The sequence below is a fragment of the Oncorhynchus gorbuscha genome, linkage group LG10 (genome assembly GCF_021184085.1).
Source record: "Oncorhynchus gorbuscha isolate QuinsamMale2020 ecotype Even-year linkage group LG10, OgorEven_v1.0, whole genome shotgun sequence".
In the NCBI taxonomy this organism is placed as follows: Eukaryota; Metazoa; Chordata; class Actinopteri; order Salmoniformes; family Salmonidae; genus Oncorhynchus; species Oncorhynchus gorbuscha.
In genome coordinates, this window is record NC_060182.1 from 76561731 (window position 1) to 76705909 (window position 144179).

The 144179-nt window shown below is 43.8% G+C and overlaps 1 protein-coding gene and 1 pseudogene across 4 annotated transcripts in view; one reads left to right on the forward strand and one right to left on the reverse strand.

Annotated features, from left to right (window-relative positions):
- Window positions 1-55380: 55380 nt before the first annotated feature.
- Window positions 55381-103804, forward strand: LOC124046944 (annotated as a pseudogene).
- An 18691-nt stretch (window positions 103805-122495) lies between these two features.
- The window catches only part of LOC124046590 (homeobox protein Meis2), a 133877-nt gene continuing 112193 nt past the window's right edge, over window positions 122496-144179 (reverse strand). For 3 of the 4 annotated variants that reach the window (XM_046367127.1, XM_046367126.1, XM_046367128.1), the window contains exons 10-13: window positions 131535-131593; window positions 129361-129471; window positions 128717-128815; window positions 122496-124294 (exon numbers count right to left, since the gene is read on the reverse strand). In XM_046367127.1, coding sequence (XP_046223083.1) covers window positions 128757-128815; window positions 129361-129471; window positions 131535-131593 — 229 coding nt within the window. In that variant the 3' untranslated portion in view covers window positions 122496-124294; window positions 128717-128756. The remainder of the gene's footprint in view (window positions 124295-128716; window positions 128816-129360; window positions 129472-131534; window positions 131594-144179) is intronic. The other variant, XM_046367129.1, reaches the window with a different exon arrangement.

Here is a 144179-nt window from a genome sequence, read left to right on the forward strand (position 1 = left end):
GTGCATGGGCAAAGAACCCACGCCAACTACCTACCGGTAAGCTCGAGCCTTTACCTACACCACACACCATGGTCTCACATCACCATGGATTTCCTCACGGATCTGCCGGACTCTTCAGGCTTCATGACTATTTTAGTTGTAGTGGACCGGTTCTCCAAGAGCTCATCCCTCTTCCGCATCTACCTAATGCCATGGAAATGGCCGAGTGCATGTTCCAACGGGTGTTTTTTGTCTGTATGGGATCCCAGAAGACATCGTTTCGGATTGGGGACCCCAGTTAATCTCCAGGGTATGGGGAGCCTTCTACGACCAACTGGGGGTCTCCATCAGCTTATCCTCCGGATACCATTCCCAAACCAACGGGCAGATGGAACGTCTGAATCAGGAAATAGGGAAGTACCTTCGCCAACACTGCACCCACCAGCCATACGAGTGCAGTTGCTATCTAGACTGGGCTGAATACGCACAGAACTTCTTGGTGCATTACTCACTCCATCTCACTCCTTTTCAGTGTGTCCTCAGGTATCAACCCCGCTTGTTCCCATGGGAGACCGAGCCTGGAACTGTGCCTGCCATCGATGAGTGGTTTCGATGGAGCGAGCAGGTTTGGGAGACAACACATCGGCACCTCCATCAAGAGTCCCTCTCCCAGAAACGGTTTGCTGACCGGCGTCGCCGACCTACTCCACTCTTTCACCATGGGCAACGTGTGTGGCTCTCCACCCAGGACATCCGGCTCCGTGACCACTGCAATAAGTCCAGTCCCCAGTTCATTGGTCTCTTCAAAATAACACACCACATCAATCCTGTCACCTGCCGTCTCCAGTTGCACCGCCATTATCGGATCTCCTCATCCTTCCATGTGTCCCTCCTCAAGCCTATGAGGTACAGCCATCTCCATCCTCCTGTGGCACACCTCGGTGAACCCCCCCCCTGGCTTTTTGATCCTGGCTTTTAACCATAACCGTCCTGACAGCCCAGCTCCGTGCCCCCTGCTCAGTTTCTTAGGCCGTCAAGAGACACCCGTGGAAGAGGTAATGTCTGCGTCCATTCACACTCCCAAACATGTAGATCCCCAGAACGCTGCCCACTTTGCAGTTCACTCTCCAGATCAATCACCAGAATTCTAATCAGCTGTTCACACACCTGAATGACATCATCCCACACTATTTAGTTCAGTTCCTTGCACCCCATCATGTTGAGGTACTGTTTGTTTTGAGAAAAACTTTTTCAGAGCTCTGTTTTTTCCCGTCCTTCTCTCCTCCCATGTATGATAGTTTTTGCCTGCCTCACTCATGACGCCCTTTGCCTATTCCCTGCCTGTACTGTTGCCATTTTTGGACCTACCGTATATGACCTTCTGCCTGCCCCTGGATCCAGCTTCCTGCCGCCTCCAATGGTCCCTTTCATTAAACACCTGTTGCGCTCGGCACTTGAAACCAGCTCTCTCCCCCAAGCAGCACCTGGTGCTGTGCCTGTGCAATGGATTTACAACCCTTAGTTTACTTTTATATCAGTGGAGGTCATACAATATGATATTTTCTCTTTCCTAAAATGGCTTCAGCTCAGGACCCAGACGTATAAAACATTCCAGTGACAGCTATACATTTCATGTGATGACACTACTCTGAAACAATCTTGATATTGCCTTTCCCCATCATTAACAAAACCCGACCAGAGTTCTGTATTCCAGTGCATTGTACGCTCATCTATCCAGCCTGCAGAAAAACCATGGCACTCAGTGGTAGATAGAAGAAGTAGATACACTCGGGGGAAAGGGAGTTGGAATGGTTGTTAAATGCTGAGCTCCACAGTGACTGGAGATATGACACTGGTGAGAAGAGCGAGGGGAGGGAGGGAGGGATAGGAGAGAGGGAGAATGAAGGGAGGAGAGCAGACAGACAGAACAGAATGGAACAGACAGGGGGAAACGTTGGCAGGTGCTTCATCATCTGCTCAGGCATTCTCAGGCCGACCGTAAACAGTCATTTGGCCTCCCAAAGGACCCGACTTCTCCATAACTAGCACAGATATAAATCTCCTCCTTACTCTAATAAATTAGGCACATTCTTGGGAGAGTTTGCTCTGCAAATGCATCATACACCCCAGGAAAAAAAGAGGGATTGTTTGCAGAATTGTGAAATGAAGCGTAAATGTATTTCCATGAGTTACTATTAGATGATTTTACTTTGATCCAAAACAAATATGTGAGGATTTTTCAATGCAAACATGTTACTGAATGAATAGACCCTTCACATGGTGAAATTATACATTTCCCCTCAGCATCTCTGAGAGCAGTCATTGCATCACGTGTGCCTGTTTGCGTTGGCTCAAAGGTGAAGTGCTACGCTAAGGCCTGGTTTCTGTCAACCCGTCATAATATTTATCCTTCAATATGACTTGTTGTGTGCATCAATATTTTCAATGAAACTATAATTTGTGAACGGATGACAACACTTGACGACACTTGCATATTGCTTTTACACCTGCAGGTGTTCGTTTACGTAAATAGGCATATGGTAAGTTTTGGGCCAATCAGATCTCTTTTTGAGACTTGCAAAAGTGTGCCAGAGTGCTTTATTCAGATCACTGTCTTATGTGCATATATACTTTAGTGATGTGTGATACTTCCTTGTCAAGGGCAGAGTTATAAACACAGAGGAGCTACGGTAAATACATCTCGCAGAGGCTTGTATAATGGAAATAAAGATTCATGTAAATTAAAAATGTGGTCACACACACACACACACACACACACACACACACACACACACACACACACACACACACACACACACACACACACACACACACACACACACACACACACACACACACACACACACACACACACACACACACACACACACACACAGCTTTGTAATACTATACTTGTGAGAGCTTTTTACCTAAACCTTAAATTCTAATTCTAACCATAACCCTAAGCCCAACCCCTAATAGCCTTTTTATAAGTGAGGACTGGACAAAAGTCCTCACTTTTCCAAATTTTCCTCGGTTTATCATTGTTGTGAGGACCACTTCATTTCCAACTCAGTTCTAATTCCAAGTAAATATAAAACAATGAATTATTACATCAAACGTTCCTAGAAATGGGTGGGTCAAAATGTCTACAGGATGTATTCATGCAGCCTATCAACATGGCTGAATGATAGGTTTGGCTTTGAACAGCACTTAGATGTTGGAGGTAAGCTCTGTCATCTAATGGTCCTAAAAATACAGCCAAGAAGTGGTCTCTCGTGCGTGTGTGCGTGCACATGTCTGTGGAAATATGCTAATCTCCCTAAAGGTTCAATGCAGCCGTTTTTATCTCAATATCACATTATTTCTGGGTAACATTTAAGTAACTTACTGTGGTTTGTTTTAAATTAAAATGGTAAATGCAATTTCTCAAGCAAGAATTTAGCTAGGACTGTCTGGGGGTGTTCCAAGAGAGTGGCCTAATTGGAGGAGCCTAATGGGAGCGATATGTAACCTGAAAACTAGCAGTTATTGGCAGAGAGAAGGGCAAACTGTCTTTGTTATTGGTCTATTCAATTATAACGCCTAGTGACGTCAGCAGCCAGTCCAAACACCCCACCCAGTCAAACAAGCTGTAATTTCAGGCACTCTTTTCAAACAGCTCTTACACTAAAAGTGCATTATCATAATTTTCACAATTTCAATATATTATTCTAACCTAAAACACAGGAACATCACATTTTAGATTGCACTGCCCCTTTAACAACAATCTGTGTTTGCTCATGCATAGCCTTAGTCCTCTCAGAATCCCCCAACCCTTCAGTCGGTAACAGATGACTGACATAGGGGTAACATCCAAGGTATTATGTAGTAATCATTATTTCTATAATTGCCGGATATCACCTTTCTATCAAGAGCATATCAATGAGCTGTCACAATGACAATCTGGAGCTTTTTTATATTAAAGACAATTAAATAGGTCAGGACCATCTCCTCCAGCTATTTAGAACGAGAGCACTGATGAGCTTTCTAGAAATGCAATTATATAATTGATCATTAATGACAAGAGTTAGGTAACACCAATCTTACCCTGAAGGCTCCACAAATTCAGAAAATAGGAAATAAATGAATCATTACATCAAGTTTATCAATCAAGGGTATCACAAATGTGAATCAGGTTTTAATTGCCTATAATTAAGTGTGCATGATGGGCTCTAATAGGGGAGAGAAATAACAGGTTGGTATGGGTTTGTTACGGGATTGTGTAGCTACCAACAGCTTGGTATGGGTTTGGTAGCTACCAACAGGTTGGTATGGATTTGTTATGGGATTGTGTAGCTACCAACAGCTTGGTATGGGTTTGTGTAGCTACCAACAGGTTGGTATGGGTTTGGTAGCTACCAACAGGTTGGTATGGGTTTGGTAGCTACCAACAGGTTGGTATGGGTTTGGTAGCTACCAACAGCTTGGTATGGGTTTGTATAGCTACCAACAGGTTGGTATAGGTTTGTATAGCTACCAACAGGTTGTTATGGGTTTGGTAGCTACCAACAGGTTGGTATGGGTTTGGTAGCTACCAACAGCTTGGTATGGGTTTGTATAGCTACCAACAGGTTGGTATAGGTTTGTATAGCTACCAACAGGTTGGTATGGGTTTGGTAGCTACCAACAGGTTGGTATGGGTTTGGTAGCTACCAACAGCTTGGTATGGGTTTGTATAGCTACCAACAGGTTGGTATAGGTTTGTATAGCTACCAACAGGTTGTTATGGGTTTGTGTAGCTACCAACAGGTTGGTATGGGTTTGGTAGCTACCAACAGGTTGGTATGGGTTTGGTAGCTACCAACAGGTTGGTATGGGTTTGGTAGCTACCAACAGCTTGGTATGGGTTTGTATAGCTACCAACAGGTTGGTATAGGTTTGTATAGCTACCAACAGGTTGTTATGGGTTTGGTAGCTACCAACAGGTTGGTATGGGTTTGGTAGCTACCAACAGCTTGGTATGGGTTTGTATAGCTACCAACAGGTTGGTATAGGTTTGTATAGCTACCAACAGGTTGTTATGGGTTTGGTAGCTACCAACAGCTTGGTATGGGTTTGTATAGCTACCAACAGGTTGGTATAGGTTTGTATAGCTACCAACAGGTTGTTATGGGTTTGGTAGCTACCAACAGGTTGGTATGGGTTTGGTAGCTACCAACAGCTTGGTATGGGTTTGTATAGCTACCAACAGGTTGGTATAGGTTTGTATAGCTACCAACAGGTTGGTATGGGTTTGGTAGCTACCAACAGGTCGGTATGGGTTTGGTAGCTACCAACAGCTTGGTATGGGTTTGTATAGCTACCAACAGGTTGGTATAGGTTTGTATAGCTACCAACAGGTTGTTATGGGTTTGGTAGCTACCAACAGGTTGGTATGGGTTTGGTAGCTACCAAACCCATAACAACCTGTTGGTAGCTACAAACAGGTTGGTATGGGTTTGTTACGGGATTGTGTAGCTACCAACAGGTTGGTATGGGTTTGTTACAGGATTGTGTAGCTACCAACAGGTTGGTATGGGTTTGGTAGCTACCAACAGGTTGTTTTGGATTTGTTATGGGATTGTGTAGCTACCAACAGGTTGGTATGGGTTTGTTATGGGATTGTATAGCTACCAACAGGTTGGTATGGGTTTGTTACGGGATTGTGTAGCTACCAACAGGTTGGTATGGGTTTGTGTAGCTACCAACAGGTTGGTATGGGTTTGTTATGGGTTTGTGTAGCTACCAACAGGTTGGTATGGGTTTGTTATGGGATTGTGTAGCTACCAACAGGATGGTATGGGTTTGGTATGGGATTGTGTAGCTACCAACAGGTTGGTATGGGTTTGTTATGGGATTGTGTAGCTACCAACAGGATGGTATGGGTTTGTTATGGGATTGTGTAGCTACCAACAGGATGGTATGGGTTTGTTATGGGATTGTGTAGCTACCAACAGGATGGTATGGGTTTGTTATGGGATTGTATAGCTACCAACAAGTTGGTATGGGTTTGTGTAGCTACCAACAGGTTGGTATGGGTTTGTGTAGCTACCAACAGGTTGGTATGGGTTTGTGTAGCTACCAACAGGTTGGTATGGGTTTGTGTACACTAACTCGGCCAAGGCCAGCCATTCACTCAGTTTAACATTCCAATAAAATTATTTTACAGAGTGGCGTGTGTGGATTTCACAGGTGTTGCTGAGCAAAGACAATTCTTTTCACAAGTATCCTCGTGAAATTGTTGATATTTAATGAAATAATACTAATAATATGTTCCCTTGTCATTTATTTTAACTAATCTAAAAAAAGATCATTACAAATTCAAACATGTATGAAAAGTACTGTAAATACGAATAATTATAATAATATTTTCAGGGCAAAATGATATTTTTTCAACTGTGCTACGATTTACACTTCATCAATAGAACACACCGTCATCCCAGAGAACCTAATCACACTTTGAGACGTAACTCCAAAATAAGAGAAATAATCCAGTGGCCACCTTCTTAATGAATAATTGAATGGTGTCTTAGCGGGCTAATGAATGAATGTGGTTAGGGTTTGAGTGATAGACCTCTGGTTGGAGGGCCGTCCCTGGAGGCGCGGGGCACTGGAGACAAGGATGCCATCCTCTATAACCTGTATAATTGGTCATTTGACATGAGTGACTTGACTCTGTGTGTCCGTGGCCGTCCTGCCAGTGGAGACTGACCCTTTAACCACACCATTTATTACAGGAATCCCAGGTAATCACTCCAACTAAGGGTAGAATAGCAGTGATCAGGGAAACAAAAACAAAGAGCATAAAAATGCACACTATTAGTGGAGGCAGTGGGAGTATCTTAGCCTGCATATCTGATAGGGAGAATAGAAAACATTCACACATATACAGATGTAATTTCTTAATTTGAGCCAGTTTGCTACATCAGGAAATGTGAATTATTATGTGTTTTATAATTAATGGATATTTTTGTATGGGTTCAGAAGGAAAAATCTAGTCGGAAATTTCCAAATTGAAATTACAAACTTTAGAAGCCTTTTTAAAGTACACTAAAATACACTAAAGTTTTACATTTCCTGCATTGCAGGAAACATATCTTGCAACAGGGGGATGAAATTAAGATCCTGTACTCTCTAATAAAGAAATGTCTGTCTTGAATTTTCCAAATAATAACATTAATCAGAGAAGCAAACACAAAACAACTGCAGTAACCCCGCACAATTCATGCATTATTTGATTTACTCTTGTATGTTTCCATCTAAGGAGGTGAGCGAGGTGGTTTCTTGGGTCGTTCCCCTTGTATACATTTGCACTGGGCTTGTCCAAACAATCATACTTACATTTTAGCACAACTATCAGCACACCCTATTCTACAGGTCTGATAACATTCTCACCACAGTTTCTGTGTGGCACTCAGGGGAAACAATGCCTTGTTGACATGAGTTCCAGCCTCACAATGGCCGCCACACAACATCAGGGTTGCTGTTTTTGTTGACACTGTTTAAGCCCGCCATTGAAAGCCATGCCACTGTGGACACAGCCATGCATAATTGGAGCCCTCTGTCATACAATACAACAAATAAGCGCTTTAAATGTTTGAGCATGATACGCCAGGGAGAATGCACACAGAGGGAGGGAGAAGCAGGTGAATACAACTGATTTGATTTGGATTTGATTTGAATAGAGTATAGGCTGATAGAACTGAAGGAGGGAGAGAGCGTAAGATAGGGATGGAAGGAGAGAGGGAGTCCACAACCACTAGGGGACACTAGTAAGTCACAAACGGGTGGAGTGGTGTGTGCAGCAGGCAACACAGTGAACAAAAGACTTTCTTTGTTGCACTCAGATAATAAAATAATTCAGAAATAGCTACTTGACTGCTTTACAAAAGATCTTGACAATGCGTTGGCCCGTAATGCACAGGAACAGCTCCACATTTACATAAACACATGAAATGTAAACCACAGACCACTATGGCCAACAAACAAACAGACAAGGGAGAGGGAAAAAGGATTGACTTTCACCGATGGAATTAATATACCCACTAAAAGTACATTTTTACATTATGTACCTGCTCACAACAATGGGAAACATTTGCAAATGTGGAGTTTTGCTCTGTCTGAAAAGTCTGTCAGAAAGGCTCTGTCAGAACAGCTTCACAGCTTTCTGTAATGAATACTCTATACAAGCCTTATGTTACACTGTAGTGTAGATGAGAGAGTACTTACTTACTACAGGAATGATTTACAACTTTTATTAATACAATTTCCTCTAGAAACAGACCTGCCTTGATGTAATATACATATCCCACAAACACTCCCATGTTATTCTATAATATAAAACAGAAACAAAATCATCATTGGGATAGGTAGAAACTAGGGCCGGGATGATACCAGTATCGTAATACACGTTAATATCATGGCAAAGAAACAGAACACGAAGAGAAATTAAACTTCTTTAGGAAAACAGCTGTTGGAAACAAACATTATGTTTTCATCCAGGGTCACATTAATTTATTGTCAAAGCTATAGAACACCATATTTTATATACAGCAGCTTTTTAAAGGACCAAAACGTTGGATCTCTTTCGTGTTTTAATTTTTGCCATAGAAAACATATTGCAATACTGGTATTGTCACAGTCCAGGTAGAAACTTGACACTGAAATACATTCTCTTGCACTATAAACATGAACTAAGATAAGTTCACCCACACTTATACAATCACCCACAACTATACCGTACACACAGTCTCACTGGTAGACTATTAGCATAAAACACACAGCTGAGTTCTCCATTTTCTGTGTGTCTTAAAAAGGGAACGTTGTCCTGTCTGTAACTGGGTTAACTATGAGCATTAACACCTCCATTTACCTCCATCACCAGATAAAACTGTCAAGAAAGGGCCAGTGTATCGCATTTGCTATAGCAACCAAGCACATAACATGCTTCCTCCTCTAGCAATTAAAGGCAGAGCAATATTCGCCAGTGACATGCATAGTTATAGCCTTCGTTAGTTTCACAATGCTCCTCGTGAATTAGTAACATCTGTTAATTGCACATTTATTGCACTCAAGACCGCAGAGAGATACACTAAATGGCTGAGGAAAAAAACATTGCACTTCAACAACAGAGTTATGAATTAATTGAGAAATTTGAACTTAAGCTTTGGCAAGGCAAAAATGAAACAAATAAATATGTGGACTCTTCATTCTTAGTACGAAGGAATTATAATCTTACCCCACCTGAACATTAAATGTAGTTGTTATTACACTCATAAATAGGAATCTTAGGCTTCAGTAAATATACACTGCTGAGGAGGTATAAAACGTTGGAGGAGACAGTCCATGGAAAAGTCTAGAGATTTAGTCCACAATTTATACCTAAATTAGAGTAAAAAAACACAACATTTGCATTTTCTCTCAAAAACTCCATGAAGCAATATATTAACAACTCGATTTTTTCAACGATGGAAATACAAATATGACAATCATCCAGCAGCATAATACTTCTGCTGTTTGCACTTCATTGTCGCCTTTTCAAATATCCTCCTAGTGTTTAATTTCCACGTGACAAGTTTGACTGACAATGTGGCTGGTGTGTTTGAACCATGTGCTCGGTTTCTCTCTCATTCCCTCACATATTGAGCAGAAATAATGACTATTCTTGTGCTAGGCTGAGTATTTGTGTTATTGTTGTGGAGTGTCAGCAGCGGCCCCAGACGTTTGCCTAACGTGCTATCAGCGGGAGTGTACAAATACAAACACATTTGTCAGAGTTATTGACCTTTATCTCTCCACTTTCTTGACAGCCTTCTCCAGTTATTGACAATACAAACACACGGGGCAAAGCATAACCTTTCATTTACAGAGTCCTCTCTTCCTCTCTCTCTCTCTTCCCCTCTCTCTCCCTCCTCTCTTGCTATATATCCTCTCTCTCTCCCCATCTCTCTCTCTCTCTCTCTCTCTCTCTCTCTCTCTCTCTCTCTCTCTCTCTCTCTCTCTCTCTCTCTCTCTCTCTTCTCTCTCTCTCTCTCCGTCTCTCTTCTCTCTCCCTGCTCTTTCAATTTGTTGAAATAAGATGGCAGACAATAGTACTGTTGATTTCTGCCATTTCTCTTTCATTCCAAATTTCAGAGGCTAATGTCATTAGACAGACACAATAGCTGCTATTCAGCCCCAGATACAAAGATACGTCAACTATTCAATCTAGTTTTGACATTCTGACATTAGAGCAGACTGTTGTTTTCACATTTGTTTGCTTACAATGCCAATAATATCATAAATCATATATTCCTTTAAACAAGCTATCTGTCCCCCTCGCATTTCCAAATGACCACTATATGTATATGTATGTAGATATACATACAATTTAGTCTGTGGACATATTCTGACACACAACAGGGGACATAACTCACCATAATCAAACTAAGTCCCTCTGTAGTAAGAGTAACATTTTCATGGCATTACAGGACACCTTTTATGAGAAATAATAATGATCCTGAGAATAGGCTTGAACGATCTTCCTGCATCCATCTTTAATGGGAAACAACACAGTGATGATTCATTTACTTCACCTCTGCTTGTAGCACCACTCTTCCAGGAGAAATTATAGTGTTTTTGAATATATCATTTTGCATTTGAACAATGAAAAATAACATCCATAATATATGGGTGTCCCCACCAGCCAGCCACTCTGCGGGCACTGCAGAGCTGAACATTACATTCTTAACAATCCAGACCAGTGTTTGGTGACCACGGTTAATCATCAAGAAACAAAGACATCAAACAATATTTGATAATGAGAGAAATGCCTCCAGGATATTAGGAATGGGGGAGAGAGAACACAGCATGAGCCTCGCTGCAGAGGTAGAGAAGCACACCAGACACAAGCCGCATTCGCACGCCACACTGTGAGTGTGTGTAACTTCCCCCAGCCACACTTTCACTGAGCGGGGGACAAAAAGCACACATTCATCCACACGCAAACACACATACATGCCAACGGTTCTTATAGAGTTAAAAAGCCATTAAACATTGTCTCTTTTATTAAAGTTCATGACGAGATAATTAGAATTCAGTGAGTGGAGCCAGTGGTGAGATTAGAGCTTTGTGGAAATGTGCTTCATTTTGAACCCCACTGCATCACAATTGAACCCAATTATCTGCAGTTAAAATGGCTTTGTGAGGGCCAGAACAGTAAAGCTCACACTGACAAAGATCCAAAGGAGATGAAAAATAATTAAGACAAAGATTAAAAAATAAGGTTGGATGGGATTTATTTTCCCCGGGTAAAAAAAATAAGATTTCCAATTTTTCTACAGTATATGCATGGCTACAGCCTTGAGTTGTGTTCATATTTTACTGTACTGACTATACATATGGTATTCATTGAACCAAATATACCCACAAATTCCTGTAGATATTTGTACAAATACACCACATTGCATATCTATATACTTAAAAACTCACTGTGATGTTATATAGTGCAGACAGCATTATTCCTAATATAGAAAGACTCAGTAGGCATGATATATTTTTGTTTCTCTGCTGATAATAAATCCATACTCTATTGGTTTCATTTTAACACTTCCCGTTGTCAGTTTAATTAGACTTTAGCTGAAATCAGTAATTGGGGGCGATGTGTGTGTGTGTGTGTGTGTGTGTGTGTGTGTGTGTGTGTGTGTGTGTGTGTGTGTGTGTGTGTGTGTGTGTGTGTGTGTGTGTGTGTGTGTGTGTGTGTGTGTGTGTGTGTGTGTGTGTGTGTGTGTGTGTGTGTGTGTGTGTGTGTGTGTGAGGGCCCCTCTTCCCTTTCCCTTTCCTCACACAGGGTATTACTTGGTTATCCTTGATTGACGTGACGTTAACGGTTTGGCCAAATCGAAGCAGATCCAGCAACCTGGGCCCAACTGCAGCATGTGTCGCCACCTCCGTCATGCAAATTGCATCCGGGCAGCCCGTTGACTATGATTAATGAGCCTGGGCTACAGCCTTTGTTTCCGCGTGCAGCCATTTAGTGTGAAACACAATCCCAAAATATTATCTATCCCCTATTAATGCAGTAAATTTGTTCACACCACACATGTTGTTTAGAGCAACTTACAAGGAGAAAGAGAGGGGAAGAGTTTTGTGAGCACTATTGCAATTAATTAGTTGCCCCCTAATTAAATGAAAGAAACAGCTTTGAAAGCTCCAGCAAAACACACTTCTTGTCTTCCTTGATGTAAAATATGGATGTGGGATTTTCAGGGGCAGTCATGCTGTTAGGGGGGACGTTTTGTACAAACGCACGAATCCGATACCTTGCTAATACTACAGGCATTTCCTGGTTATGGCTTTTCTCAAGTTTAAACTGTTATTTTTTAGAGCTGAGATCCTAGACTCCCTGATGATTGGAGAGCAATTCTGTGGTGGAGAGAAGTGATGTCACTGAATGTGTAAACACTGGGGGAAAAATGAAACATTATGACAACACGGCTGCTTGTATTCTATTACAAAAGTGTACCTTGTTATATGGTGAGTGATATGATATCATTGAAGATGTAAGGTCCAATGTGGCGAGAGTGCAATTTCCTTAAACATAGCGTGATGTGTAAGGGAAATGAATCAAGGTCACAAATCCTCAGGATTAAACAGTTATGAACTGAAAGAATCAATGAAAAACAATGATTACTTTCTCTCGATGTCTCTCTCTGTCTCACACACACACACACACACACACACACACACACACACACACACACACACACACACACACACACACACACACACACACACACACACACACACACACACACACACACACACACACACACACACACACACACACACACACACACACACACACACACACACAGAGCCATGCTCTCCCTCCGCTGATAGCAGAATGCAAATGTTTACCAGGCATTAAAGTATATAAGTGCCATTAGTACCACGGCGCTTAGCACTACAATTGTGTGCCCAGAGCTGTGGAGCAGAGATCAGTGCAGTGTCTTCTAGATATCAGAGGGAAACATCCTTTGTAAATTTATCTCCCACTGTGAGCAGGCTTCACAGCTGGTTAACGGCACTGTGTGTACCGCTGTCCTGTTTACATGCCGCCTCCCAAGCACTCCTCTCCTCTCCTTTCTTCCCCTCTCTCTTCTCTCTATCCTCACTCCTCTATCTCTTTCCTCTTCCAGCTACAGTGCCTTTGCAGCCTGCTGTGGCTCTCACTGTGTGTGAGACACACACGCACACATGAACACACAGACTCAGACACTACTTGCATCCAAGCACACAGAACTGCTCAGTGCTCCCCCACCTCCCCTGTAACCTCTGATACCAGTCTTTGGAGCCATTACAGTACGCTGCCTTACTTATTTTTATATTTTTATACCATCACATTGATCCTTTATACTGCCTATTATACTGCCTATTACAAAGTCTGCTCCCCACCAAAACCCCTGATCCTTTGATACCTAGACGGGTAAACTGCTCCAGCCGCCCCTGACCTCAGCCTTTTATACCAATTAGATGAGACTGCCTCAGAGGCCCTGATTTTATCTCCTCATACTGATCCCAGTACACTGCTCCCTTTTGTAGCACATCACGGTACACTGAGCCCTTTTAGTCCCCGAGACCAGGCTGGTTCATACAACCCCCAGACCTGGGCTCATCACAGCCATCATACTACACTGCCCCACAACAATACAGCTTTATTTTGATACACCGCAGGTCAGGTCACAGTGAGTCTGGCAGGCCCGCGACACCTTTGTGTTCACCGTAAAGGGAAAACCATGTTCAGTCATACAATGTACTACTGCCAGGTGGTGTTGTGATGTTATGATACAAAATGACACATTGTGACAAAAGTATAGATATAATCAAAGAGTTGGAGACAATATCAATTAAAAATAGGCAGGTCCATTTGTTTTCTTTGATCATTTATTGTGATTGAGAGATTTAATTTAAGTTAATATTTTATTATATTTTAAGCTCCAGACTATTCTAGAGTAACTAAAAATCTAACATTGTCCTATTGTACAAAAATAAATAAATAGTCAAAATCACCGCAGAAATGACTTGATTATACTGCTTTCCTTCCAACAGGTACCTGTAAATGAAGTGTGTGTGAGAGAGACATTCTATTGGTCCAGACTGTGGTTTAACACTGCTCAGAGAGTAATTGAGCCTATAAAATAAGACCATTGTAAAAATATATATTATATATTGATCTGACAGGAAATATATGACATAGTACATAAAAAAAATGGAAAAGTTTGCGTTCAATACCTGCATCATACAACATAGGCAAATACAATTTCCCACAATTTTACTAGATTCAGGTTTTAAAAAAATAATGTCTGTACCAGTGGAGGCTGGTGAGGGGAGGACGGCTCATAATAACGGCTGGAATGGAGTCAATGGAATGGAATCAAACACGTGGGTTCCATGTGGTTGATACCATTACATTGACTCCATTCCAGCCATTATTATGAGCCATCCTCCCCCTCAGCAGCCTCCACTGGTCTGTACTCATATTACACTGAGTATATTGACAGTAAAATACAACTCTATATACTTTACTCTTTATGTAGGCCTATGCCACCAAATAATGAAGGGTATTTCACTTGAGGAACACACTTATGCACTAAGCTCAATAACCCAGCTTTAACAAATCTTCTGAGCTTTGTCTACTATTATCCACAATGTTGTATATGTGTTCCTGCCACGGGTACTCGGAGTATAAACTATCAAGAGCTCCAATGAAATGAAATATAACGCATCAAAAAATGATGCCTTCCTGCCTCATAGTAGGCTATCTACTTTAACACTTTCCTTTCATACTTCATAAGAGTCAAAGTGGGCCCTTGACCAACGACTACTTTTAAAGAGCAACATTTTCTAAATGACTCCCATATGGACACTGATCTGGAGTCAGTGGAGAGGGGATATCACTGGGGTTTTGCAGTTTAAAAAAGCTACTTTGTATTACTGCCTAAAAGAACATCCAGGTCTTGTCTCTTTAATACAAAATCCCTTTAAAATGTCCTTTGGCAGCAAAAAGAGGACTTCAGGGTTTCTGAAAGTGTTGATATGATATGATTGAGCGGAAAAACAACTGACACCAGTTTATAATAACCATATCAGTTTTGTCATTTATAATTTTATATTTCCAGTTCATTATAAAAATGTCAAATGATCCAGGTTGGCATTTTGGTGAAACACATTCAAAGTGAATGTATTGTTCAGTAATTTATTTAAATGTTTTAAGTATGCTCTACCATTCAATGCAGCTGTTGTAGGCTACCATTTTAGGTAAATACTGAGGTTTTTTTTTAAATCAGAAATGCATTTTGTATTTTGCTGTAGGGCTCAATTTATTTTTAGGCCACTATAATGAAAAAGAGTACCATGCACGGGTCTTGAATGCAACATAATTTGTCCAACTTCATGCTGTTATTAGATTACCAGACTTTTTTACTATCATTTATGCCGCCGAATTCAAAGAGTCTGATACAGTGAACAAGATGGTTAGCTAAAAACACACTAGCAAACATTTTTACAGCTGATCTTGCCAGATGATATCACAACAACGTTATTGATAGTTTTGTTTGTTTAGACACACATATTTTTTTTTTAAGTCTGTCTCGGGCTAAAAACAAGGAGATAGTTAAATGAACCGAACATCTGAGACTCACATGTCACTGTATGAAGATATAGAGGGAAATATTTCCAACGTGAGTGATGATGCTTCATAATGGATGTTTCAGTCTTCGAATAGTTCACCTTGTTGATTTTGTTATCATCTTTTGCTAAGTCATTTATGCTTGTTATCTACTGTAGAGGCTATCCCAGCCCTAGCTCTCGAAACCCCTATTCCATAGGGTCTTCAGCAGTTAGCTTCACCACGGTTGGCTCTGTGTAAACTACAATTCCAACACTGTTTTAAGATTTTTCTTAAATCATCACTTGTGAAATGGTTTTCGAAGTATATGATGATATGCCCCTTATCATTCATATCAGCAATAAATAATCTTTCGAATAAAAAAGCTACAGTTACTGGAGCAGTTTTTCACAGATCCATGGCTGTCTGCTTCCAGGTAACTACACTTCATTCCCAGTTATGCTTACACACAGGTGTTCGGAGAAAGCTAGAGAGCTGATTAACACAGGTGGCCGCCTCTGTCTTCTGCAAACAAGTGTTGTAACATATATAGGTGTGTAGTAATTTAAACTTCTGTTTTTTGAAAATGATTTCTCACTGATATGAAAGATGCATTCTTTATGTTTCCAAAACCGCACCGCAAGTGATGCATTTTAATGCATCAGGGCTCTGAACAAAACTCCCCCCATCAGAAGAAACTATTGTCAATAAGCGCTAAAAGGTAGTTAGCATCTATGAATGGGTTATCCTAGCCCTTATCATGAGCCCAATTATATTGGGTCATTGCACGTCACTTTTTGCCTTGTGAGGGAAATCACCGGACATTGGCCAAATGCTCTGTCTAAACGCAAATAGCCTACACCTCGCATGTGTTACGGTTTTGGAAACATTTGGAACTTAACTTTCATATGAGCGAGACATACATGTCAAATACAAAAGAAATACAAATACAAACGTAGGCCTGCTGCAGACAGTTTAGCAAAGTCGCACCCGGCTGTGTTTTGAGTAACACCTGCTTCCGGACGAAAGGTGGAATGGAGTGATCCAATGGAGAAAATGTGAGCGCAAGATGAGAGGATGTCTTACCTCGGCTTGAGGCTGTTTAACAACCGGGTGCAACTTTGCTAAACTGTGTACCATAAGTGTATCTTTTAAAAAAAAGATTCTTAAACACTGGTATGAAAGTTAAGTTCCAAAGGTTTCCAAAACCGTATCACAAGCAACAACTACGTATTAACATCTCTAAACGTTAAAACAGTGTGTCGGATTGCAGTTCACATGAAGCCAACTGTGGTCCAGACCTTCAGCTGAGAACCCAAGAGGGGGAGGCTGTAAGTCCCTTTGGGTTCTCGAGAGCTAGAGGCTATTCTTGCATCATTTTGTAGCTGGAGGCTGTTGGGTGCTTTTGCTCAGGTGTTGTTACCTGGGTAGGCTACTAGTCTTGCATGTCAATCCTTCCAAATCCCGTCACATTGACTCCACTATTAGCCATGGCCACTGTTGAGAAAGATATTAGCAGAGATTCTATAGGTTTGAAAACTGATATTAGCCTATTTAAAGCAATGAATCCCTTTGAAAATGGCCTATGTGGCATCGATATGAGTCAGAAACAGTTATTCTAGTGTCAAAATGTACTACGAAGTGTAAATGGGATCGTGTTGGTCATAAAGTCAGTCTCGTCTAAAAGGGAGTTTGGAACATCCGTGCGTCACTATGGGTAAATGAAGGTTGGGTTTTGATTGAACAATTGACATTTATTTGCCCACTAACATTGGGTTAACAGCTGCGGTGATTGTCTATGCTATTGGATAGAGCGCTATGAGACGGACAGAAATACTGCACCAAGTTAGATGTAAAATGATGCAACTTAAACATCCTATGCTTAAACGTCAACATTTATTACAGATTTCTTGAGTTATCTTAGATTCATTCTGGGGATTTTGAGCAAGTGAAATATGCTTCCGGGTCTACAGTGTCTCGTGGGGGGGACAAACATCATTAACCAAATGTGGAATTGGTCAGGAAACACAGTTTCAAGACTTTCTAATGAGCAACAGAAAAACACACGTGCCAATCTGCTTTTTCAGTGGCTCTTTAAATTACAGTAGAGGTTCTGCCTCTGCAACATATCATGTTGTTGACTGCCACACCAGTAGGCAGTGTACTGTATGTCCAGACAAGGACAATAGCTAATATTTTGTACAAGAACATGTTTATTGAGAAAATATAAATACAATGAAAATCTGCTGTTTTCATGCATAGTAGTGTTTAAACTAATATTTTTTTTTACATTGAGTGACTGAATTAATTAAGCAATATATGTATCTTCCATTATGTAGGCTATAAAATGAAGTGCAAAAAAGTGTGTATTTATTTCAAAATATGTTGTCCACAATGCCCTACTAAATTCAGCCTCAGTAAGAAATCATCTATAGACAGTACTGTTCAATGTTTCTGCATTGAATTTCATTAAATCAGCCAGCGTCTCCTCTGGTCCACTTATGTAGCTGGCTGCATGTTCAGAAATATAAGCGGGGGTTAATGGCTGTGTTTGCGTTTCTCCTTGACACTGAGGGGCAGCTCTTTATTGAATGTAACACATGTAATCCCCCAAGGCCACCAGGACACCGCTAGATTCTGCCGAGGTCACTTACAAAGTCGAATGAATTTGGAGCTTCCTACAAGCATTGTGCCCTAATCACCGCCAGAAGAAGGTACCGGGGTCCCCAAGGGGGGAGCACAGCCTACCTGCCTTTGTTCTCCGTGTCAGCATTTTACAGAATATGTTATGTGCAAAGTGCGTTTCAGCTACATATGTACTACCTTTTTGTCCATATTGGAATGCATCTTTGTAATGTTTATTTAGGTTCTGAATGTGATCTTTAACATTAGTGTTTCTGTTTCTCAACCAAACCTCTAACTACCAGTATCCCTCCAGTAAGAACCGTTTTTTGGGGGTGATAATTAAAAGAAAACAAACATTTTCATTCCAATATTTCTGTATGGCTGGTCCTCCCAGCACTGCTGGCTCTTTTGTTTAGTCTTAGTAGTTATTGTTATTATTTCCTTCGGCGTAACCGATCACGGGGAGGCCGCTGCTCTTTAAAAACCCTGAGTCTTGTCACCGGGCCTGACAGACAGGCACGGCAGTAGTGTTTTCACAGCCTGCAAAATTATTCTGCTTGTCCAATCAGCTGAGCCTGACTCTGGAGGGTTAGTGATTGGACTGGCAGGAAATCAGGCTCTCAAGACATAACATATCGACTAGGCCATCCATCATCTCTTAGCATGCGTTCAGGCACGGCAGGCAGACAGGCAGGCAACCCCCCCTCCCTCCCTCTCCTCTGACTGTGTGGGAGCCCTGCCACTGCGTAAATACTGGCCAGACCGGATGTAGGCAGGTGGGTGGTTGGGAGGGTGGGAGATGGTGTACTGGCCCATATAGGGTGTAGCAGGGACAGGGAACAGGTAGGCAGAGGGATACGTATCACAATACTGAAAGGCTAAGGATGGATATATAAGTAGCTTGTATAATGACTAGGCTACCTTACATCAGTGATTTCATGACAGTATTGTTATTAACATGACTGTCTCAATGCAGATGAATGATAAGCTAGATGCAGGAACTATTGACTGTGAATAAAGTTACCCTAATCTTAATATGGAACTGGTGATGTAGGCCTATGTCATAAACATGGATATCCTATATCCTTCTGTAGCTCAGTTGGTAGAGCATGGCGCTTGTAACGCCAGGGTAGTGGGTTCGATCCCCGGGACCACCCATATGTAGAATGTATGCACACATGACTGTAAGTCGCTTTGGATAAAAGCGTCTGCTAAATGGCATATATTATTATATTATTATTATATTATTATATTATTATTATTATTATTATATTATTTTAAAAAATGATGTGAGTTCTGGCTGGGAACGCAGTTCATGCTATGTCATATGGTAAAAATAAATGCATGAAATGAACATTTGACCTAACTTTGAGTTGCACTTACAGCACAATTAATTGGAAAATATATTTCACGGTTCTAAGTGTTCAAGCACAATAGCATTAAGCAGTCATTGCTTTTGATAGGAGACTCAATGGGAAGAGGATCAAAATCCCGAACGATAATGAATGTGATAGGCCATTTCAAGGTAATTTCCAAAGGGCGTCTGCCATTCTTTCTGCTGGGATATGAGTAGGGAGGGAGGAAAAGAGAAAGCTAGAGAAAGGGAGGGATGTGCCGGCCGCTGTCCCTCGGCTGTATCGCCTGCATAACACAGATGTTGGGAGTCATCTGTGAGCATGGCCTTTCCTGCAGAGCCCGGGCTGTTCTGAGGGGAAAAGAATTGGACACAGTGCTGTCACTTTTACCCCCCCCCCTCACAATGAAGGGACATGCAAATGAATCCCCCCGTCACCCCCCTCCTTCCAGGCTGTCCCTGTTCCTGCCTAGTGTCTGGCTGCCTGAGCCCAGGTCACAATGAGAACCAGGGAGGCAGCAGCACGGGGGTGGGAGAGGGCTCAACACAGCCAATGTGACATCAGGCCTTTCTCTCAACAACATATTAGAATTGGAAATGATGGGCTGCTGCTCTGAGGCCTCGCCTGGCTTCCCCCAGTCCAGAGGGGACCACTGTCCCTCCACTCTCTTTGTCCCCAGGGAGAGGGAGGGGGAGAGAGAGAGAGAGTGTTGGGGGGACTCCCCTGGCCCTATGTGCTACCTTATGAATGAATTTGGATGTAATGATTACTCCCCTCTTTAACAGCCCGTTCAGCTCATTCTGCATGGCTCCTCTGAGTTAGAGAAGGGTGTGGATGGGTGTGTCATGTGGGGGAAAAGAATGTGGCAGATGCTTTTGTGTTGGATACGTTTCAAGTAAAAAAGTGTGAAGTCCACCCACCAACACACACACAGTAGTCCCCCGGCCCGTAGTCCCCCGGCCCGTAGTCCCTGAACGTTTTCGAATCAGGCCCTAATGTGCCGTTTTCATCAGCAGTGAGGCAGGCTGCAATATGGTGCTGGGGGAATATGAATGTTGATTAAGCATGCGTTCAGCCTTTTGAAATTCTGAAGAAGTGTCAGAATAATGGATGTTGAGCAAATGTCAAGCATTTGTTAATTTCTCTGTTATTTGGGGTTTATCTAGCGTGATCTGGGGAGGAAAGCGGAGGCCAGCGTTGTTGTGGCATGTGCCATTGATATGGTGATTTCTTGGCTAGAGACACTTTGTTTTTGATGGTAGTATTCAGGCTGGGGAGGAAGCTGTGGGACTTGCTCATTGATTATTTATTGCGGCTATGGTGTTTCTCTCTATTACATGCCAGTTAATCCCAAGGATGTCACATTATTCTTTAACTAACTTCTGTGCTCACGCTGATTTAAAATTTTCAGCTTTGCAGAAAGAGGATGGAAAATCATGTTGTTTTTGGTCGAATTGTTGACAAAACTTGTCCTGGTTATTTCCTTTTCCATGTTTTACCCTATTTTCAGTTGAACGTTTATTTAGCAAAATATGTGCCATGTCTTTATACTGTTTATTGAATGTATTGAAGTCATTGTTGAGAGCTCTGCGGGCCATTTTCACTTCAAACATTTGGAGACTTGAGCCTAGGTTAGCTAATTAAACTACTGCATATCTTGGAACAGAAGAGTTCACACATAGCAACAGAAAAAATGAAAACATTCGTTGCTAAATAACTCAAACACTTGGAAGAACTTAGAATCACATCTTTCGTTTCACTTTTACTGTAAAAATGTGCTTATTTAGGCCAGATTTCATTGTACCATTTATTTTGTTCATCATTTCACTGTACCCCAAGAATGTGTCCTACTGTACCATTGGATTTTAACTGGGGGTGTCTGAGCCTGCATGTGGGGATGACAATAGCCAGGGCTGGGTCTTGCCCAGAGGCTGCAAGACAGGTCGGTAGTGAGGGCTAGCCTAACAGCCCCCCTGGCCTGGATGACCACTCCACATGCCTCTGGCTCTCAACTCAGACCTAAACACAAGCTGGCAGCTAGGGCTTATGGGTAAAAACCACCCATTCAGTAGGAGTGCTGTCTGGAGTAGGCTGGGATGCTGTCGCTGGCTGGGAGGACTAATCACAGAACTGGACAGGTTTATGTCATCAGAAAGAATGGAGGGAGGGAAGGAGGGAAGGAGCAGTGAGACTATGCTGAGTTTACAACTTGATGTCAGGCTGAGGAACTCATGAATAATAGATGTGATCAATTAGTTGATTAGGAAGCGGTGGAATAATATGCTTCCTCACAGGGATGTCCTACTCTGGCATCAGCAAGCTCCCCAAATTGTAATGTATCGCCTCATTGGGCTAAAAAGTACTCCAATAAGCTGCTGCCAATTGCCGGAATGTGTTGTCAATGAAAACAGGACACTACTTAATTTTCAGTAATTTTCTGCATTGTGGATGTCTCTTATTAAGTAAAGATTAGGAGTTTAAAAATACATGAAAGTGAACAACATTCACTGATTTCCATAGCAACCTCTGACACATTTCTCCAATAAAATGGGCATGACATTCAAAGATGATAAACAACACACAGGACACACACGGGGCAAGACATATGTAGTGCAGTGTACAGTACAGCTGGGCAGCTGTAGCCCCAGGATCTGTTTGCATACTGGGATCAATTGCAAAAAGGAGAATGGAACAAATTGCCCAGAATGGTGGCGTAACCGTGCTTGAGGGAGTAGGCAGGCAGTTGGTCAGCGTAATTTGTTTTCTTGCCAGACCAGATGACCCTTGCTGTATATGATGGACAACCAAGGACTCATTTTAAAAAATGTCCTGGAGTTTTCAGAGACAGCTATGATAATAATTACACTGTAACAATAGTAACGCGTCATAATAGCTGGAACGTAGTTTGTCACGAAACACATACGGAGAGGCCGCTACCTTTCATGACGATTCATAATTATGTCTGTGATGGTCTTATGGGACACTATTTTTACCACAGTTACATGAAAGCCCTGACATATTGGACACCTCTGAAGACACTTAAAAGATGATAATAATGAAGTGAGTGGGGTAATATATTCCTATTTCAGGACAGCTCTAGAGAGATACCCTGTTGTGTGCTGCTGTTAAAGCCGTCTCTGTCGACAGTCACACTACTCCGAAGAGAGCTGCAGTGGGCTATGGCTTCCTCGGAGAGAAGGAGGGAGGGAGATCCTGTCTGTAGTTTGATCCTCCCTGGTGCTGATGGGCGTTGTGGGTCATTCCTGGGGGTTCTAATCTCAATCACTCTGAAGCCACAGATTAGAATTGTATTGTTCTCCTGTCAATGAAATATTTGACTTGGTTTTCAATATAGGTCTTTGTTTACTGCTCTTCATTGCTTTTAAGGAGCATTTGCCACAATGGTGCCACAGTGGTGATTTATGTGTGGACGTGGTAACCTTGAAGATATCTTCACAAGAAAAGGAGCACATTTCTGTTAACAAGAATACATTTTGGTTAAGTTTGTTGTCGTGACTCTCTACATGCACATCCCCCGTTCTAGATAGGGCAATTGTAATGAAGAAAAAAATGTTCAATAGTAAATATTTTTGTTCATTTGTTTGGAATGCCATTACTCGGAGATATCTATTTGTTTTTTGTGTTTTGTGTAAATGTATCACAGTTATACATTAACAACTACCCCCCCCCCTCCCCCCCGATTCTGTCTTGCTGATGATGGTAGACTTTGGTAAGCAACATATGTTAGGCCTCTTATCAGCATGCGTCATTAGAGGGATTTGCATGTGCAGAGTATTTAACCAAAGCACATATTCCTTTTAGTGCAAAATAGATAATTTTAAGGGAAAGATAATGTGTTTGAAATAACATTTCAGAATTATGCTTTTACTCATATATTAAATCTATTTTCACAGGGATAACTAAATGTTTAAAATATATGGATCAGATAATGGGTTGTTCATTGTTTTTAGCCATTCCACTCTCGGCCATATCACTGAGAGAAGGTCGTAACAACACTTAGCTGGACCAACTGTACAGCAGACGAAGTACAGTAGCTTAATCAGACCTGGATAAAGTGTCAACCATTAAAATGCTGACACCGACACTCATACTGACTTTCCTTTTCGCCCCCCCCCCCCCCCCCCCCCAAACGTTGGAGTCATTAGTAGGAAATCTGCTATGCCTCAGTGAGCTTCGTGCCCTGAAGAGTCACGACACACACTGCTCTCTACATATAGATCCTCCAAATGCTAAGTACTGTCGCAGCATATGATACCCACGCCATTAGCCAGGTGGCTTTCATTAGGGAAATTACTGCTATTGTTTATAATTAATTATTTGTAAATAGGAAGATTCTGAGAATAATTGATAGCTTGTAGTATAGCCCCTCAATTAATTAGCTAGTGAGACAATCTGGTGGTAATCTGTTCACCGTTGGTCGTTTTTATTGTTTGTGATTAAAAAGCACTTCTGCCTTTTCAATGGTAGTATTATGATGGTGCATTTTTGGACAACTAAAGAAGGAAAAAGGGAACTCTATTCACACTAAAATGATTTGATAAGAGAAACTGAGTCATCCTCCAGGGGGTTGGGGGACCCTACAGCATTGACAACATATGCCAACCAGAACCAGTATACATGTACACGGACTCAATTTGTTATTTACAATCCGATATACTCTTCAGTGTCTTACAATGAACAGGCTTCAAGTGTTAAACACATGGCGATGTGTAATATATTCCATGGTGAATTCTAGAAGCGAACAGACAGTCCTAGCAGCGTAGTAACAAAGTGAACATCCTAATTGTTTTATTCAAATCTGAGGCCCTACTATTTTGGGCTCCATGCATATTAATGTGGCTGTCTAGGGTTGTGGGGCTGGGTAAGGGTAATTACACAGAGAGAGAATGATTCCCTAACCACTCTTCTGTTTCCTAACCTTCTGTCTTTCCACGTTCACAATTCAAGGCCGCCGGGAAGGATTGGATTCTGTTTTCCTTTTTTTGCAGAAAGGTCATTGTGTGTGTGGAAATTTTGACCCTTTGCAACTTCAAAATGACCTGTTTTTCCTAAAAACACTCAAGTTGCAAAGGATTTTAAGATAGCTATGAATAGGCCAAACTAGATTATATAGATCATATATGCATTATTTGGTAACACTTTACTTGACACTCGGCTTCACAACACATTATGACACAGTCATAACCATGGCATAATGTCGTAATAGCTGACATAACCTGTCATATGGTCATAACACTGTCATGACATATATTTAGACCTGTTGTGACATATTGCATTATTTTGTGGCTGGTTATGACACGGACATAAGTGTCAAACCTACCACACAAGGCAAATCATTCCATTACACCTTAGCCTGTCAACAGTATGTTTGTTATATAAAAATGTCTGACATTAACCATATTAAATGATCATTGTAATTGCGCGCACATGGATGTCAGACATGCACCTACCCAGATGCTCTGTTACTAATGACGGGAATGAATACAGGAGCAGATTTCAGGAGCAGGACAAGACACCCTGTTTTTTACTGATGACTGACATAAGGGCATTAACGTGATAGGCCAATCTGGCTTATATGATTTTGATGGTCATAATGCTTCTTGACAGTGTCATAAAGTGCATTTTCATAGTCTAAGTAAAGTGACACAGGTTGGTCATAATGCTTCTTGAAAAATCATATCAAATTGTATTTGTCACATGCTCCGATTACAACAGTGAAATGCTTACCTACAAGCCCTTAACCAACAATGCAGTTCAAGAAATAGAGTTCAGAAAATATTTACTCAATAAACTGAAGTTTAAAAAATCGAATCAAAAAGTAACACAAGAAAATGACATAACAATAACTAGCCTATATACAGGGGGTACCGGTGCTGAGTCAATGTGCAGGGCTACAGGTTAGTCGAGGTAATTTGTAAAGTGTTTGTAAAGTGTATGCTTGGATAACAAACTGTGTAGCAGCAGTGTAAAAACAGAGGGGGGGGGGGGGTCAATGTAAATAGTTCTTGTGGCAATTTGATTAATTGTCCAGCAGTCTTACGGCTTGGGGGTAGAAGCTGTTAAGGAGCCTTTTGTTCCTAGACTTGGCACTCTGGGTACCACTTGCCGTGCGGTATTAGGGAGCAATCTATAGTGACTTGAGTGACTGGAGTCTGGACAATTTTGGGCCTTCCTCTGATAGGAAGCTTGGCCCAAGTGATGTGCTGGGCCGTACGCACTACCCTCTGCACCGAGCAGTTGCCATACCAGGTGGTGATGCAATCGGTCAGGATGCTCTCGATATTGCAGCTGTATAACTTTTTGAGGATCTGGGGACCAATGCCAAATCTTTTCAGTCTCCTGAGGGGAAAAGGTGTTGTCGTGCCCTCTTCACAACTGTACTAGTGTGTTTGGACCATGATAGATCGTTGGTGATGTGGACACCAAGGAACTTGAAACTCTCGACACGGTCCATTTCAGCCCCGTTGACGTTACTGGCGGCCTGTTTGTCCATCCTTTTCCTATAGTCCACAATCAGCTCCTTTGTTTTGCTCACGTTGAAGGAGAGATTGTTGTCCTGGCACCACACTGCTAGGTCTCTGACCTCCCTATAGGCTGTCTAAGAAACTTAATGATGGTGTTGGAGTCGTGCTGGGCACGCAGTCGTGGGTGAACAGGGAGTACAGGAGGGGACTAAGCACACACCCCATGAGGGCCCCCAATATGGAGGATCAGCGTGGCAGATGTGTTGTTGCCTACCCTTACCACCTGGGGGTGGCCCGTCAGGAAGTCCAAGATCCAGTTGCAGAGGGAGGTATTTAGTCCAAGGGTCCTTAGTGATGAGCTTTGTAGGCACTATGGTGTTGAACGCTGAGCTATAGTCAATAAACAGCATTCTCACATATATGTTCATTTTATCCAGGTGGGAAAGGGCAGTGTGGAGTGCGATTGAGATCTGCGTCATCTGCGAATCTGTTGGGCGGTATGCGAATTCGAGTGGGTCTAAAGTTTCTGGCATGATGGTGTTGATGTGAGCCATGACCAGCCTATCAAAGCACTTCATGGCTACCAGCGTGAGTGCTACATGGCAGTAATCATTTAGGCATTTTTACATTTGCTTTCTTGGTCACACGGACTATGGTGGTTTGTTTGAAGCATGTATTACAGACTCGTTCAGGGAGAGAATTGCTTTGAGGACATGTCCTGGTAATCCATCTTGCTCACATTGGTTACGGATAGAGCAGTCGTCTGGAACAGCTGGTGCACTCATGCATGATTCAGTGTTGCTTGACCCGAAGCGAGCATAAAAGGCATTTAGCTCGTCTGGTAGGCTCACGTCACTGGGAAGCTCGCGACTTGGTTTCCCTTTTGTAGTGCGTAAAATGTTTCAAGCTCTGCCACATCCGACGAGTGTCAGAGATGGTGTAGTAGGATTCAATCTTAGTCCTGTATTTACACATTGCCATTTCGATGGTACTGCTCCTTGAGAGCGGCAGCTCTAGCCTTTAGCTCGGTGTGGATGTTGCCTGTAATCCATGGCATCTAGTTGGGAAATGTACATACGGTCACTGTGGGGATGACGTCGTCGATGCACTTATTGATGAAGCTGGTGTCTGAGGTGGTATACTCTTCAATGCCATTGGATGAATCCCGGAACATATTCCAACTGTGCAAGCAAAAACAGTCCTGTAGCGTAGCATCCTCGTCATCTGACCACTTCTGTGATGAGCGAGTCACTGGTACTTCCTGCTTTAGTTTTTTCTTGTAAGCAGAAATCTGGATGATATACTTATGGCCAGATTTGTCAAATGTAGGGTGAGGGAGAGCTTTGCATGCGTCTCTGTGTGTGGAGTTAGAATGGTCGAGAGTATTTTTTCCTCTGGTTGCTTATGTGACATGCCGGTAGAAATTAGGTAAAACGGATTTAAGTTTGCCTGCATTAAAGTCCCTGGCCACTAGGAGAACCACTTCTGGATGAGCATTTTCTTGTTTGCTTATGGCCTTATACAGCGCATTGAGTGCGATCTTAGTGACAGCATCAGTTTGTGGTGGTAAATAGACAGCTCTGAAAAATATAGATGAAAACACTCTTGGTAAATAGTGTGGTCTCCAGCTTATCATGAGATACTTTACCTCTGGCAAACAAATCTCAAGACTTCCTTAATATTAGACATCGCCCACCAGCAGTATTAACAAATAGACACACACCCCATTCCCTCCTCTTAGCAGACTTAGCTGCTCTGTCCTGCCAATGCACAGAGAAGCCAGCTAGCTCTATTTTACCTGTGTCGTCGTTCAGCCACGTCTCGTTGAAACATAAGATATTCAAGTTTTGAATGTCCCCTTGGTAGGATAGTGTTAATCATAGATCATCCCGTTTGTTTTCCAATGATTGCACGTTAGCCATTAATAAGTGTCGAAGTTAATTAAAATACGATGAAAGAAACATGACTACAAAGAATTAATTACAACAACAAAGGACTTAAGAAACAAACTTCCGAACAAAATGAAACTTCTTGACAGGGAAAAAATACATTTGAATGTTGGTTTTGAAATTCTTATTTTGGTGTCATAACCATCCATAAAATAAAGCAAAACATGTCATGACAGTGTTGTGGCCATATTATGATAGGTTATGACAAGTTATGTTAGCTGTTATGACACATTATGACATGGTTATGACCGTGCCATAATGTGTTATGATGCTGGGTGTCAAGTAAAATGTACCATTATTTTATATCTATTTAATTACTGTTATCATATTGGTTAGATAATACAACAGTCATTATACAACCCAAATGTTGACTCAGTTGGTCAGTACCTGGGTCACTGGCTCTCTCACCTCACACAATGCAAGGGTTAACTCTTCAGATTGACATAGTATCAGGATGATGTCCCAGTCCATAGTATCTGTTAGTCAGACTGTGTATTGCTGGGGTAAAAAACATCACTGTATTCACTCCTGAGATTCATCATGACATGATGAACTGAGAAGAGGCCATGGTGAGTTCAGTTGAATCTCTATGTACTCAGCAAGGTGTGAAGTAACATGTTTATCTGCCTGGGTATTTCCAGATGGTGGGTAATCAGTGGTGGACAGGTCATCCCATGGCACTGGACATTGGGAATTACCCCAGGTCTTTCCATGGCACTGGACATTGGGAATTACCCCAGGTCTTTCCATGGCACTGGACATTGGGAATTACCCCAGGTCTTTCCATGGGAAAGAATTCATGTGATCTGCAGATAAACTCCTCCTTGTCTTATTTACCTTATCCTGTTTGTTACCTTTTGTTGATTTGTTTACTAGCTACACACTGATGCATGAAATATGAGGTAATATAGTACACTAATGTGCATAGTTACTGTTATCTCCTGTCGCCATGCAGCTCTTATCTAGAATAGGATTATTCATTTTAGCCTGCATTAGGATGCAATGAATGGGTGCACACACGCATATTGGAGTCTTAATAACTTTCCACTCAAAAAGGAAATCAAATCTGGTTCAGTTGGGCTCTTTTGTTGTGAAATTACTGTGTTTACATAGATTTCTTTGTTATCATAGCCACTAAAAAGAGTCAGAAATCCTCTTATTATGAAGCAGAGAGTGGTGAATAAATGTGGATATGGGAATGTAATGCTACTGTTGAGCAGGCTGGGAGATCAGACCTCTATTGTAAGGCTATACTCTTGGCTCTATGTTTTTTTTTAGCATGAATTGAGCGTAGTGCACCCAGGAGGGCACAGGTTGAATATACATTAATGTAAAGCCTGCAATAACTTACTGTTAATGTCTATTCAATGGATAGAGGGATTGCTTCAGTGTAAAACCTTGACAGACTCTGTAAACCCAGGACAAGCCTTGGTTTGTGTCCAGTTATGGAGCGCTCAAGCTCCCTGCTCTCCATCTTGTAATTTGTCTCTCCATGTCCAGCTTTTGTAACTTGGAAGAATGGAACAAAATGTTTTTTCCCCTTCTATTCAGTGTTTTCACTGGATTTCTAGGTGGGATTAAAGCATCGCAGACAGAAGGGAAAACAAACAAAAAAACATTCTTAACCGTGCTGTTTGAAACATATGCTTTCACAGATATTAAGAGCAGTTTGTGTCCCTTTAAACTTAACAGGGTAAAATGTAGCAATTAGGCAGTAATCACGCTCATTATAAAGAGTAATCCATTTAAAACCTAACAGATGTCTGTTTCAGCAGAGGGAAGGAGGTTGTCCCACTCAGAGAATAGTGCTATAATGTTGTTGAAATGCTCATGTGCAAGGTGGGGAAGAGTTATATTTTCTTTCCCCTAAGTGTCCACATGTTGACAGTTGACCGTTTAATGGCCCACTTAATTGCAGTGGCCCCTTGGTCCCTACGTATCATTGCAAATTAACGTCGAGGCCGCCGCCGTGTTTTCTCTCTGAGACCCTTTTATTATTTTTTCATGTTACTTTCTTTCTTTCTTGACTTGAAACATTTTGAAAAATCGTAGTTGATGGTTGTCCACATGACAGTGACATTAAACACTAGACACTAGCATTATTGAAAATTAGGCTAGTCTTAGTCTTCCACAGTCACAGTGGTAAAACTGTTTACAACTGACATCTGGAGAAGGTAACACTGAGGCTTTTGCAGGGTTTAGGCCTATAGTCATCATAAACTACTAAACTATTCCAGTGCTGTAAGTCCTTTTATCAATGCCTCAGATTCCTCCGGCTTTGTTTACATGTCACATGTGGTCATTTCATGGTCTGCAGTGATTGATGGCAGAGAGCTATATGGACTCAATATTTCAGTGCAGCTAGGAAACTAGGGCTTCTAGTCAGTATTTACATACCATTCTCAGGTGACTTGTAAAGAAAAGTCCATAAAATTTAACAATGAAATGTACTGAGAGCAGTATATGGAGACACAACATCTCAGGAGACCATTGCTCTCTGCAGTTGGTGTGTGTGTGTACTGTACGTGCATGATGTGTGGGGGGATGTTTGTACCGTCCAATGAGGGAAAAAAATCTGTCACTGCTTTAAATATTTTTGATTGAAAGACAGGAGGCTTAGGTGGGTGGGAGAGAAGAGTAGCATCGGAGGGGCTGTGAATCCCCGTCGGAGTGCCAGGTTTTCCCCCACTGCCAGGTGTTTGACATTGACTGGAGTTGGAGATGAATGTAGCTTATGGCAATCCATGGAACTGACCGACTCCTGGGAGTCCCAGCTTCCTGCCGTGAAAGTTTCCATTTTCAAAGCACATCAGTTGCACTGGGAATGTTCCAGAACATCCCATATGCCAGCACTGACAGTCAGGCAAACTTTCTCCCACCCCAAACACCCCCTGCCTACACCCCCAACCCCCCCACCCCACACCCCTTTTGGAATTAGAAAGAATGAGGGCTCCCTAATCGCTAACAAAATGTATTTCAATATGTTGCCACTGGGCACTGTGTTCCCTGTACTGCTAATGGAATTGAACCCCATTAATTATTTACATGGATTTGCTTTGTTTCTCCCTCATGTTTGTGCCTTTGAGCTTGGTTACAAGCTAATAATACTGTCTCAGCGGTTTTCTACAGCACCAGGATGCACTCAAAATAACAACGACGATACAACGATGGACTGGTCTATTGTGTCTGTGTTCGAGGGGCAGGAAAAGATGGTGTGAGCAATAAAAAAAACAAAAAAACCCCAGCTAGACTATATTTTCTCTCATCTCAAGCCACACACACCAACCTGCCCCTCCTCACCTCTCTCCCTGCTGCTGGTCCCTCTCTGCAGGAATCCTTTGTCCGAGGTGTTCATCTGGAACAACTTTGCCACACTTGTTTTCATGTTCTTCTAGATTACAGGGCAGCCGAGCCGGCCCTGGCTTTGAAGCTACTCTCTCGCTCCCTTTGTCTCTGTGCAATGCACTCTGGTAATTAACTTTGTCCCTTCTTTTATTTGTTCCAGTCACTCGCAGTCCACTCTTCTGAGCATCTTCTCCCTGGAGTACCAGGTTAGACGTCTTCTACCTTTGTGAGCCCTGACAGGTGCCTAATTGAATGATGAATGTCCCTTTATATCTTTGTAATTGAACTGCCAGCACTCTGATTGGTTTGGAGGATGCCCCCTCCCTCGTTGTCCTCTCTTTCACGTGGAGGGCCCTGCTTGCCTGAGTCTCGGTGGATGTCTGCCAAGCCTTCCCATCCATCTGTCTAATAACATCTAGCCGCTGCTTATTTGGTGGACCTGTAATAAATTATGCTAAACCATTATTATTCTGACAATAATAATTTCCCCGTGTAGTGCGGCTGCGTGTGCTAAATGTTTGCTGACTCGCACTGTCACTGCCGCTTTCCACAGCTGACAGCGGATGATGATAAATGACCGCTGCCGCGAGTGGCAGAAGGCAGCACAGGCAAAAATGGAGTCATTTATCATCCCCCTGACAGATGTCAGTCACGCCGCCCATCTCCAGGGAATTACATTTTTTGGTGTAGTAGTTTTTAAATAAGTCATTTTTCTAAGCAATGCTCTTTCTCTCCTATCCCCCTGGTTAAGATGGGTTCAAATTGTAGGATGGAAATGCGTTATGTTGGGGTGGCAGGCTGAGGAATAGGTTGCTGTTTGATCGAGGCCTTGCCTTGACTCGCTGTGAGACCCTGGGCAAACTTATTGAGATTCAATTACTATGACCCCTCTCTCACAGACTGTTCATACACAATACCATAGAGCCCCCAAGGCTGAGTGATTCTGTTCTTTGATTCGGGGAAAGAAAAGCTATATGTTTTTTGCCTTTGTATTGCATTGCATGGATAACAAGTTTACCATATGGATATCAGCTGAAGCATGTGTATAATGTCTTTCTTACAAGCATGTTTATTCAAATTGTACTATTAATAATTGTTCCTTTACAAAAATAAAATGTAATGCATTTAATATTAATAACATTGTGTACTCTTTGTTCTAGAAAATAACCAAAATAACCATATCAAGGCATCATGCCCTGGACATCATTGAAAGCTACTACCAATTGTATGGCCCTGCTTTCTCCCACTCGCCCCTCTTTCTTTTCTCTCCTCAGGAAGGGAATTGTTCAAGTCGCGCGATAGGAAGTGGACAGGGCCTCCATGACAGATATAACCTCCTCCAAAAAAATCACCACCTTCAGGATTCATTCTAGACATCCAGATGCACCTGCTTAGCCTTTCCTATCACACAGCCCCTCGTTCCTCCCCTGAAGAAAAGGCAAAACAGCAGTTGGACATTTACCTCACACAGGCTTTTGATTGACTGATTATCCCTAATTCTATTAAATGTTAAACAAATAAGAAAACAATTATAAAAGACAGGCTGAAGGGGGGTCAGAAAAAGCTTCTTCGCATATCACAGTTGGCCTTTATCTAGTTTATTGGGCTGTTGGAAATGAGGCCAGGATAATGCACTTCTAATCCACTTATACAACAACAAACCTCAAATGATCTGGGTTAGATCTGAGGGAGCTTTGGTGATTTCAGTTGCAAGGGGGAAAAAATGCATTTTGAGGCAGGCTGGGGTGTTAACTAACTAACTATAATGCTTGTCTGGCTTTAAAGAAATCTGAGTCTTCCAAGCACTGCCGTTTTAACCACAGCAAGCCTGTCATATGCCACTGAGGCCAAAGTCATCAGGGACATTAACATGTCTTGGCTGGCCTGGTCTCGTCCTCTCTCCCCTTCAGTCTGTCTTTGTGGGCTGTTCTTTTTTTCAGTGCTGTTTGTTGTTTCTTTGTTATAATGAAGGTACACGAGTGAAGCCCTGTTGGAGCTGGTCAATGAGGTAATAGCATATAACCTCTATTTCTCTCTTCCTCTACCCCCCCCCCAACACACTTTATTTGTACTTTTATTTTCCATTTGAAGTGCACACAAGCAAGTCTGCACCAAATCTAGGTACAAACATAATTCTCCCTTGAATAACCCTGAATGCGTTTCAAATAATTGTTTTTCCCTGTCTGTTGGGGATTGTGGAAATTTGAAAATGGTCCGGTCTATGGACCAATTATAATTTGTATTTATTCCTTAACCTATTTAAGACAGATGTGAAAATAGTTTGTTATATTACATCTTTATTATGTCCATTTTATAATTGACATTCAAAACTGCCACAGTTACTTCAAACTTCAGACAGGTGAGGTGCAGGCAGGGCACTGGTTCACTCTTCGATTCATCACAATATTGTTTTAATCAGGCACCACACTTCCCAATTACACCACAGAAAGAAATACGCTACTCTAAGCCTTCATTTTTGGGGTTTGGAATAATATACATTTTCACACTACTCAAAATATGTAATGCTAATTGAACATGTACCTGTCAGGTCAAACGTCAGTGTTTAGAAACTATTCTAGGTTACTGTGAGGATTTATTTTTGTTTCAGTGTGTGAGTGCTGGGTGTTTGTATTAAACACTTGCTTGGTACTGTAAGTATTACATTGTTGCACACGGCCAAGCTCTGACATATCACATTAATAAGAATGCATGTGCTTTGCGCTAGCTGGTGTTTTCTGTGCAATGCAGCCAGTCAGCAAATTAACAATTAACATCATCTTAGTCTCAAGGTTTAATGGGTAGTGAAAAGGTGTGTGGTACAGTAGCCGTAAGATGCTATGCTATTAGGGTAGCTCCTTTCACACCCTCCACATCCTTAGTACTGTTCCATGGGGGAAATGGAGCTAATGGACTCATTGAAACAGAAAGCCTGGAAATAGATGTTTACACAGATAGTAGCAGAGATTAGTTTTTAATATCCCCTTCCAATAATGGTAATCTCTGTTCACATCGTTGGTGCAGCCATAGGTATCTAGGTAATGTAATTTTTAAATCAAATGTAGCCTATCAATAAACCTTACATGTCTACATTTTTTTCCTCAGTTCGTGATCTATTCAATTTCAAAGCATAGGCTTTTTTAAGCTGGAAGGCTAAAAAAGTATGACTAAACACATTTATTTATTTGGTTCACTCACACCTCTTTCTGTTGTCCTGGGGTCGTGTGTGTCCTCTTTAATCTTTTTAAATGACATTCTAAATGTTTACTGCAGCCCCTTAAAACCAAGCAGTGAGAATCCATGCTTATTTTTCTAAATAAAAACATATGAATAGTTCACATGCATCAGGGGCACCTCAAAGCTAACTGTCATTATTCATTCTCCATTTAAGTGACATGATTTTTTTTCAAATGATTAAACTCGAAGATAACTGTCTATGAACCATTTAACTGTCATTTTAATACACTACTTAACATTTAAACCAAGCACATGCTCTTTCAGACAGCTAATTGATGTAGTCTCAGCCATTTATGTGACATTATATCTCCTACAGGGGGAAATTATTAACCTTGATGAACTGTTATTTTTCCACGTGAAATATTTTTACATTTAAAAGTTGTTTTTGGTACATTTTTATGGTGCTTCGTGAAGGTCAGTTAAGCACATATGCTTTAGGCTACAGGCATTAGACTGCATTAGGCTGTCTGTGAGTGTAACACCCTTTAGCATCAGGCTAATAAAACTAAGAATGGAGAGTCTCTTTATAACTGTAATTCTTTTCAGCAGGCATTCGAGGGCCTGTGAATCTTGGTCACATGTTAAACTCATGAAGTGCTGTGATTTGAGAAGCTGGGAGATGGACTGATGATTAATATGAAAATTAGGGAGATGCAAGTACCTGAACTAATCAGCTGGTCCTTATGCAGGCTGGGCCAGCGTGGGTAATGTTGCCATTTCTCATGTGTCAGAGCTGATGTGGGTTACTGGGGATGCAACCCTCTCTTGTTATCCTGGGGTTTATGTGAATGGAAGAGAGGGATGAATCTTGGAAGAGGGGAAGAGATGGCGAAAGAGAAAGAGGGGGAGGGGGAAGAGAGAGCGATTTGGAGAGAGACCTGTAGGCTACACAGACTGAGATGCTCCCACACTAATAAAGATTTAGATTGTCTTCTGACCTCTGTTATACTTATAGACATGTTTGGTCTTAAAGCTCGCTGCCTTTTCTATGCAGAATTATGGAGATGTTAACAAATACTACCGGCGATTGTTCAAGTCTTCGTGCAGAGTGGAGTACTCTCTCTCGCTCACTCTGCTTCCAACACCACCAGGATGGATCACACAGATGAAACACTACAATCTCACTACAAGCTGAAGGCAAATTCACTTTTGGTCCCCAATTATGCTAACAAGAGAAAAATGTTCCCTGGCTGTAAGAACATTCGGTTTCCTAAAGAAGTCACTGAAAATGGCACACGCCTTCATCAGGGTGTCTTATTATTAGGTAGTTGGTCATTTCAAGTGTTTTCCATTTTGATATTGTGCTGTATTAACTTTTGTCCATATATTATTATTATTATATATTATTATTATTATTATTATTATTATTGTCCATACTGCTTGTTTTTGTATTATTTTCCTAACATTTTGTTACACTGTGTGAATAAGAAAAGAAAACACCTTTCTTTCCTCAAATCATTGCATTTCAAGGTGCATGTTTGTAAAAGTGTAGCCTCCACGAGAGATAATCAGTTGGTGCACCTGTCCTTATTCCTAACCTGTTTTGACCCTCCCAGAGTAATACAGAATATGGGGCTACTGAACAATAAGTAGCGAGATGGAATGAGGGAGTGGGCTGGTTGTCAGGGCCAGATTTGCACTGGTAATCAGGCCTCCAAATTAGTCATTAGAGTTCCTGTACCTGTCAGGCTTACCCTTGATCTCCATCCTACTGCGGCCTTCTCACTTCTCAAGGTGTTTTCCCTACCTGCCCTTCAGACTGCCTCTGCCATAGGTCCGCCACTCTTCCTCTTCCAGTGCCTGTGATATTAGGCATTGTACTGTAGTTACTAGCTCCAGTCCCTCTGGTGGGTCCTGTCCTGTTTTGTCACCTTGGTAATCGTCATATGATTAAAGCTCTGTCTCTAGTTTGGTTGGGCTTATTGTTGCTTATTAAGGAAATGTTAGGTCGACGGAAGGTTTGCAAAAAAAAAAAAAATTATTTGAAGTCGAAATTTGGGTCAAGGATGTAAAACAGGACAATATAGGCCTACTGCAATTTAGCTCCATTAGAAAATGTAATTATATCTGTGACATCAACCCAACATGGAAAGCCAATGTTATTACAATGGAGTCATTCTTAGTTCTTAAAAAAAAAACTTTGACACGTCCAAACTATCCAAAATTGTGGGAATGTCTTTGAATGTCTCACAAGTGTGCCGTTCTCTATGGAGGGAGGATAGCAGAGTCCCCCCACCCTGCTCTGTTTTTATGTGAACACTCTAGTACCTCTTACCACACACAATACTCATCCATTCTCCCCCTTGTTCTTTTAACCCCTTCACCAGTGAACCTCTCCCCCGCAGTCATGGCTTGTGTCATCGTGGACAGGTTCCTTCTGGATCACGAGGGCGAAGTGTGTGAGTAGGGCCTTTCTTTCTCTCAGTCTTAATTCCCTTCCTGAGAGAAGCTTGCACCACAGTGCTGCTGCTGCTGATGTTGTACAGCCCACACAGTCTTAATGAGAGATGGGCCCCTGCCACTTCTACTACCTGGGGTAGATGACTGACAATTAAGCACTCGGAAGACCACCCACCACTTAACTGCTGTTTAGATCAATGCTATTTCATTTCATCAGTGTTATTTATAACCCCCCTGATCACCCCCTCTCCCCCTTCTACTCTACCTTACACCCACCCTCTCTTCCTCCCTCCCTCCCTCCCTCCCTCTCCCTCCCATTTCCACTAAGGAAATGGAATTGAAGGGAAAGTGTGGCAGAAAAAGCAAATGGTTGCTGCATAGCGCAGCTGATGGACACAAAGGGAGAGTGAAAATATAGATACAAATATTTTCTTGAATGTACAGAAAGTGTCCCAAAAGACTGCTTGAAAAAGTCCTGATGCATCATTGGTTAATCTGTTTTCTCTCATGGCTTGACATCACTGGAGTCAAGGAATGTGTATAGTTATTATAGATTTTAAAATCCAATCATGTATTCTTTTCATATAATGGCATAATTAGTTCCTATTTAAAACAATTATATGCTAATGGTGTCACGAAATATTCAACCCTTTTAAACATTTGATCATCTAGAATCCTTCAAAATTATACTAATATTACTTAAGTATATATACTAAATAGAATAATATTGTATGAAGAGTTACACAGATCATCACACCAATATAGGTAATAGCAAACTGTGTGATTATTTATTTTAGCACAGGCTATAATGCTCCTCCTTTGCCCATCCATACAGTAGCAGTTGTCCACGTACCTTGTGTACCCACAATAACGTTACAAAGAGCAACAGGATTTAGGGAACCAGGGGTTAAATTGCCACTGGATAACGAAAAATCCTTTAGTTATTTTCCAAGTGTCAACTGAATGATTAAATGGGCTTTTAAGTGAACTCGGGGGACGTGCCTGTAATGGGTTGATGAGTCGGGGAGACTGGGGTAAGTTGAGCCAACGGGGTAAGTTGAGCGACCCTTGTTTCTAGGGAACCACAGACAAAATGTTTCAGTTTACCAAATATTTAGCGAGAGATCATCATTTCATGGAGTCTGTGAAGAAAGAAACCACATGGAAAAAGTGGTAACCAAGTCAGATCCAAAAAACGGATTTTCACCAAGTCAAATTAAATTCTTGTGTTAGAGGTTTCATGAGGTTTGTATCTAAACCAAAGTAGATACATTTTTAGCTTGTTCTACACAGTTGGCATCTCTAGAAACTTCATTATGAGGTCCTAAACCTAGCATGAATGTGCATCTTTGTAGCTGTGTGGGTTAATGCAGTCAGAGTGTGCCGTGGGGTAAATTGAGCCAACGGACATTGGGTAAGTTAAGCCAATAGCTGGGCCAATGGCAAGTGTTTTCTTCTTTGTAACAACAGGGTCTGGCCTATGTTAAGTGTTAACACTTTGCATTTTTTTAAAGGGAGATTTCACAAATTCTAAACTTTACATTCATCATCTCCAGCACCCCAACATCAACATATGTGAAAATGGTGTTTCTATGTTTTGTAGTTTTGTAGTAAAAAGTGTTTCCAATTACATCAACCATTTAGTAGGCATTGCCTGCTAATAATTGGTTAAAATCACAATGCACAAGCGATGATGTTATTGGAAACACTTGTATCCCTCTGTCTTTTTTTCCACAAAATGCGCCATTTTCACTGTCATTGGGATGGTGCCGGAGATGCTACATTTGCCCTTTAAGCCTGTGTTAAAGGTCCTTAAAATGACTAAAAGACAAAAGCGTGTTTGGGAAATAAAGACATGCATGGTTTTAAAAAGGTATTGATAATATTTCATTCAGTACAGACATTTGTAATTGGCTTAACTTACCCTGTCCTACTGTTCAACCTACCCCATTCCCAGGGTAAGTTGTGCCGAGAGACCACTATTTCTGGACAAACATGAATTCAGATTATTTCCAGTGATACACAACATCCTGAAATAAACTCAGCAAAAAAAGAAACGTCCTGTCACTGTCAATTGCGTTTATTTTCAACAAACTTAAAATGTGTAAATATTTGTATGAACATAGCAAGATTCAACAACTGAGACATAAACTGAACATGTTCCACAGACATGTGACTAACAGAAATTGAATAATTTGTCCCTGAACAAAAGGGGGGGGGGTAAAAATGACAAGTCAGTATCTGGTGTGGCCACAAGCTACATTAAGTACTGCAGTGCATCTCCTCCTCATGAACTGCACCTGATTTGCCAGTTCTTGCTGTGAGACGTTACCCCAATCTTCCACCAAGGCACCTGCAAGTTCTCTGACATTTCTGGGGGTAATGGTCCAAGCCCTCACCCTCCCATCCAACAGGTCCCAGACGTGCTCAATTGGATTGAGATCCGGGCTCTTCGCTGGCCATGGCAGAACACTGACATTCCTGTCTTGCAGGAAATCCCGCACAGAACGAGCAGTATGGCTGGTGGCATTGTCATGCTGGAGGGTTATGTCAGGATGAGCCTGCAGGAAGAGTACCACAGTGTTGAGATTGCCTGCAATGACAACAAGCTCAGTCCGATGATGCTGTGACATACCACCATTTGGATTTTTACGAATTATCTTTGAAAGACAGGGTCCTGATTAAGGGACGTTTAGATGTAGATATCTTTGTTAGAAAAAATACTATATTTCCCTTGACGGAGTGATGCTTAATGTAAAAAAGGGCTCAACTTACCCCAACTCCCCTAATGGTCACTGTAATGACGTTCGACCGAAATGCAGCGTGTAGGTTACTCATGACTTTAATGAAAATAATCGCGGTACATGAAATAACTGTATAAGAAAACAACAACCGAAACGTGAAACCTATTACAGCCTATCTGGTGACTACAACACTAAGACAGGAACAAACACCCACAAAATACAACGCGAAAGTCAGGCTGTCTAAATACTGTTCTCAATCAGAGACAACGACAAGCACCTGACTCTGATTGAGAATCGCTCCAGGCAGCCAAGCCTAACTAGACACACCCCTAATCAGCCGCAATCCCAAATAATACAAACCCCAATACGAATACAACATATAAATCCATGTCACACCCTGGCTTACCCAAACATATACCAAAAACACAAAATATAATGACCAAGGCGTGACAGTCACCGAAATGAGTGAGCCATGAACACCACAGTAATTGCTCTCCGTCCATGTCTGCTCCACCAAGCGCAACCGGCCAAACCTCTGTATATTTGCGTTGTTATTTTGAGGATAGGGTAGAATATGTCTGTCTGTATTTCATAGTTTTCACTACTTCACACCCTGTGTAATGCTTACCTTTGCTGGCTGACAGTCTGCAAAAAATATCTCCCTTTCATTGATGCAGAGGAAAACACGACCTGCAATGCACAACATTCAGGAGGACATACGTGTTTACGTGTTTAGCAGGGTTATTATTCTGGAGTATATCTACTTTCTTGTGTGATTTGATGGTATTTTTCCCACTGTTTGATTCTGCGATCCTTTCCCTCTCCTAATTCATTCAGATGAGTGTTCGGTGTTCATTTCCTTCTCATTTCTGTCATTGACTCTCTCTCTCTCTCTCTCTCTCTCTCTCTCTCTCTCTCTCTCTCTCTCTCTCTCTCTCTCTCTCTCTCTCTCTCTCTCTATGTCACACACACACTCTTACACAGACACTCATACAACTCACATACACAGAGAGAGAGAGGGAGATCCCATATCATTTGAATTGGTGCATCCTGGGAAGCGTGTGCTAGTGGGGTTGCTTTATGAGTGAATCACATGGTGTCAAAACGTAGTGCCTGAAATTTAATCAAGAACGAGATTAAAGTGGATGTGTGTTATTTTCAACTTCTCCACAGCACAGCCATTTGTCAAAGTCAAGTCTGTTATTGCTTTGGACCCTCCGTTATCCGCTCCCTTTCGAAATAGTAGTCAGAGCGTTGTGTAGAACAAGGCAGTCTTCCAGCAGACAGAGGCATTCTCTCTCTGAGATGCTGCCTGGGAGACTGTCTGCAAAACCCACACACTGGAACGATCTGAGATTAACTTCTTGAAGGCTTTACAGTACTAGGGATGGTCATTTGAAATCATTTCACTTTTCAAATAATATCATATAATTTTTTCAGATATCCAACAGAGTTGAAAATGCATACTCACACAAGTGATCAAATACTAACGTCCGTTCGGATATTCAAATAACAGTGCCCATCCTTAGTGTACAGTATACACTGGGAGCACAAATCATTAGGAACACATTCCTAATATTGTGTTGCACCCCCTTTTGCACTCAGAACAGCTTCAATTCGTCATGGCAGGGACTCTACAAGGTGTCGAAAGCGTTCCACAGGGATGCTGGCCCATTCGTCCCACAGTTGTGTCAAGTTGGCTGGATGTCCTTTGGATGGTGGACCATCCTTGATACACACAGGAAACTGTTGAGGGTGAAAAACCCTGCAGCGTTGCAGTCGTTGACACCCTCGAACCGGTACTCCTGGCACCTACAACCATACCTCGTTCAAAGGCACGTCAATCTTTTGTCTTGCCCATTCACCCTCTGAATTGTCTCAAGGCTTAAAAGTACTTCTCTAACCTGTCTTCTTCTCTTTCATCTACACTGAATTGGATTAAACAGGTGACATCAACAAGGGATCATAGCATGGTCAATCTGTCATGGAAAGAAAAACTATTTAATACATTTTAGAATAACGCTGTAACATAACAAAATGTGTAAAAGGGAAGGGGTCTGACTACTTTCTGAATGCTTGGTACATACTTACCCTACATAACCAAAAGTATGTGGACAGGTGGTCGTAGAAAAGCTGATTCTATAATAATGGACATTGGTCCCCGCTTTGCAGCCACCAGTCTTCTTTCCACTAAATGTTGGAACGCTGCGGGGACTATGGCTTCCATTCAGCCGTAAGAGCATGGGCTCCCAAGTGTTGTAGCGGTCTAAGGCACCGCATCTCAGTATAAGAGGTGTCACTACAGTCCCTGGTTCAAATTCAGGCTGTATCACATCTGGCCGTGACCTAGACTCCCATAGGGTGGTGCACAATAGGCTGGGGTAGGCAGTCATTGTAAATAAGAATTTGTTCTTAAATTACTTGCCTAGTTATATAAAAATACATTTTTAGTGAGGGCAGGCACTGATGTTGGATAATTAGGCCTGGCTCGCAGTCAGCATTCCAATTGATCCCAAAGGTGTTCGATGGGTTTGAGGTCAGGGCTCTGCGCAGGCCAGTTAAGTTCTTCCACACCAGTCTGGACAAACAATTTCAATATTAATTTGCACATGAAATATGTAGCTTTGTGATTGAGACCACAACAACAACAAAATCCAAATAGTAATGACAAAGACAAATTATTTGAAAATGAAAATGTGGATTTTTTTCAATCTATAGATCATAAAATTCTAAATGATGTATAGGCTACACAAAATGCATACATGCACGCAGTTATAGCCTGTCTTCAAGCACAATATAGTTAGGCTGTAGCATCTATGCAACTTTCCCATTCAGATAGATGGTTGTCTACTGCTAGCCAGCTAGCCAACCTGTGTGAGGGTGACTTATTTGACACAGCATCTCTCTCTCCTTCGCCTCCTCTCTCAGCAGTGACCTGCCTGGCCTTTGGCAATGAAGCGCTACACACACAGGCTCCATGGTCAAATCCTGGAATCTCCCTGTGTGTATATTAGACATCTGTAATGTGTTTCCATTATGAAACAATGCTAGGATAATTGTCTTTGCTGGCATTTAGCTAACAGGTTTGTTCAGGGCTATTGGCAGGCATATCCATCACTGCCCCCCACCCCCCACCGGACACACTGTGAGCGTGTGGCAGGAGAGCGAGCGGTCTGCAAAGATCAATATACTTCTATATAAGGGGCATTACCCCCAACTGGGTGAGAGACTTGCCTTTGCCTATCACCATCCTTTTTTAAAATTCCCATTCTCTTTCCTTTGCATTTCAAAGAGGGACAGAAATGGGGCCTTTGGGACTGTGGAATATATGTACATATTACTTCAGCCAGATCGATACAGACTTAAATAGTTCTCTATACTTTTCATTGTTTTACTAGTGGTTTGTCCTCTTCCTCCCTTTCCTCCCCTGCTCCTCATCTTCTCCTTCCTCTTCCTGTTAAAGGATTGGAAGGAGTATCACTCAGGCAGGACCATAGCAAGGCTATTTGGGGGCGCATGTAAATAAATCAATAGATTCAAAGCAGTTTAATCACGTATCGAATATGACATCAACATTCAAAATGCGCCTCGTCTCATGAAGACAGATTGGCTGGTGGGGATGGGCAGGTAATACTGTTGTAGCCACTCCTTGATTCCTAGAGAGACACCAGCACTTCGAGACAATAGTATTCCCCTGTAATTATCTTTTTCCCCCCAATACATTTCTTCGTCATGTTTTGAAGATGTCTGTATTTATGTAGTTTTACAGGCCTACATCTTCTATGCACACTAATATAAAAATATAGATTTTTATTTTTATTGGTCACCTTCAGAACTTCCTAGATATTACTTTTTCGACCCCTTGACCTGTATGTATGAGAGGGTCCCAGAGCCAATTGATGATGATAATGATGGTGATCCTCTTAGCAGCCGCTTACTTGGAGATTAAAAAGGGACACTGAGGAAGATCTTCCTCTTTCTATCTCTCTCTTCATCCCCTTTTTCTATTCAGCCTTTTTGTTTTGAATAGTTAGAGTCACGGCACTTCATTAGTAAGGAAGAAGTAAGGAGAGGAGGAGGCAGAGGAGGAGGGGGGTGGTTGTGGGTGAGGTAAGCAGGCACGTGGCACTTCACTTGACAAGTATACTAATTACTCCTGTTCAGCAGAGGAACTGGAGTCAGACCCTACTGCAGGCTAATGGGCTGACCCATGGAGATCTCTGTATGGTACAGCCAGCCTAGCCTCAACACACTCACACACACACACACACACACACACACACACACACACACACACACACACACACACACACACACACACACACACACACACACACACACACACACACACACACACACACACACACACACACACACACACACACACACACACACACACACACACACACACACACACACACACACTCATTTCACTGCTATCAGGTGGAAGCGGATCAGTTCTGCCCCAGTAACCCCTTTTGGAGCTCTGCTCCTCACCACACAGCACCAGCAAACGAACGGCAGGAGGAAAGAAACAATTTAAGAAAAAAACAGATTTCTCTCTCTCTCTCTCTCTCTCTCTCTCTCTCTCTCTCTCTCTCTCTGTCTCTCGTCTTATTTTTAAAGCGGGAGGATAAATTTAAAAGGAGTAAATTGGAAAATCAAATGAGGGCTTTAGGCAACCGTGGAGATTTGCAGAGCTGTCCGCTGGTGTCTAGGAGGCTCATCCATCATGTCCCACAAGTAGTCAATTCCTCTAGTATCTGTAAATGTTTTCAGATATTAGCCAATTTATATGCTCCGAGATTCATCATGGAAAATCAGCTTTAGCAGTGCACATTATCAGGACCCGTCTCTCCCCTGCTCCATGAAGTTTGATGAATGAGAGCCCCTCCACAGCTCAATGGCTTGTGTATGGGAACGATGAAGGGGGGCTTGGATGAAGGTGGGGGGATATGCAGGGCTGGGTTGTCATGCGTCTCCCATCTCCCATGGAAAAAAATCTTCTTTTTTTTTCCATTAATAAACAAACTTGCGGAGGAACTCATCAGTGTCGGGGGCAATAACGACCGTCATTGGTTATTGTGTATTTACGGTCCTCCCTCAACAAATGTTGCCGTCTAATGAGCTTTCCTGCAATTAATGACTTTTTCACCCTACTGGAAACAAGGGGACCGACGATACAATGACATGAGAGTAAGGAATGAGAAATCAAGCAAGGTTACGTTGTTGTGTTTACAGCACCGAGCTACATACCTGGTAGCGTTGAGCTTTTTGTTGTGTGTTTGAAGCTCGATTAAAAGGGATGTTGTGCTGTTTGTTAACACTAGCTGTTTTCTTTAGCAAATCCCAAATGGGAGGTGAAGCGTTTGCTTCTAGATTCTCTTCTTCTCTCCTGCTCCTCAGATGTTGACGATATGATACCGCAGTCAGAATGTATGCCAACATGGGACAATTACAATACATTTGGTGTATATTTACATGGTGCAAAGGCATGCTGCAGGGCTTTGTTCTCTGCATGTGAGGCTGGAACATTGTGTTTGAGAGTGTGTAGTATATGAATTTGTGTGTGTCTCTCTCGCTCGCTCGTCCAGTGCAGCGCACGGTGGAGTCTTTAATAGCATGCTGATGTTAGAGGAAGGCTGCAGCGACGCGAGGGAGAGAGCCAGGGATGCTGTGCCATGTTGTTATTTACTGCCGTGTGGCAGGCGATTCCCGGCCTACAAATGGCATTAGGGCCTGTGATGAATGAGCATTAGGGTAAAGTCATTTTAAAGGCAGCCTGATTTATTAGCGGCCTGGTCTTCAATTTTCATCAGGTCAATGATTGGCTGAAACTCCACAATGTCAGCTCCAAGGTCACGTGAAAAAATGTCCAAGAAAAAAACCTTATCATGCTTATCATGGCTACACTAAATAATATAGAATAAATAACAAGATGGAGGGAGAGCGTGTACTAGTCCGTTCGGGGCTCAAGCTAAACTGTGCACGTGTTAGTGTCGTGTTATATGAGAGACCAGAATGTAGTGGTGGTCAACCTCCGATTATGAGCACTAGTACGACAAGCTTTAATGATGCTGCTTAATGTCAGGTTTATTACACACTACTGTTTGCAGAAGCAGCATCAAATCTATAAAACTACCATCAAGTCTATAAAACTACCATAAAATCCATAAAACTACAATTAAAGCTATATAACTACCATCAAATCTATAAAACTACCATCAAATCTATGAAACTTCCATTACATCTATAAAATTACCATCAAATCGATAAAACGTCCATTATATCTATAAAACTACCATTAAATCTTTAAAAGTACCATTAAATCTATAAAACTACCATTACATCCATAAATCTACCATTAGAAACAGCATCAAATCTATAAAACTACCATTAAAAGTAGCATCAAATCTATCAAACTACCATCAAATCTATCAAACTACCATTAAATCTATAAAACTACCATCAAATCTATAAAACTACCATCACATCTATAAAACGACCATTAGAAGTAGCATAAAATGTATAAAACTACCCTTAGAAACAGCATCAAATCTATAAAACTACCATTAAATCTATAAAACGACCATTACATCTATAAAACTACCATTAGAAACAGCATAAATCTATAAAACTACCATTAGAAGCAGCATCAAATCTATAAAACTACCATCAAATCTCTAAAACGACCATTACATCTACAAAACTACCATCAAATATATAAAACTACCATTAAATCTATAATACTACCATTAAAAGCATCATACATCTATAAAACCACCATTATAAGCAGTCTATAAAACTATCATTAAATATTTTAAACTACCATACAATCAATTAAACTACCACCAGGAGCAGCATCAAATCTATAAAACTACCATCAATTCTATATCACTACCATAAAATGCATAAAACTACCATCAAATCTATAAAACTACCATTAAATCTATAAAACTACCATTACATCCATAAATCTACCATTAGAAGCAGCATCAAATCTATAAAACTACCATTAGAAGCAGCATCAAATCTATAAAACTACCATTACATCTTTTAAACTACCTTTAGATGCAGCATCAACTCTATAAAACAACAATCAAATCTATAAAGCTACCATTACATCTATAAAACTACCATTAAATCTTTAAAACCACATTCAAATCTGTTAAACTACCATCAAATCTATAAAACTACAATTAGTAGCAGCATCAAATCTATAAAACTACCATCAAATCTGTAAAACTACCATTAAAAGCATCATAAATCTACAAAACGACCATTAGAAGCAGCATCAAATTTATAAAACTTCCATCAAATCTTTAAAACTACCATTAGAAGCAGCATCAAGTCTATAAAACTATCATTAAATCTTTTAAACTTCCATAAAATCAATTAAATTACCATCAGGAGCAGCATCAAATCTATAAAACTACCATCAATTCTATATAACTAACATCAAATGCATAAAACTACCATCAAATCTATAAAACTACCATTAAATCTTTAAAACTACCATTAAATCTATAAAACTACCATTGCATCCATAAATCTACCATTAGAAGCAGCATCAAATCTATAAAACAACCATTAGAAGCAGCATCAAACCTATAAAACGACCATTAGAAGCAGCATAAAATATATAAAACTACCATTAAATCTATAAAACGACCATTACATCTATAAAACTCCAAATAGAAACAGCATAAAATCTAGAAAACTACGATTAGAAGCAGCATCAAATCTATAAAACTACCATCAAATCTCTAAAACGACCATTACATCTACAAAAATACCATGAAATCTATAAAAGTACCATCACATCTGTAAAACTACCATCAAATCCCTTACACTACCATTAGAAGCAGCATCAAATCTATAAACTACCATTTGAAGCAACATCAGATCTATAAAACTACCACTGAATCTTTAAAACTACCATTAGAAGCAACATGAAATATTTGAAACTACCATTAATTCTATGCAACTACCATTAGAAGCAGCATCAAATCTGTAAAACTACCATTAGAAGCAGCATCAAATCTGTAAAACTACCATTAGAAGCAGCATCAAATCTGTAAAACTACCATTAGAAGCAGCATCAAATCTGTAAAACTACCATTAGAAGCAGCATCAAATCTGTAAAACTACCATTAGAAGCAGCATCAAATCTGTAAAACTACCATTAGAAGCAGCATCAAATCTGTAAAACTACCATTAGAAGCAGCATCAAATCTGTAAAACTACCATTAGAAGCAGCATCAAATCTGTAAAACTACCATTAGAAGCAGCATCAAATCTGTAAAACTACCATTAGAAGCAGCATCAAATCTGTAAAACTACCATTAGAAGCAGCATCAAATCTGTAAAACTACCATTAGAAGCAGCATCAAATCTATAAAACTACCATTAGAAGCAGCATCAAATCTATAAAACTACCATTAGAAGCGGGAAAAATCTATCAAAATGCCATTACAGTGTGATAAGTTCCCAATAATGCAAATGTGGTGTTGTTCCTTTGATTTCCCTTCCGATTATTAGGAACAGTCGAGTAGTAACTTTGTTAAGTGAACCAAGTGTTGTTGAGGGACAATATACCACCTGGCATCATAAAGTTTGCTGCCTCATATTTCCCTCTTTTTGGATTATCCATTATCATTTGTCATGAGGTGTCCTAACTCGAGGAGAGAGAGAGCCCTCTTTCAGCACTGGGAAGAGCAAGCGAGTGCTCGGAGCACCATATTTGTTCTTCCTCTGCCAGGTGTTTGCGGGGAGGGAGGTTCTGGGCTTTTTATGTGTTCTAGTGAAGACCTCTTCATAATGAGTGTTTAGGTTTAATAGAGGCATATAGTAAGTCAAGTCTTACAAAATAACAGTACTTTTAAGTCGACTTTATTCTATTGGACACTGTTCACTCTTCTTTTTATAAATCCCTCAGATTAGCCATCCTGTCTTCAGCACTAATTATCTATCTACACATCGCAGGTAGAGATTCCCCAGCTAGCCATGTTTTTGGAGGGGATCCATAATGCCTGAAATATGAATAGAAACATTCCTAATATTGTCAGTAATGCAATGAGTCTGTCACGACTGTATATATCATTAGAATGGTGCACCTCAACCATTTCGTCCCACAATGATACAATCCATTTAATCTGAATTTAAAAAATATACATAGAAATATTTAAAGAATTTTTGCTGTTGCAGTAATAGGGAATCAATCTAGCGGCTTACAGCTCACTGATTTATAATGTTAGTGGAGCTTGAATGGAGATGAGAGATGCAAAATAGTCATCATTCATAACATAAATTACATGGGGCTCCTGTTCTCCAGAGAGAGAAATCTATGGAAAAACTCAATAGGCCAGGCAGGCTATGGACTAGGCTACTGCACTAACACTGACAGCAGCATGGTCATTTATGGCAAACCTGTTCTTGGTGTCTATATACTCTGTTGATCCTCCTTCTTTGTATCTCCCCAGTCAATGTTACATTTCTGAAAGGTTTGTGATGGATATTTGGATTGGAGCATTGCTGGGACCGGGATGACTTACCATAGCTTGTGTGTTGTGTTCTGTCCTCTCTTTCTCTCTGCCCTACTCACAGCCTCCAAGCATGTCCTCAACAGCATGCTACAGGAGTCATCTTTGATTCCAGACCAGTCTTTAGCCACTCGCGGTCTACCAGGTATTGGGTGAGGTACACATTTGTATAGCAGATTACAATATAATCACTCACTGTAATATAAAAATATAAATGCAACAATTTGAAAGAGGAAAAGGAAATCATCCAATTGAAATAAATTAATTAGGCCCTAATCTATGGATTTAACATGACTGGGAATACAGATATGCGTCTGTTGGGCAAAGATTTTTTTTTTTAGTATGGCTGTGGATCAGTTAGTATCTGGTGTGACCACCATTTGCCTCATGCAGCGCAACACATCCCCTTTGCATAGAGTTGATCAGGCTGTTGATTGTGGCTTGTGGAATGTTGTCCCAGTCCTCTTCAATGGCTGTGCAAAGTTGCTGGATAATGGCGTGAACTGGCACACATTGTTGTACAAATAGACCCAGAGCATCCCACACATGCTCAATTGGTGAAATTTCTGGTGAGTATGCAGGCCACAGATGAACTAGGACATTTTCAGCTTCCAGGAATTGTGTACAGCAGTGGTTCCCAACTCCTGTCCTCAAGTATCCCAACATCACCTATTTTTTATGTAGTGCAGAACAAACGTATCTGATTCAACTCATTGAGGACTTGTTGTTTAGTTAACAGGTCGAATCAGGTGTCCTTGTCCGGGGCTACGAGCACGCAGATGAGCTTCCCCAAGACGATTTGTGCAGAAATGTTTTGGTTGTGCATACCCACAGTTTCATCGGTTGTCCTGGTGGCTGGTCACAGACGATCCTGCAGGTGAAGATGCCGGATGTGGAGGTCCTGGGCTGGCGTGCTTACACATGGTCTGCAGTGGTGATGCTGGTTGGACGTACTGTCAAATCGTCTAAAACATCAGAGGTGTCTTATGGTAATTAACATGAGCCACCTCTGTCGTTTTAGACAGAGGTTATATTCTCTGGCAACAGCTCTGGTGGACATTCTTGCAGTCAGAATGCCAATTGCATGCTCCCTCAACTTGAGACATCTGTTGTGTGACAAAACTGCACATTTTAGTGTGGCCTTTTATTGTCCCCGGCACAAGGTGCACCTGTGTAATGATCATGCTGTTTAATCACCTTCTTGATATGCCACACCTGTCTTGGCAAAGGAAAAATGGTCACTAAAAGGGATGCAAACAAATTTGTGCATGTGATCTTTTCTTTCAGCTCATGTAACATGGGACCAACACTTCACATTTTACGTTTATTTTTGTTCAGTGTAAAAATATGTGTTATTGGAAATGAATCCATACAGTTTCTTTCTCATGACTACTGAGCTATTGCAGCCAAGTTTTGCATGTGTGGGTAAAACTTTGAAATATTAAACATGACTTGTTATTTGTATTATTTAGTTTGACCTTGCCTTGTACTCCCAGGTTGTAAGCTGTTCATTCATTATTGGCTCCTGAACGTTTGCAGTTTTACAACTGGCCTGCAGACTAAGCATCAAGCTCACGTTTACTAATAAAGTCACGTCAGAGCCGCCGGTCACGCCTGCCAATCCGCCACTATGTGTCTCCCGTGTTTTCTCCCCATCCCAGATTCCCCGACACTGTTTAACGGGTGTGTGGGCTTTTTTCCTCCCACTGCCTGCGCGCTGTAATATTTATTCCCCCTCTTTTCAGTGCACAATAAATGACTGCTGTTATGGACCACTGGTAGACTGCATCAAACAGTATCCTTTCCCATAAAATGTTAAGCCTGAAATTGACGAGCAGCTATTGAAGGGGATGAGATGTCTGGCTTCACCTGACAGAAAAGTTCTGCTTCTGAGGGGAGGTGTTTCATCCTGCCTGCACCCTGCACCCTGCCATCCTCGTTGCAGGGGGTGGAAGAGAGGATGAGGCTGATGCAAATGCATCTCTCTTGTTCACAGAGTGAATCAGGCCCAATGTTCTATGCCACAGGAAGAGGACAGGCATGTTATTCACAGCCATTTTGATTTTCTTCCAGTGGGTTATGTGGCTCTTAAAATTTGTCAACTCCAATCACAATAGAACAAAGGGATAGACAGGGGGCTACTGTTTTTTTAAGTCTTAGTTTAAGATGCATTATAAAGGTTTTGTGTAATTTCAGCCAGCAGTTTTGAAAGTACCGCTCACGAGCCTAAACGGGTCCCCAAAAATTATGCACAATTGTGTACAACGTCATCCATTTTGAATGATATGTTGCATTCTCCAAACAACAAAGAATTGTATATTATGTTACGAATTCCAATTTGTACAATATGTTATGAATTTGTAAGCGCTTAAGATCCCTTTAAATGTCTTTAAGCAAAGTTGGAATTGTTTTGGTCCCCTGAAAATGTGAGTGTATGAGTGAGCAGCAATGGACTACATTTAATATGGTTTAGGAAAATATTACTGTCTGGCATTAGAAAGATGTACTCTACTGCCATTATGCTCAGTTGACCATTTCCCTGTTAGCCTGCCTGCCCAGTGAAGAGACCAGTCTGAGAGTTATCAGCACCATGGAGAGTTCTTGGCATGTCACTGCCACATGAAATACAGCCCTCATAGCTACTACTCTCTCTACTCTTACTCTTTCTCTCTTGGTCACTCTCTTTTCTCGCAGGTCTCTCTCTCTCTCTCTCTCTCTCTCTCTCTCTCTCTCTCTCTCTCTCTCTCTCTCTCTCTCTCTCTCTCTCTCTCTCTCTCTCTCTCTCTCTGTCGGTCAGTCTAGCAGTGCAGATCTAGTGATCAGAGGGCTGGAGATGGGAAGTCATAGGCTGTCAATGCCAGGTCATCACCACCAGCACTTCTTCTCCCTTTCCCTCTCTCCCAGATCGGAGAGCTTGGGTTGGGGCAGCAAGCGGCCAGAGTGGGGGTCTATTTGGCTATTTAGGGGCAAGCAGCTGGGGACTGCTATGTTTTCTGGGGGGCAAGAATGGGGTTGGGTGAGAAGGGAGGGGTAGTTCTCTGTTCACAGGCAGTCAAGCCTGTCCTACCTTGGCCTCCATCCTCATCCCTCTCTTTACCTTCCTTTCACAATCCTCCCACCAGTGTCAACTCACATTCACTCAGTCTGCCACGGCCAGTTCATGAAAACCGCCCCAATCCTATGTCCTTTTGGAACGGCTCCATGTGGACATCAGAAGATTGGCTCTGATGTGTGTGCCGCTCAGAGTATGCATGTATTAATCGCAAGTGTTTTTTGAGTGATTTGTGTGTGTGTGTGTGTGTGTGTGTGGGTGTGTGTGTGTGTGGGGTTTAACGCCTGAAGGAGTTTTATCAGTTTTCCAAAAAGCAAATGATGCATGTTATCTGCCCCTTAATGAATGCAGAATGCTTTCCACGGTGTCTACCACAGTTTCCCTTGATTCACAATGGCATTTATTCTCAAGGCACATTATTGTTTTTAGTTTTTTTTCCTTTAGGGAAATTAGCAACACAGTTCAGGGGCTGTATGCATTTTGACAAATTGGCAAAATTAGCATTTGTTCTAGATTTTTGTTTTCTCTGAAAGTTCTGTCTCTTGTTGCTGTATTTGAATATGAAGATTTGTTGTTAAAGTTGAAATTGATGAATTACCTTAAAACCCCTGCTCAGATTATGTACTGGCTAATATTGTGATGGCAGGAGCACATGATATGCATATCAAGCACAGAGCTTAGCAGGAGAGACCTGATATTAGATGTCTGATCCGTTATGTGATGGGTAACGTCCGTTCCTGTACCCCACACAGGCACATACACACGCATTTTCTTAACTCCCGCTCACACTCACATTGTTGCCACAGCAACCCTTTAAGCAAGGCTTGCCATTTCTATAGCAACCCAAATAGACAGGTAAAAAAGTCATTTTTTTGCAGTGGAATTTGATAGATTTGGAGGGAAGCTTAATTCACCCTCGAATGCGGTTTCATGTATCATTCATGAGTGGTGAATGCTGTATAAATACAATGTTTCATGTTGTGAGTCATACTTCAAAATGAGCTTAAGACTACAACACTATGTGCTTGATTTTATCTAGACTAGAGGGACATCAGTGTTTGTCCTTTGAAAAGTGAATGAAAGTTGCAATGAACGTTGAATGAAAGTTGAAAAGTGAATGAAGTGTTGGTGGGTTTCCGTAACCTTTCACCCATAGTGCTATTGGCCAGGAGGCTGACGTGCTCCAACGTGACAAGCTGAAGGAGAGAAACCTGTCCTTAGGTAAAACCACACCTCTCTCACACACAGTCTCTCACACACCACAACAGTTAGCTAAGGTAATCTGTCCCTGCATTGATTCTGTTCTCAGGGGGAGAGTTAAAAAGGGAACGTGGACATGATTGATGTAGTGGGTGGTATCTCCCATTGATTTACTTACAACCATGAGCTGTGTTATCTAATACCCTGTATGTTTAATTCATGCACTCACCCAGTATGAATATTTGATCAAATAAGAGCTTCAAATATACAGGCCTAATGTTTGATCCTCTCAGGTTTCCCCACTCAACCTGTTTCATTTACAACGTTTTACAAAATGGTCACTTTCTGACCAGATAGATTTTACGATTGATTACCTTCACCTCCTGCCTCCTGGATGAGAGAGGAGGAACATGGAGATGTATCTGTTATTATAATATTGATGCTGTTTAAATGGTCAACTGCAGTAGGAACAGACTATTAATACAATAAAAAAAATAAAAACATGTAAATGCTTATTTAACACCAACACATTGCTGAATTCATCTTATGTAACATGTGGTTTCAATGTTCTAATAGCTAATAAGCTTTGTCAGCTAATAAGTTAGCTTAGTTAGCTAATAAGCTTAGTCAGTTTTTAGCCATAATCACACGGTTGACTATGTGAATTGGTAATTTCCCCTCCAGCAACAATAGAGGCTTTTCAAACGTGTCTTCTAGGTTAGTGTTGCCCTCCCCCCTAACACTATTGTCTTGTCCAGAGGCTCTATGTCAAGGTAGTGAGTGTCCAGGTGTGAAATTTCACCCCATCCCCTCGATCAGATGAGTGATGAAGAAAACAAGTCATTCCCCCGTCATTAAGACGATATTATTTATTTGGGCCGGCGGTGCTGACCTTTCTCCAGGCCTGCGTGGAGTACTGTTCGAAAACTGTCAGAGTTTGGGGGCCACGGAGGCAGCCCTGCCTCACGACACCCGGCCTGATAAATGGATTGGAAATAAGCTCCCCGACAGTGGGGACGGACCATTAATTTTAATCAAAGGTGGTGTAAAAAGGCGATCAGCCTCGCATGACAATGTCAACAGCCCGGTAGGTGTTAGGAGAGAGACCCACACCACACAGCCCCTCCACCACCACTATGGACCTCTGGGTGGAGGCTGCCTGCCACAGACCTTCGCTTCTCCTCTTTCAACCCCCCCACCCCACACCTTCCCTCTCCCCCTCTCTGGCCCATTAGTCGAGCTTGGCTGGCTACGAAGAGGCAGGCCTCCGGAATTGAATGACCTGGTCAGCCTGAGATTTAATGGAGAAATCAGGTGTTGGGCGGATAATGGCCGAAGCGCGCCAGGAGTCAAGGACAATGGCTGCGGCCCGTGCAGGCAGGGGTCAGGCTCACAGCGGCGATAATGCCAACCCTTGTCTGTCCCCTTTATGCTTTATGAAGCTACACCAACCCATCTACTGCTGAAGCTAGTGGAGAGTGGAGTAACTACCAGGCTTTATAGACATTCTGCAGTGTTTCCGCAGTAAGTGTCAGATATAGTTAATGGTTTCACTGTTTCCTGCTGTCCTAGGCTGTGTCTTGGTGCTTTTGCAACTGAGCTTTTGTTATCACTGCTGTGGTGGTAAAGAAAGGCATATTGGGTAAAATATGCTGGTAAGTGTGAAATGGCAACTGGGGCTATGAAGGGTCAATCTGGAGAAATTAGAATCTAAGGTAAAACATGTGAGTGCATAAAACATACAGGTTGTCACCAAATAAGTGCCCATGTTTCTTTATCTCTATGATATGGTCAAATGCCAAAATGACTGTGATTGCTGTAGATGAAACCAACTGTGAACCAAATGTTATGACAAAGACGCCTGACATTATCCTGGAGGTGCCAATTGGTACGTATCTATTTACATTATTAATGTCAATGATTTTATTTCATTTTGATGTGTAAATACTATGGTCAGTTGGCTATGATAGCTAGTCTTTTACAGTTCTCTTGAATATTTACAAGGGTGTGAAGCCTTTCTCGTAACAATACACATTTCCTTCCATGCTAGTTGCCATTCTAGTTGATATCACTGAAAACCTTAAAAGTTAATAGCACAAAAATGTCACGTCTCCTCCAAATGCTAGTTGTGTGACTTGCCAGATTACACTGGCTGATTGTTGCAGTCTACAATATAATACGGTAATACAGTGTGCTTGTGTTTTTTATTATAATGGGCCGATAGACACTCAAAAGCACTGTTCTCAATTGGAATCATCTTATCTTGAGGTTAGACAAGGGTAAATCCACAGATCTGACTATCCTACGACCTTTGTGTTTTCTTGTTTCAGCTGTGGAAGGCCATATCGTCCACTGGATTGAGAGAGGGCCTTGTTTGGGCATGACCACAGCCATTGCACCTACCTGAACAAGCAGTTCTGGAGCTACTGGAAAAGGTATGTCTTCTCATTGGAATACATGTTGCATCACCAAACCTACTACTATGCTTGCAATACACTTCCTAACATCTCCCAAACATTCCCTTTTCATACCCTAACCCCTTTTAAAGTCTTCTGAAGGCAGGTCATATGGTTGTGTTTAAGACAACTTCCTTCCAATGCAGGCTATGTCCAGTACAAACCTCCACACAGTGTAACATGACGCACTTCCTCCCAAAGAGGCTCAACGTATGAACATTCTTTACAACACTAGTCACATCCATCCTGGTCCTGGGGTCTGAATGAACATACATGTAGTAGGACTACATTACAACACTAGTCACATCCATCCTGGTCCTGGGGTCTGAATGAACATACATGTAGTAGGACTATATTACAACACTAGTCACATCCATCCTGGTCTTGGTGTCTGAATGAACATACATGTAGTAGGACTAGGTCATGTGGGTTGGAGCGAGTGGTCGCATCGGCACTTCGCTCCCGCAGGTAGTATAACTTTTTCATTACATGTCATTACATTTCATTATAGCACAACGGTTTGATTTGTCTAATCTTAGCAATTTCTTCTCAGCTAGCTACATAGCCGTCTTTGTATCAAAGATAATTGCGTAATTATCGTATTTCGCCGTCCTAACGTAGTCTTCACTAGCCAGCTAGCTAACGTCCACTGATTAGCTGCACTGGAGAAACTATTACACTCAACTGAACGACTTGATTAGTGTAGTGTTAGCTAGCTACATAGCTGTCTTTGCTGTCTTCGTATCTTCGTATCCAAGATAATTGTGTTGTTTAGGTTTAGAGTGTGTAGTCTTAGAGTGATTATCTTAATTTACCGAGGTTAGCTAGCCAGCTATTTGTCGTCCTTAACGTAGGAGACTCTGCTAGCTAGCCAACAGCTAGCCAACGCTAGCCAACGTCTTCTGAATAGAACTCAACAACCCGGTCGCATTCACAGGTAGTATCACATTTTCACTTCATTTCATTACAGTACAACGGTTTGATTTGTTTGATCGTAGCTAGCTACATAGCTAGTTACATAGCCGTCTTTGTATCAAAGATAATTGTGTAGACTAGAGCGATTTTCTAGGTAAGCTAGCCAGCTATTGTCGTTCTTTTAACGCAACGTAACGTAAACAACACTACTAGCTAGCCAGCTAGCCCCCGAATAGCAGCACTGCAGAAACTATTACACTCAACGGAACGACTTGATTAGTGTAGTGTCAACAACGCACCCACTGCCAGCTAGCCTACTTCAGCAGTACTGTATCATTTTAATCATTTTAGTCAATAAGATTCTTGCTACGTAAGCTTAATGCCTCCCTCCAGTCCCTCGACTTCTTGGCACTGACGGAAACATGGATCACCACAGACAACACTGCTACTCCTACTGCTCACTCTTCGTCCGCCCACGTGTTCTCGCACACCCCGAGAGCTTCTGGTCAGCGGGGTGGTGGCACCGGGATCCTCATCTCTCCCAAGTGGTCATTCTCTCTTTCTCCCCTCACCCATCTGTCTATCGCCTCCTTTGAATTCAATGCTGTCACAGTTACCAGCCCTTTCAAGCTTAACATCCTTATCATTTATCGCCCTCCAGGTTCCCTCGGAGAGTTCATCAATGAGCTTGATGCCTTGATAAGCTCCTTTCCTGAGGACGGCTCACCTCTCACAGTTCTGGGCGACTTTAACCTCCCCACGTCTACCTTTGACTCTTTCCTCTCTGCCTCCTTCTTTCCACTCCTCTCCTCTTTTGACCTCACCCTCTCACCTTCCCCCTACTCACAAGGCAGGCAATACGCTCGACCTCATCTTTACTAGATGCTGTTCTTCCACTAACCTCATTGCAACTCCCCTCCAAGTCTCCGACCACTACCTTGTATCCTTTTCCCTCTCGCTCTCATCCAACACCTCCCACACTGCCCCTACTCGGATGGTATCGCGCCGTCCCAACCTTCGCTCTCTCTCCCCCGCTACTCTCTCCTCTTCCATCCTATCATCTCTTCCCTCCGCTCAAACCTTCTCCAACCTATCTCCTGATTCTGCCTCCTCAACCCTCCTCTCCTCCCTCTCTGCATCCTTTGACTCTCTATGTCCCCTATCCTCCAGGCCGGCTTGGTCCTCTCCTCCCGCTCCGTGGCTCGATGACTCATTGCGAGCTCACAGAACAGGGCTCCGGGCAGCCGAGCGGAAATGGAGGAAAACTCGCCTCCCTGCGGACCTGGCATCCTTTCACTCCCTCCTCTCTACATTTTCCTCCTCTGTCTCTGCTGCTAAAGCCACTTTCTACCACGCTAAATTCCAAGCATCTGCCTCTAACCCTAGGAAGCTCTTTGCCACCTTCTCCTCCCTCCTGAATCCTCCTCCCCCTCCCCCCCTCCCTCTCTGCAGATGACTTCGTCAACCATTTTGAAAAAAAGGTTGACGACATCCGATCCTCGTTTGCTAAGTCAAACGACACCGCTGGTTCTGCTCACACTGCCCTACCCTGTACTCTGACCTCTTTCTCCCCTCTCTCTCCAGATGAAATCTCGTGTCTTGTGACGGCCGGCCGCCCAACAACCTGCCCGCTTGACCCTATCCCCTCCTCTCTTCTCCAGACCATTTCCGGAGACCTTCTCCCTTACCTCACCTCGCTCATCAACTCATCCCTGACCGCTGGCTACGTCCCTTCCGTCTTCAAGAGAGCGAGAGTTGCACCCCTTCTGAAAAAACCTACACTCGATCCCTCCGATGTCAACAATTACAGACCAGTATCCCTTCTTTCTTTTCTCTCCAAAACTCTTGAACGTGCCGTCCTTGGCCAGCTCTCCCGCTATCTCTCTCTGAATGACCTTCTTGATCCAAATCAGTCAGGTTTCAAGACTAGTCATTCAACTGAGACTGCTCTCCTCTGTATCACGGAGGCGCTCCGCACTGCTAAAGCTAACTCTCTCATCCTTCTAGATCTATCGGCTGCCTTCGATACTGTGAACCATCAGATCCTCCTCTCCACCCTCTCCGAGTTGGGCATCTCCGGCGCGGCCCACGCTTGGATTACGTCCTACCTGACAGGTCGCTCCTACCAGGTGGCGTGGCGAGAATCTGTCTCCTCACCACGTGCTCTCACCACTGGTGTCCCCCAGGGCTCTGTTCTAGGCCCTCTCCTATTCTCGCTATACACCAAGTCACTTGGCTCTGTCATAACCTCACATGGTCTCTCCTATCATTGCTATGCAGACGACACACAACTAATCTTCTCCTTTCCCCCTTCTGATGACCAGGTGGCGAATCGCATCTCTGCATGTCTGGCAGACATATCAGTGTGGATGACGGATCACCACCTCAAGCTGAACCTCGGCAAGACGGAGCTGCTCTTCCTCCCGGGGAAGGATTGCCCGTTCCATGATCTCGCCATCACGGTTGACAACTCCATTGTGTCCTCCTCCCAGAGCGCTAAGAACCTTGGCGTGATCCTGGACAACACCCTGTCGTTCTCAACCAACATCAAGGCGGTGGCCCGTTCCTGTAGGTTCATGCTCTACAACATCCGCAGAGTACGACCCTGCCTCACACAGGAAGCGGCGCAGGTCCTAATCCAGGCACTTGTCATCTCCCGTCTGGATTACTGCAACTCGCTGTTGGCTGGGCTCCCTGCCTGTGCCATTAAACCCCTTCAACTCATCCAGAATGCCGCAGCCCGTCTGGTGTTCAACCTTCCCAAGTTCTCTCACGTCACCCCGCTCCTCCGTTCTCTCCACTGGCTTCCAATTGAAGCTCGCATCCGCTACAAGACCATGGTGCTTGCCTACGGAGCTGTGAGGGGAACGGCACCTCAGTACCTCCAGGCTCTGATCAGGCCCTACACCCAAACAAGGGCACTGTGTTCATCCACCTCTGGCCTGCTCGCCTCCCTACCACTGAGGAAGTACAGCTCCCGCTCAGCCCAGTCAAAACTGTTCGCTGCTCTGGCCCCCCAATGGTGGAACAAACTCCCTCACGACGCCAGGACAGCGGAGTCAATCACCACCTTCCGGAGACACCTGAAACCCCACCTCTTTAAGGAATACCTAGGATAGGATAAGTAATCCCTCTCACCCCCCCTTTAAGATTTAGATGCACTATTGTAAAGTGACTGTTCCACTGGATGTCATAAGGTGAATGCACCAATTTGTAAGTCGCTCTGGATAAGAGCGTCTGCTAAATGACTTAAATGTAAATGTTAAATGACTACATTACAACACTAGTCACATCCATCCTGGTCCTGGGGTCTAAATGAACATACATGTAGTAGGACTACATTACAACACTAGTCACATCCATCCTGGTCCTGGGGTCTGAATGAACATACATGTAGTAGGACTACATTACAACACTAGTCACATCCATCCTGGTCCTGGGATCTGAATGAACATACATGTAGTAGGACTACATTACAACACTAGTCACATCCATCCTGGTCCTGGGGTCTGAATGAACATACATGTAGTAGGACTACATTACAACACTAGTCACATCCATCCTGGTCCTGGTGTCTGAATGAACATAGATGTAGTAAGACTACATTACAACACTAGTCACATCCATCCTGGTCCTGGGGTCTGAATGAACATACATCTAGTAAGACTACATTACAACACTAGTCACATCCATCCTGGTCCTGGGGTCTGAATGAACATACATGTAGTAGGACTACATTACAACACTAGTCACATCCATCCTGGTCCTGGGGTCTGAATGAACATACATGTAGTAGGACTACATTACAACACTAGTCACATCCATCCTGGTCCTGGGATCTGAATGAACATACATGTAGTAGGACTACATTACAACACTAGTCACATCCATCCTGGTCCTGGGGGTCCTTGAGAACTTCTCAGAGCTGGCTGCCTCGCTGTGACTGGATTGTTTTTCCAGAGTGCACAACACATTGTTTAAGAATGGAAACAGAGTAACATAAGGGTGATTAATCCCGTACATCTGTTGTCATAAGAACCCCTTGACAGGAACGAGAGACGGGGGGCTGGATGGTCCCATGTAATGGCCCCTCTGTCAGACCTCAACCACAATGCAACATACATGCAGTACAGGACCTCTTGTCATTGTCTCTGAGTAGCACTTGCACTCCAGGCATCTGCCAGGGAGTCTCTGAGAGGGAAGCCTGGCCCAGGACATCTCCCTCGAGGAGGATACAAAGTTTGAAAACAAACTGTAGCGGCAGTAAAGGGGAAGGGAAGTGAGGTATGTGGGGGTGTAAACAGCTGTTTGTGGATTCAGCTTTCTCAGAAGTGAAAAGTATTTTCTTATTGTATACAGCAAATGTACAAATGGTGCTCAAGGAGAAATGCTTAGTCCTTGGGTTGTACTGGTGAAATGATTGATGATGTGTACCAGAGCGTCATTCACAGCGTTGTGGCTCATATAACCTATAGCATCCCCTTGAGTGCCCACTCACTCGCCCTGTGGCCATCAGAGGCTTCTCTTACTCCCTCACCTTGGTGATGGCTTCCGTAGAGCCTGGCACCATGGAGACCTCACCTTGCAGTTTTAGTCACTAGGCAACCGACACAACAACCAAGTGTGCTTGTGTGTCAGGGCATGGCAGAAGCGAAATGAGGAACCATAGCGCTCGCGTGTGGCCTCTCTCCCTCTATCCTGGCCTCAACTATGGCTTCCAAACTCACTGAGCCTGAAAGGGCGACCCTACCGCCCGGCTCCTGATGCTGTGGCTGCTACAGCCCCAGCCCCCTCAGCTGTGACGGCTGGCTGACACATAGTGACATGGCGGGCCAGTGCCAGGAGGTTCCAGATTCTCCATGCTGTGACCAGAGAACAGGCAGAGCCTGGCTGTATGGAGAGGCTGCAGCAGGAAGAACATAGACACAGTTGTCACTTTGTCAAAAGGTCATAATGGCAGAGTAATATGATTGGGCCTACCTGATTGCCAGTAGTGTGATAATGACAGTTATGATTGACAGCACTTTGTCAGTTTTGTATGTCTGTCACAAATATAATCACTTGGATGATGTTGATGATATCACTAATATTTATATTAAAACGTAAATCAGGCAATTGAGGTGAACGGCATGGATTGTTATACAGCAGGAGAGCGTTAAGCATGTTTATAGACAAATGACTTCCTGATTGACTTAACAGATGCCATTAGCGCAAACATCTGTCTTACAGGGAGGATGATTCAACAAAGTACTGAGCAGTGAAATTAGAGCGACTAGCAGGATGCCAAGGTCATAATCAACAATGTGTTTTGTTTTCTCAGTCTAATATAGTTTTATTTGGAAATGGCATGTAGGGGGGGGAGCACTCTGCTGTAGAATTTGATAGTATTGGGGACCCCGAGAAACCACTCACTGGAGTGTGACATTCAAAGGACCATCACCTGTGATGGCTGACATTTTTAGTAGGCCACATTAAAGAAGCACTTTTAAGAAAGTTCTTTGACCAGAAAAAATCTTTGGTCGGGATCCAGAACATTCCTAGACCATGAGGAGATGACCAGCATTTAATAAGAAAACACTTGAATCAGAACTGTCTCAGTCGATCAACTTTGTCTGGCATCATATATGAGTCAAAGCTCGATTCCTATTAGATCCTATGATTAGTACCACAGGCAGCACGACACGGCAGCAAGAACAACAGACTGAGACTCAGGGGTCGATGTACCCTAGTCTGTTGTTGTACGGACGAAAACAGCACATCTACCTGCTGCAACAGAAGTGCATTGTATTAGACTAGAGTTATGGCATATAGACTGATTGTAAAGATGGCTGCTCTAATCCTAAGAACCTAAGAAATCTGTCCATTCCAATCTCCATTGGTATTCAGTGCAGCGGCCTTGTCGGGGTGCATTAAGGAACTGACAGTGTAGATCCCATCATGTCAGCCAGCGGCCTGGTCAGATAAACGCTGTCGTGTCAAACAAATGTCTGTCCCTTCAGACCCCACCTTTCCCAGCACCCTTGTAATTTTTAATTGACATTTACTGCTGACATTTTGCATGCTCTCCCTCATATTGTTAGGCCAGCATCATAGAGTCTGAGAAGCATGAGCTGCCCCTGCACTTGTGTGTGTTTGTGTCGAGGGAGGAAGGCAATGAATCTGGGGTCACTGCATTGTTTGCAGTCACAACCATGTCAAGCCACAGAGAGGGAGATCAAATGAGAGAAGGGGAGCGAGCGAGCGAGGGAGGGTGGGAGAGAGAGAGAGAATGATGGGGTGACATCATTCTCCCTTCTCTTCTCATTAGCGGTATCATTTCATGTGACGGGTCCTGGAGGGCTCAGGGCCTTTGTTTGTCCGTTCCTTCATTCCTTCATTCCTCCAAGACAGGTTCCAGTGGAGCCAGTCCGGGCCCTTTGGTTTCTCATCAACGTGACCTTGTAATACCACCACCACATTGTTTATGACTTCACTACTCCTGACTGACGTTTACAGTGATTTGTTTATTTTTTCATGTATTTCACCCCCCTGCCTTTTAACCAAACTCCAGCACACAGAGCTCGCGTTAATTGTTCTTTGTTTGCCCTCCAGTCTTACAAAGTGAGCAACGGCTGTGTGTGTCCTCGAAACTAAAACGACATAACTAATTTTCCCTCCAAAGCCCTCACCAACAGCATTCATCATCCAAACAATAGTCTTGCCAACACACTAACCTCGTATTCAACCTCTCTTTAGTGGAGTGAGGGGTAATGATGCTGAGCCGAGGCTCCGCCTCCAAGAACAGAGAAGAAGCTGCCTGGAAATAAAAAAAAGTGTTGTTCGGGCCCAGTGCCTGGATGAGATGGCACGGCATCTCCACGGCAGCCATTGGTCTCCTCTAACCATCAATCTCTGCTGGTGGCGTTCCAGACTCTGAGGCAGACAGAGAAGAAAGGCAGCCCTACTGACAGACGGGCAGATCATTGAGATATCCATCTCCCCCAACTATCAGAGTTGCATAAAAAGGATTCACTTGCCGGTGAATATTAAACACATAATGAGCCTGCTGTGTGTTTTAGGAGAGGTGGGTAAGGTTAAACGGAACACGGCATGAAATGAAATATGTGCCCCGTGTTGCCCAAGGAACTGCCACACCTCTGCCCCCCAATGATGATGGAAATCAACTGTTGGCAAAGTTGCCCTAATAAATACTGGGTGGTGGTGATAACAGGAGAGAATATGTCTCTGTTGTGTCATCAATGTTTTTCTTGTTGTACAGTCATTTATTATGCACACGCTGGTTGGCAATTAGACTTTGTCTATCTGAATTAGGGCTGTAACGATTATGGAATTTTAGGTCATGGTTAAATGTCATGCAAATGGTCACCATTATTGTCATTTTTGGGTAACTATTTTTTGAGCTTGTAATGCATCATAATGCATCTTTGAAAATGAGCTATGACCTCCAGTACCTAATGAACACAACACAGCTTCTGTGACACCCCTGTCGAAAAAACAAATGGATTAGACCGCTTGAAGCTTCTCCTCCGGACCGTGCCATTCCGCTTGTAAAATGATTAAAACTTTACCCACTTCCTGTAAAAATGAAATACTGCTATTGGGTAAACTACATTGACTTGCATATGAAGTTGAAACCCCCCTTCAAATAAAATGTATCTATTAAGACAAGTTTGGCAATCATTTTTTTTATTTGATGGTTATTGTCCATAATTGTAGGGCGGTTTGTCATCCTATACAGTGTTGTATTATAGGGATTGTCATGATTGGGGTTGACTCGTTGATTCAGGCTTGTGCCGACTTGTTTGGTCTCTTTTGAATGAATGTGGTGTGTGAGCCATGTCTTGGAGAAAGAAGGGAACAGGGGACTGGGCTGAGTGGCGAATGTCTGTCTGGGATGCCCGTCACTGTCGTCTGATCTGGACATTGCTGTTCCTTAATTGCAGCGTTTCTGACTGGAGGACTGTGCTGATACGCGTTCTCCCTGTGCAGTATCTGACTCGTAAGGTTCAGCTGTTCTTTAGGCCTGTACAGTATGTTTAAGTACCACAATAAAGTCATGCTCGTCAAGTTCACATTTTCCAATCATATTCCAAACACACAAGTAAATCTTAATGTAGCCTGGTTGTAAAAACACATATCACTTTCTCTCTAAATGATAATGCATCAGCTAAACCATTTAAAAAAAACGTTCATTCAGTGATATTGGTACAGATTAAAAGGGCAAGTGTAGAGCTAAATAATTTGTTTCCAGCTTCACCACCCCCTCCACACCACACCATACAGGACGATGGACGGCCTTTGTGGAAATGAGTGTGATCGCAGCCCAGCTCTCTCGCCCCTGCCCAAAGTTAATCAGCTGTGCAGTTCTTAAACTGCAAATGTGTCAGAGTTTAAAATGTTTGCGCTCCTAATGGAGACTTGAAAAGGTTAGATCTGATAAAAAGCTGTCAGGCTTCCACACAAAAATGATTTATGGCATTATAATGGGACAACATGGCTCATTTCTTCCTCATATGAAATGGGGGTTAAGACTTTTGCGTTCGTTATATACATCATCGCACTTGACCACTTGGATGTTGTTGCTGTGGACACACTCTCTCTCTCTTGACAGCTTGGCTAACGGACAGCTTGGCTAACGGACAGCTTGGCTAACGGATAGCTTGGCTAACAGACAACTTGGCTAACGGACAGCTTGGCTAACAGACAGCTTGGCTAACGGACAGCTTGGCTAACGGACAGCTTGGCTAACGGACAGCTTGGCTAACAGACAACTTGGCTAACGGACAGCTTGGCTAACGGACAGCTTGGCTAACAGACAACTTGGCTAACGGACAGCTTGGCTAACGGACAGCTAGAGAGTTGTTTGACGTAATATTTTATATTAGTTGACACAGCTGCAATCATATCTCGAGTACATTCACAACTTTTTCCCATTATTTCAGACACTGTAGTGCATGCTGTGGTTTCAACAACAGAAATGACATGATAATTATGTTATAGTCTTAGCCTGGTCAATCTGATTAGCCTGACATCAAATTAAAAGGTTGATGTAAGATATTGCTATGTGTTCATTTTTAATGGATATGTCCATCATTTTGCATTACATCCTAAAACAACAAGGCCAGGAATGTCTAATTAATACATTGTAATGACTTGCTCTCTTGTGGGCAAGCCTTATTGAGTTCAGCTGATTTGACCTTTTTCTCTGTAGGAAGGTGTTCTGGTTGGACACTGTGTGAGATAGGATAAGGTGTGCTTGGTTTGGGAAGTATCCTTTGTGCTTTTGGGTGTGTACAGTATGCAGTGCCCATGCTTACAATGCTATTATGTGGTGTGCGTGTGTATTGTGTGTATTGTGTGTGTGTGTGTGTGTGTGTGTGTGTGTGTGTGTGTGTGTGTGTGTGTGTGTGTGTGTGTGTGTGTGTGTGTGTGTGTGTGTGTGTGTGTGTGTGTGTGTGTGTGTGTGTGTGTGTGTGTGTGTGTGTGTGTGTGTGTGTGTGTGTGTGTGTGTGTGTGTGTGTGTGTGTGCGTGTGCGTGTGCGTGCGTGTGTGTGTAGGCAGGTTATGGCTAAAGGGGAGTGTGCTTCTGGCCTAGTGGCAGAATTGAAGTGGGGCCATCATAGAGCCAGAGCAGATAGAGGATGTCACCTAAGAATCGCTTGCCCAGGGGCCACAGAAGCCAGGCCTGATCCTATGAGGCCAGACATCACAGGGCTATTCTCAGGGACGGGGCCCCCACACCTCTGGGGTGACAATGTGACAGGGACAAGACCTGTGACATGCTACACCGCACCTCGCCACGAGAGGCGTGTGCAGAGAGGACAATGTGGCCATAGTGATGGGGACAATGTGGCCATCATTGTGATTGTTTGCTGTTTGGGGTTTTAGGCTTTTCTGTACAGCACTTTGAGATATCAGCTGATGTACATGATTTGGATTTGATTTGATTTGATTTGAAATTTGATTACCTCCAGAACTGAGAAGTCTCCCTGTAGTTTTCGGGGATGATAGGCCGATGTTAAGAGGACATACTAAAGTGATTGTGCTCCTTTTTTAAGGACAATGTTTATGTAAACACCAGGTGTGGATTAGTTCATTTGACCCATTCATTGTGGAAGTGTTGACATCAGCTTTTCTGGGTAGAAGTGTCCGTAGTCCTCCTGACATTGTCTTTTCCTCCCATTCATTATGTTGTTGATACCCCATGTGGAGTTGGAACGTGCCTTCTTTTATTGTTTCTTTTGTTATAACATCTTCCTGGAGAATCTACCATAGCTAGAAAAATAGATCCACAATGGAGGTCCCCCAGGGCTCAGCGAGAGAGAGTGTCTATTTGGCCACAGAGGTAATACATCACACCGATGTGGAATGCTACAGCTACTCCCGTATGACAAATCAAATCAAAAATATAATCAAATCTAATCAAATCAAACATAATTTGTCACGTGTGCCGAATACAACAAGTGTAGACCTTACCGTGAAATGCTTACTTATGAGCCCTTAACCAACAGTGCAGTTCAAGAAGAGTTAAGAAAATATTGACCAAATAAACTAAAGTAAAAAATAATAAAAAGTAACACAATAAAATAACAATAACAATAACAATAGGCTATATACAGGGGGTACCGGTACCGAGTTAGTGTGCGGGGGTACAGGTCAGTTGAGGTCATTTGTCAATGTTGGTAGTGGTGAAGTGACTATGCATAGCTAATAAACAGTGAGTGGCAGCAGTGTACAAATCAAATGGGGGGGTGTAAATAGTCTGGTGACCATTTGATTAATTGTTCAGCAGTCTTATGGCTTGGGGGTAGAAGCTGTTAAGGAGCCTTTTGGTCCTAGACTTGGCGCTCCGGTACCGCTTGCCGTGCGGTAGCAGAGAAAACAGTCTATGACTTGGAATCTCTGACAATTTTATGCGCTTTCCTCTGACACCATAGGTCCTGAATAGCAGGAAGCTTGGCCCCAGTGATGTACTGGGCCATACCCACTACCCTCTGTAGCACCTTACGGTCAAATGCCGAGCATTTGCCATACCAGGCGGTGATGCAACCAGTCAGGATGCTCTCGATGGTGCAGCTGTAGAGTTGTTTTGAGGATCTGGGGACCCATGCCAAATCTAGTCTCCTGAGGGGAAAAAGGTTTTGTCGTGCCCTCTTCACGACTGTCTTGGTGTGTTTTGACCATGATAGTTCGTTGGTGATGTGGACACCAAGGAACTTGAAGCTCTCGACCTGCTCCACTACAGCCCCTTCAATGTTAATGTAGGTCTGTTCGGCCCGCCTTTTCCTACAGTTCACTATCAGCTCCTTTGTCTTGCTTACATTGAGGGAGAGGTTGTTGTCCTGGCACCACACTGCCAGTTCTCTGACCTCCTCCCTATAAGCTGTCTCATCATTGTCGGTGATCAGACACTGTTGTGTCGTCACCTGGGGGCGGCCCGTCAGGAAGTCCAGGATCCAGTTGGAGGGAGGTGTTTAGTCCCAGGGTCCTTAGCTTAGTGATGAGCTTCGTGGGCACAAGAGCAACTCAGAAATACTCATGCAAAAGATAAGTGGGCTTGATGTTTTAAGGACTTCATGCTTTTAAGGACACACATTTGGGTGCTTTGTTTAAGGAGTCTAAGGTGGAATCCTCAACACTTCAGGTCCCCAGCAGCCTCAGTATTTAGTCGCTCTGCGCTAAGCTAAGCCTTCATGTCACCTATTTATTTTACTGCCTGCACATTTATCCACAATTGTCTCTTAACGTTGAGGACGGCTGTGTGCAGGGTTACGGCAACAGCAAGCAGGAGGTGTGTACTGTATAAATTATTAGCGGGACACAAAGAGGCACCCCAGCATCCTCGGCCTCACCATGTGACAGTCAGTTTAAGATAGAAAAGAAAGCCTTCAGTAGCCTAAATGGAGGAGGCAACGCGAGCTACATGCCTCACCCACAGATTCCTGTTTGGTTGCGGAAACTTCGTCTGAAAATGAGCTTACATATTTTTTGTCAGCCTTCAAGACCTGTAGAGGCACATGCTTGTTTTTCTTTTTTTTCTTCGTTTTCTTCCCCTCCTTCTTTTTTTCCTTTGGTTGACCTTCCGGGTTTCATTCCAGGCAGGAGTCAGCAGCATTTATCATCCCTGTGAGATCCTGTCTAGGGGCGCAGAACAGAGAGGAGTAGGCCTGGATTAGAATGGCTCTTTGTAAAACCCAATCGTACAGGAGAATTCTGATGGCTAGAATAGCTTTGAGCAGATGTGGGCCCCTGACCCCCCAAAGACATTGGGGCCCGGCCGTATTATAGCCGACGTGGCGGGAGATGTGCACTGTTATTTTTCTGACACAAAGAGTGTTCACGCCGAACAGAACAACCACTCAATCCACTGTATCTCACATCACACCAGGCCTGTTAGACATGTCCGCTGTATAAAGCATTACAAAGAGATGGCTGAAGATAGCAGGATAATTACAGGGGTGTGGGGGGACTGAGTGTTATCATTTGATGGCTATGCTATTCTAGCTTGCTGACTCGAGCCATTGTAAAGAAGGGCAAATGTGGTTTGAAGACATTTTATAGACACACACACACACACACACACACACACACACACACACACACACACACACACACACACACACACACACACACACACACACACACACACACACACACACACACACACACACACACTAGGAGAGAGTTGTTGTTATAATGTAATGTATTTCTAAAGGCCCTCAGATAAACCCCCTCTAAGTGTCTCATCTTATGTAGCTCCACAGTGGGCTTTAATGGGAGCCTAAAGTCAGAACCTATTAAACAGCTTAATTATGGTCTCTAGGAGTGCAGAGGAGGGCAGAAAAAGCCCAGAAGTCATCAGATGATCCCTCTATTCAACACAGAAGGCCAAGGAGAGCGCTGGACCATGAGGCTCAAGCCTGTCAAAAGGAAATGAAGGAGGCTGAAAAAAGGGGATCCATACCCTGGCTGCTCCACAGCCTTCGCCACAGCTAAAATATACCCAATTGAACGGAAACAATCTGGGCTTTTGTTCTTCTATCAAGCAACATGCCGTGACATTTGGTTTTAAGGAATTGCATTAGACGCAGAGGGAGAGGTTTTTCCACCCTCTCTACTCTCTTTCTTTCCGCATGAAATGGAGAGAAGTGGAATGCATATTTTAGTTCTGGTTGCGCTAGCTTCATGACATGGCAAGTGTTTAACAGCCTTTTGGGGAGGATTACTTTCCCCCCGGTATTTTTCTGATTTATTCATCTTTCCGTTGAGGCATTAAATACCCACTGGATATGGGCTCACTGTATATCCTTTTCCTCAAAATAGTACATCTAGTCAGTGTGACTGCCCTCTCAAAGGTACAGTTGAAGGCGGAAGTTTACATACACCTTAGCCAAATACATTTAAACTCAGTTTTTCTCAATTTAATCCTAGTAAAAATTCCCTGTCATAGGTCTTTTAGGATCACCACTTTATTTTAAGAATGTGAAATGTCAGAATAATAGTAGAGAGAATTATTTATTTCAGCTTTTATTTCTTTCATCACATTCCCAGTGGGTCAGAAGTTTACATACAATCAATTAGTATTTGGTAGCATTGCCTTTAAATTGTTTAAATTAGGTCAAACATTTCGGGTAGCCTTCCACAAGCTTCCCACAATAAGTTGAGTGAATTTTGGCCCATCCCTCCTGACAGGGCTGGTGTAACTGAGTCAGGTTTGCAGGCCTTATTGCTCGCACACTCTTTTTCAGTTCTGTCCACAAATTTTCAATAGCATTGAGGTCAGGGCTTTGTAATGGCCACTCCAATACCTTGACTTTGTTGTCTTTAACCCATTTTGCCACAACTTTGGAACTATGCATGGGGTCATTGTTCATTTGGAAGACCCATTTGCGACCAAGCTTCAACTTCCTGACTGATATTTTGAGATGTTGAGTCAATAATGTATATCCACATAATTTTCCTCCCTCATGAAGCCATCTATTTTGTGAAGTGCACCAGTCCCTCCTGGCGGAAAGCACCCCCACAACATGATGCTGCCACCCCGTGGCTTCACGGTTGGGATGGTGTTCTTCTGCTTGCGAGAGTCCCCCTTTTTCCTCCAAACATAACGATGGTAATTATGGCCAAACAGTTATATTTTGGTTTCATCAGACCAGAGGACATTTCTCCAAAAACCACAATCTTTGTCCCCATGTGCAGTTGCAAACCGTTGCCTGGCTTTTTTATGGCGATTTTGGAGCCGTGGCTTCTTCCTTGCTGAGCGGCATTTCAGGTTATGTCGATATTGGACTCGTTTTTCTGTGAATATAGATAGTTTTGTACCTGTTTCCTCCAGCATCTTCAAAAGGTCCTTTGCTGTTGTTCTGGGATTGAGTTGCACTTTTCACACCAAAGTACGTTCATCTCTAGGAGACAGAACGTGTCTCCTTCCTGAGCGGGATGACGGCTGTGTGGTCCCATGGAGTTTATACTTGTGTGCTATTGTTTGTACAGAGGAACGTGGTACCTTCAGGCATTTGGAAATTGCTCCCAAAGATGAACCAGACTTGTGGACGTGTACCATTTGTTCTGAGGTCTAGGCTGATTTATTTTGATTTTCCCATGATGTCAAAAAAAGAGGCTCTGAGTTTGAAGGTAAGGCCTTGAAATACATCCACAGGTACACCTCCATTTGACTCAAATGATGTCAATTAGCCTATCAGAAGCTTCTAAAGCCATGACATCATTTTCTGTATTTTTCCAAGCTGTTTAAAGGCACAGTCAACTTAGTGTATGTAAACTTCTGACCCACTGGAATTGTGATACAGTGAATTATAAGGTAAATAATCTGTCTGCAAACAATTGTTGGAAAAATGACTTGTGTCATGCACAAAGTAGATGTCCTAACTGACTTGCCAAAACTATAGTTTCTTAAAACAATACATTTGGGGAGTGGTTGAAAAACGAGTTTTAATGACTCCAACCTAAGTGTATGTAAACTTCCCATTTAAACTGTACATATTTATATATTAATCTGATATAGACAGAATTCTAGATGCAAGTATTTAATTTAGTTTGATTCAAAAGTTATTTCATATATTGAATACATTGAATAATATAGAGAACATGGATATTTTCCCTTTTTTCTTGTGCTATAATAGCTACTCTCTGTCTAACACATAGTTGTGTCATTCGTGGTCTTCAGGGGCCCATCACTCATAGTGTGTTGTGGTGCTGTGGGCTGGTGATAAGTCATTCTTCATAGATAAGCCAGACTGCTTCCCCTTTCTAGTCTGACTGTCTTGCTCAACCCTGTCCTTTTCTGCTCTCTATTTCCCTTAACCCCTCTTTCTCTTTCTGATGCCTGTTCTCTACATCTTCAGAGTCCCACATCTTGCTGTTGTACTCGAGGACCAGAGAAATGCAGCTATAGACACTTCTTCCTAATCTGGGCCAAAAGTGGAACGATGTCATACGTACCAGTCCTCTGTGTCCGCCCACACACTACTGTAATTCAGTTTGTGATGTTTTCCTAGCTCTCTGTTCTGTTACAGTGTGACCTCTGCATGTACTGACCTCAGAGAGTAACACATGAAGGTCCTTGGCTTATTTGTACCTGAAAAGAGCCTTTGAGACTCCAACCTGAGGGCAATGCAGGGTCCAACAAAATGTTGTTTTTTAAAATAACCCATGGTCGCCTAAAGGTCTTCTTGAATATATCACAATTAGCAAGCAGCCTTCACTATGAATCTGCTCTGAGTAAATAACATCATCGTTATAAACAGAACTCTTCATTTCCAACCTTATGAACAATGTCAGGAGAATAAATGCATTTTAGAAAATGTATAAGTTCATGTTATATTGTCTCCAGTATCCTTTCATCAGAATAATGTAAAGGTAAGCTTTTCAAGAAATTAGTATGCATACTTTATGTCATCATAGTTAAAAGTGCAGTTTTTCATTACAGTCCCTCCTTCACCTACATTTGTTTAGGCTCTTTTAGCTTATCTGCATTTTAATAAGACTTCTAAAACGTATAAATAAATATGTAGACATAATGTATGAGATGTATATCTGGTCACACTTAGTGGAAGCCCTGACGTTGTTTAATGGATGTACCAGTCTCACTTAGTGGTAGCCCTGACGTTGTTTAATGGATGTACCAGTCTCACTTAGTGGAAGCCCTGACGTTGTTTAATGGATGTACCAGTCTCACTTAGTGGTAGCCCTGACGTTGTTTAATGGATGTACCAGTCTCACTTAGTGGAAGCCCTGACGTTGTTTAATGGATGTACCAGTCTCACTTAGTGGAAGCCCTGACGTTGTTTAATGGATGTACCAGTCTCACTTAGTGGAAGCCCTGACGTTGTTTAATGGATGTACCAGTCTCACTTAGTGGAAGCCCTGACGTTGTTTAATGGATGTACCAGTCTCACTTAGTGGTAGCCCTGACGTTGTTTAATGGATGTACCAGTCTCACTTTAATGGATGGTAGCCCTGACGTTGTTTAATGGATGTACCAGTCTCACTTAGTGGTAGCCCTGACGTTGTTTAATGGATGTACCAGTCTCACTTAGTGGAAGCCCTGACGTTGTTTAATGGATGTACCAGTCTCACTTAGTGGAAGCCCTGACGTTGTTTAATGGATGTACCAGTCTCACTTAGTGGAAGCCCTGACGTTGTTTAATGGATGTACCAGTCTCACTTAGTGGTAGCCCTGACGTTGTTTAATGGATGTACCAGTCTCTCACTTAGTGGTAGCCCTGACGTTGTTTAATGGATGTACCAGTCTCACTTAGTGGAAGCCCTGACGTTGTTTAATGGATGTACCAGTCTCACTTAGTGGTAGCCCTGACGTTGTTTAATGGATGTACCAGTCTCACTTAGTGGTAGCCCTGACGTTGTTTAATGGATGTACCAGTCTCACTTAGTGGAAGCCCTGACGTTGTTTAATGGATGTACCAGTCTCACTTAGTGGAAGCCCTGAGTGGAAGCGTTGTTTAATGGATGTACCAGTCTCACTTAGTGGAAGCCCTGACGTTGTTTAATGGATGTACCAGTCTCACTTAGTGGAAGCCCTGACGTTGTTTAATGGATGTACCAGTCTCACTTAGTGGTAGCCCTGACGTTGTTTAATGGATGTACCAGTCTCACTTAGTGGAAGCCCTGACGTTGTTTAATGGATGTACCAGTCTCACTTAGTGGAAGCCCTGACATTGTTTAATGGATGTACCAGTCTCACTTAGTGGAAGCCCTGACATTGTTTAATGGATGTACCAGTCTCACTTAGTGGTAGCCCTGACGTTGTTTAATGGATGTACCAGTCTCACTTAGTGGTAGCCCTGAGTTTGTTTAATGGATGTACCAGTCTCACTTAGTGGTAGCCCTGACGTTGTTTAATGGATGTACCAGTCTCACTTAGTGGAAGCCCTGAGTTTGTTTAATGGATGTACCAGTCTCACTTCGTGGTAGCCCTGACGTTGTTTAATGGATGTACCAGTCTCACTTAGTGGTATCCCTGACTTTGTTTCATGGATGTACCAGTCTCACTTAATGGTAGCCCTGACGTTGTTTAATGGATGTACCAGTCTCACTTAGTGGTAGGCCCTGACGTTGTTTAATGGATGTACCAGTCTCACTTAATGGTAGGCCCTGACGTTGTTTAATGGATGTACCAGTCTCACTTAGTGGTAGCCCTGGCGTTGTTTAATGGATGTACCAGTCTCACTTAATGGTAGGCCCTGACGTTGTTTAATGGATGTACCAGTCTCACTTAGTGGTAGCCCTGACGTTGTTTCATGGATGTACCAGTCTCACTTAGTGGTAGCCCTGACGTTGTTTCATGGATGTACCAGTCTCACTTAATGGTAGCCCTGACTTTGTTTAATGGATGTACCAGTCTCACTTAGTGGTAGCCCTGACGTTGTTTAATGGATGTACCAGTCTCACTTAGTGGTATCCCTGACTTTGTTTCATGGATGTACCAGTCTCACTTAATGGTAGCCCTGACTTTGTTTAATGGATGTACCAGTCTCACTTAGTGGTATCCCTGACTTTGTTTCATGGATGTACCAGTCTCACTTAATGGTAGCCCTGACTTTGTTTAATGGATGTACCAGTCTCACTTAGTGGTAGCCCTGACATTGTTTAATGGATGTACCAGTCTCACTTAATGGTAGGCCCTGACGTTGTTTAATGGATGTACCAGTCTCACTTAGTGGAAGCCCTGACGTTGTTTAATGGATGTACCAGTCTCACTTAGTGGAAGCCCTGACGTTGTTTAATGGATGTACCAGTCTCACTTAGTGGAAGCCCTGACATTGTTTAATGGATGTACCAGTCTCACTTAGTGGAAGCCCTGACATTGTTTAATGGATGTACCAGTCTCACTTAGTGGTAGCCCTGACGTTGTTTAATGGATGTACCAGTCTCACTTAGTGGTAGCCCTGAGTTTGTTTAATGGATGTACCAGTCTCACTTAGTGGTAGCCCTGACGTTGTTTAATGGATGTACCAGTCTCACTTAGTGGAAGCCCTGAGTTTGTTTAATGGATGTACCAGTCTCACTTCGTGGTAGCCCTGACGTTGTTTAATGGATGTACCAGTCTCACTGGTAGTGACTTTGTTTCATGGATGTACCAGTCTCACTTAATGGTTGACGTTTTTAATGGATGTACCAGTCTCACTTAATGGTAGCCCTGACGTTGTTTAATGGATGTACCAGTCTCACTTAATGGTAGGCCCTGACGTTGTTTAATGGATGTACCAGTCTCACTTAGTGGTAGCCCTGGTAGGCGTTGTTTAATGGATGTACCAGTCTCACTTAGTGGTAGGCCCTGGTAGCGTTGTTTAATGGATGTACCAGTCTCACTTAATGGTAGGCCCTGCCCTTTGTTTAATGGATGTACCAGTCTCACTTAGTGGTAGCCCTGATGTACCAGCGTTGTTTAATGGATGTACCAGTCTCACTTAGTGGTAGCCCTGACGTTGTTTCATGGATGTACCAGTCTCACTTAGTGGTAGCCCTGACTTTGTTTCATGGATGTACCAGTCTCACTTAATGGTAGCCCTGACTTTGTTTAATGGATGTACCAGTCTCACTTCGTGGTAGCCCTGACGTTGTTTAATGGATGTACCAGTCTCACTTAGTGGTATCCCTGACTTTGTTTCATGGATGTACCAGTCTCACTTAATGGTAGCCCTGACTTTGTTTAATGGATGTACCAGTCTCACTTAGTGGTAGCCCTGACATTGTTTAATGGATGTACCAGTCTCACTTAATGGTAGGCCCTGACATTGTTTCATGGATGTACCAGTCTCACTTAGTGGAAGCCCTGACGTTGTTTAATGGATGTACCAGTCTCACTTAGTGGAAGCCCTGACGTTGTTTAATGGATGTACCAGTCTCACTTAGTGGTAGCCCTGACGTTGTTTCATGGATGTACCAGTCTCACTTAGTGGAAGCCCTGACGTTGTTTCATGGATGTACCAGTCTCACTTAGTGGAAGCCCTGACGTTGTTTAATGGATGTACCAGTCTCACTTATGGATGGTCTCAGCCCTGACGTTGTTTAATGGATGTACCAGTCTCACTTAGTGGAAGCCCTGACATTGTTTAATGGATGTACCAGTCTCACTTAGTGGAAGCCCTGACCCTGATTGTTTAATGGATGTACCAGTCTCACTTAGTGGTAGCCCTGACGTTGTTTAATGGATGTACCAGTCTCACTTAGTGGTAGCCCTGAGTTTGTTTAATGGATGTACCAGTCTCACTTAGTGGTAGCCCTGACGTTGTTTAATGGATGTACCAGTCTCACTTAGTGGTAGCCCTGACGTTTGTTTAATGGATGTACCAGTCTCACTTAGTGGTAGCCCTGACGTTGTTTAATGGATGTACCAGTCTCACTTAGTGGTATCCCTGACTTTGTTTAATGGATGTACCAGTCTCTCCCTGACTTAATGGTAGCCCTGACGTTGTTTAATGGATGTACCAGTCTCACTTAGTGGTAGGCCCTGACGTTGTTTAATGGATGTACCAGTCTCACTTAATGGTAGGCCCTGACGTTGTTTAATGGATGTACCAGTCTCACTTAGTGGTAGCCCTGGCGTTGTTTAATGGATGTACCAGTCTCACTTAATGGTAGGCCCTGACGTTGTTTAATGGATGTACCAGTCTCACTTAGTGGAAGCCCTGACATTGTTTCATGGATGTACCAGTCTCACTTAGTGGAAGCCCTGACGTTGTTTCATGGATGTACCAGTCTCACTTAGTGGTAGCCCTGACTTTGTTTCATGGATGTACCAGTCTCACTTAGTGGTAGCCATGACTTTGTTTTATGGATTTACCAGTCTCACATAGTGGTAGCCCTGACTTTGTTTTATGGATGTACCAGTCTCACTTAGTGGTAGCCCTGACTTTGTTTCATGGATGTACCAGTCTCACTTAATGGTAGCCCTGACTTTGTTTAATGGATGTACCAGTCTCACTTAGTGGTAGCCCTGACATTGTTTAATGGATGTACCAGTCTCACTTAGTGGTAGCCCTGACTTTGTTTTATGGATGTACCAGTCTCACTTAGTGGTAGCCATGACTTTGTTTTATGGATTTACCAGTCTCACATAGTGGTAGCCCTGACTTTGTTTTATGGATGTACCAGTCTCACTTAGTGGTAGCCCTGACTTTGTTTTATGGATGTACCACAGGACAATATGTTCAAATACGGATAAAAAGTGATATGTCGTGTTAGGATTTCTGCACATTGCTGTATATTACTGTATTATTTCTCTAAAATCATATTAACAGGCCTGTCAGATAAATAGAGATACACTTTAGTACTCTTGTCTTTATTTCCACGCTGGCTTGGCATTTGCTGAAGAGATTTAGCGAAACCAAGTTCTCCCCCGACCCCGACCGTGGCTGTTCCCACCGCTCTCCTCTCTTGTCTCTGGTTTGAGTTTCACGTCTCTCAACGGACTGATTGCTTGATAGCTTAAACATCTCAGCCCTCATAGCCATCGTTGGGAGTGGTGTGTAATCAAAGACTCATGAGGTGCCGGCGTCCAAGCTCTGACCTGATTTCACTTATCAATTCTGGAGGACTAATGTACGATATCGATCAGGTCAACAGATTTGTCTCTTCAAAGCCTTGCACATATATAAACGATTAGGGAAAAGGCATTCGGGAACTAATCTTAACATCTTATTTTTTTTATTTTTTTTTTTTTACCTTTATTTAACCAGGCAAGTCAGTTAAGAACATATTCTTATTATTATGATAAATAGTGCCCTCCAACTAGAAGTCCTTAGCTGCGAATATGGTAACGTTCTTTGTTATTTTCTGTGCCATAAATTAGGCCCACAGCGCAGAAATTTGTGGCCAGGGCTTGAAAGGGTTAACGGTGTGGTATGATCCACATTCCAGACTGTCATCGATGTAATGTTTCATCGGAGGCTGGAGGTTGAAACGGACGAGGCAGATATCCCCTCCTCTTCTTTGGAGTGATGCAAGATAACAGGGATGGACATTTTTTAGCAAGTAAAACAAACTCTGTCCGAGCTTGAGCTTTGGGCCGCCTTTGAATGGCGGCTGCGGAGACGTCAAAGAAATCCATTTCTCATTTTGAGGGATATCTCTATCAGCAGGCATGTAGGCCTTGGATCTTGGTCCATGTTAAACCCAGAGTCTGTCTCTTCAATGACGGCAGCGTGTTTTAAGTGACCAGTCTTATTTTTATTATGGCCGTCTGTGTCAGGGAGGTTAGAAATGAGGAGGCAGAGTAGAGTTGTCTGGTGAAAGGCCTCTGATAGAAAGTGCCACTTCAATTTGAGCCAGCTGCGGCTAAGCCAAGGCTGGCTCGCTGTCCAGTCTGATGGTTCACATTCTCTTCTCCTCGGACTGGAATGAATGTGAAAACTATTCACTTCAGACAGAGTTGCGCCCGTCAGTTTCTGATCCCAGCAGCAACTCCCACTCACTTACTATACTGTTGTTTTTTCATGAACTCAATTTAAAGATACTGCTTTTCAGAAAATAAATGTTGTTCATTTTTTGGTTCACTGGCTCAATAGTTTATCTCTTCAGGGTTGACAAAATATCAAAAACAAAAATAAATTTTTATGAAGAACAAACCACATGACAACATTGACCTCAGAGTATTATTACATTCTTAATGTCCTGAACTTTTCATTTGAATCGTATTTGAAAAGTAGGTTTCTTGATTGCACTGGCGTAGGAAAGGGGAGTTCACTACACCTCTCCTAATTTGGCGATGAGGGGGTTTAGCAGCTTGGGGAACTCTATCCTCTGAGTTGCTGACAGTCCACAGCCCCCTGAGTCCCCTCTGAGGGAGTCGCGGTCAGAGAAAAGATTACCGACTCTGTTTTGAGTAATCGTTGTGGTTTAAATTAAGAAGGGGATAAATTCTCTGAATAATGATGGCAAAACATTTAGCTTCAGCTGCCTGGGTGAAACTAAGCACACAAACCTTAAACTGCTCTTTTTTCCCCTGCAGTTTTGTTTTGGTATTGTAGCACTGAGTTCATGGGAAACTCACTCCAAGGTTACCTGCACCCTTGCAAAGTGATAGAAAAAAATTGTCATGGACACGAGAATGTTTTTGCAGTTAGTTGAAATATTACTATCCTTGTCAAATGTCATTTTGAATGAGAAAGCAAACATATTTTAATCAGAATTTTAGAAGCTGGGCTTTTTAAACCGTTGACTCTGGCAGAAAGGGGTCAGCTTATTGCGACATTTGATGTCATGTTTGGTCTCCCTCTCCATTTTGATGCCACTGCATGGAAAGTTATACTCTCCCCCTCCACCCCTCCTCCTCCTCACACACACTGTCCCTTATACACACACAAACACAGGCCAATGTAAAACTACTAACATTCTCAACACTGTAATCTTCCCAAAGTGTTTTCTGCTTGTTCCTGCCAGCACTCCTCTCAACTTCAACCTCCAAACCTGTATCATTGCCACTGAAGCCATCCTACACTGTTCTAACAAGGCTGGGGTGGAGGGGGTTGAAGCCGTGTCCCTCAGGGCTCGGTCCTTAGTCCGCCTCAGGCTCCTGGCTGGCTCGCCACCACATGACCACACCATAGCTAAACACGAAGGGAGCGCTCCAACGGGCTCGGCTCAGCCTTTAACTACACAGCGGCCCATATCGCTTTGGCTCTCATAATTACTGTTATAACAGCACAAGAGGGGGGGAATATACATTGTAAATTGTGTTTAACAACGTGGGATTAGTGGTTTTGTCGTGGCTTGTCTTTAGTTATTAGTCAGACTTCCTCCCGCCACAGATAAGTCCTGTTGCCGAACATACCAAGGTGAGCATTGTAGTAGTGATACCCTTATCACCAACATTGATTTAGGGCATGTACCCTGTGACAGAGGCCATTGTGCACAAGAGCTATCCATCATCCAGGTTTGATTTCTGTTCAGGCCTGCCTCCAAGTTGTCTACACGTAGACAGTCTGCTTGACGCGTGGGTGAAGGGTTGGGTTGGGAGGGTGGCGCAATGCGCAAGGTATGGAACCCTCTATGGCGTTACACAAATATCCTGTTTTAAGATGTACTGTTTTAAGTAGTGAGCACTTAAACGTGTTTATCGGCTGACTTGAGCATTGTGGTTTGAACATGAGAAGGCTGTGTTTGTTTAGTTGGATTTACCAAACACTGGACTGATCCACAGCCTCTCTATCTCACACTATAATAGCTAGTCACATTCAGACCAATGTTAGCATAATCCTTGATACCTCACAAGCTAATTGTAATGTGTTTATCACATATGTGTCATATTTGTAAATGATGATCATTTTGCAACAATTGATTTCCCAAGGCTCCAAAGCTGTAGGTAGATATTTGCCCTGAGATATTTCAGCTGTTCAGATTTTCCACTATTTAAATTCCAATGATAATTTTGTACCCAATGGTAAATAATCTTATTCATAAACACACTAGTTCAGTATTTTATCTTAGCAAGGTTTATCCCCCCCACTAGTCTGGAGATGGGTATTTATTGCGATTATTGTCGTTCATGGCCAGACTTATAACCTCTGTCTTAAATGTTGTACTTACTCTGGCGTAGATTTAGGAAATCATACTTTCAAATATGTCATGCAGGTTATTTATTGCGATTTTGCTTTCCACAACTTCTGCAGAAGTTTTAAAGCTGTCAAAGATTCTCCTGGAGCAATTGTGTTTATGTTGTGCTCTTAGTGCTGTAAGAAGATGCATTGTCTTTTTGAGAATGGCAGGTGTTGGTTTTGTGGAAAATGTCTTTGTAGCCAACGTGTTATGGTGCTGCTCTACTCACTCTCTCCCTTCAGAAGATGATTTAAGTAATTACACTTCCGTCTATAATCAAAACCGTGTCAGGTAGTTTGAGAAACCCTGGATTTATACGGTGGATTCTTTTCAATACAAGGGCAGCTTTAAGCATTTTTATGGTTCTCTCCTCACATTATATTTTTTCCTCAAGCCCCTCTAACATGTCACATCCCATTACACAAATGTGGATACGGTAAATTAGCGAGGAGGGTTCTTCTGCTGATTATGTTATGGAGCCTTCTTTTTGTTATTATGTTTTTTTTCTTCAACTTTTTACAGTTTGCTGAGGTTCGCTTGTTGGTTGGGGGGAAATGTGGGTCTTCCCAGCTCTCACATTTTCTCCCTTTCGAAAGATGATGTGTTTTTGCAATTCAAATATTTGTTCATTCTCCTCTCCAGCGTTGAGCCCCTTTGAACCAGGGAAGTTCTATCAGGCCCAATGACAGTGTGAGTGTGCAGCGTGACAGTGCCAGAGCCAGAGACACACTATTTCTAACCGTATATTTATATTTAGGAAATCCCAAAAAATGACTACATGTTTTGCATGCTGATATTTTTGTGATTTGGAGTTTTGCATATTCAGGTGGTGTACAGTACATGCAGAGCCTGAACAACATTAATTTAGTTAATGTGGTTTGTATGTGCTTGTTATCTTTATGAAAACCAACATTTCTTGAGAGGGAGCCAACAATTTGGCAGATACTTTTGATGAAAAGGTTGGGTAATGTATTTATGGCCTGCAAAAGAGGCAGGTAGCCTAGCAGTTAAGACTGTTGGGCCAGTAACCCAAAGGTTGTTGGTTCGAATCTCTGAGAGTAGGTGAAAAATATGTCTTTGCCCTTGAATAAGGCACTTAACTCTAATTACTCCTGTAAATCGCTCTGGATAAAAGTGTCTACTAAAATGAAATATGCTTTTTAGGTCCAAGGCTTTACATTACATTACATCCATGGTCTCTTTCATAATAAAAAAAATAGGATATCTGTACATTGATGTGCACAATCATTACTGTAGTGTCTGGATGGTTCTAGAGAGAAAGATTCCCCTACATATCCTATCAGTGCCTGTTCTTCCCTTTCACCACAAACCAAGCCCAAGACAAACAAACCATAAATGAGCCTCCATTGTCCTCTTCTCCCTTCTTAACGTACAGAATATATCAAATAATGAATCGAAGAATTGTCATCTCAAAGATGAGCAGCCCTTGCACGCCGCACCCTATAATTTCAACCCTTTTCTTCCCTTCTCCTCGTTAACAAAAACAAAAAACAGCAATTAATCTAATTTTAGGTCCAATTTCCATCCCGCTCCTGAAGTCAGAGCGAGTCCCCTGTTTTGTTCCTCTTTGGCTTGGTTCCTCTGCATAATCATTAAAGGCCCAATTAATGTCACCCTTTAGCTGAAGAGTGCTCATTTTTATTGGGGAGCTGACAGTCGCCGCCATGAGTGGCGCAGTGTAATATGCATTAATTGCCCCGTAACACTGGTAATTACCAGTTCTTCAAGCCTCTCAGTAAACTGTCAAGCCCAGACACGACTGCTTTGAAATAGATTACTCATTAAGGGGACCTGCCCTGTTTTCCAATGTGGGCTTGCTGTGTTGCCATAAAAAAATAAAAATAAATGTTGTGCTCTTGAACAAATAGTTGCCAAGAGCAATTTCCTACTACAACTTCCCGGTGATGGGTCCTCTCTTTCTTTCTCTCTCTTTTTTGCGGCAAAATGCAGTTTCAGCCATCACTTTAGGTGAGGGGTCAGGAAGGTGGAGACAGGTGTCCATCACAGATCTTAAAGGAAAGAGGTCAGCAGTTTTTCCCTAGTTTATTCATCATACCTGCTTTGATGTTTTCACTTTCATATTTTAGGTTGAGCTTAGTTCTCATTCTCCGGTACCAATACTGTCTTTTCTGTCCCATTTAATTAAATCAATTATATATTCCTAAATATTAGGAATATATAGGAGTACTTTAGTTTTTGCATGATTTGTTGTGTTTCATCACCCCGGGTCCGTCTTTGCAGATCAGATCAAGGCTGTCTTGTTCAAATAATAAGGTTGGCTCACTTCACTAAATGGGCCCCACATCACGTGCTGGATAGAAAAGACTTGATACGGAGTGCAAATAAATGATTGAAAAACAGAAGGGAAAACATGGTGGGAAGGCGTGGGTGTTGACGTTGTGCCGTGATAAGATACTGTACTAGAGGAAGAACAGACTAAATCAAACAGGGCCAGCTATCGCACGTCCTCCACGGCTGAAGGCGTTGGCCTGTTTAGTCATGCTAGAAACAATATTTAGATTTCGCCAGAGCTTTGTAAATGCTCCAAGTGGTGCACTGAGCCGGTTTCTCTCCTCCCTATTGTTGTTACAAAGCACCTTTTTGTCATTACTAATTTAGCTCAGCAAAGGAAATCACAGAATGTGAAGACCATGAGAAAAAACCTCCCCTACACACACACACACACACACACACACACACACACACACACACACACACACACACACACACACACACACACACACACACACACACACACACACACACACACACACACACACACACACACACACACACACACACACACACACACACACACACACACACACACACACACACACATACAAACACATACACAAACACACAAACACACACACAGACCACTTTTGTTTTATCTCCCTTATAGCACCTGCTTCAGGCAATCTGCTCCCACTCCTCTCAAATGAATGTTGTCACGGCCCTTCAGATTCTCACCCGGCTATGTGCTAATGAAAGGAGATGGTACAATTTGAAGAGACCAGGTAGAAGCCAGCAGTGCACAGCTGAACCAGAAAGAGGGGTAGGGGACACACACTGCAGTGAGACAAAAGACATGCCAACCGTTAGTCCTCTCGCTCGCTGATATACCCATTACGCTTCTCAAATATCACCCAGACCTCAGTGTGTGTGTCTGTGTGTCTTTGTGTATGTGTGTGTGTTGGTCGAGCACTTATTGAATTGTTTATGACAGGCTTAATTGGGCTAATTGAAGACATTAAGATTACCTGTCAGCTATGTGTATCCAAACTCCCCATCCGTCTGACAACTAGTGACAAGTGAGGGACCCCGTAACATCTTTCATGATGGCGCCTTCCCAAGTGGTAATAGTGACAATAGAGGCCGCTCTAATTTGATGTAGACAGCCTCTATCACGTGTAGCGGCCAGTGGGGGGGATAGGGGATAGGGGCTTTGGGCTAGGCTGGCCTAATGGAGTCCCCTTTGGCATCCTGACAGGCCGATGAGGGAATTTGAAGTGGAAAAGGGCTCCAGCATTTTCAAGTGTTGAGGAACACGAGTCAAGATGCTCGGGGCAGTGGCCTTAAAGAGAGAGAGAGACAAGGGAAAGAGGAGGGGAGAGGGGGATGGGTGTGTGTTTGTGTGTAGGGGTAATGGCTGGCCACCCATGGTTGGAGATAAAGGCAGTGTCCTCTACCATTAAGATAATATCACCAGTGATCCCGTACATTTACATTTTTTGTAATTTAGCAGACACAATCCAGAGTAATTTACAGTAGTGTGCATATGTTTTCATACTTTCTATTTATTTTACTAACCAGGCAAACCAGTTAAGAACAAATTCTTATTTACAATGACACCTACCCTCGACGACGCTTGGCCAATTGTGTGCCACCCTATGGGACTTCTAATCACGGCCGGATGTGATACAGCCTGGAATCAAACCAGGGATTATAGTGACACCTCTTGCACTGAGATGCAGTGCCTAAGATCACTGCACCACTCGGGAGTCATGGGTACTGGTCCCCCATGGGAATCAAACTCACAACCCTAGCGTTGCATGCTCCATGCTCTACCAAGCGAGGACACAGTGACCATAGAGCAGTACGCAAGATGCAATATCTTTGTCTCAGGACTGACAATCATCATTTCTTGGAGCTAGTAAGTTATCATCAACATATATCAATGTCAATGTCTGAACACTGTGCCAAAGCAATGACTGTATTTAATTCCACAAGATTACACATTTGGCCCTTACCAATGCTTGTTGCGCTGCTTTGGTATGTTAGTCTTTTAGCCATAGAAATTAAGGACTTTCCACACATAAACTGTGAGCAAGCTTTGGTTGCCAGCTTTTGGCCAGAGAGCTCCCTATCCTTCCAGTCAGAGAATGTGCTTCTGTATGTCTTAAACTGCCCCCCTCCTGTCCCCTCTGAGAGCATTGTGTGTGTGGGGTGCTATGCTGTGCGGTGTCATCGCTATGACAGATCAACACTGTCATCCCCGGAGATCCCACTGTTTGTTTTTCCTTCTTTCCAACAGGGTTAAACTGTCAGGTTGACAACTCTCTAGACCCTCAGACCTTCCTCTCGCTCTCTCTCCCCCTCCCCCCACCTTCATCTCCAAACCAGTGAAAATCAATACCAGATTGCCAAAGGACCACTGTTTTGGCGTCTGCCTGACCCATGGATGTCCCCCCCTGTTTCTCTCTCTCGATCTTTCATTACATGTAGTGGAGTAGTTAACTTCCAGTCCTCGCCTAATTAGTTTTGCTGGGTCCAGGTCGAGGAGCCTCCCTCTTTCCTTCCCTTGCGCACTCTGTCTGTCTGTCTGTCTGTCTGTCTGTCTGTCTGTCTGTCTGTCTGTCTGTCTGTCTGTCTGTCTGTCTGTCTGTCTGTCTGTCTGTCTGTCTGTCTGTCTGTCTGTCTGTCTGTCTGTCTGTCTGTCTGTCTGTCTGTCTGTCTGTCTGTCTGTCTGTCTGTCTGTCTGTCTGTCTGTCTGTCTGTCTGTCTGTCTGTCTGTCTGTCTGTCTGTGGCCCTTTGAAGGGACACGTCTGGGAATAATAAAAAGGTCAAATCCCAGCACACACACGGACTGACGCATAGACAGAAACGCCTGGAGTTGCTTGTATAGGGATCTTTGTTATGTTAGCAAATTTTTAAAAACTACAATGAAATTTGATTTGCACCCCAGATCATCAGAGAAAACACTGGTGGTATCCCATGTAGCCCATCGCTAATGGAGAGTTGTGCTTGGACTACTCCCAGGCCTGCTCTCTCTTCTGGGCTAGTGCTGCATCCTGGGAGGCCTACTGATGTCCACCAATGATGACCTCAGGTCCAACTGGCTCAAAGTTAACCTATATGAGGTGGCCACCATCCTTTTACAAAAGTGGACATGAACATATATTTATTTAATTAAGTTCTCTCTTAGAATGTCTTTGTAATATTTAAACTTTTGTTATTGTAGATAATATGTATCAGGTTGCTATTTAAGGTAAATCATTGATTTGGCTAAGCCACTGATATTGGAGTACTTTCTGTGGCTTGTCTGCTGGAGGTGTGTGTGTGTGTGTGTGTGCCAGTGTGTGTGCCAGTGTGTGTGTGTGTGTGTGTGTGTGTGTGTGTGTGTGTGTGTGTGTGTGTGTGTGTGTGTGTGTGTGTGTGTGTGTGTGTGTGTGTGTGTGTGTGTGTGTGTGTGTGTGTGTGTGTGTGTGTGTGTGTGTCACCCACATGTCCATGTTCCGTCAGTTCGCCGACCACTGGAGAGACCCAGCGACATGTAGCCCCCTGGCCTCCCCTCCCTGGGGCTAAAATGACCCCACAGGAATGTAAACACAGTGCAGAGTAAGCAGACTACTTTCTGTAGACATTTCACCCTGCATCGTCAGTCTCTAAATACCCAGGCTACCCAACCTAACCCGGGCCTGTCCCACATGGAACCAGAGACGAGGGTTGACACTTAGCATGGTGGTTCTGTGCAGAATCTGGGCTGACTGCTAACTCCTTTCGAAGCTAGCCAGACTAGACCACGTTCCAAAGCTTACTGTCAAGGAGTGGAAGGATGATACCACTCTAGCCTATATCTGTCGAAGAAACGGTTGAAGAAGAAGTCCCCTTTTTCTTTTCTCTCTCTCTCTCTCTCTTGCTCTACTTCTCTTTTTCGTCTCAGAAATGGGCTTGCTCACAGCACCAATTCATTAGCTGTGTGGAGTAGCTGTAAGCAATAGGGGTTGGAAGGAGAAGTTCAGATGGCTGAGTGCTGACATGTTGATTTAGTAGTGGTAACGCGATTGTGCACTTCCAAAGGTGCTGACTCGGACGAAAGCCAGGCCTGGTTTCTCGCAGGGAGACTCTAGGAGGGCTGCACTCTAATTTTGGGTTCCCCTTTCTCCTAGATGGAAAGGCCTCTGGGCCTCCAGACAACAAACATTCACACCTCCCTATATGCTGCTATTGATTCAGCTTTCAATGAAGCAACAGAGGGGGATTGAATATGTGACACTCTTACCTTGATGCTGGTCTGACAGGGGGCTTAAAGGGACACTTCGGGATTTTGTCAATGAGGCCTTTTATCTACTTCCCCAGAGTCACATGAACTCCTGGATACCATTTTTTATAGATAATCTTCATGCATGAATAAGTAAAATACTGACCTTTTAACTCAACACAAAATGTAAATGAATGCTAGTAGATAGCCATAGAGATCCAGTCCAATCCCCGTGCTTCTACACCTGCATTGCTTGCTGTTTGGGGTTTTAGGCTGGGTTTCTGTACAGCACTTTGAGATATCAGCTGATGTACGAAGGGCTATATAAATATATTTGATTTGATTTGATTTGATTTGCACGTACACTAGTTAGCAATGGCTCACAAAACTACCTCAAACTACCTTCACACTGGAAAAATAAAAATGGTATCCAGAAGTTCATCTGGGGAGGAAGATAAAGGGCCTTATTGCCAAAATCCCGAGGTATCCCTTTAAGCTATGTGTATTGTGCACAATGTTTCATAGGCAAGAAATGCAAACATCCAAAGCAAGCTGAGTGAGTGTAGTGGTGAGGCTAATGTGGATAGATCTAGTCCATGTGTGTGATTTGTCTTGAGTTCCTATCAGCAGCACAAGGTCAGGTCAGGCCCTCCGAGACCAGACCAGGGCTAGACCATGGACGCTGTGTGTTTATCTCTGCAGATTAGTGGGAGGTAGAGGACACACACACACATGCAAGTACGCACACAGCCATATAACCTCATATACACACACCTATACCCTCTCTGCACCCCCCCCCCACACACACACACACAGACACAGACACACACACAGACACACACACAGTTACCTACTTTCCTCTGTTGGAGCCATCAGTGGTGCGGTGCCCAGGCAGCCCTAGCAGGGCCAGATTGGGTTACAGTCCAAACTGTTGTTGATTAGGGTCGTGGCTGTAGAGGGGGCTCATCCCAAATTGAAAGCACATTAGCAGGCAGGGTTAAGGGCAGGATTAGGGCCAGGGCCAGGGCCTAGCGCCGTGCCGGAGCACAGCAGAGCGGACACAAAATGGACGCCCTTTCACTGGGTTTCCCCAGAGAGGGGCACTAATTATCGTCCGGGGCTGCTGGGAGTTCACAATAACAGGTTAAAGGAGTGTCTATTCCCCTGATACTGTCATCCTCCTCTCTGTCTGCAGTGCTCCCCAGCCTGTACCACGGGACACTTCCTGTCTCTGAGCGGGGCTTAGAGACATGGGGATTCATCAAAGAGCCAAGGGGGGACTGTATACATCTCACAGTTAGCACAAGGGTCTGTGTTTAGTTTTGGAGCTTAACAGGCCTTGTCTGAACACAGCTTTTTTTAAAGGCATATTCGTCTTCTGTTTTCATACTTGATGTTATTGAATATTACAAAAGTAAAATACAGACACTCAACACAAAATGTAAGTGTGTGTTCAGTAAAACAAAACTCCGGCACACAGATTAAATTGGTCCTGGCTTTGTTACATGAGACACCATTCATAGAACAAAATGATGATGTCCTGTAATAAAATGCAATTTAAATGTATCATCTCCTAATGAATTCCTACTGAGCATGTCATAATGGAAGGGGTTGGTCCATTCTGGTGATGTAGAGAGCCATTCAGAGATGATGGGGAACACATCTCTGGGAAAGATCAGAACTCTAAGTCACCTGACACTTGCTCCAGTGACTGAGGGTGAGGAGAACAGAGCGACGAAAAGCGAAAGAGTTGGAAAGAGAGACTGAGAGAGATGAATAGAGAAAGATGGAAAGGGCGAGGGAGTGGGAAAGAGTTGGATATAGGTGCAGCAACAGTGGATGGATGAAGGTCTGTGCTGTAGCTATAACCCAGCAGCTTGAGTGCTTTGTGCTTTATTTTTTTGTAGTTTATGAAAACATCATGGTAGATAGTTGTATTAAGGTGTTTTTAGGGCCGGCCCTGCTGCTCTGAACGCAAACCAGCCACGACCAGGGCCAGACCGCCAGTTGTTTGGTTTTGCTCCGCAGCCAAAACAGGGGAGTGTGTGTCAGAGCGCATCGGACCGTAACGCAGCAGATCTGAGAATGATCCGACCCACACACACACACACACACACACTGGTCGCCCTTATATGCGACTCTACTCAATTTGAAATTGTGTTTTTTACATTGGATAAAAGTAGATAAAAGTAGAGACTCAGAGCTAGGAAATGGTATATCATACACTGCAGTTGAGGAGCAATGGGAAAGTAATTCTGCTTTGAAAGTAGATAAACTTGTAACCCCACTTTTGAGAAAATGGCCCTTGAATGTTTTGGTCACCTACTGGAGAGCTCTTCTTTGTCTTCACCCATTCAGCATCATTCACATCCTCTTAAGCCTTAGCTCCACCCATCTCTTTAAGGATTCACATGTGAGGCCATGTGCTAAACACACATCTAAGTGTATTTGTCACATGCACAGGATACAGAAGGTGTAAACTGTCACGTCTGCTCCCGCTCTTCCCTCCCCTGGGGCTTGAGGGCGCCAGGCTGTCTCGCATCACGCACTCCTGCCATCAATTGCGCACACCTGCCTTCCCTTGTCACGCACTTCAGAGATATTGGACTCACCTGGACTCACTTATCATCTGTTTATTACCTCCCTTATATTTGTCAGTTTCTCTGCTCTGTTCCCTGCTGATGCATTGATTGTTTTTTGTCTTTGTTTTCTTGTATGCTGACACTGTTCCTGTCTAGTTCCATGTCCGTTCCTCATTAAGTGTTTGACCTGCTTCGTCTCTCCAGCGTCAAGTCATGTGACAGTAAACGGTACAGTCATAGAACTTGCATACTTGATTTGTAGCAATTTCAAAAACAGAAAGTGTCCAGATACAAATATTTGATAAATATTTTATCGTTATTAGACGACACTTACCCGACACAGTTGTCTAAAATGATGGGTCATGTGAAGGAAATGCTATAACCACATCTAGCTAAGTGGATGGGTCACTATTGTCTACACATGGCTGTAATCAGCCACAGACATACATGGTAATTTGATGGGTCATGTAATAAGTGGAGTGGCGTGGAGTCTTTTGTTTAGACATGTAGTTAGCTAGGTAGCTAGCTACCTAAACAATGCACTGGCAAAACCCCAACTCACACTACTACCAAAACAAACAATGTCCTAGCTGTAGTATGAATCTGCAGGTAGCTGAATATAAACAATCTAGGTACAATGTTCACTAGCTAACATTAGGCTATAACTAGCAATGCAAATATTTCTGATTCAAATAATATTACTACACAGATCATACACGTAACGTTAGCTAACGAGCCAGCAAGCTAACATTTCCTGGCTAACAAACAGTATGCTTTAACTTGCAATTAAAATGACAAAATTAGACACTTATCTGGAAAATGTAGCTAGACTCTTACCAGTATACATGGATGAACACTTCACAGCAGACTGGAACCATTGAACTCTGTTTTGTTTGTAGCTTTCACTTTTTCTACTGATCTGTCGATGGCGCCTGCTAAATTCACACCAACAATGTTGTTGAGAAAAGTAGCAACATTTTTGTAGTTCTCAATGGCTAATGTTATATCTTTCAAAAAACAGTGTGGTAGAAAGGGCTGTCAACACATACTGAACAGCTCACATTATATACAGAAGCGTGCTACATGGCAGACTAATCCAAACTCATCTCCCAGCATGTCCAGCCCATACACTATCTCAGCCAATCATGGCTAGTTGGAAGGTTCCTGTCTTTTTCCATGGCTAAACCAACTAGGTTCATAATTTAAAGATGGAATACAAGTTTGTTATTAAGGCACATGAAAGTTCACATGTTCCAGAAGGTATTTCTGCCAAAAAACACATTTAGATAAAAAAATGTATGTTGCTCCTGTGAAGTAGTGACTTGCGACATACGCCTAGTTTCCTGAAACGACTCACGAAAGGTCGGAAAGTACAGCTACAGTATAGTATGGTTTTCCATTGCACCATCCATACTGTGGAAAACGCATCTATAGGAATATGCGTTCGTTTTGCACACGATTTCATGCAGTGGTCATTAGGGCTCTCATCCATAGGCAGACAGGTCCTTTGTATCCATTAATAAACCTCAGAGAATCATCATCATTACGATCATCCACTGAAGGAGCTCCACCTCCATCCACTTCTCCCCAGCTAGCACTGTGCCAGCTTTACTAGATGAGGAGTCTAAATCTGGCCCTCCATCTCAGTTATCACAGACATGCCTGGCCTGCTGGTCATTATGTGTCTCAGTCCCACTCTCACCCATAGAGGCCAAGTGATTAATACACCAGAGCAGGGTAATGAGCTTTAGCAGTTTGATACAATTATTACATCCAGAGTCGACTGAAGAAGAGCCTCTGTACTCTGTAATTACCAGGTTATCAATACAGCTGCTTGATAGGCTTTAGGGTTGTGGAAGGTGATCATATTAGAACACACAGCTAGTTGGTGCCAGAAGTGGGATCCTTTAAGGTAGGTGATAGGGTTGTGAGGGGTGATAGGGGTCTATAATTGGCCTAGGGTTCAACATGGTGATGGGCTGGTGGGAAGATGACAGTTTTAGGAAGTTGATAGTGCAGTGGGAGTGTGAGAGGACAGGGAGGGGTTCTAGAGTTGAAGCAGATAGTGGGTTTAGGTTTGTGTAAGGGCAAAAGGAGTGTTTTTCTGTCAGAAGTGGGATACCGGCTGTCAGAGCGTGGGGTATTGGGAAGGGATTTGTGTAAGGGCAAAAGGAGTGTTTTTCTGTCAGAAGTGGGATACCGGCTGTCAGAGCGTGGGGTAATGGGAAGGGATTTGTGTAAGGGCAAAAGGAGTGTTTTTCTGTCAGAAGTGGGATACCGGCTGTCAGAGCGTGGGGTAATGGGAAGGGATTTGTGTAAGGGCAAAAGGAGTTTGGGATACCGGCTGTCAGAGCGTGGGGGTAATGGGAAGGGATTTGAGGTTTTTGTCTGTCAGAAGTGGGATACCGGCTGTCAGAGCGTGGGGGTAATGGGAAGGGATTTGAGGGTTTTGTCTGTCAGAAGTGGGATACCAGCTGTCAGAGCGTGGGGTAATGGGAAGGGATTTGAGGTTTTTGTCTGTCAGAAGTGGGATACCGGCTGTCAGAGCGTGGGGGTAATGGGAAGGGATTTGAGGTTTTTGTCTGTCAGAAGTGGGATACCGGCTGTCAGAGCGTGGGGTAATGGGAAGGGATTTGAGGTTTTTGTCTGTCAGAAGTGGGATACCGGCTGTCAGAGCGTGGGGTAATGGGAAGGGATTTGAGGTTTTTGTCTGTCAGAAGTGGGATACCGGCTGTCAGAGCGTGGGGGTAATGGGAAGGGATTTGAGGTTTTTGTCTGTCAGAAGTGGGATACCGGCTGTCAGAGCGTGGGGTAATGGGAAGGGATTTGAGGTTTTTGTCTGTCAGAAGTGGGATACCGGCTGTCAGCGTGGGGTAATGGGAAGGGATTTGAGGTTTTTGTCTGTCAGAAGTGGGATACCGGCTGTCAGAGCGTGGGGGTAATGGGAAGGGATTTGAGGTTCTAAGGTAATTAGGTTGTTTGCTTACAGGACATGATTGTTTATGGGGTTGACCATGTTTCATGTGTTTGAAGCTATAGAGCAGGGGTCTCCAAAAGGTCTAGCGCGTGCTACCAGTAGCTGGCAGCTCACCTACTATATGTGGAACTCGCCAAACTATTCTGAAAATAAATGCAATTTGTCAGTATTCGACACCGAAAGCTCCCAGATATTATCTAATCAATGAAACATTTACATTATACTGTCACTGGTTAGCCACTATTGGCTTAAGAAGCCAAACCTAACACCACATCTGCCAATTAATTTCCAGCAATATTGCCCGTCTGTGCAAATGTTTTGTCTATCACTCCTGCATTTGTCCATCACTCCGTGTAGCCAGTTGATGTGATAACCGTCTGGTGGGTTGACAAATACTTTCCCCAAAACCTTCTTAATTAAATGTTAATTGCAAAGTAGGTTTACCTGGCAGAAGTCTATCATGAGCAAGTACATCATTTATGTCTATTATTTATTATTTGCCATGAAATGAGCAGCAGCAGTACACTGACATCGCTAGACCAACACATTTTATGGCACATTCCTCACTCGCTAGATGCACAATGGGCGCATGAACCGCTAATGGGACACCTATGACAACATCCGGTGAAATTGCAGAGTGCGAAATTCAAAATACAAAAAGCGTAATATAAGAAATTCATGAAAATACAAGTGTCATGCATCATTTAAAAACGTAACTTCTTTTTAATCCAACAGCGTTGTTAGATTTCAAAAAGGCGAAAGCATGCCATGCGATTATCTGATAATAGCGAATAAAGTCCTTCTTTATATTCAAAAAGATTTGTTTAGTTGGCGCCAATGATCTCAGTAATCCACTTGTTCAACATGCATACAAACGAATCCAAAAAGTTACAGGTAAAGTTCGTCCAAACAAGTCAAACGATGTTTCTAATTAATCCTCAGGTACTCTAATATCTAAATAAACGATAATTTTTAAGACGGAGAATAGTATGTTCAATAGAGAAGATAAACAACGAAGAGCGCGCATCTCATTCACGCGCTAACAAGACCGCTTTTCTAATTAGAGACACATTGGAAAAACTACAACTACTTGCTCATTTTGACATCTAGTTGAAGCCATAGGAACTGCAATATGGGTCCTATAAATTTGTATATCCCGTAGGCTAGCATTGAAATAGCCTGTGACCTAAAAATACAAAATCTGGATAGATTTTCCTTGGGTTTTCGCCTGCCAAATCAGTTCTGTTATACTCACAGACATTATTTTAAGAGTGTTTGCTATCCAATGCTACCAATATGCATGTCCTAGCTTCTGGGCCTGAGTAACAGGAAGTTTACTTTGGGCACGTCAGTCATATACGAAATTCCGAACAATAACCAGTATGCTAAAGAAGTTAAAGGGCGAGATGCACAATTAAAGGAGAATTGCACTCAAAAACCTATTTGTTAGTTTTCCTCCACACCTAAAGAAATTGTCTCTGTTGTGATATATCTTTGAGATCTTTGTGGGCTATACTCGGCCTTGTCTCAGGATGGTAAGTTGGTGGTTGAAGATTTCCCTCTAGTGGTGTGGGGGCTGTGCTTTGGCAAAGTGGGTGGGGTTATATCCTTCCTGTTTGGCCCTGTTCGGGGGTGTCCTCGGATGGGGCCACAGTGTCTCCTGACCCCTCCTGTCTCAGCCTCCAGTATTTATGCTGCAGTAGTTTATGTGTCGGGGGGCTAGGGTCAGTTTGTTTATCTGGAGTACTTCTCCTGTCCTATTCGGTGTCCTGTGTAAATCTAAGTGTGCGTTCTCTAATTCTCTCCTTCTCTCTTTCTTTCTCTCTCTCGGAGGACCTGAGCCCTAGAACCATGCCCCAGGACTACCTGACATGATGACTCCTTGCTGTCCCCAGTCCACCTGGCCATGCTGCTGCTCCAGTTTCAACTGGCCTGGGCCCTAGGACCATGTCCCAGGACTACCTGACATGAGGACTCCTTGCTGTCCCCAGTCCACCTGGCCATGCTCCTGCTCCAGTTTCAACTGTTCTGCCTTACTATTATTCAACCATGCTGGTCATTTATGAACATTTGAACATCTTGGCCACGTTCTGTTATAATCTCCACCCGGCACAGCCAGAAGAGGACTGGCCACCCCACATATGCTCTCTCTAATTCTCTCTTTCTTTCTCTCTCTCGGAGGACCTGAGCCCTAGGACCGTGCCCCAGGACTACCTGACATGATGGCTCCTTGCTGTCCCCAGTCCACCTGACTGTGCTGCTGCTCCAGTTTCAACTGTTCTGCCTTATTATTATTTGACCATGCTGGTCATTTATGAACATTTGAACATCTTGGTCATGTTCTGTTATAATCTCTACCCGGCACAGCCAGAAGAGGACTGGCCACCCCACATAGCCCGGTTCCTCTCTAGGTTTCTTCCTAGGTTTTGGCCTTTCTAGGGAGTTTTTCCTAGCCACCGTGCTTTTACACCTGCATTGTTTGCTGTTTGGGGTTTTAGGCTGGGTTTCTGTACAGCACTTTGAGATATCAGCTGATGTACGAAGGGCTATATAAATAAATTTGATTTGATTTGATTTTGATTTGATATATCAACCAGATTCCTTTCCCTATGGCTTCCACGTGGTGTGAACAGTCTTTAGACATAGTTTCAGGCTTATATTCTGAAAAATTAGCACATCGCGTCAGTGGATGGCTGGGTGCCAGCAGAGTTTTGCATGCATTTTACAATAAATAATCGATCATATTTCAACCGGCGGTAGATTTTCAATAGGAGAGAGAAAGAAAAGTTCTCGCTCCAGCGACGCGCGCATGCACAAATCTGAGGACATCTAGCTATCCACTGATGTGATGTGATCATTCATGCTAATTTTTCAGAATAAAAGCCTGAAACTATGTCTAAAGAGTGTTCAAACCTTGTGGAAGCCATCGGGAAAGGAATATGGTTGATATCCCTTTAAATGGAGAATAGGCTTGCAATGGAAAAGAGAGGTTTCAGAAAAACAGCACTTCCTGGATGGATTTTCCTCAGGTTTTTGCCTGCAATATCAGTTATGTTATACTCACAGACAATATTATGACAGTTTTGGAAACTTTAGATTGTTTTCTATCCTAATCTGACAATTATATACATATTCTAGCTTCTGGGCCTGAGAAATAGGCGGTTTACGTTGAGAACGTTTTTCATCCAAACATCAAAATACTGCCCACTGTTTCTCTATGAACAATTTAAATTTTCAGATTGAAAAACGAAAAATATATACAAGGGGGAGAAAAGATAACTGAGAACATCATTTGGAAAATGTAAAGCATCATTTTGGAAAAAGAGAGATTTTATAGGGTTCCCTCATAGAGTTGTTTAGTAGCCATTATTTGACCAGGTATATTGACAGATCATGGTGCTCTACTTTCTCTAGTACACTAAGGACCCGGGGAGAGTTACAGGCGAGAAGAGAAGAATGGGCCAATTTGAAAGCTAGAAAAAATCATGTCCATCACGGCATGTCTTTTAAAAAAACATAGATCTCAATGCTGGAAAAGGTTGGAGACCCCTGCTATAGAGCATGAGCAGAGCTTTGACCAATGACAGGCAGGGTCAGAGGGCCCAGGGCAGGGGTCAGAGGTTTGTGTGGTTTCCTGATAAAACTCCATAATCCCCTCTAATCTCCGTCGCTCCTATTGGCATCCTGCGCCAGTGGACATAAATGACCCTTTCATCCCTCCATCCCCCTATCCACCACCAACAGCCATAGAAGAAAATATCCACACCCGTGTCACGTCCCATTTCCAAACCCCATCGACAGCAAGGGAGACAGAGGCATAAAAACATCTAGGAGAGTTACACCTGGCGGAAGATGTTTTATTCTTCATTACCCTCTTTTCTGCCTTAATTGCGGTGCTTGTATAAGTTCGTGGGGTTCATTTGGAGGCTGATCGTTGGCTATGGCCACCTTGTATTTTACAGCAGCATAATGGAGGGAGGAGGAGAGAAGAGGTGATTTGTGTTGTGTTCTATTCTTAGTTGCAGTGATGTCAATAACAAGGCTGGTGGTTGGCTGACTGTTCTGTTCACCTTGTGTTATTTATGAACAGTCGGGCAGCAGGACGTGGGGGTGGGGGGCTGTTTATTTACCACCTGCTTTGTTGGAGGCCACCTCAACTGGCAGAATCAGCCCTAAATGTCCTGTGGATAGGCTGGCGGAAGGGCCTTTTTTATCAGTACTGTGCTTATCATTGGGCTGGCTGACGCAGGCAGGCTTCCATACTGGGCCATTAAAATATGCAGGCAGTATGTACAGACAGATGCAGGCCGTATCGGCTCGCTTGCAGGCCTTGAGTCCCCCCCCCCCCCACCACCACCACCACCACCACCTCCTGCAACTCAGTTCAAGTCCTATAAATAAACAGCTATTAATCAGCCACCCACAGCAACAACTGACCACGGCTGTGACAGCTAGGACCTGGCTGGCTATCTCTCTATCGCAACCTCTACCTCTCTCTACCTTTCTTTCTCTCTCTCTCTCTCTCTCTCTCTCTCTCTCTCTCTCTCTCTCTCTCTCTCTCTCTCTCTCTCTCTCTCTCTCTCTCTCTCTCTCTCTCTCTCTACCTCTCTCTCTACCTCTCTCTCTACCTCTCTCTACCTCTGTCCCCCCTGCTCTCTCTGTCTTTGCCTTAGTTACTCTCTCACTCTTTCTCTGAAGTGGTTGAGCAGGGAAAAAGAAAAGAATCCCTGTGCCTTTACCAGTTTACCTTGCGACCCTATGTATGGACCTGCGAACAAAGACGTCTTTATGGAGAAAATCATTGCAGGGGCCATTTGTTGAAAAGGTTTGGATGGTGATGCAGAATTAGGTAAAGGTGTGGTAGCGTGAGGGGTCATTTTGTCTCCATTTCATTTACACTGCAGCAGTAATTTATAAATAAAATAGTGTTGAATAAATGTTGTTTTCTTGCCCAGATTTTTCAGAGCACCGTCTCACTATTCCTGACACATCAAATGAACCTTGACCTTTCTTTTCTTTTGGAATGTTAAATGCTAAAATATAGGCCTTGCTCTCTGACATCCACAGACATGCACAGAGTGGGTGCTCACTGTGCTGATGAGAACTGAGATTAAAAGACAGATTTCTATAACTTTCTATTAGAGCCAACACTGTGTAGGGCTACAATTAGTATTTTAATTATGCTACGATTGTGTGTGTGTTATTATTCATGTGTGTTATGTGTCCGTGCTATTATATGTGCCTGTGTGCGTGTGCCTGTGTGTGTGTAACTGTGTGTGGCAGGCAGTGCTAATAGTACTCTGTACACCTCCATGTGGGTCTTTTTTGTTCCTGAGTGCCGTGCTCTCATTAAGCTGTCGTTCTAAGCAGCATGGCACCTGCTTTAAGAGAGAACCGTTAGCGTTAACGACAGACAGCACGCCTGGCAGCCTCAATCTTCGCCCCTCCCGACTAGTTCACTTGCTGAAATTAGCTACATTTCACAAACAATTTCACAAACTCGTTAGGCAGTTAGGTGTTTATTGGAAGATGGCAGACTTTCCCTTGAGCGGTGTATAATACACACCCGCAAGGTTAAGGAGAGAACCAGCCCACATAATAAGCCACAATTACAGAAAAACTAGAAGCTCAAATTGGTTTCTAATTCATTACCAGACTCCTTTTAGAGGAAGCTTCTTATGGTTTACATGTTTACAACAGTTTTTCTGTTTCTTTTTGATTTGGTCCATTGAAAATACTTGGACCCCTTTGTGCTACCCAACCTTACCTGCTTAACTTCAACCCCACCTTACGACCCTTGACCCTTTGCTTACCTCACCACCTATGCTATGTCAGCACCCGTGTTAATGTGCTAGGACTAGGCCTTTGCTCAGTGATTTTACTTTAAGGTCCCCCACTATTATGGACTCTTATTCATTCAGAGTAGGTTTCAAAGCCCATTTATTTTCTTTACGGTATGGTGACACTACTTCCCCTGTGTTTATAATTTAGCTTGTTTCAATTTGTGCCCGGCCTCCCCTGACAAGCCAGGGCCTTGATGTATCGTTCGCCGCTGTACGCCTTATCTGTTGATGTACAGTTTTAACCTTTTCAGAAGGTTGCCTCTACCAACCGTTCCCCTTTCTCCTCCCTCACCCCACCCCCCTTCCCAAGCAAGGAATACATATTGTACAGGAAAGAGGAGCATAACCCCTTTTCCAAAGTCATCTAATGTAAATGTTTAGGTTTTGTTTCCATAACATTTCCATAAAAAGAGTTGTGGCCTGTACAGTGGCTGGTTGAGATATGAGAGGGAAATGGAGGCCTGTGTATGTGACTTTGCGGTGAACTTGCAGTGTGCATCTGTGGTCTTTCTCCATTTGTTCGCTCACAGATACAAGGCCGTAAATCACACACTGTAAAACAGGGAATGCAGGACGGTGGTGCAGGAGTATGTACTGATTTTAGGGGCTGGTACAGGAAGAGGGAGAGTGTGTGTGTGTACATGTATGTGTGTGTACTGTATGTGTGTGTACATGTATGCGTGTGTACTGCATGTGTGTGTACTTCATGTGTGTGTGTGTGCTGTACGTGTGTGAACATGTATGTGTATGTGCTGTATGTGTGTGTACTTTACGTGTGTATGCTGTAAGTGTGTGTACATGTATGTGTGTGTACTGTATGTGTGTGTACTTTACGTGTGTATACTTTACGTGTGTGTACATGTATGTGTGTGTACTGTATGTGTGTGTACTGTACTGTACGTGTCAGGTGGGATACATCATACATGCATTCCTTGAACATGTAGCTGAAGGCTGATGTCATGACACTTGACTACCACTGCAGGTTGTGGTTATTTACGTCGTCAAGATGCCTTGTTGTCACGCACATGTCAAAGGTCAACAAGAAGATTCATAATCACACCTATACAGTATCACCACTAGTATTGGGGTTAACGTGGTACAAAAGGAATGTTATGTAGTCAGAAACATGTTCCTTTTTCAAATTGGGTAAATATTATTACATTTACTTTGTCAAACAACGTGTGCTTTCCTTTCTCTACCGGGTGCGTGTTTCCATGATCCGATTTCAACTTGTTTCCTCATTTAGTTCTTAAGCGAGCAGAGAAAGGCTGTTCGAAGAAATGGCATGACAGCTGCTCTCAGTAGAAATGTATAGAGGGCGCACCTCTGATCTTTGCCATTGATCGCGTCTGAGATTGCAAAGCCCACATAGAGGGCTTTCCCGTCTAGTGGCAAGTGTGCCCTCTATCTATCTTTATGGGTCCGTGCACGTGCGGTCTACAACCAGAACTTGCAGCTTGAGAGACAGATTTTGAATGAAAAGTCTGTCTTACAGTATATATGGCTAATTAAACAGCTCATATAGTGCAGCACTTGTAGACTAGCACAGGAAAGAACCTCCACAGATGAACAGAGGAACTAGTGATCCAATATGAGTTAGTAAATAGCCTGTCTTTGGTAGAGCGGTTGTGGCTCGCCTTGTTCCCTCCAACAGTCAAACAGAGATGAGATTTATACCACCATATACCATGGGTATGACAAAAACGGTATTTTTACTCTACTAATTATGCTGGTAACTAGTTTATAATAGCAGTAAGGCACCTCAGGGGTTTGTGGTATATGGCAAATATACCACGGCTAAGGGCTGTATCCTAAGAACTTAGCCGTAGTATATTGGCCATATACCACACTCCCTCTGGCTTTATTGCTTAAATATAACATGTTACTTTCCACACAAAGTAGTATTGTAAATTAACATGTTACTTTTGTTAAATGTAACAAGGATTATTACTTTTCCAAGTAACTAATCCCAACTCTGATCACCACGCACATAACATGTAAAACACACACAAACACTCCAGAGAACCCCATGATCAAACCCATACAGTATCACCACAGACATAACTTATAGTCTCTACTATACTTAGCATGAATTTTCCTATCCTTCTAATGTACCGGTGTTGGTTGTGGTCGTTACTTCTAATAGGCTGTGATTGGTGATTGATGGCGGAATCTTCCAAGATTATCAAGGTTTTCAAGGTTTTATGAACTTCCTGGTTCTTGCTCTGCAGCCCCTGTGTGCAGCTTCCTGTCTGGCTTTTCAGAGATGTCTTCAGAGACCCCAAAACACCCTTTACTGTCTGAGGATAGAGTGTCGGGAACCAAACAGCCTTACTTCACTGTTCTCTCCCAATCTGTTTTTGTGCACGAAGGGGGCTCCTCTCCCGAGCCCAAAAATTCAACTGTGACATGACTTTATGCACGGCAGCTAGAGTTCAAAGAATAGGTATGATCTGCGCTACACAGAGGGGGCTACTGGCGGATCTTTGGGGTGTAATAAATAGCTTGAAAGATGATTTATCACATGTCAGGGAGAAGCAGTGAAATAACGCTGTGCTTCTCCAGCAAAACTGCCATTTTAATTGCTTCTGAGCCTTTTCAATGGGGCTCAGGATATATGATGGGGCTAATAGAGAGAGAGAGAGAGAGAGAGAGAGAGAGAGAGAGAGAGAGAGAGAGAGAGAGAGAGAGAGAGAGAGAGAGAGAGAGAGAGAGAGAGAGAGAGAGAGAGAGAGAGAGAGAGAGAGAGAGAGAGAGAGAGAGAAAAAAACACTTACATTTGAATGTTGTCTGAACTTGACTTTTCTTCAGCAGCTTGGCGAGTCGTTATTATTCATATTGCTTTAGAACAACACTGTGAGCCAAGTCAAAGTGTCTGTCTGTCTGTTTTTCTGGACCTGGGGAGTGAAGCACTGTGAGCCAAGGCAAAGTGGCTGGCTGGCTGGCTGGCTGGCTGTCTGTCTGTCGGGACGTGGGGAATGAAGCACTGTGAGCCAAGGCAAAGTGTATGTCTGTCTGTTGGGAGATGAGGAGTGGGGCACAGTGAGCCAAGGCAAAGTGGCTGTCTGTCTATCTGTCTGGACCTGAGGATTGAAGCCCTGTGTGCCAAGGCAAAGTGTCTGTCTCTCTGTCTGTCTGTCGGGACCTGGTGAGTGATGCTCTGTGAAACAAGGCAATGTGTCTGTCTGTCTGTCTGTCTGTCTGTCTGTCAGGAGGTGGGGAGTGAAGCACGGTGAGCCAAGGCAAAGTGTCTGTCTGTCTGTCTGTCTGTCTGTCTGTCTGTCTGTCTGTCTGTCTGTCTGTCTGTCTGTCTGTCTGTCTGTCTGTCTGTCTGTCTGTCTGTCTGTCTGTCTGTCTGTCTGTCTGTCTGTCTGTCTGTCTGTCTGTCTGTCGGGACCTGGCGAGTGATGCTCTGTGAAACAAGGCAACGTGTCTGTCTGTCTGTCTGTCTGTCTGTCTGTCTGTCTGTCTGTCTGTCTGTCTGTCTGTCTGTCTGTCTGTCTGTCTGTCTGTCTGTCTGTCTGTCTGTCTGTCTGTCTGTCTGTCTGTCAGGAGGTGGGGAGTGAAGCACGGTGAGCCAAGGCAAAGTGTCTGTCTGTCTGTCTGTCTGTCGGGACCTGGCGAGTGATGCTCTGTGAACCAAGGCAACGTGTCTGTCTGTCTGTCGGGATGTGGGGAGTGAATCACTGTGAGCCAAGGCAAAGTGTCTGTCTGTCTGTCTGTCGGGAGTGAAGCACTGTGAGCCAAGGCAAAGTGTCTGTCTGTCTGTCTGTCTGTCTGTCTGTCTGTCTGTCTGTCTGTCTGTCTGTCTGTCTGTCTGTCTGTCTGTCTGTCTGTCTGTCTGTCTGTCTGTCTGTCTGTCTGTCTGTCTGTCTGTCTGTCTGTCTGTCTGTCGGTCGGTCGGTCGGTCGGAGCCTGGGGAGTGAAGCACTGTGAGCCAAGGCAAAATGTCTGTCTTTCTGTCGGGACCTGGGGAGTCAAGCATGGAAATGAAACAGCTGGTCTAGCTTAGCTAGCTTTAGTGGGGCAGTTTAGTTAATAATAATAATTTTGTGTGTTCTTATATTTGTTCTATTTCACACATGTAAAAGTGTGTTTTAATATGCAGGTGTGAATTGGAAATGTTATTTTTGCATATCCCACTCTCGTTGAGGAACCCTGGAGCACCTCAACAAATTTCTCTCCTTGTTGGATCAAGGATTCAAACTAGCGACCTTTCGGTTACTGGCCCATCACTCTAACCGCCAGGCTACCTGCCGCCTGTGAACTCTCGCTGGGCACTGTGCACTGTACAGGACCCTTCCCATGACAGATAGGTTTCTGGGACTGCCTGGGGCTTTGTTCCTACTATGATTATTGTTATTTCAGTGCCATTGTAAGGTGATCCGGTGTGTATATCACTGTGTCAGTGGGATCTTATCGCACCGGCAGCTTTTTGTTTGATTCAGCACAAGTTTCCTGGACAGGGATCAAAGGAGTACATCTCAGAGAGCTTATCTCCTCCTTTATATCTCTCACTCTCTAATTCACTGTCTCTGCTGCAAATGTCATGCTCCCCAAATCCAAAGTAAACAGCCATAAGCATATGGGATTTGGATGGAAAACTATCTGAAAGCTACTTTAGTATCTCACCATGATGTCACTGTTCTGTTGATGAATGCCTTGCTTTGATAACATGAACCTTAATGTATTTCTGTCTTCTCCCCCTCCATAGGTTTGGTTCAGGACTGGTCATCTACAGGCATGGTTTCATTGAAGAGCTGGATAGCCAGAGAGACAGAGGCATTCTACTCAAAGACTGCTTACCCTCTGATATCGTGACCGTCTGACACGGGATCAGCCCAGTCACAAATGACTGACTGACCGGCTGACACTGACCTGAGCAAGGGGGGAGGGGAGAGGGCAGGGGGAGAGGTGGGGGTAAGGAAGGGCATCCCAGAGCAGTGCAGAAGTGAATACGTGGATCCGGAAGCAATTTAGCTTTCCTGCGGCGCGAGACTACTGGCAAACATCTGCCCTGAACTCCAGATGAACCTCCCTCATCCCCTCCCCCTTTCTCTCTCTCCGTCAGCCAGCCCAGAGTCAGGCTCATACCTCGGTGTGAAAACAAGGCTGAGAGGTCTGTCCTAGTGCTGGTCAGCCTGTGGCCCCGGAGGCCCCTGGAAGAGGACAGGAACAGAGTTAGGCCAGGGCAGGACATGCCCTTACCAAACAGTGATCCCTGGCCCTCGTCACTCGCTCCTTTGCTCTCCATAGGCAGATAAGGGAGGTGGGTTTTGGGGAAAATGGGGGCAAACAGTCACCCTGCAGGAGGCAAACAGATCACTTCTGATTGGCTTGGGACTTTTCTCTGACCTCTTGCCCTCTGGTTTTGAAAATGTTGTCTTTATGTTATAATATGTCACATTGATAGGAGGAATGTTGTCCTGCTCAAACAGGTTTATAAATGTGAACATGTGTATTTGAATGTCCTATGTTCAGTCCTGTTGTTTGTCATTCTAAAACATATGGAATGCACTGATTGTATACTTTTTGAATTATGAAATATTTTTCCAAGTTTAAGAACAGGCACTCACACAAAGCACACTTCCATGTGCAGTATGTCCTGTAGGGGATAGAATGGTCTTGGAGCCACAGCACCAAACCATGTAGACATCTAGGTACATGCAGACACCTGATGTCCATGGAGTGGCTGAGTCTCTCCAGGTGTCGTTGTCTTTTGCTCATCTTTCCAGCCTGAGAGAGATCCTTTTATTTACAGCTCCTAATGGAAGAAACACAGCTGAGCCAGGAGCAGTGGAGATAGCAGCGTAAAGTTGAATTTTGTTTTTAGAGGCATATATTCACTGCCAATAAGGGGTCCTTCTCATCTCTGAAAAATAGTATGAAGACAGAAAAGGGGGTGGCGAGTGTGGGTGCATTTGCCCAAAATAGTAATGCATTACAGTACAGTACGTGAAGCATCTTGTAGTAAAAGTTATTTTTGAATTCTTGAACCCAAAATACATTCCTAAAACAACCTTTAAATGTATTCTTTATTTAATTTACCATAGTATTTCCCCATTAAAATATAACAGGAAAGTGTTGCATCATGTGTTACGCTTAAACCTTTAGCCGGCTCCCATTTAGGCCTGGGTCCCACCATGAGGAGACCGGGGGATCGTGGCTGGGTCAGTCAGGCCCTCTGCACCAAACCCTCTGCTCCAGCCTCAAGCCCCGATACAAAACAACTGTCCCCAATGTCCAGTTAAACACAGCCTTATGGCTGGGGCTGTGGAATGCTTAGACATCACTTTACGGCTCCTCTTAGAGACAAAAACAATCTTTTTCTGAACAGAGGGGGGAACATTTCAGTGAGTGGCGAATAAAGAAAGACAAAATGTGTCAACAGCAGATTCAGTTCCTCTCAGGTTTCAAGCCTTCCTGCCATTGTTTTCTAAGATGTCTGTCTTACATAGAGGAGCCGGGGTCAACCCTTATAAATTATTTTCTGCACACAATGCTAAACCAAATAGGGCTTTTTTAAAACCCACTTCAAAGGTTCTGGGTCAACCCATGAGTCAGCTGGAGAGATTTCCATGAAGTGAGAGCAAATTTAGAAAAAGGTTCCATCGGATGATTTTGTGAAAGTTGACGTCTTTATTTTGTTTTCCTTGCCGTCCTCTTGTCTGCTGTCTCTTTTCAGAGTCATTGTACTTGTCACAAAAATTGGGCAGTGAAACTGATCTCCAAATAAGGATGGTCTGGAGTGGAGTAATTACAAGCCTCTATATCAATACAATCCAGTATTTAAATGCAATCCATTGACACTGGTGGTTTATAAAACTATAGAATGGAGGTTCAGGGACTTTTTTGTAAAAGTTGTCTGTAAACACCTCTGCATTAGCTGTGTACTATATACTGAAATGCTTACACTTTTTATGAAATGAAAATGCCAGAGGTATAAGTTCGATCCTTCCAGTAGAGCAGATGTTCAGACCACCAAACCAACTTTCTCAGTGGTCTTGGTTATTTATGGTGAGGAAGTCCTGGCCTGTATCTGTCCCAGGCATCATCCTTCTCTTCCATGGGAGTCTCCCTGCCTGCTCAGCCTCTCCCCACCACGAAGACATTCACCGACGGGTGGAAATATATAAAAGTTCAGACTGGCCAGGCCCAGAATAAATGCATGTTTTGGAGATGGGTCGAGTAACATCAAGGGGAATCGGTACTCTCTGTGCGCAGGCCTCAAGTAGAAACTGATATGTTAAGCACATTTTTTTCATATTTTTTTGTTCAGTAACAGTAATCAAAGTTTATGATTCAAAGAACAAAAATGAATCAGGGGAAAAGCAAGATTTTTTATTGGCAGTGTGGTGGAATTCTGACTGACAGGATAAGGGCTTCAGTGTGTGTTCGAAGGGAATCTAGACAACAAGCACATCCAGGCCTAGTGGTTGAAACTGAAAGGGGGGTAGAATGACTCACTGGCAGTGTGGGACAAGCAGAGGCAGTCCTTAACTTCGGGAGAGAGAGAACTTCAGAGGGACGCTGGTCGCCCTCCAAAAATTATTCCTGACGTGACCGGAGATCGCATGTGCCTCAACGTTAGGCTTACCAACGCTCTGCAAGCCACTCAAATATCCCAAATTCTGTGACGGCCTTAAATGAGCAGCATGGAGTATCGGTTTAAGCCCTTCTGGTAACACAAGTCACTTCCCGTTAAAAGTGACTGCCAGTTGGTGGAAACCCAAATATCTGGGATGGGGATACTATGTTGGAACGTTGGAAGGTGTTGACTGAGGATTCTTACTAAGTGAGGTATTGCATTTTAACTCATGTGCCCATTTGTAAAAACAGTGTGCTTGAGGTGTAGCCATGGCTTCAAATAAATCCTAAGCACATATTTGGGGTTCCTCCTTGTGCGACGTGATACGCTGTGTGTCTGTAGGCATCGTTTAGGACCGTGAAGTTCTTCAGGGTGAAGCTGATAGACTATACATGAGTCATATCTACAGTGGCTATATTTGCGTGTCGGCTTTGATTTGTTCACTTTGCTGTATATTGTATTGACGTTGATGAAAGAAGTAGAAGAGGAGAGAAAGAAAGCAGTCTTTGAGTGGAGTGGAGGAAGGAGTGAGGGTTGGTTTAAGTGGAGTGGAGGAAGGAGTGAGGGTTGGTTTAAGTGGAGTGGAGGAAGGAGTGAGGGTTGGTTTAAGTGGAGTGGAGGAAGGAGTGAGGGTTGGTTTAAGTGGAGTGGAGGAAGGAGTGAGGGTTGGTTTAAGTGGAGTGGAGGAAGGAGTGAGGGTTGGTTTAAGTGGAGTGGAGGAAGGAGTGAGGGTTGGTTTAAGTGGAGTGGAGGAAGGAGTGAGGGTTGGTTTAAGTGGAGTGGAGGAAGGAGTGAGGGTTGGTTTAAGTGGAGTGGAGGAAGGAGTGAGGGTTGGTTTGAGAGGAGTGGAGGAAATCAAATCATCAAATCAAATGTATTTATATAGCCCTTCGTACATCAGCTGATATCTCAAAGTGCTGTACAGAAACCCAGCCTAAAACCCCAAACAGCAAGCAATGCAGGTGTAGAAGCACGGTGGCTAGGAAAAACTCCCTAGAAAGGCCAAAACCTAGGCAGAAACCTAGAGAGGAACCAGGCTATGTGGGGTGGCCAGTCCTCTTCTGGCTGTGCCGGGTGGAGATTAATAACAGAACATGGCCAAGATGTTCAAATGTTCATAAATGACCAGCATGGTTGAATAATAATAAGGCAGAACAGTTGAAACTGGAGCAGCAGCACGGCCAGGTGGACTGGGGACAGCAAGGAGTCATCATGTCAGGTAGTCCTGAGGCATGGTCCTAGGGTTCAGGTCCTCTGAGAGAGAGAAAGAAAGAGAAAGAGAGAATTAGAGAGAGCACACTTAAATTCACACAGGACACCGAATAGGACAGGAGAAGTACTCCAGATATAGCAAACTGACCCTAGCCCCCCGACACATAAACTACTGCAGCATAAATACTGGAGGCTGAGACAGGAGGGGTCAGGAGACACTGTGGCCCCATCAGAGGACATCCCCCGGACAGGGCCAAACAGGAAGGATATAACCCCACCCACTTTGCCAAAGCACAGCCCCTACACCACTAGAGGGATATCTTCAACCATCAACTTACCATCCTGAGACAAGGCTGAGTATAGCCCACAAAGATCTCCACCACGGTACAACCCAAGAAGGGGGGGGGCAACCCCAACAGGATGATCACATCAGTGGCTCAACCCACTCAGGTGAGGGTTGGTTTGAGTGGAGTGGAGGAAGGAGTGAGGGTTGGTTTAAGTGGAGTGGAGGAAGGAGTGAGGGTTGGTTTGAGTGGAGTGGAGGAAGGAGTGAGGGTTGGTTTAAGTGGAGTGGAGGAAGGAGTGAGGGTTGGTTTAAGTGGAGTGGAGGAAGGAGTGAGGGTTGAGGGTTGGTTTGGTGGAGTGGAGGAAGGTGTGAGGGTTGGTTTAAGTGGAGTGGAGGAAGGAGTGAGGGTTGGTTTAAGTGGAGTGGAGGAAGGAGTGAGGGTTGGTTTGGTGGAGTGGAGGAAGGAGTGAGAGTTGGTTTAAGTGGAGTGGAGGAAGGAGTGAGGGTTGGTTTAAGTGGAGTGGAGTGGAGGAAGGAGTGAGAGTTGGTTTAAGTGGAGTGGAGGAAGGAGTGAGGGTTGGTTTGGTGGAGTGGAGGAAGGAGTGAGAGTTGGTTTAAGTGGAGTGGAGGAAGGAGTGAGGGTTGGTTTAAGTGGAGTGGAGGAAGGAGTGAGAGTTGGTTTAAGTGGAGTGGAGGAAGGAGTGAGGGTTGGTTTGGTGGAGTGGAGGAAGGAGTGAGAGTTGGTTTAAGTGGAGTGGAGGAAGGAGTGAGGGTTGGTTTAAGTGGAGTGGAGGAAGGAGTGAGGGTTGGTTTGGTGGAGTGGAGGAAGGAGTGAGGGTTGGTTTGGTGGAGTGGAGGAAGGAGTGAGAGTTGGTTTAAGTGGAGTGGAGGAAGGAGTGAGGGTTGGTTTAAGTGGAGTGGAGGAAGGAGTGAAGGTTGGTTTGAGTGGATTGGAGGAAGGAGTGAGGGTTGGTTTAAGTGGAGTGGAGGAAGGAGTGAGGGTTGGTTTAAGTGGAGTGGAGGAAGGAGTGAAGGTTGGTTTGAGTGGATTGGAGGAAGGAGTGAGGGTTGGTTTAAGTGGAGTGGAGGAAGGAGTGAAGGTTTGTTTGCGGTGGTGGTGGAGATGAAGGGGTTAGGGGAGGTAGAGAGACAGAATGCATGGAGGCTGCAGCATTGCCCACCTCAAAGGTCAGACCCCTTGAGTGGCATTTGGACTCTGACAGAGGTGACCCAGATACTGTGTTATTTCCCCGTCCCAGCGTGGGTCCAGCCCAGGCTCGGTGACATCCACTGGCCCACGCCAATGCACTGGAAGGGGGTGTAAACACTAACAGGGGTACAGCAGGTGTGATGGGGAAGGGAGGGGAATTAGGGTGTGTGGGGTATAGGTCTGTCTGACATTCTAAAAGAGGTAGGAAATGTGATTATTGGAGGTGGAGGGAGAGGGGTTTGGGGGGGTGTGGAATCTGATACAGGAAAAATGTGATTATTGGAGGTGGAGGGAGAGGGGTTTGGGGGGGGGTGGAATCTGATACAGGAAAAACAAATGCTGGTGCACCCTCCCACTAGCCCTCCGATTATGAGTGCCACCGACCTGATGAGAGCTGTCACTGGCTTGTTATTACGAAATAAATGTACTTAGGAGCTGGCGAAGGGGAGGGGTGGTGGAGTGATGCTAATACTGATGGTGGCCATGGAGACAGGGGAGGTGGGTGCTAATATTATGGGCTGTCTCAACCACAGGCTGTGATTAGTGATGAGAACGCAGAGCATAGCCTCAGACCCGAGATGGAGCCCAATCGGAACCCACTAATGTTGCTGAGAGCAATGGGCCTGGTTCTCTGTTCATGCTGCATACTGCACCACTCTCAAGTTCATTCGTAAATACATAGCCCGGCTTTTGTCAAAACAAGCCAAATTATCATTTATCAGTGTGTAATAAATCATGGCCTGAGATCCTAACAACACTGAGATGAGACGACCCGCCATTATGTACTGCCCCTGCTTCTTTTGGAACTATTTGAAAAGGCAGATGTGATTGGTTATTTTGATAAATTGTTGCCATGGGCAACATAATATTTTTGTCCTGGAAAATTGTGGAAGGGGAGGGATGGAGGAGCGTTGGCGCTAAGCAGGATGCTAGCCGGATGAGTGGAGAAATGGAGGGATGAGGGGTTGGACTTGTCTTTTTCGTGATGTTTTATGCGCATTTTGTTGGGCCTGGTCGTGGCGAGCAATTAACTCTGGCGAGCAATTAACTCTGCTGTGAGCGTCGTGTTGGCTCCTGTGCTCCCCGTCTGAGAAATGGGGGCAGTTTGTCACTTTTACAATTCTTTATCACCCAGAAACTTCCAACACCTCTGGATTCAACCTGGCTGCCATGTACTTGTGTTCCATGTGACAGGTAAATAAATCTATACCTCCACGCCAACACATCCTCTATCCACTATAGTTGATGGGAGGTCACTCTGCAGAGGCATGGGATGATGGCGTTCATTTTTAGAGATGCAATGATGTCAGATTGTGTTGGACGGTTACGGGCCTAAAAAGACATGCTGCTGAGATTAAAAGAATCCCTCTTAATAATGTCTACATATTGGTTTGCACACATATTAGATTATGTAAACAATGGACGGATGATGACATGATGTACCGTAAAACTTCAATTCATCGCAGTCTCAAATAGCCACCTGTCCCTTTTAATAGCCAGGCATCGGCACACATTTCAGATAATAAACGGCTGTTTCAAATAAACGCCGGGTCTAAATGAATAGGTGACGAGTGAACTTCAGTGAGTACCATAAAGATTGTGTAAAATAACAAAAGGAGGGCAACATCATTGCCATGGATGAAACAGCATGGATCTCACGCAACAAGACCTCGTGGTCTCACTTCAGTATTCCACGTTTGCCCAGGGGGGCAATTACATCTAGGGGTGAAGTGAAAGTAGGTCAATACTCGACGTTTGTCCAGGGGGGAACAAACATTTGTGGGTGAAGGGAAAGTAGGTAAGGGTTAAGATTGTTAAAGCAGAAAAAACTAGACGGCTAAGCATAAGTAAACTAGACTAGTGGACGGTATTGAAGGCATCTCCCGATGTCTTGGGGAACTGGACAAACATGGAATACTGAAGTCTATCTGGTGTGATCCATGTAATTATGGGGGATACAAAGGCCAAAGAGTGAGAGGATAGTGATGAAACTTGACATTGGGGTGTGTGATTGGCAGCCTCGTCTTTGAAAGTCTGATCGGCAATGGATTTGTTATTATAATGTTAATACTGGTCATACTGGTCACAATAAAACGTGTGGTCGTCTTTTCAAAATTGTATTGAGCGAAAGCTGAACGCACTAAGGAAATAGACGCCTGGCTCAAATAGAAGCCTGTCTTTAATAAGTGCTGTTTGTGTTCAGTGATTGAAGCAAATAAACACCCAGGATATTAATCAAAGTTTTACGGTAGCAATCTTATTCAGATGTCACAGCTCACTTAAACCCCATGGCCCTGTTGTAAAGGACTTGTAATGGTCTGTTCCCAGTGGGTTAGAGAGAAACCCTAGCAGGCCATTCAGGTGTGCTGCAATAAAGTGCTTTTCACATTCTAAAGACTTCCTGTCTCCAGTGGCATCCTCCGTTTCCTCCCCCACAGCCAGACAACAGGCTTTCTACTGGCCCAGCCGCTCTGTATCACAACGGTCCCAGTCCCCCAGGTATTGCTGTACCTAGACATAGATAATATATCTTCTCTTAAACAAAAATAAGAGCTATCTGGATATTGACAGCAGTTGAGAAACAAGCCTGACTTGTTTGTCATTATTTCAAGCTTTTTATCATTGTGGATGACTGTCTGTGTAATTAAAGTTTGGACATCCCACTGTTGCTAATTATTACCACTAGCTACCGGTGATGGGCTAAAACAGTTATTGACTACAAATATTTATTTTCAGCGGTGGAGCTACTGACTGCTAACAGGCTCCTGCTACAATATACAGTGCCTTGCGAAAGTATTCGTCCCCCTTAAACTTTGCGACCTTTTGTCACATTTCAGGCTTCAAACATAAAGATATAAAACTGTATTTTTTTGTGAAGAATCAACAACAAGTGGGACACAATCATGAAGTGGAACGACATTTATTGGATATTTCAAACTTTTTTAACGAATCAAAAACTGAAAAATTGGGCGTGCAAAATTATTCAGCCCCCTTAAGTTAATACTTTGTAGCGCCACCGTTTGCTGCGATTACAGCTGTAAGTCGCTTGGGGTATGTCTCTATCAGTTTTGCACATCGAGAGACTGAAATGTTTTCCCATTCCTCCTTGCAAAACAGCTCGAGCTCAGTGAGGTTGGATGGAGAGCATTTGTGAACAGCAATTTTCAGTTCTTTCCACAGATTCTCGATTGGATTCAGGTCTGGATTTTGACTTGGCAATTCTAACACCTGGATATGTTTATTTTTGAACCATTCCATTGTAGATTTTGCTTTATGTTTTGGATCATTGCCTTGTTGGAAGACAAATCTCCGTCCCAGTCTCAGGTCTTTTGCAGACTCCATCAGGTTTTCTTCCAGAATGGTCCTGTATTTGGCTCCATCCATCTTCCCATCAATTTTAACCATCTTCCCTGTCCCTGCTGAAGAAAAGCAGGCCCAAACCATGATGCTGCCACCACCATGTTTGACAGTGGGGATTAGGGTGTTCAGGGTGATGAGCTGTGTTGCTTTTACGCCAAACATGACGTTTTGCATTGTTGCCAAAAAGTTCAATTTTGGTTTCATCTGACCAGAGCACCTTCTTCCACATGTTTGGTGTGTCTCCCAGGTGGCTTGTGGCAAACTTTAAACAACACTTTTTATGGATATCTTTAAGAAATGGCTTTCTTCTTGCCACTCTTCCATAAAGGCCAGATTTGTGCAATATACGACTGATTGTTGTCCTATGGACAGAGTCTCCCACCTCAGCTGTAGATCTCTGCAGTTCATCCAGAGTGATCATGGACCTCTCGGCTGCATCTCTGATCAGTCTTCTCCTTGTATGAGCTGAAAGTTTAGAGGGACGGCCAGGTCTTGGTAGATTTGCAGTGGTCTGATACTCCTTTCATTTCAATATTATCGCTTGCACAGTGCTCCTTGGGATGTTTAAAGCTTGGGAAATCTTTTTGTATCCAAATCCTGCTTTAAACTTCTTCACAACAGTATCTCGGACCTGCCTGGTGTGTTCCTTGTTCTTCATGATGCTCTCTGCGCTTTTAACAGACCTCTGAGACTATCACAGTGCAGGTGCATTTATACGGAGACTTGATTACACACAGTTGGATTGTATTTATCATCATTAGTCATTTAGGTCAACATTGGATCATTCAGAGATCCTCACTGAACTTCTGGAGAGAGTTTGCTGCACTGAAAGTAAAGGGGCTGAATAATTTTGCACGCTCAATTTTTCAGTTTTTGATTTGTTAAAAAAGTTTGAAATATCCAATAAATGTCGTTCCACTTCATGATTGTGTCCCACTTGTTGTTGACTCTTCAAATTAAATACACTTTTATATCTTTATGTTTGAAGCCTGAAATGTGGCAAAAGTTCGCAAAGTTCAAGGGGGCCGAATACTTTCGCAAGGCACTGTATATACAAAAGCATGTGGATACCCATTAAAATTAGTGTATTCTGCTATTTCAGCCACACAGGTGTATAAAATCGACCACACAGTCATGCAATATCCATAGACAAATAATGGCCTTCCTGAAGAGCTTATTGACTTTCAATGTGGAACCATCGTAGGATGCCACCTTTCCAACAAGTCAGTTCGTCACATTTCTGCCCTGCTAGAGCTGCCCCGATCAAATGTAAGTGTGATTATTGTGAAGTGGAAGTCTAGGAGCAACAATGGCTCAGCCGCAAAATGGTAGGCCGCACAAGCTCACAGAACGGGACCGCCGATTGCTGAAGCGCGTAGTGCGTAAAAATCATCTGTCCTGGGTTGCAACACACTGCCTCTGGACTCAACGTCTACACAATCATTTTTTGTTGGGAGCTTCATGACATGGTTTTCCATGGCCGAGCAGCAGCACACAAGCCTAAGATTACCATGCGCAATGCAAAGCCTCGGCTGGAGTGATGTAAAGCTTGCCACTATTGGACTCTGGAGCAGTGGAAATGTGTTTTCTGGAGATTAATCACACTTCACCATCTGCCAGTCTGATGGACGAATCTGGGTTTGGTGGATGCCAGGAGAATGCTACCTGCCCAAATGGGACTGTTTTTCATGGTTCGGGCTAGGCTCCTCAGTTCCAGTGAAGGAAATATTCGCATTACAGCATACAATGACATTCTAGATGATTCTGTGCTTCCAACTTTGTGGCAACAGTTTGGGGAAGGCCATTTCCTATTTCAAAATGGCAATGCCCCCATGCAGAAAGCGAGGTCTATACAGAAATGGTTTGATGAGGTCGGTGTGGAAGAACATGACTGGCCTGCATAGAGCCATGAACCCAACCTCATCGAACACCTTTGTGATGATTTGGAACACGACTGGGATACAGGCCTGATCGCCAAACATCAGTGCCCGACCTTACTAATGCTCTTATGGCTGAGTTCCCACAGCAATATTCCAACATCTAGTGGAAAACCTTCCCAGAAGAGCAGAGGCTATTATAGCAGCAAAGGGGGACCAACACCATATTAATGTGCGTGATTTTGGATTGAGATGTTCGACGAGCAGGTGTCCACATACTTTTGGTAATGTAGTGTATCTGTGCCCTCCACCTGCCTGCTTCCCTCTGCCCCCACTCTACACTGGTGGACACACACACACACACACACACACACACACACACACACACACACACACACACACACACACACACACACACACACACACACACACACACACACACACACACACACGCACAAAGGATAGCTGTTGCATAGTTAGGTGTTTTTCTGTCTATGACATTAATAAGCTGTGAAGGATAACACCTACAACCCTATGCAAGTGTTTCAGTAGCTTGATACATGGATGTTACTAGACGTAACAGCAGGCTTACTGTTGATAACATGGTGTAAATACTCATTTTGATTCAGGTGCTCTCTCGGCTGAGAAGAGAGTTAACCTGCTGCAGAATGGATTCAATAAGATATTGATTATCGATGACTGAAGTATAGTGGCACATTCATACTGAGTCGGTTCAGTTAATGAAAATAGACAGGCCAGTGAAGTTTTAAAAAATACACCGATGGGAACACAGTAATGTGCAGGATTTGTTTTCTGGTTACTACTGATATTTTCTTCCACCACCCAATGTAACAGTATTTTCCGTTGAGATTAGACAGCCTGGCAGGCTGGGGAGGATGCGTGCCCTGGCATATTCGATTATTTGACGTTTAGAGGCGACTTGTCAGACACCCACAAACGTGGATTTCCCAAATTAGCGACCAGCTCACTCAAATGAAATGACAGCGTCGACATTTTGATTTAGGGTGGGAAATGTCTAAATAAATTGATTGACATAGCCTTTATATTACTGAAATTTTACAAATATTAAATACACTGCATTATGAGTTCTAGGGCATTGATTTTAATAAATAGTGTTTTACAGTGTGTAATATGCAGCTATTTTTATGTTATCTTAATTTCTTTCGAATTTTGGAAACAGACTCATCTTATTAAATGTTAAATTCATGAGGCCTATCTTACATTTTATGCTCAGTATTTTCTAAATATGCATTCCAATTTTCGGGACTTTTGATTATTAAGCATTATCTTCTTAACTCTCTTCCGGGGTTGTGTGGGGTCGTTAACGAAGTGGACTCTTCCTATTTTGATCATGTTTGTCTCGAAGGTGTGGGCTAAATCTCGTTATCGAGTTCTCTAAACTGCTGAGTTAACATTTTCTGTCTCTTTAATATTTTTTTTTCGTCAGAGTGAGCAGCAATAAACCTTGGGCATCAAATAATACCCAACCTAACATTGGGTAATCTGCGTTTACACTGTTTATAGTGTGAATTATTGTGGTAATTAGGATAAACTAAGATTTTCCTGTGATGTATTATCAAACTAAATATCATTACCCATTAATTACATTCCTGCAGTAGCATAGTGCACAATATCTTAATTCATTCAACGCTACGCTAAAGCTTTGCAATATAGGTTTTTATTAAAATAACGAAAAAATAAAATAGCTAATAATAGCCATAATAATAATGGTTTATTATTTTCATTTTAATGTTGTGTATTTTACAAAGTACTGAAATCAATACATTCCCTCTCCTTTAACGTTTCCCTCTTCAATATGTTCCTCAAGGGGAGAGGACATGTAAACTATAAATCAGATTAGGCACATCCACCTGAAAGTGACACCGACTCTCCCTCTTCCTATCTGTTTTTTCTTTCCCTCTCCTTCGCCTTGTTCGGATACGCCATTACTATGTTTTGAAAAATAAGCCGCAGTTTGTACTGCCATTCGAGAAGATAATGGTTACTGATTCCATTCTTTCAGTCATAATCTTCAAGTGGGATAAAATGAATATTCGTCGCGTTAGCTACTCAGAGCAGGGTGCTTCTGGTTCACTGCTCTGTGACTTTAGCCGTGCTGTTTACTCTTAAGCCTGACAGTCCAGAGCAGAGATTGCTACTTGCTTGGCATGGTTGTGGTGTTTGAAACCTCACTAGAATACACAAAGGAACGAGAAGCCTAGCTCTCAACGGGTCCCTAGAGCTCACATATTTACCCTAAAATCCATTTTTATTGATTATACCATCAATGGCCCCCTAATACATGCATAAGGAGGTCTATACCTGTGAATAAATAGATGTTGAGTCTTTAGGGTGTCGCCTATATACAGGGTCATCTTGGCTGTGGACGCTGAGACCAGATAAGCCTGTATTGACCATTGTTTTGGACATTTTGGTTATGTAGACCTAATAACTTCGTGAATGTTTCATAATTCGTTTCATAAAACGTATAGCATATTGGTTGAGGACTGTGGAACAAACATACATCGAAACAAATTACAAATTAATGATATATCATCAATCACGGGGAGAAATATGTGATTTATATGTAGGCTATTTTATTTTCCCGATCCTTGCAAAATATGAAAGCAAGCACCTGAATTTAAAACCCACTAGGCTATAGCAAAAAGTATGAACCCTCAAGGGCGGAAATACAAAAACAATTACAAGTGAATAATTTTCAAGGGATTTCCAATATGTTGTAAGCGATATACCATCACTAAATGCATCAATATAATGTAGGCCAATTCAAAATGTAAGAATGAATACGTGTCTAGGGAGGAAGGAGAAGGAGAACGCAGCTCAGTGCATTCCAAGTGAACACCTTATTTTCTCTTCCAGAAGGGGTCGCCATGATGTTGTAGCACAGTGCCCAGGCTTGTAGCATACTCGATAAACATGGGGGGAATCTCTCTTGCTGCTTGTCCCTGCTCTCTGCCCTCCATCCTCTTCCCCTCTCTCCTTCTCTCTTCACCCCCTCTCTCTCTCCCCACTGCCCTCTCTCTCCCTTTTTCCTGCAGCGCCCTTCCTTTCATTGCCAGAGCCCTTCTGTTATTTACAGTTCTCATGAAATGTCTCACTTTGCTGCCCTAAGCTCCCCGCAAGGTATCTACGGTTTTTTGTTCAAATAAGTGTAAGAATTATACATAAAGGCAAGTTAGGGACGAGGAATTATAAACATTTGTGCGCCTGTTAGTTCCGGCGAATGAGGCAAGATTTATTTGCTGAGTTAAATCCTCGAGCTACAAACCGTGATTATTTCAGTGGAAAACTGGTCAAATGTTGACAACCTTTAAGCCCATGTAACGCTCTGCATTGGGGAAGGCAACCTAATGAGGAAATATCAGATCGTCCGTCCCTAGGCTGGCTTAATTAAATGTAAACTTATTCAGATATAAAGGCTTGAGCTGCACCTCGCGGCTTAACTAAACTCCCAGCTTTTGTCCTTCATTGGGCTTTATTTATTCTCCAGTCACACGTGCAAATCCCCTTCTATTTCCACAACGCACCGACTAGAATGACCATTGCACTGCATGACCATTGCACTGCAGTTTTCTATTGCCAATTCTGCCCCCTTTAGCTATGTTATTTAACTAATTAGAAAAATGTAATTCATTAAGTTTTAGAGAGGAGGAGGGGGAGAGCTCAATCTGTCACTCAGTTTTAAGAAGACAAGCACCACTGGAGTGTAAAGAAATCGGCTCTGATTCAAAAAAGCGACCAAGCGCAAAAAGTCCTCAACATTAGCCTGCTAGTTATTCATGTGATTTCCCCCTGAAACAGAAAACCCCATCGTTAGTTTTCTCTCCTTTTCCACAACATCATTTTGATGCATGTTTCCACTCACCCATAGATTACGAATGGCCTTTTAAGTATTTACTATTTAGGCTGTGTGTAGTCAGTGGGATGCAGGTTGGGATATTGTGGCAGGGGTGAAGAACTGATGAATCTCACTAGTCAATAGTCATTTAGTTATCTCATTATAATCATGCTTCTGAATTGTATTTGTTCATTGTATCCTGTAATGGTATGATGTTAAACACATTTCTGAAGAAAAACTATACCTATTATTTACAAAACTATTATTAGGCACATCATTATCAACGGGTATCATGATATAAATGTTAATGTCATTATTTGAATTATATTAGCAGTATTATTACTGTGTTGCCGACATTGCTGCATTTAAGTATATTATATTTTAGGCTATAGGCCTATTTCTTTGTTACTTAAAATAAAAAATATATTTCTGTAAATGTGTGGGGTGTTTTCTTTTTCTTGCTGCGGGCACTGTTAAAATAAAAAGCAACGCTTTTATTCGAATACAGTAGTATTTATCATAAATGATAAATAGGTTGTAGGGAGCTGTCTTCAGCAGATGCGTTCATCAAGCGTAAATGGGAGGTAGCATGGAGAATTAGGAGAAAGAGTCAGCAACATTCCTGCAGGGGATAAGTTGGTGACAATTAAAACACACACACACACACGGAAAGAGATACACTCACTGTATGCATATTCTGATAAATTACTATGCTGAGTATTTGAACACATCCCGCTCCTCCTTCATATACAAACACTGTGCTCAATAAGGGTATATTGAAATCAAAGAAAACATACACTTCACTGTAAAACAGCATTTATGAGAAGACATCCGAAAGATTGTTTTTCAACCGAATTAAAAGTATTTTATATTCAGTTGGAAACTGTTTAGTAGCCTATTAGAAACGCATTCCAGACCAACGGTAACTGAACGTGTGTATATCTAATTTTTAGACAACATATTGATAAATCAAATATTTTGGCATCCTCATGAACCAACAAGAGATCCGATTAAAATAGCTCCACCATGTCTAGTCATGTCACAGCAAAGCAATCAAACAATATTTCCAACGCTCCCTCCGTCAAAGTGAAGTTTGTTTCCAATCCTCCACCAACTCGATATCCGTCCCTATTCCCTATTTAAATGAAATTACGTTGAAACAACCTGGACTGGACGTTGAATTGACGTCCTCTCCCAGTGGGAAGCCTCCCTTGGCCTCCACAATCCTTGTCCGTGTGCTATAATAAACCATTTTCCCCGTCCTTTATTGATCAGTCAGTCCGAGCTAATGTAATTATCCTCATCAATAGGGGACTGCAGGGAGAATCATTATGCGGTTGACAATGATAAATGATCACCGAAATGCGGCCTTTTCCCCAGCGGACCCCTGCCTCTGACCCGCTCACATACAGAACGTAGTCATAGAAACACCTTATGGCAAAAAGAGCGAACTGCTGAAATGTTAAAAAAAGGAGGTCAGCATTCAAATAAAACAAAAACACACAGAGAGATAGAAACCCGCCCTAAATAAAAACGGTTCCCAAAGCAAGCCATTTTGGTGAGGCCAGCTGCAACGCACGGATGCGTGAAGCCCCACCACTCACGCGCACCCACTTACAATGCAGCGTTTAGAAAGAAGAAAGCTACAAACTTAGAGCGATGTAGGTATAACCTGACACACAACCGTAAATAAAATACAGTTTATTTGCAAAAAACATCTTAGTAGCAATGGCATTCTGTAGCCTATTTCTTGAGACTCACTCCGAAGAGCCCAAATCCTGAGCCAGTGTTGCAGATCGAATAACCTACTTCTTTCTCTAGGTGCTCTATAAGAGACGATATTATAAGAAGGTTAGGGCTTTATTAACGTGTTGCCTGTGTACACACAGCCAGCAACGGCGTTGTGTTCTGCAGGGTATTGTGGACATTTAATATCGTTGTCTGCGACTGTAGAGAGGAGAGGAAAACGGTCTGGGAAGGTGGTTTTGTGTTGTGCAGAGAGAGCAGTGCAGGGGGACTATTCCTTATTTTATTCCTGCACTAGTACCCGAACTAGCTTTGACAGGGAGGAGATGAAGGGGCGGTGTTGTTTAGCTCGGCTGGATCATCCATCATTCCTGTCACACCGAATCGGCAAAGGGAAACAGCAAAGGCAATCTACCTTCTGTCTCCTCGAAAATGGAGAAAGGGGGAAAAAGGAGAAAAAACTATTAATATTACCCCCCCCCCCTCACCCCCGCCACTACCACCATCCACAATAATCAAGGCGTTTTTTATCTTTTAGACCAGATAATCTTCACACAAAACGGAGGGCTTCTTCCTTCCGTTCATCCACATAATAGGATGATAACAGAAGTGTATAAGCTTTTAAACAATTCAAATGGTGCATCATCACATGCGTTGTGAACGCGGAGGAAAACTTTGTCCAACCTGTCAAAGGCTCAGAAAGGTGTTTTTCTATCTTCATTTGACGCAGTTTTAAAACAATTATGTTTGGGTATTTTGCATATTTACTGGTTTATTTTTTATTTTGTTTATGTTTCAATATAGGCCTACATATTTTAATTCCTGTAATATCCAAATACTCATGCAACTAGTTGTAGTCTATTACCAACACAATCTTCCATTTGTAAATTATTTCTTATTTTCACTTTTTCAACTCTGAAAGTCTTGTAGGCTGCACGCTTGAGGGAATAAAATAAATATACCAAACAATTTGATAACAAGAACCTAATAATATCCTATATCAACATAATTTCATAGGAATAATGAATGATTAGAAATGAGATAAATCAGGCGAAGATTATTCAGCAATTGGAAAACGGATAAAAAAAATCTCTAAAATCACAGGGCAATTTGTGTTTTGCGTCAGGATCAGGATTGTAAGGCATTTTGAAGGTAGTAAGTTGCAATAAAAGTCAACATAATATTTCCCCCCTTTCCACCAGCCCTATGCTTGTTCTAGCTCAACAACCCAATGCCCCCCCCCCCTAGACGTCACTCACCTACAGGCTACAGACAGGGCTGAGCGCTGGAGTTAAAACGGGAAAGCCCTATAGCTCTAACAGTTCTCTACAGTAGACCATTTGAAGAACAAAACAAGTGTTTTGTGTAGTGACCTTCCTAATACAGAATTTCCTATAGCTTAATAAAAAAACGATGTATTAATACTATTATTATTATTTTCAACTGCTTTCAATGTGTGGAGGAAAAATGTAACACAATCAACTACGTTTTACAATAGCATTATGGACAGTAGTGTAAAAATAAACCCAGCCATTACAGCATTGTTGGAGTTAAATCCCTTATCTGAAAGGCAGAAAGATTTCATCCTGCAAGACAGAGAGATAGTCATTTCTGGTTTAAGGCTATGACTTCTATGGCCGCGAGCAAACACTGGCAAAGAGATATCAAAAGATTATCAGTGAACCCGTGAGCGATTCAGATTACGCCGTCAGGGGTCGCTGTAAAGCGGCGGAAATATTCACTTGCAGCACTTGTATGTTGTCAGTGGGAAACATTTGCAGCAAAAGGGAAGGGACAAATGCATATTCTATAGTTTGAAGCCAATGGTAAAACTGAGGTTATTGTAAATATGTTGAACTGAATGCTATCGATTATCTTGTTTAAAACTCTACTAAAATGGGAAGGCATGCAAATCCGAGGTTTTGTATCTCCATTTCCACTGACATTATAATGAAAAACAAAAAATCATGACATATTTGTGTTTCTGACAAAGCAAACCATTGCAAAGATAATTAAAACACAGATTTAAAATACATTTTAAATGATTCATTTCTTTTGTTGCAACAGGTCGCCAGATTGCTTTTCTTTCTTCATTCCACTAAAGTGGCACCACTCCCTTGGGGGTTTTGCAACTATAAACTTTACCGGGTAAGGTCACCTAAGTGTGTAGAAATGCACTGTCTTTGAATGAACAATTGTGCTTTATAGAATTACCCTAATATTGATATAGCTATTTAGCCAAACTTTGATAACCATTTTCTGTCAGAACTATCACCATGATAACTTTGCAATAATAATAATAATAATAATAATAATATACGACCTATAATAAATATAAACCCAATACTATGTAGGCTTAATTACTATTACTCTTAGTTATGTTCGTAACACACAGCACACACAAATCTAACAAAAATCAAAAATGAAATATTTATTACAGCATTTGTGACTGAACACCTTTTAAACATTACGTCACAGTCCTCATACAAGTATTTAATAATGTATTTTTGACAAAGCTTAAGGGAGATGGCATTGTATCATCTAGTGAGGAACACGTGCTGAAAAAGGAAGGAATTCATAGACATACAATATCAATGCCACAGCAGATCTGAAACTAGCAAAAACATTCTTTTTCAATTGAGGTAAACACATAGAATATCTAACATGAAACAATTAATAGACTGAACTCTGTACGAAGTTTGTTGCAATATTCTCTTAGCTTTTTCCCAAAGCTTTGAGTTCATAATTTAAGTAATTTTTTTGTCTTTTTGTCTTTTTTATGTTTTTTGGTGCATCAACCATCAATTGTTTCTCCCAGTGCCAAAGAATCCACCATTGTGTCAGTATTGTCCATATGGCAAGTATGTTTATCCAGAGGCAAAGAAGCAAAGTAGGATGCTGCTTTTCCACAAGCTTCCTTCAATAGGCTCTGTCAATGAGAGTCCAGGATACAAAAAAATAAAATAAAATCAAAATGTCTAAAACCAACACAATCCAGTGCTTGGGGCCAATTCAAACTAATAACTTTTGTTTATATACCTACAGGGCAACATTCATTCATCAACCAAAAAAAACGAGGGGCATGAAACATTTTAAAACTGAATCTTCTGGAGAGATCAGGTGTCATTTAGCAGCCTTTTCCCATCATGCCCTGTTCTGTATGGGGGACAGGGCCTGTTCTGCCTGTTGCTCTGGTTGGGAGCGAATGGGAGTCCGTTGTTGAGATGTTCCATCTCTTCTGTTTTATAGTGCTGCTTCACCACCCAGACAGTTTCTCCTCCAGGAAGGAGCACACACAGTGTGAGAGAAAGGCTTAACCTTTAATTCTATAACTAGCTCAGGAAACATAAATTGAGTGATCAACGAAAAATGAACACGTTTTAACTTCGTTTCTATAATTTTTATACTACAGTAGTTATAACTCTTGGGAATCTTTTCTTCTCTTTTTTTCTCTCAATTTTCCAGAGTGATTTCATTTGAAAATTAGTTGAACGTGTCACTGGAGAGAGTGGGTACTGTGTTTGTATGTGTGTGTCTTGAGTAGTGTGCGTGTCCGTGTTTGCACGTGTCCGTTGTCAGAACATCTTCTGTTGATCTTTAACAAAAGCCCAAGACAAAGTGTTCATGTCAGCTTGGTCCTCCATTTGGATGAAAGTAACAAAATTGACAAGGAAAAAAAAAAAGGAAAAAATCATCACAGCTCATCTGGAATTCTGTTTTTAATGTCTAATTCCGGTCAAAGGGCGTTGCGCTTTTATTCTGAAATGTTTTCTGAAAATAGCTTTGTTGTAGAGTTGTTGTTGTTGATGTTTTTTTCTCTTAGTAGCTGCTGCTGTTGTTGATGATGATGTTGACGTCATTGTGGTAGTAAAGTTCCCTTATACAATTGGGCGTGGATGTCCAGGCCTTGTCCTCCAGCGCTGGGGTCAATGGGGCTCAGCGGGGGGTGGCGGGGGCTATGTGCAGACATGTTGATTCCTGGTTGAGAGGGGGGTCCTCCGTGCATCAGCATGGCTGAGTGTTGGGGATGGTGGGTGTGATGAAGGTGATTGGGGGCCGGGCAGTTAGGGGTGGAGGGCGGGTCCGTGTCGAAGCTGGGTGGGGTGAGGGGTCAACTGATGAGGAGGGGTGTAACTTTGCGGGGCCATGCTCATGCCCATAGGACCACTCTGAGGTACGTACTCCCCTGGCATGCCTTGAAGCCCTGAGATCAGAGAGTCAGAGAGAGAGGGAGGGTTAAAAACAAGCACTCACTTGAATGGAAATGTATTACAAAAATGTATTACTGAATTCCAAATTTCGTGACTCTGACATAAAATAAAACATTCATTTATACCTTGTGTAAAGTGAGCTCATTTTGTGGTGTAAAAATTAAGTCAAATAACATACAAACTACATTTAGGATTACACATGCCCCAAAAGTACAAAGCTACTTCCGAAATGTTGTTTTAGGAGCTAAAAAAGCTATTTTATCACTCTATTTTAGGTGATTGAGAGTCTGTTACAATGTCAATAGAATCATGGTCAGTTCTCAGGTTGGAAAGTGATTTCCAACCATCCAGACACAATCGTCCTGGAGGATGTGAAGCTGGCAGCCATACTGATGTTAGCAACACTAATATTTTTACAGGCAGAAGAGTCAATTCACCCACTGAATGTAGTGACAACCCGAATAGAGGCGTTTTCTCAGGGGGACGCACTACTGTGAACATGTTTGATTTATAACCCATTAAAGAAGTTATTAAATAATTTAGAGCCATTTAACTATAACAACACGCCAGTCTAAGAATAGCATTCAAGGCTTTGCGTTTTCCCCTCCAATAAGAGGCACTTTTAACCAAAACAAAGTGCTGCTCTTGGAAAAGTATAATGACAACAACAGCTAAAGCACAGAGACAGCGAGAAACAGAGCCAACAGAGAGATAAAAGGAGGGAGAAAAAGGAGGTAGGGAGAGAGGGAGGGAGAAAAAGGAGGTAGGGAGAGAGGGAGGGAGAAAAAGGAGGTAGGGAGAGAGGGAGGGAGAAAAGAGGAGGTAGGGAGGAGAGGGAGGAATATGGGAGAGAGGGAGGGAGAAAAAGGAGGTAGGGAGAGAGGGAGGGAGAAAAAGGAGGTAGGGAGAGAGGGAGGGAGAAAAAGGAGGTAGGGAGAGAGGGAGGGAGAAAAAGGAGGTAGGGAGAGAGGGAGGGAGAAAAAGGAGGTAGGGAGAGAGGGAGGGAGAAAAAGGAGGTAGGGAGAGAGGGAGGGAGAAAAAGGAGGTAGGGAGAGAGGGAGGGAGAAAAAGGAGGTAGGGAGAGAGGGAGGGAGAAAAAGGAGGTAGGGAGAGAGGGAGGGAGAAAAAGGAGGTAGGGAGAGAGGGAGGGAGAAAAAGGAGGTAGGGAGGAGAGGGAGGAATATGCTGAAGTGATACCCCTTGGTACGGAGAGTAGGGCCCTGTGTTGATGTGATACCCCTTGGTACGGAGAGTAGGGCCCTGTGTTGATGTGATACCCCTTGGTAAGGAGAGTAGGGCCCTGTGTTGATGTGATACCCCTTGGTACGGAGAGTAGGGCCCTGTGTTGATGTGATACCCCTTGGTACGGAGAGTAGGGCCCTGTGTTGATGTGATACCCCTTGGTAAGGAGAGTAGGGCCCTGTGTTGATGTGATACCCCTTGGTACGGAGAGTAGGGCCCTGTGTTGATGTGATACCCCTTGGTACGGAGCGTAGGGCCCTGTGTTGATGTGATACCCCTTGGTACGGAGAGTAGGGCCCTGTGCTGATGTGATACCCCTTGGTACGGAGAGTAGGGCCCTGTGTTGATCTGATACCCCTTGGTACGGAGAGTAGGGCCCTGTGTTGATGTGATACCCCTTGGTACGGAGAGTAGGGCCCTGTGTTGATGTGATACCCCTTGGTACGGAGAGTAGGGCCCTGTGTTGATGTGATACCCCTTGGTACGGAGAGTAGGGCCCTGTGCTGATGTGATACCCCTTGGTACGGAAAGTAGGGCCCTGTGCTGATGTGATACCCCTTGGTACGGAGAGTAGGGCCCTGTGTTGATGTGATACCCCTTGCTACGGAGAGTAGGGCCCTGTGTTGATGTGTGTGGAGACCCCAGCTTGTTGCCATCCCCTCACTCTGTGCCTGGTTGGTGGAAACAGAAGCCTGCTCAGTGGTGCTTCTGTTTGGTTATTCAGGGGTGTGTTTGTTGTCTGCAGACCAGGGAGAAGGTAGTGGTGGTGGGGGGGCCCTGTGGCCTGGGACTGGAGTATGGGAACAGGCCTGGCCCAAAGTCCTGGACCCTGGAGAGAAGCAGGGGAGAGCAGGTGTGGGTCTGGGGTGGGATACTTCTGGTGCTGGAGCCAGTGGGGCCTGGATAGGCCTGCTTTGTAATGTGAACCCTTGGGGGATTAACGCTGCTTGGGAGGGAGGGGTGAAGGAGAGTGGTCGCCGCAAGGTCACCAGGCATGCTCACTCTCCACATTCCTCCACCTTAGTACACCGCAATTAAGAAATGACAGTGCAGAGCCCAGCAAGTTGAGGAGGTAGCGAGGGAGAAAACAGGACAGTAGAGGCCAAAATTAATGACCAATCTCATTGGCTGAAAGCAAGGTGCCATTTTCTATTACTCACTACCCTCCTACTATCCACGTCTAGTTCATTGGAAATTCACAAGTTTGTCGCAGTGTTCTCTTAAAACCTCACTACGGGGTCATAAAATAAGTAATTCAATCTGGACATGCTGGGTTGGGCTGGGCAGGGCTGGGGTGTATGGCAAGGGCTGTGCGAGGGGTGCCCTCACCTCCATATAACCTGGAGTGGCTCCTGTTAAAAGGCCCAACAGATGTTTTTGACACTGTAAGACGGTAATCTCCAGTCTTGTAAGCTGCAGTCATTCTGTTAAGTAGATCTGTGGGCCCCTTTATTAACAGGAGTGGTCAAATCATCTGAAGACAATACTGGTGAGACTGGTCTCTCTCTCTCTCTCTCTCTCTCTCTCTCTCTCTCTCTCTCTCTCTCTCTCTCTCTCTCTCTCTCTCTCTCTCTCTCTCTCTCTCTATCCCTTCCCCTCTCTCTCTGTCCCTCTCTCCTCTCTCACTCCTCTCCTCTCTTCTCCCCACACTCTCTCTCTCCTCTCTCCCTATCCCTCTCTCTCTATCTTTCTTCCCATTCTGTTCAGTTCTGTCCTGTTCTGTTCTGGTAGAGCAGGCCTGCTCAATGGCTGGAGATAATTAAGTACCAAATATACCATATTGTTTGGCGGCGTAATCAAATCAGAAGATGATAATATTCCTCTGTATTAAGCTATTAATGTAATTGGTCATGAAGCATAAAATATGTTATGTACTTGAATAGTCTCAAAATTATATAGCCTATATTAAGAATTAGCCAAGCTGAGCAAATGTTGTCTCTGTGTCTGTATTAGGGAACATTGCTTCCCAAAGTTTTTTTTAAATCCCTGACGCCATTAGCAAAGACAGGAGGGGATGAGATGAGAGAGGGAGGGAGAAAAAAAGAGGAGAGAAATGGGCTTTGCCAATAGAATGGCTTTGGTGACTCTTCGGAAATTCCAGGCTCCATTTACATATAAAGGGTTCTCTTAATCAAGGTAAGTGTCATTATATTGTGCCTCACTGGGCAAAGGAGTTTCGGTGTTAAATAAAATCTCTTCTGCCCCGCCGCCGTTGGGATGTGATACATCTTGATTTTTCAAATGTCAGCGCTCTGGCACTAGTGGGAGGCGGAATGGCCAGGATTAATCAGACAGTGTGTGTGTGTGTGTGTGTCTGTGTGTGAGAGAGTCTCGGGTCCTTTAAATGTATCTCTGTGTCTCTCTTTGCTCTGTCTCTGTGTGTCTCATGACGGGGCTAGTCAATGCCCCCTCCAGTAAAAAAATAATCAAAACACACAGGTCCCCTCCCCTCACTCCCCTCGCTCCCCTACTTGCCAACCCCACCCCCCAGTGAAGGATCGGCCATGTCACCCACGGCTCGTATATCTCGCCCGAGGACCGTAATGTACTGCGGCGCTCCCGTCTTTGCATATAAGATAATTTGGGCATCAATCGTTCCCAAGACAGATTTATGTCACTCAGAGGACAGTTTCACTTCTCCTTCTTTATCGCTTCACTGGAGCCTGTTTAATTTCTCCCCGTCAGACCCTGCCTCTGGAGATGTTATGTTTCCCTAAATGTCCAACATTTGCATTGGCTGTCAGAGATGGGGAGAGAGATGGCCCTGTTGGGATAAATGAATGTGTGGTGTCGGTACAGGCCATGCTATCAAGACCTTGGTTGTTGGTTGTGCTGGTTGTTCTTCTGTTGTCTGGGCTGGCGCCACAAGTCCCCCCTCTCTCTCCCAGGGACCAACAGGAGAAAGCTTCACGGCATGGTGGCAACTCCCACTATTCCCAGTCCTTCTATTCATCTTTCAGTAGCTAGCTAACCCCCCTTCCTTACCCCCCCTTCCCCCCCTTAAAGCACCATGCTACACCAACCACACTCACTGGTTGTCAAGGGGGTTGCTGTGGGGGAGGTTGTTGTAAAATTAGGGTGGGGATGGGAGGGGGATTGTGGTGAAGTAAGGGGGTTTGTGGGTTAAAACCACAAGCCCAGAGGTTTGAGAAATAAAGCCCAGTTGTACTTACTTCCCCCTTTTTCTTTGCGTTTTGCTTTACAAGATGGAGGTTACATGTAGTGCCATTGCCCATCCATTCCCATATTCATCCCCATTCCACTCATAGGCCCTAGAAGAGGAAAAACACGTTAGAGAAAAGGTCAGCAGAAGGTCAAAGGTGGAATGGCAGACAGGTCAGAGCAGATAGACACCCTGGTAGGTAGAAGGACGGATTGGTTACAGAGAGGAAGAGGAAGAGAAGGTGCAGTAGTAACGTGTCTAAAAATGTTAGTCTCCATAAATCTCCCCGTTCGTTACAAAGATGTGTGTCATTTTCTAGAGATGGGTGAAAAGAGAGACAGGCAAATGGAGGTAAATAGTGATACCTAAGGGAGTTGAGAGAGGAGGGTGGAGTTGACTGAGTAAGTGAACTTTATTATGATGCAGTGATATCATCAGTAGTTTTGTGACATTGGTTAGTATTGGGTTGATGATGCTGCCATGTACAGCACAGTAGTCAGTGCTGGTGTGACATTTCCAGGGCTAGAGGGGTTGGTGTGTGTTGCTGTCAGTAGTCATACAGTCACAGGGGGTGCATTGGTGACTGTAAACATACACAGCACAGTGACTAGTATACAGTATGCAGGACCGGAGGAGGAGGAGGGGGGGGCTTACCAGCTGGTCGGATCCCCATGTGCTGCTGGCCGTCCAGCACGAAGCTGCCCATTGGCTGGCCCTCCGGACTGTACGCTGCTCCTTGACTCACTGAAGGATCAAGAAGAAAACCTGATTGTAGTCAAAACATGGACACGAGGGGGGGGAGAGAAGACAAACCACACAATCAGCTTACTGTCCCAGCTCCGGCCCAAACATACTGCAACACATTGTGTCCACCATGACTAATGCAAGACATGCAAACACATGCAGTATGAGTACACACACACACACACACACACACACACACACACACACACACACACGCACGCACGCACGCACGCACGCACGCACGCGCACGCACACGCACACGCACACGCACACGCACACACACACACACACACACACACACACACACACACACACACACACACACACACACACACACACACACACACACACACACACACACACACACACACACACTTTAACATTAGACAAAATAAGGGGTAATGCATTGATCTCTAACTGAGAAAAGGAAGCAAACAGTTTGATGAGATCAGGATGTTCTGTCAAGACCATCACCAGCCATTCCCAAAGCAACATGGATGTTATTTCATGGACAGAGACACGTTATGGGACATCATTGGCAAAAACATCACTATTTACCCCCCTGCAAATGTCATTATCTACCCCTGCAAATTCAAATGAGTTCAAATCTCCTGAGTACAGCGAAGCTGAAAAGACTGATCATGATCATTATTTACAAATAAGATTCATATAAAATATTATTCAAGCATCATAATACTGTCCACAGTAGTAATCAAATGATGTCATAGTGTCATATCATTAGCCCTATTCAGTAAGAGTATTGTGGAGTCTGTAGCAAACAGCATATTCCTGGACTAAACAGCCTAATCTGGAGTAATCTGTCAAATTGAAGATTAGGGGAAGCTTTTAGTCATGCTGTCTTCAGAGAGATTACTGATTGCCACACTCTAAACACACGCTCTCTGTCTCTCGCTTCTCTCCTCTCTCTCAAATATTCCCAACAAACCACAATAATTGTACTGAGATTCGGAAAGGCGCGTCTCATTTCAATAATTGGTTAACTTAATTTGCACAATCTCCTCCCCAATTTGTGGGACTCTCTCTAGATTTGGAGCGAGCTAATCAACAAAAAGCTTTTCTCCCTCAAAGACAAATTATGTGGCGTTTTTCCTTAGTAATGTTACAGTCGATACGGCCTAGGGTGGCTACATAAATTCCTGTCCGGATTCTTTGCTCGATTCTAGAGTGGCATGTTTATGACTTAATCTTTCAGTGCTTTTTGTCGTCTGACCATTGTAGATATGGAAAATCAATGCCTGATCAATTTGCAATATGAACCCTCCCTTAATCCTTTTCAGAGGAATGGAAATTGATTTTGCGTTGTAGATATGTGGTAGTGGAGTATGGGCCTGAGGGCACACACTTAGTGTGTTGTGAAACGGTAATGCACGCATTGTAATGTTTTTAACATTGTATTAAAATTGCCTTAATTTTGCCGGACCCCAGGAAGAGTAGCTGCGCCTTGGCAGCAGCTAATGGGGATCCATAATAAATACAAGATCGCTCCCTATGTAGGGCGTCCAGACAGAAATCAGAGATCAATGGATCATATTAAACTCATTTGCATCTGTTAGGTAGTTTTTCATGACCAGAATGAATTAACCACAATTACTCAATTGAAATGATGACGTTCAATACAATCACATATAGGACCCTTGATATTTCAAATCTGGGCTAAGTGAATACCGAGCAGCAACAGCCAGAGGACTGACACTTGGGAATTGAGTGAGTTAAAAAACACAAAGTAGATACCAAAATGCTCCAAGCATTCCTGGAGATTCTCTTGCGCCCAATTAGCAATTCACAGAGAGAGACCATGTTGCTAAAGAACCTCTCAGTGTTAGATTAGGATATCGGCAATTACACGCAATCAACTAACAGATAGCGTCACCACCACACACTTCCCATTGAGAAAATAAGAAGATAGGGTGTGGTGTCTGTGTGTGTTTGGTGGTAGTAGGGGGGCTGGGGATTCTCCCTTACAAATCCAGGCTAGGAGGCAAGATGTGTATGCCAGTACATTAACTGGAAGAGCTGGTGTTTGTGGAAAAAGTGGAAAAGATGTGCAGGGTAGACTTTCTTACCTGCTCGATTTGACTGGTCAATCATGGGCTGTACTATTCTTCTCCTGGCATTAATGAACCTGGGAGAGAAGAGAGAAGAAAAGAGAAAAACACTTTCAATCACACAGCATTCACCAACAGGAGAGTTCATCGGAAACCGCAGCACAACAACACCGTTTTGCATGACTTAGTAACAACATTAGCTACTGGCTCTTAGAGAGCCAATCAAAACAGATACAGCTAAAACAAAAGGGTGATTGTGAGCAGACTTGGAAACCCAACAAGGTTTTCTTTTAATGCCCCTTATGATCTATTTCCCTTGTTTAATAAAGCTTTTGATTACATTTGGTTGCTATGGAGACCGTGACAGCATTCCACAGGCATTAAGTGTGTGCTATGGTGAAGCAGCCATGCCACCGAGAAACTAAACCACGCAGTAGGCTATGTCACAACTCTCTCTCACACACACACATTAACACACACGCACACCCTATAAAAAAAACATGTTATTCCTCGCGTGTTATCACTCATTAGAAATTCAAAATAATATACGTTAGCAAGGGGCAACATACAAATGGTTCCTTTCATTTGCCCCTCCCCCCCCACAACTCTCTCTCTCTCTCTCTCTCTCTCTCTCTCTCTCTCTCTCTCTCTCTCTCTCTCTCTCTCTCTCTCTCTCTCTCTCTCTCTCTCTCTCTCTCTCTCTCTCTCTCTCTCTCTCTCTCTCTTTTCATTGCGGGGGGTTGTGCTCCCCGTCCAGCTGTCTATAAATGAGGACCAGGCATGGCCACTCGGCTCTTTCACAAGGTATTGTTATGTCAGCAAGCCCATCAATTAGGCTGTGTGAAGTTTTATCACCGCCACAGCAGTGAATAAGTGCAGTTCCACAAAGCCTTCCCTGTGCAGTCCTCCCCGACTCTCCTCTCTGCTCCCGCCGCTTTCCACTGCAAAGACCAAGGGGTCATCTGAAGGTGACTGCCAGCCAGGGGCAACCTCTTAAAGTCCCAAATGGGACGCAGTGACCCAGGGCTGTGTCAAAGACAAGCTGGCTTCACTACCCCAGACTGGGCAAGCTTTACCTATACTGGTCATCTCCATCTAGGCTGTATCACAACCGGCCGTGATTGGGAGTTCCATAGGGCGGCGCACAGTTGGCCCAGTGTCATCCAGATTTGGCAGGTGTAGGCCGTGATTGGGAGTTCCATAGGGCGGCGCACAGTTGGCCCAGTGTCATCCAGATTTGGCAGGTGTAGGCCGTGATTGTAAATAAGAATTTGTTCTTAACTGATTTGCCTAGTTAAATAAAGGTTAAATCCAAAAATCCAAAATAGTGAACTCTAGTACCTCCCTATCTCTATCTCTCTCTCTCATACTAAGAAGTCAGAGGGGAGTGAGCTCGGTAGCGCTGAAGGTACCCACATGTGGTTGATATTAGAGGGAGGTTTCAAATCATCATGGGGTGATTCCAGCATGGAGCCCCTTTTCAAAGAATAAAAAAGAGAGAAAGGTAACTTTTTTGGAACATGGAGAAGGAAATGGAGATGGAAAAAAGGGAAGGTTCTGGAACCAATTTGAGTTCCTAATCCCCCATGAACCCCTGATACCTGCTTTTACCTTCACCTATTAACGTAAACGGCCGTAATCTGCCCGCTCAAAGTGACATTGGTAAATGGACAAAACGCACGGTTGGGAAAAGAGATGGAGGCAAACTTAGTTGTGAGGGTGCACCCAGAGGGCAGATAGGCTGTACTGCTGGCCCCAGACAGAGGAATGACAGACTGACGCCTACATGGGAAAAGAGAGAGGAAAAGTTAGGCAGATCATATCAATGTTGATTTGGGACTGTGATGTGTGATCTAGTGAAGAGAGGTTTTGTTTTTGGACCTATCGTAAATACCAGTTTAAACTGTCTGTGGATCACACACAACACTCCTTCCGTGGCCTCCAACTGCTCTTAAACGCTAGTAAAACCAAATGCATGCTTTTCAACCGTTCGCTGCCTGCACCCGCACGCCCGACTAGCATCACCACCCTGGATGGTTCCGACCTAGAATATGTGGACATCTATAAGTACCTAGGTGTCTGGCTAGACTGTAAACTCTCCTTCCAGACTCATATCAAACATCTCCAATCCAAAATCAAATATAGAATTGGCTTTCTATTTCGCAACAAAGCCTCCTTCACTCACACCGCCAAACTTACCCTTGTAAAATTGACTATCCTACTGATCCTCAACTTCGGCGATGTCATCTACAAAATGGCTTCCAATACTCTACTCAGCTCAACTGGATGCAGTTTATCACAGTGCCATCCGCTTTGTTACTAAAGCACCTTATACCACCCACCACTGTGACCTGTATGCTCTAGTCGGCTGGCCCTCGCTAGATATTCGTCGCCAGACCCACTGGCTCCAGGTCATCTACAAGTCCATGCTAGGTAAAACTCCGCCTTATCTAAGTTCACTGGTCACGATGGCAACACCCACCCGTAGCACGCGCTCCAGCAGGTGTATCTCACTGATCATCCCTGATCATCCCTAAAGCCAACACCTCATTTGGCCGCCTTTCCTTCCAGTTCTCTGCTGCCTGTGACTGGAACAAATTGCAAAAATTGGAAGTTGGAGACTTTTATCTCCCTCACCAACTTTAAACATCTGCTATCTGAGCAGCTAACCGATCGCTGCAGCTGTACATAGTCCATCGGTAAATAGCCCACCCAATTTACCTACCTCATCCCCATACTGTTTTTATTTATTTACTTTTCTGCTATTTTGCACACCAGTATCTCTACCTGCACATGACCATCAGATCATTTATCACTCCAGTGTTAATCTGCAAAATTGTAATTATTCGCCTAGCTCCTCATGCCTTTTGCACACAATGTATATAGACTCTTAAAAAAAAGAATTCTACTGTGTTATTGACTTGTTTATTGTTTACTCCATGTGTAACTCTGTGTTGCTGGCTGTTCACACTGCTTTGCTTTATCTTGGCCAGGTCGCAGTTGTAAATGAGAACTTGTTCTCAACTAGCCTACCTGGTTAAATAAAGGTGAAATAAAAATATATATATTATGAGTTAGAGGGATATAAAATAGCATCTTTGGCTGTCTATTGTCTACCTTTACTGTCAGAAGTGTCACTACACCTGCAGTACTTTGGAAAGAGTTAGGCTTCCAGCATCTACACCAGGTGAGTAAGTAAACAAAGCAGAAATTCCTGCTATCGCGCTCGCTCTGGGAAGGCTCACAGAGCAAGGTTCACACAGAGCAAGGTCCAAACAGAGCAAGGCTCACACAGAGCAAGGCTCACACAGAGCAAGGCTCTCACAGATCAAGGCCCACAGAGCAAGGCCCACAACAAGGCCCACAGAGCAAGGCTCACAGAGCAAGGCTCACAGAGCAAGGCTCACAGATCAAGGCCCACAGAGCAAGGCTCACACAGAGCAAGGCTCATAGATCAAGGCCCATAGAAAAAGGCCCACAGAACAAGGCCTGCAAAAAATATATGTCCTGCTCTCTCTTTTTTTCTTTCTCCCAAGATGGCACACATGGTTTGGAAATTATAACCATGTGGATTCTTACCTATTCTGGGACATAACCATAAGCACTTAATATCAGGAATGTTTCTTGCAGGTGCTAAATATTCCCATTCTGGATCAGTGACAGGAAGACAGAGCCCCAGGAATAACAAAGTGCACATGGAACAGCGTGTTTGAGTTACTGATCTATTTAGAACACGTTTTGATCCTATCCAACTAAACGGTTGCTCATTTGTACTTCTTATGAAAGGTATTGCATAGCTATACACAAACATATTTTCCTATCTGGTTGCTGTCTACGCTCAACTGTTATGCTGCTCCAACATGGTCATTTGAGTAGGGAAAACAGTTCTTCACAGCAGCATACACAAACATACATTCAGTAGCCGGTTTATTAGGTACCCCCCCCGTTCACGAAAATGGTTAGCTCCTACAGACAGTGAGTCACGTGGCCGTGGCCGTGGCCGTGGCTTGCTACATAAAGCAGGCAGACAGGCATCGAGGCATTCAGTTACTTCAATTGAACGATAGAACCGGATGAACGATTGTTGTTTTACCTATTCCTGTCGGTGCCTGGCGCACCGGTTCCAGTACCTCAGAAACGGTGTCTAGTGTTTGCCGAGAACGGTGCAACAATCATAGGTCCCTCGATACCAATTGAGCAACGTTTGAATGTAACAGCGTATCTGAGAATAGAATCCATGACCCAAAGAATTCAGGCAGGTCTGGAGGCAAAGGCTGGGTCCGACTCGGTACTAGATGGGTGTACCTTAAAAATGGCAACTGAGTGCATATAGATTTTCTATTACTTTCCGTCAGGGCCACTGCCAAGATTGAACCCCCCCCCCCCCCACACACACACACACAAACACACAAACACACACATGGTTCTGGTGTTATTCTCTGAATTCTCTGAAGTGGCCAAAGTAAGGCGGTTGGTAGAGGCAGCGGGGAGGGAGGGGGTTGCTGACCGACCAAAGCTCCACTCTGCCCCCAGAGCACCTTTTATCAGGTTGAGTAAAGCCAATTGAGATTATCAGAGCCAGCCCTGATAACACTGTTTTCTCTCCTCTTATGAGCTGCTAATGGTGTGTGCTTCAAACAACACCAGAAGGAATTCTCCAGAGATGGAGGGAAGGGATGGATGGCAGGCAGGGAGGGAGGGAGGAGAGAAGGGATGGATGGCAGGCAGGGAGGAAGGGAGGAGTGAAGGGATGGATGGCAGGCAGGGAGGAAGGGAGGAGTGAAGGGATGGATGGCAGGCGGGGAGGGAGGGAGGAGTGAAGGGATGGATGGCAGGCGGGGAGGGAGGGAGGAGGGAAGGGATGGCAGGCAGGGAGGGAGGGAGGAGTGAAGGGATGGCAGGCAGGGAGGGAGGAGTGAAGGGATGGATGGCAGGCAGGGAGGAAGGGAGGAGTGAAGGGATGGATGGCAGGCGGGGAGGGAGGGAGGAGGGAAGGGATGGATGGCAGGCAGGGAGGAAGGGAGGAGTGAAGGGATGGATGGCAGGCGGGGAGGGAGGGAGGAGGAAAGGGATGGATGGCAGGCAGGGAGGGAGGGAGGAGGGAAGGGATGGATGGCAGGCGGGGAGGGAGGGAGGAGGAAAGGGATGGATGGCAGGCAGGGAGGGAGGGAGGAGGGAAGGGATGGATGGCAGGCGGGGAGGGAGGGAGGAGGGAAGGGATGGATGGAAGGCAGGGAGGGAGGGAGGAGGGAAGGGATGGATGGCAGGCAGGGAGGGAGGGAGGAGGGAAGGGATGGATGGCAGGCAGGGAGGGAGGGAGGAGGGAAGGGATGGATGGCAGGCGGGGAGGGAGGGAGGAGGGAAGGGATGGATGGAAGGCGGGGAGGGAGGGAGGAGGGAAGGGATGGATGGCAGGCAGGGAGGGAGGGAGGAGGGAAGGGATGGATGGCAGGCGGGGAGGGAGGGAGGAGGAAAGGGATGGATGGCAGGCAGGGAGGGAAGGAGGAGGGAAGGGATGGATGGCAGGCGGGGAGGGAGGGAGGAGGGAAGGATGGAAGGCAGGGAGGGAGGGAGGAGGGAAGGGATGGATGGCAGGCAGGGAAGGAGGGAGGAGGGAAGGGATGGATGGCAGGCAGGGAGGGAGGGAGGAGGGAAGGGATGGATGGCAGGCGGGGAGGGAGGGAGGAGGGAAGGGATGGATGGAAGGCGGGGAGGGAGGGAGGAGGGAAGGGATGGATGGCAGGCAGGGAGGGAGGGAGGAGGGAAGGGATGGATGGCAGGCGGGGAGGGAGAAGGGAAGGGATGGATGGCAGGCAGGGAGAGAGGGAGGAGGGAAGGGATGGATGGCAGGCAGGGAGGGAGCGAGGAGGGAAGGGATGGATGGCAGGCAGGGGGGGAGGAAGGAGGGAAGGGATGGATGGCAGGCAGGGATGGAGGGAGGAGGGAAGGGATGGATGGCAGGCAGGGATGGAGGGAGGAGGGAAGAGGGAAGGGATGGAGGGAGGGGATGGATGGAGGAGGGAAGGGATGGAGGGAGGGGATGGATGGCAGGCAGGGAGGGAGGGAGGAGGGAAGGGATGGATGGCAGGCAGGGATGGAGGGAGGAGGGAAGAGGGAAGGGATGGAGGGAGGGGATGGATGGAGGAGGGAAGGGATGGAGGGAGGGGATGGATGGCAGGCAGGGAGGGAGGGAGGAGGGAAGGGATGGATGGCAGGCAGGGAGGGAGGGAGGAGGGAAGGGATGGATGGCAGGCGGGGAGGGAGGGAGGAGGGAAGGGATGGATGGCAGGCAGGGAGGGAGGGAGGAGGAAAGGGATGGATGGCAGGCGGGGAGGGAGGAGGGAAGGGATGGATGGCAGGCAGGAAGGGAGGGAGGAGGGAAGGGTTGGATGGCAGGCAGGCAGGCAGGGAGGGAGGAGTGAAGGGATGGAGGGAGGGGATGGATGGCAGGCAGGGAGGGAGGGAGGAGGGAAGGGATGGATGGCAGGCAGGGAGGGAGGGAGGAGGGAAGGGATGGATGGAAGAGGGAAGGGATGGAGGGAGGGGATGGATGGAGGACGGAAGGGATGGAGGGAGGGGATGGATGGCAGGCAGGCAGGGAGGGAGGGAGGAGGGAAGGGATGGATGGCAGGTAGGGATGGAGGGAGGAGGGAAGGGATAGATGGAAGAGGGAAGGGATGGAGGGAGGGGATGATGGAGGAGGGAAAGGATGGAGGGAGGGGATGGATGGCAGGCAGGGAGGGAGGGAGGAGGGAAGGGATGGATGGCAGGCAGGGAGGGAGGGAGGAGGGAAGGGATGGATGGCAGGCAGGGATGGAGGGAGGAGGGAAGGGATGGATGGATGGCAGGCAGGCAGGCAGACAGGGATGGATGGAAGAGGGAAGGGATGGATGGATGGCAGGCAGGGATGAAGGGATGTGTCCATGTGTGGAAGGGAGGCGACTACACTCCCAAACCTTCGAACACACACACATCCACAGAATAGACACAACCACAGAACAGACACATCCACAGAATAGACACATCCACAGAATAGACACAGACACAGAATAGACATATCCACAGAATACACACATCCACAGATTAGACACAACCACAGAATAGACACAACCACAGAACAGACACATCCACAGAATAGACACAACCACAGAATAGACACATACACAGAATAGACACATCCACAGAATAGACACAGACACAGAATAGACACATACACAGAATAGACACAACCACAGAATAGACTCATCCACAGAATAGACACATCCACAGAATAGACACAACCACAGAATAGACACATACACAGAATAGACACATACACAGAATAGACACAACCACAGAATAGACTCATCCACAGAATAGACACATCCACAGAATAGACACAACCACAGAATAGACATATCCACAGATTAGACACATCCACAGAATAGACACATCCACAGAATAGACACAACCACAGAATAGACACATACACAGAATAGACACAACCACAGAATAGACTCATCCACAGAATAGACAAATCCACAGAATAGACACAACCACAGAATAGACTCATCCACACAATAGACACAACCACAGAATAGACACATCCACAGAATAGACATGACCACAGTCACCACGTCTACATGTCTGAGGGCTAACCAGACCAGAAGAGAGAGAGAGGTAGGCACACGAGGGACAGACAGGGGTTTCTCCAAAACCTCCAACCATGTTTTAGTATTTACATCTGATGGTTTCCCTTATGTCCTTACACTGCACGGCGTTACGATTCACCCACCCACCCACCCACGCACGCACGCACGCACGCACGCACGCACGCACGCACGCACGCACGCACGCACACACACACACACACACACACACACACACACACACACACACACACACACACACACACACACACACACACACACACACACACACACACACACACACACACACACACACACACGCACACACGCACACACACACATGCTCGTGCACACACAGTGACTCTCAAACAAATAATTAAAGCAAGGTTACGGGGTCTTGGGGAGGTCATTTCTGTGGATACCGCTACGAATGTGTACTTTACAGAGAGAGCGAGAAAGCGAGAGAGCGAGAGAGCGAGAGAGCGAGAGAGAGAGGGAGAGCTGTCCCCAGAGGACAGCTGCGTGTATATGAGAGAGAGAGAGAGAGAGTGAGAGAGAGAGAGAGAGAGAGAGAGAGAGTGAGAGACTGTTTAATGTGCACCCTGCTTTACTAATCCACTCAGAGACCCAAAATAGTATAAAAAAGGTTCCAATCACTTCTAATTTGTACGGAAAACTCTTCTGTGTGTGTATGTGTGTGTGTGTGTGTGTGTGTGTGTACTTGTTCATGCGCGTATCCAGCATGTGTGTACGTGTGTATGTGCATGCCTGTGAATGTAGGCTACTGTACACAGGGAAGTGCAAATGGGACTCCACTCACAGATACAGTACTTCACCCAGCACATTTAAATCCACCAGGGGCACACTGTGTCTATGTACAAACTCTCTGTCTGCCACAGGGCCAAGAGTGTAGCACTTTCAAAACAAGTCCTATAGAGACATGGATTTACTGCAGCTCTGGGTGTTTTTCTATATGGGGCCTTCGCAGCATAACACAATAACAGCAACAATATGAGTAATGGAGTCCAGACAGCATGAGGCCACTTGACCCTGGCTGTCCACTGAGCTGGATCAACACACGATCCCCAGCCACTAATATCAGCTCACTCAAACAGTGGGGAGCGCCACTGCAAAGCAACCGTTTAGGTATTAAATACCCCAGCTAGCATGTTAGCACGCTATGCTACGCTAACACCAGACCAGAGACAGTGCGTGTGTGCAAGGAAGGGGATTCCAGTTCCATAATGATGACTGATGTCCTGTGTGAGAGAAAGACAGAGAGAGAAGTTCCCCTTCAGAAGACCTTAGCCTTGGTGTTCTATTTCGTCCTGTGATAATGTCACATGCTGTTTCTTCCCAGAGAAATAAAGGGCTCTCAGAGAGAAGGGAATGGAGGAATGGTGACTTTGCATTTGCATCACAACAAACCATTCCAGCTGTTGAATCTCTGGGGCTTTCCTCTCTCCTCTTTTTGTTCTTCTTCCCCTCCCTTTTTCCTCCTCTCAATCTGTCAGAAATGACTTGTTTCTGGTTAACTGACTCGCGGCCACACCTGGTAACTTGCTCCTGTTGTCAGCATTCCTTTCCGGAGAAATCCTCATGCCTAACTCTCCAGCCCTGGAGCGCAGCCAAGATAGAGACAGAGAAACAAAGAAAGAAAGAGAGACTCACAGAGCCAACGGGCCAATCATGGGGAGATCTGAGGGAGCCCAGCCAATCGGGAGCGGGGTCACTTGTTTGATGAGTTTGTGGTGAAAGAGAGACAAGGAGTAAGTGAGAGAGAGACGAGCGAGACGAAAGAGAGAGAGAGAGTGAGAGTGAGAGCGAGAGAGAAAGAGAGAGTAAGATCGAGAGAGTAAGATCGAGAGAGAGAGAAAGAGAGAGAGAGAGAGAGAGAGAGAGAGAGAGAGAGAGAGAGAGAGAGAGAGAGAGAGAGAGAGAGAGAGAGAGAAGATCGAGAGAGAGAGAGAGAGAGAGAGAGAGAGAGAGAGAGAGAGAGAGAGAGAGAGAGAAAGAGAGAGATCGAGATCGAGAGAGAGAGAGAGAGAGAGAGAGAGAGAGAGAGAGAGAGAGAGAGAGAGAGAGAGAGAGAGAGAGAGAGTAAGATCGAGAGAGAGAGAGAGAGAGAGAGAGAGAGAGAGAGAGAGAGAGAGAGAGAGAGAGAGAGAGTAAGATCGAGAGAGAGAGAGAGAGAGAGAGAGAGAGAGAGAGAGAGAGAGAGAGAGAGAGAGAGAGAGAGAGAGAGAGAGAGAGAGAGAGAGGATGAAGTGAGGGCAGCCAAGGAGAGAAAACAAGACAAACTGAACATGTCTCTCCAAGAAAGGGCTCCTTAAATGAATCGTGACACAGAAATAGTTGACGGTTTACTGCCTCCGTAGCTAACCTGAACATGCCCATTTGAAGCACCCATGCCAAAGTTAGGGGAGGGGTGGTTGGAGCGATTTTCTGTTTGCCAGTCAAATTCCTGGGCCTCTGCTTTTCCAAGAAAGATTAGACGCGACGCGATCTGAACTGGAAGAAGCTTAGATTCAATCCTCCAATCATTGTTTACCAACATCACTGTCCTCTGCTTTCTATTAGACCTCATTGCTTCCATAGTTCTGCTTTCAGAGAAAAATAAAGATTTCAAACCCTGAGTTTGATTGAGTCACTATTCGCTAGAATGAGAAAATGGAAGAAGAGTCTTAGTAAAAAATTAAAATAAAAAGTCTGGAGAAACAGATGATGCACTTTGACCTGGAAGTGCATGCAGATTAACTTGGGAGGGTGTGTTTAATACAAAGCAAACAAGGCCTAATTATCAGGCAGCCGGCAGGGCAGCCCAGGTCCACAAGGCTGATAATCTGCTGAAGTGTAAATACAGATGGAGTCAGTCCACCTGGGCGTCCCAGACACACTGTAATAGTTTAATCCAGCCACCAGATTGTAGCACCTATCTACGGGTTTATCATAAACGATCAAAAAGGATCCTTTCAAAAAGCTACTCCAGGAGACGAGGGGGAGGAGCGAGAAAGCTTCCTCCGGCTATTCATATCGGAGAGTTCCTCTCCTCTCTTCTTTAAGTTAAAACAGGAGTGGAGAGACATAAGCCGTGCAGCATTACATCACCCCCTTGTTTTGATTTAGTGCAGATGTGAAACGAAGCGAAGCCGGGAAAGCTTTCTTTTAGGACGTAGGAGAAGCTGCAAGGGCCCATGTTTAGGGCTGCCACTATGTTCTTCTCTCTCTCTCTCTCTCTCTCTCTCTCTCTCTCTCTCTCTCTCTCTCTCTCTCTCTCTCTCTCTCTCTCTCTCTCTCTCTCTCTCTCTCTCTCTCTCTCTCTCTCTCTCTCTCTCTCTCTCTCTCTCTCTCTCTCTCAAAAGGAAATAGCTTCACCTTTAATTTTCCATATACATCCACTGACTGGTTTTCTCTCCTTATTTTCTATAACTTTTAACTGATTTACTTTTGTAACATTAAATCTCTACGAAATATGGGCAGAATTTGCATTTCTCTGTCACTCTGTCTCTCAGCCATTTGTCTCTCTCCCCAACCAGTGGTATGTAGCTAGAAGTCATTAAGAGTGGAGTGGAAAATCAGACAACGAATTATATATTTGTTTTGCAAACTGACACGATTTAACGAGCAGCTAATTAAAATAAATCAATAGCACTGCGGCACTCTCTCTCTCCCTCATTCTCGATCTTTCCCTCATTCTAGTTCTCTCTCTCTCTCTCTCTCTCTCTCTCTCTCTCTCTCTCTCTCTCTCTCTCTCTCTCTCTCTCTCTCTCTCTCTCTCTCTCTCTCTCTCTCTCTCTCTCTCTCTCTCTCTCTCTCTCTCTCTCTACCTCATTCCCCCCCCTCTCTCTCTCCCTCATTCTCAATCTTTCCCTCGTTCTAGTTCTCTCTCTCTCTACCTCATTCTCTCTCTCTCTCTCTCTCTCTCTACCTCATTCCCCCCCTCTCTCTCTCCCTCATTCTCAATCTTTCCCTCGTTCTAGTTCTCTCTCTCTCTCTCTCTCTCTCTCTCTCTCTCTCTCTCTCTCTCTCTCTCTCTCTCTCTCTCTCTCTCTCTCTCTCTCTCTCTCTCTCTCTCTCTCTCTCTCTCTCTGTGGTGCAGAAGTGGGGTTACTGACTGCAGTGTGAGGGAAGTGGTGCTTGACTCCATATCAGGTCTTTCTACCTGTATTATCATGTGTCAATAATAAGCCATCAGATGATTTATGTCAGGCTGATGGGTGAGGAACGTCACCCTCTACCAAATACAATGCATTTGGAAAGTATTCAGACCTCTGAACTTTTTGCACTTTTTGTTACATTACAGTCTTATTCTAAAATTGATTAAATCAATTGTTTTCCTCACGAATCTACACACAATACCCCATAATGACAAAACAAAAACAGAAATACCATATTTACATAAGTATACAGACCCTTTGCTATGAGATGAGAAATTGAGCATCAGGTGCATCCTGTTTCCTTGAGATGTTTCTACAACTTGATTGGATTCCACCTGTGGTAAAATATATTGATTGCACGCACCTGTCTATATAAGGTCCCACAGTTGACAGTGCACGTTAACCAAAAACCAAGCCATGAGGTCGAATGAATTGTCAGTCAAGCTCCAAGACTCTTCCTAGAGCTCGCCGCCAGGCCATACTGAGCAATCTGTGGAGAAGGGCCTTGGTCAGGGAGGTGACCAAGAACCTGATGGTCACTCTGCAAGAGCTCCAGAGTTCTTCTGTGGAGATGGGAGAACCTTCCAGAAGGACAACTATTTCTGCAGCAGTCCACCAATCAGGCCTTATGGTAGAGTGGCCCGACAGAAGCCACTCCTCAGTAAAAGGCACATGACAGCCCGCTTGGAGTTTGCCAAAAGGAACCTAAAGGACTCTCAGACCATGAGAAGGAAGATTCACTGGTCTGATGAAACCAATATTGAACATTTGTCTGGAAAAAACCTGGCACCATTCCTATGGTGAAGCATGGTGGTGGTAACATCATGCTGTGGGGACGTTTTCACCAGCAGGAATGGGAGACTAGTCAGGATCAAGGG